The 120,344-nt window shown below is 33.3% G+C and overlaps 2 protein-coding genes across 4 annotated transcripts; one reads left to right on the forward strand and one right to left on the reverse strand.

Annotated features, from left to right (window-relative positions):
- Positions 1–40,800: 40,800 nt before the first annotated feature.
- Positions 40,801–43,347, reverse strand: LOC129217470 (serine--tRNA ligase, cytoplasmic-like). Its single transcript, XM_054851774.1, has one exon. The coding sequence runs from the start codon at positions 43,212–43,214 to the stop codon at positions 41,724–41,726; it is 1,491 nt and encodes a 496-aa protein (XP_054707749.1). The 5' UTR covers positions 43,215–43,347; the 3' UTR covers positions 40,801–41,723.
- Positions 43,348–68,794: 25,447 nt separating this feature from the next.
- LOC129217471 (endonuclease G, mitochondrial-like) lies at positions 68,795–101,286 on the forward strand. Of its 3 annotated transcripts, XM_054851775.1 has the most exons (7): positions 68,795–68,869; positions 75,044–75,243; positions 83,305–83,554; positions 87,920–88,156; positions 90,633–90,745; positions 97,182–97,377; positions 100,617–101,286. In XM_054851775.1, exons 3-7 carry the CDS (start codon positions 83,306–83,308, stop codon positions 100,710–100,712), a joined length of 891 nt encoding a protein of 296 aa, XP_054707750.1. In that variant the 5' UTR covers positions 68,795–68,869; positions 75,044–75,243; position 83,305; the 3' UTR covers positions 100,713–101,286. The 3 variants fall into 3 exon arrangements, with proteins under 3 accessions (XP_054707750.1, XP_054707752.1, XP_054707751.1); XM_054851777.1 differs by lacking the exon at positions 75,044–75,243 and having other exon boundaries at positions 68,810–68,869; XM_054851776.1 differs by lacking the exons at positions 68,795–68,869; positions 75,044–75,243 and adding an exon at positions 78,972–79,111.
- Positions 101,287–120,344: the final 19,058 nt, after the last annotated feature.

Below are 120,344 nucleotides of genomic sequence, written 5' to 3' on the forward strand. Positions count from 1 at the left end.
TTTCCCCTTACAACTACCCTTTGTTTCCTTCCAGTCAGCCAGTTTTTTACCCAAATGAAAGTTTTCCCTCCTATTCCTATATCAGCTAATTTGCTAAGTAGAGCAACATGTGGTACCTTATCGAAAGCTTTTTGAAAATCACTGTAAACAACATCTACAGGCTTCTTATTGTCCAAAGCCATGGTAACTTTGTCATAGAAATGTAATAAATTAGTTGCACAAGATTTACCTTTCCTAAAACCATACTGAAAACTAGTCAATAGATTATTAGTCTCTAGAAAATTTACTATCTTAATTTTCATCAATGTTTCAAAAATTTTGCAAACCACCGAAGTTAGACTCACAGGTCTATAATTTCCCGCACTCCCTTTAGACCCTTTCTTTTTTATTTAATTTATATCTGTTTTATACTTCACTATTAAGTGACATTAGATGAACAATATTCGTTAAGCCTAATATTATGACCACTTTACCCCATCTTACTGAAATTGTTCTAAAAAATTATCTAAAATATATTCAGCTAACTGCTAATGAGTAAGCGATCTTAAGACATGTAGGAAGCTTCCTGTACCGTCAATCTGTTCATAATTCTAACAAACAAAATTTCCCAAAGAAGTTAAAAGAGGTGTTAAGATTTTTAAAATTTTCATATTTACAGAAAATATTTTTTTTTTACGAAATAAAATTTTGCGAGTTTTGAAATTTTGTATTCAAAATGTAGTTTCTAACTCTCAGAACCTAAAATAAAATTTTCACATTCATTCGAACATTTATTTCCAAGCTATAGTCATTTATTTGACGTATGACCACTTTACCCCATTGACCACTTTCCCCCACCAGACCCTAACTAAAAAAAATATTAGTATCTTCCCCCTTTCTTAATTACTTGAAATGTTTGAATCAAAAGTATATGTTACATCATTACTCCTTGCTTGTTCTCCTAGAAAATTTAAACAATTAAACATTATTGCAATCAGAATAGTATGTTAACTGACACATTCTGTTTGTTTTTCTGATACTGTGATATCTCGTTACAACCAACTCTAAAGGACTGATAAAATGCTTTGTTGTAACGGAAAATTCATTGTAACGGAATCGCCTTAAAATTTTCTTTATTTTTATAAAAGTGGTAATTTTGCAAACCTACACTCTGATACAATTAAATATGAAACATTTACCTTTACTAACAATCTAAAATAAAATGAAAAACAATTTTTTTCTGAAAAAACAAAGAGGAAAACATTGAACATTGATTCATTGGTCGTCTTCACAGAAAGTGTCATTTTCTTTTGTACAAAAATTTATAACCAGAGGACATCAGAAAAGTTTCTAATTTATGAACGACACTTTACTAACCGCAAGAAAAGTTGAAAGGTTCCTCACCCAAATCCACAGGGTGCCTGACGTTTAGCACATAGAAATCTACTGCATAAGACTAGCCACTCGCTTTTGGTGTCTCACATCAGCTTACATTTCAGCATGAGCAGATTTCTACCTTGAATATCGGTATACAGTGAAACCTGTGTAAGTTGACTACTTGCGGTGCACTACTTTAGTGGTCAACTTAAACAGGTGGTCAACTTATAGAAGTTGAATTATATGACACAGACCTAATTCTGTGCCTGAAAATAGGGGTCAACTTAGCCAGGTGGTCAACTTTACAGGTTTTACTGCACCTTGAATCACTCCATTTCCAAAGTACAAACCAAGTTTTCACGTTATGACTAGTGAAAGATTTTTTTTAATTTCCAAAAACAATTATAACTAAAAAATATTCAAACTGGCGTTGAAAAAAACATTTCGTTGTAACAAATTTTTGAAAAAATTGTTTCATCGAAACAAGAGTTTTTATGCATATCTTAATGGGTTTTAAAATGAGACAGAATGTTTTTTTTTATTGTAACGGATTTTTTTTTTGTATCGGTATTTGTTGTAATGGGATTTCTCTGTACTTTCTTTCCTATCATAACTCAATGAACTAAATACAAAAACTATTTTTAAAAGGATACGTGTACAGTGAAAACTTCGAATAGCGGACAGTCAAGGGACTAGAAGTTTTGTCCGTTATTGGGAGGTTTCTACTATTAGTAGGGACTACTTAATTTTCCTTTTTCAAAATGGGCTGTTATGCCCTTTGTAGAACACAATCGAAACAATTGCGAGAGGGTTACTACATTTTACATCAAGTGTACTTGATCTGTTTTTTCTTAATAAAGGTATACTGACAGCACACTCTTGTCTTAAAAAGCATTTAATCAATTAAAGTAATCAGTTAAAACAGTTTGACATCTCTTTTTTGTATTACAAGCCTGTTTCTCAACATAAATATTTAAATTATTTACCTTAGCAAGTCTTTCAGAATCCCCTTTGCTCAGGAAAAAGTTTTTCTATTCTTTGCTGTATTTCAGTGCTTCTAAAAAGTCTCCAATTGTGCAAACATCATTTTCCATCACAGGAAGTTCATCTTCATCATCGTCAGAAAGAACATAGTTCAGTTGCGTTGTGAGAAATGAAATTTGAAACGTTCAAGTTTTTTTTTTTTGACAGTCTTGTAGTAAAACAGTTCCAGGGGCAATTGCTTGATGTTTTTCATCCCTTTTCTTGGAAAGTTTGTGAATAGGTGATTGGGGAAAGATAATAGGGGAGTGTTGGTATGACGGGGTGCTGTGTTTTCCCCAGAATCTTAGTGCATTTCTCTTGAACATGTTGTCCATTTTGAGGAAAAGGGGTTGATTTTTCGTCCGTAAGTTTTCATGCGGAAACGGAAAATGCGTTCCTCATTTTCATCATTCTGCTTTTTTAACTCCTACAAAAAGGCTGCTGAAAACTTTTTGAATGTGAGGAGTTACTGGTTGAAGATTAATTTTGAATTTTTAAAATTTTAAGTGAAAAAACCAAGTTGAAATTATTGTTAATTTCAAAATCTTTTCCTGTGCATTTTCAAGTTATAAAATTTCAAATGTAGTAAAATATTGAAGACTACTTTATTGATCATAAATCAAAGTGGTCCCATAGTACACATATAAATGCATATAGTGTACATGTGGGTAATTGTGAGAGTTACTAGTGTAATTTTTTTAAAACCTTGATAACTCAAAAACTCTATCTCGAATTTTTCCCCGTCCCAAGAGATTCGAGATATTGAGGTTGTACTGTATATGGCCTCTAAGACCAGAAATAAAATAGTCTTCTCAAAGTCATGAGTAATAGCATGACAGTTTAAGCCCTTGCTCCGCTGGGTTACATGTCCAAACTCAGAATAATTGTTTGCATAACACTGTTGTCACAAAGATCTTGTCTCATAGTAATTTCCCTTGTTTGTGGATGTGCTACTGTAAAAGTGAAATCTGCTAAATTTCTACATTCACATGCTAAAATCCGTTGGCAACAGTCCGACATTGGTGAAACTCCAAGTGTTTCCTGTGAATCACCAGTGAAATGCTATATTTTCCAATTTCAGTATTTCAGGGTAGCAGATATACTTTGTTTATTTTCATTATTTATTTCTAAAGATTTAAAAGAAATATTGAACTGTTACAGAATATGATTATGATGATCATGGTAGTGATAGGCCCAATAAAACAGTTCCTCATCCATGTGAAAAAGAAGTGGATTTATATGAGATGTTGCCGAGAGATTTCACTGAACCTGTTAAAGGAAGACTTTCTATGTGCCACTCAACTGGCTGTGATAAGTAAGAATTTAAAACTTGATATTTCACCATATATTTGAGTACTATGTAGGAGATTTAAATATTGCATGAGAACAAAACTTCTGTTCAACACGATTTACCCACTTTATTGTTTATTTTTCAGCTTGATGATTTCTTAAAATTTACTAAGCCTTTTTTTAAAAATAGATGGAAAAAAAAAATTTTTTTTTGAAGAAAATTATAAATTTTAGGCTTTGTGTGGGATACTTAAATATTTTTCAACTTGTATAAATGTTTTTGTGTACATGTGGGACTATAGGAACAATGTTTTACCAACATAAAATTTCAAATTTCTAAAAAAGTTTTTTTTTTTTTTTTCCAATTCAGCCAAGTACACAAGTGCTGGTTGACACTTTCAGGCACAAAGCGGCACAGGTTGCTGTTGTTCAAATTTTAAGATTTTTTTTACAACTGTTTTGACACAAAAGGAAAAATATAAGAGGGTGTTGTGTTTCTTGGTGGTGCGACTTGAATAATTGACTTTAATTTTTTCGGGATACCCTAATTTTCATGCATTATTTTTTCTTTTTCATCATTTTTTTTTTCAGTAGTTGCTTTATAACATGAGTTGTAGTTGGTAATATATTTTTTCATTCATATTAACATCTTATTTTTCAGACAATTCATTGTACAGCAAGTACCTTACACCAATCTTGTTATGTTAGTTGTTTATACTACATGTCCTTGTGAAACTACATCAGTAAAGCTAGAACCAAAAGAAGTCAGTCAAAATGAAACCCTGAGATGTACAAGGATGAAACAAAACATGTACAGACGTCGTCCAAATGTCTGCCTCAATTATCATCCGGAAGTAAGAATAACATTGCATAAAAAGTTTTTTTTTAATTATTATTATTATTTATTTTTAAAGCTTTTAAAAACTATAGTTAAATAAAAAAAGTTAATGCTGAGTTCTCGAAAAGTAATCCTCTCCCCAACCCACAACTGCAATTCTAAGTTGTTCAATGTTCATATGCAATATATTTCAATAATAAATTAGCTATTTTTAAATTTTCTTATCTAATGCTCATGAGGAAAACCTTTGTAATTTCATCCATAAAAATGATCTTTTCTTCAATATTTCCTGTTAAAAAAAAACAAAGAAGGTCCGTTTTGCAGTGCAAATATTTATTTAAATCTCTTCCATTCTGGTGATTTGATTTTGTAGTTCAGTTTATTTTATCCATTCTTTTCCAAGGCTTATTTTCCAGGCTTTCTTTTCCAGGCTTACACTTTAAAACAATGTTATTTACTGTATGGTTTGAAAAGATATTTTAAAATGTCCATTTTAGGAAGAATTTCGACTTGAGCAGAGTTAAATCATTCTGTTTTAGAGACAAATTACGATTTTAGATTAAAGTAAAAATAAATAGTATTTGGAATAATGTGCTGAAAGTGTGTCCGCCCTGTAGAAAAATACCAGAACAGCATTCTTGCTCTTCTAAAAAAAACACCCTTGACTATTTTACAAGTACAGTGAAACCTGTGTAAGTTGACCACTCGTGGTGCACTACTTTAGTGGTCAACTTACAGAGGTTGATTTATATGATAAGGGATAATTCCGTGCCTGAAAAAGGCGGTCAACTTACAAGGGTGGTCAACTTCACAGGTTTTACTGTATCACTTTTCTGTTTATCATTTATATTTTCTAAATAATAATGTTTTATTTGCAACATTTTTTGTAATATACATTTGGATGAATTATGTTTTAATACTCTTTCCTTTTTTTACCACTAGGAGGCAGACATGAACAATGAGTGTGGAGGTTCTAGTCAAAATAAAGCATTTAGTATTTCCAATTTATTTTTAGGACTTATTATTTTCTATTTAACTCAGCACTGGTTTCATGTATGAAATGAACAGATTATATCTTGCCTTATAAGAGTAAGGCTTTGAAACTGTTGCCTGCCTTGTTGACCCAGACAATGTTGTTACATTGTTATATTTTATGTCTGGACCAACCAGCCTGGATGTACCTCTGTGGTGATGTATGGAAACTCTGAAAGACTTTTGTTCGTGAATAAGGTCCATGTGTGATAAACTACAGCAGAGTCCCAGTTAATCTAACAGAGATAATGTGCGTATCACAGGTAATTTGGGGTAGCCAAATGTAATCCTGCTTGTTTACATAAGTGCATGATCTTTCTTTTTTTCATTTTTGAAATTTTAAGATGACATATCCTTTACACACAATTCATAAACATATATTCGTTTTTTTAAGTGTTAAAACTTATCTTCAGTCATATCAAATTTCAATGCTATACATTATACAGCTGTAAATAAAGATGTTTACATTGTTTAAATTATACAGAATCTGATGTATTGAATATTATATATTCTTCCACACTATACAACATTTGCTCTATGGGTTGTTGTTAACTTCCTCTGTTATGCCATGGGAAGAGCCTGTCATTTTTCCTGTGTAATATGCAAGTTATTCCTAAGGCTTCACACTAAAAAAGTGGGAAGTTGTATAATGAAACAGTTGTTGTTCCCCTTTAAAATGGCAGTGAAAAGTTTAAAAAAAAATATATAGTTTACTTTACTTTTGTTTTCTTCTTGGTGTATTTATTTCCTATAGGGAAACTAGTTGTCCTATGTTTCAACACTTTTGTCCATCCAACTAGTCTGAAATCTTTATTTCAGAAAAATGCACAAGTTAAAATCTCATATAAAAAATTACACATATTTTTCATACTTTGGTTGAATTAATGCATAAGATCTTTGTATTCATTCGATATGAATATAGAAAATATTTTATAGAGTTATTGTCTGTAACAGAAAAAGTCAGTGTATTTAAAGCAAATATCAAAACTCAGAAGCAGGGAGAGCCTAGGCAAGCCCCATGTCAGTGTCAGTCTTGCTACCCAGCACCATCCCGCAACCTTACCCCTCTACAGGGTTTAAGCTGAGTTTAAAAGATTTTAAGCGAATAAACTAAAATAAGGGGAAAAAAACTTTAGTAAAAAAATAATAATAATAATAATAATAATAAAATGAAAATGAACAAAGTTCATTTTTGCTTCAAAATGCCTCAATGTATTTCTTCCAGTTGAAAACTAAATCTAAATTAAGTTTGAAATTCAAAAAAAAAAAAAATAGAATTTTATTTACTACTGAGAGAATACATTTTATTTTTAAAACTGTACAAGTCCCCTACCCCCAATAATAAATTTATTGGAGAAACATGATCCCTATTCTATTTTTGAACTTTATAGTAATTTTAACATCTTAACAAAGATTTCTAAAAGGATTAAGCTGAATATTGCAAAGTTCTGTCAAATTGTGGTTGTTTTTCTTCTTCTTTTTGTCCCCCCTCCCCTTTTTTTATTTGCGCTGAAAAGCGAAAAAGTCTTGGTTCATTTTTGTAATTTGAATAGTGTTTTTGCATTGTGCAAAAAATGTTACTGTAGCAGACACCTTGCCCCTCTACAGTCAACATTTCCAACATCAAGCTGGGTCCCCTCCTAGTTTCTGACCTGGCTGACTAACCTTTTCAACGGCCTTGCTCAAAAGCACTCTTGCTTAGACAAATCATTTGCCTCGAGGTTATTATTTAACAAGCGAAACTTTTAAATTATTATGATTAATGTGCATTTTACAACTGAAACAAAGTCTGATAGCCACTAAATTAATTTAAGATATGACCTACAAACTAAATACCTAAGTAATGTTAACAAAGAGCAAAAGCAAAGCCTAATTTGTAACAAAAGTGTGACAAATTTTCATATGTTAATAGCCTAAATTGCATTTGACAAGTAAAAAGTCACTCATAATTTTAAAATAGCAACAATTGATCACTTGTAAGTTCCCATATGAATTAAAACTTGTACAAAAGTGTTCATAGTCATTTATTTAACCATAAATATGTCATCCGAAAGTTCCATGAAACATCCTATACAAACGTCGCAAACATTTGTTGCTCAAAATATTCCTTGGATCATTGCAAAATGGATTACAAATATTGCCATGAAACAGCACTAAAGTTCCTAATCGCTTAAAAGTTAGATATGAAAGACAATTATTTTAAATTAAATAACGCCAATTAGCATAAATATTTTGCCATTAGAACAATTTGAAGTAACCTATATGCTTTCAACGCGTCAGGTCGACAGTGAGAGGCCTTTTACTATGCCTTCATTTGCTGAAATAACTGAAGCTTATACTTATCCAGCATGGTAGTTGTAATACCTCTACAGTTCATTAAAAAATACTGTTTGAGTTAAGTTAATGAACTTAGTATGTCTACAGAAAGTTTTACACCTCAAGAAAATACAAAGCATAAATTATTGTCGAATTTGAAGAGTTAAAATTTGAAACATCAAGCATGATTAACCAAGGGTGCACCCCCCCCTACCTAAATATAGCAAAGAACACCTAAAAGCAAGAGCTACCCCTAAAAAATTAAATACCCCTCAGAACACCCCCCTAAAAATTTCAATGGCAGAGTCTACGACATGCCCCCCTCCCCCCAGGTGTGCAACCCTGGTAAAACTTTTAAAAAAACATCAGGTTTAATATTATTGGCAATGCAATCATTTGAGATTCACCTTTCCAAAATCAAAATTTTACTCACCCTTATAATTTTTGCAGAAAATAACGGTTAGAATTGAAATTTTGAGTTTGATTGATCACAATTTATTCACTTTTTTTTTTAAAGTAACTTTTTTATTTCATCTTGCCAAGCTTTTTCTCCCTTTTGATGTCATGTGCTGTTTCAAATGATCAAAGAATTTTTCTAGTCTTTGCTATTAAGAGTGCAAAAAATGCTCAAAATCAAAAGGAATGAAAGTTGAAGAAATTCCTTGTTGGTTTCATGCTAGTATTTCATCACAAGACTATGATTTTTAAGTCAACTTTTATAATTTTCTCCAATCTCTTTACTAGATGTGGAATCATACGTAGTTGAAACAAAGAAATTTGCTCATCATCAGTCATATTCATCATTTATTACAGATAGAAATATGTATATATAATCCTTTCAGATTCATGTTGTCTGTTGTTTTATCTCATAGGAGGTATATAATATAGTGTTTATGTGTACATACACAGAGAGAGATATATACATATATATTATGAAATTTGTTATTATTGTTAAAAAAAAGGTTTTAAAATGAAATTATTTACTGCACTGAATTAAAGGTTTTGCGGTTTTACACATTTGTAACAAATGAAAATCATATCAAACATTTAAAATAACATTCCTTTGTAGTCATTTTAAATTACATATAAAGCTTATTTCCTAGCAAATTTTTTAGGTATGAAATTGTGTTGCAAAATTTCAGTTTTAAAGTTATTATTTAAAAAATACAAAACCAAAAACCTGTATGTTACATACAATTCATAACCCCAATAAAATCTTTTGCTTTTTCTCTTCTCGGGATTTCTAATAATATTAGAATTTCCTAGGAAAAAACTTAACTACACTTTAAAAAAAAATAATCCTTTTTAATTTAAAAAATTTTAAGACTTCAGGCTATGAGTGAAACTATTCTGCATTAAATGATGATTATTGTGTACTTTTTCACAATTAATATCTAGAGGAATATTTATAAACAATTTTTTTAAACATATCTTAACCAATAATGCCTGAATAGTATTTCTATACACATACATATCCTTGTTAAAGTTACATTAAATATCTAGGACATTTTTTTTAAATTTTGATTGCTACTGGCTACCCTGAATTATCTTTGAATTTTGGGATATTGATGACTTTAAAAACAAATCTGTGGACTGCATTGTGTACGATCTCAATATATCATTTTTGTACGCTCATCAGCTTGTACTACTGTTCAAGCATGAACAAACTATTTGTACATTTCATCTGCTCTTGCCCTCCATTTTTTTTAATTACAATTAAGAAATGTTGTTTATGTTTTAATACTGTTAAAGAAATAAGAGCTACCAATTGTCAATTTACTTTAATCAAGAAAGCAATACAAAATACCACTTAATATTAGAAAGTTAACAAAAATATTTTTGTTTTATTAATTTAAAAAAAAAAATTCCTCAACATACGATCTATTTACTCTTTGTGTTCTTTTCAACTATGTTACTAATACAGATTCTAAATCAATCAAAGAATTAAACTTTAACAAAAAAGATATTTATTTTTTGATAATTGCTAGCTTTCTACCTGTGCCAATTTAAAAATGCATTAATACTGAAATATTTACTTAGAGTGCTGTTTTGTTTTAATCTTCATCATGCACAGTAAACCCTCATGAATCTGGACCCCATTAACCCTCTGACGGTCCTGGGTCATAAGTAAGATGTGTGAAATTCTTCCCCATGAAAATTTTTTTTGGAGTAACTTGCCATGTAAATCAAGTGCCCTACCTTCTATCAATGCCTAGCTACCGCCCTGCGCCTCTGACAGTTTGACAACCAACATTTAGCATCAGAAAAATAAGTGTAAAAGGCTTTTGAAACATGCTCACTACTGCGTGATAAGATGTTCAAAATCAACGAGTTAAGCCGGATTTTCCTTAAACCAGACAGCCATTTAGATGTACATATCATATAAATAAAAGGCAAATTAACCCACTAATGTATTTTTGTAGCCCTATAAAATAATGTATGTATATGTACTTTCTATACTTCATTTTCTCTTATACAGTTTCATATTTCCAGGGGTGATAGTGGACTTAAGTAAAATTTCTAAAGCCAGAGTGAAACTTTCTGAAACTATGAAAAAGCTCATATGCGACCCTCTCCCCCATAAAAAACTTTTCAATTATGCATACTTTTTTTTTTTGTTAAATAATTTATCAGTCTTGAAAAGTGTTGTTAGCTTAAAATTTTTTAACGGCAACTCAAAATTTTCGGAAATATCGGATCACAAACTCTTGTATATATCAATCCCTTGAATTCAAAATACAAATTTTACTGTGAACAGTAGTTTATGTACCTTGGCTCAGTTTATAGGTTATTTCGTTTTGTCCGCACTTTCATCAATTTGGACAATCTGAATCCCCTATCCGTCTGGATTAATGAGGTTCTACTGTATGTACAAAAAAAAATAGTTATCATTTTCTTTTTCTTTTTTTTTCCTGCTTTGACATAACTACAAGGTGACTCAACCCAAGTGTGGTTTTTTTGGTTGTTGACTTTTACTTGAAGATTTTGAAACAATTCAATTTCTGCTTTGCTATAAATTCTAAACAAAAGTATGAATTTTATTTTTTAATTTTGTTCAAAACAAGAATTGAAAGTAATCCTGCAAACAATAGCTGGAGTGTAAGCTGGGTAGTCTCTTTTGAAACTTATATTTACTTTATAGCTGTAAACATGAAATTTATATCCTACTTAATTCGTCTTAGTGAATCTAGTTTTTAAAAGTTTCAGAAAAGTGAAGAAAAATTTATTAATTCCCATCATGTCTGCGAACCAAGAAAAAAAAGTTCTTATCTTCAAAAAAAATAAATAAAATAAAATAAAACTGCACAGAAAATTAAATTAAAAATGGCTCTCTTGCTTCATGATTTTTTTTTTTTATAAACTTTTAAAATTCAGATTTTCTTTTCAAATAATATTCTTTTAAATTTGTTTTCGTAATTATGCAATTGGTAGCTCTCATAAAATTGTTGAATTTATCTTTTTTTTTTAATTGATGTTTGTGAAATTATTTGAATATGCATTATTGTTTGCTTGCCAATTACTGAACCATCTAGTTTTTCAGTGTTAAATGTATCTTTTTTTTTTCACCAAGCAGTGTTCAGCATTTATATCCATTATCTTATAGAAGCTTGCAGTGCTTTTTTTCTTTGGAAATATTTCAGTTATTGCTTCTGCTGAAGTTCTTTTCACTCAATCACCACATTAAATGCGAAAATTTGTTTAGTCCTATATTTCCTTTGAAAAATATTTTGATTATATTATTTTTGTAAAAGAATCCCAAGGATTAAGAAAATTTTGGCTTCCAATTTTTAAAAATTTAAAAGAGTATTTCAGCATACAATATTTGATAGTAATGAAATTAACTAAGAGGTAGAAAGAATATCATAAATATATTTGCTTAAAACTGTTGTGATATTTAATAATTTGCTTTTATAATTACGGCATATGTATTGTATATCATCTCTGCTCTATTTCAGCTGTCAAAATGTTTCTTCAAATTTTTTTTTTTGATTTTATTAAAAAATTAGTTGAGTTTTCTGTTTTTAAATATGCTTCATACATTCAAGGGGTTTAACAAGTTAAGCTTTGCTGAGAAAAAACGTTAAAGTGCTTGAAATATATAAACATATATGCTATGCAAGCAATTCTTTTTAAAATTGGCCCTCTCACTCTTTATAGCATTTATAATTAAAATATATCTTAGTATTTTATACAGTGTATTATGAAGCAAAGGAAAAAAAATCATTATGATTTGTACATTTATGCCTTACTAGCTAGGTGGTAAAAAAAAATTTTATTTTGTATTCAGAAAACTTAAATTTTTTTAACTTTTACTTTAAATACATATCTTTGTAAACATGTTTGAAAAAACTCCAAATTATAAATCAGTCTTCCAGTAGTTTTAAAATTACTACATAATATTTAATTAAAAAAAATTTTCTTTAATCTGTTTTTATTTTTTAAAAATAACTCACTCAGGGGTGAAACTTTCCAGGAAATACTCCGGCATTCCGGAGATTTTAAACTGTCAAATTTCAGTATTTCAAAAATTTTTTGTTTTGAAATGAATAGTAGTAACATGTTGAGTTACAAATGTAGGAATTTCTTTTAATGCAATAGCATTTTTTTCATTGAAACTAACAAGAGCAGAGAAGTGGTTTTAAATGCAGAAAGCAAGAACAATCATAAAATTCCTACAAAATAATTCTGTACTTTCTTCCGCCGAAAACAGATGTAACCAAACAATTGCTGCATAAAGTAATTATGAAATGGGGCAAAAAATTATCCATTTGAATGCTTATAAAAATTTTCATGAACAGGGTTCTCATAAAAGAACTATGGAGTTTTGGAGCAAAAATTTTTAATACAGTCAAAAAATTAACTAAACAATACAGGGTGCCTGCTAATGTCTGTTACCACCCCAATAATTTAACAACAAGAGCTGTCGTCAAAAAAGTTGGGTGTAGGTGCAGTACCGTGCCCTACACAATGAAGCCGCCTACAGCACCAACTGACGACAAAATTCGCAGTTAGGGAGAAAAAGTAGACTACAAAGTTGCACCCCAGCAAAAAGTTGTCAAGTATGGTGGTTTATAACGGAATCTACGTTCACCTGAACTTTTAAACCTTTTTTTTCTGGTAAGAATACATCCATACAGCGAGTGTATGCAACCTCTCAACCAACATTGCAGGACCTTTGAAACACGAATGATTATGCATCACCAGCTGTGTTGTACATTGTAAAGCAGGAAGTGCAGTTCCATGTCCAGTTGTGTATTTGTACTCAAATACACCATTTTGAGCATTACCGATAGATGAGGCTCATTTCCGGCAAGTAAGTTTTGTTCAACGAGATCAAACAAAAGTGCATTTTATTGTTACTATTTTTAACATTGTTTCTTGAAAGATGTTTAGTCTTACTAAATCGACAATACTGAACAACTTAGCAATTCATTTTTCTTCTGTTTAGCTTGCTTTGTTAAGTTGACGTTTGCACCAGGCAGTGCTGTAAGCGGTTTGCTCTTGCAACACATATCAACTTAACTATTCCTGGACCCATTCAGAAATTTTTGGGGTGGCAACAGACTTTAGTGGGCACTATATATGAACTTAAAGGTTAACTTATCAAGGATTTAAATGTTTAGTAGATTTTAATCAGTGTGACTTATTTGCGGCCCAGCACACATCCAAATTCGCACATCGTGGCCAAGTCTATAGTGTTGGCCACAAAAAAGCCTTGCTTGATATGGTTTTCAACCTGAATTTCCTCATTGTAAACATTATTCTTACCCAGAAAGCTTCTTGGAAACCCAAGATATTAAGCCCCGACTTTCTAATACACTTGTTAAAAAATCAAGTATCCAATGCTCCTTTTCTATCTAGTGTTGGAAAAACAAATTGAAACTGGTATGCAGAAATTTGATGAGCTACTGATTTCTTCATGGTTTACTGACTTGACCTAACTCACACCACTAACTTGATATTATTTTTCAAAACCCTGTAATTCTTTTGTGGCCCCCTATATTATGAATATATATATTAGGGTGGTCCTTATTTTTGAAGTTGCAGATATTTTACGCGACGCCCCCACAATTTGTTCCATTACACAAATAAATGATCCCTGCAAAGTTTTAAGTCAATCCATGAATATTAACACGTGCCCCTAGGGCCCCCTTTTTTGAGATTCGAAGAAAAAATTGCAGATTTTCTCATTTTTATGTAAAAATATTCTTAACTTTCATATTTAAAGTAATTTTGAACCTCAATAGATGTTGCTACTTCCAGATCAACCATTCTCTCAGTTTCATTCTGTAAAATTTTACATGTTGCAGAGGGTACATGTACACCAATGGCCTTGGTCAGGCTTAGCGCTATTCTACGCTCGTTTCAAACCAAGCGGCAGGGGAACTTTTCTTTACACCAAGATGGACACAAGGGATTCTATGCCATCAATGAATGATCTTTGACAACAACAAATTGCCTCCTCCAGGCTTTAAGGGTGTTGATTTACAAAATTCCCTGTGTATGTAATAGGTGTGGCAAATAGAGTCGCAAGGTTTCAATGCTATAAATATAAGTAATTGCAATTATATTTTTAATTCGCTGTTCTTTAGTTATCAACATACCTAATGCTTATGCAACTTTCAATTTTTAAAATATAAATTTTGAAAAATCCTCGATTACTCCTAACATAAAAATATACTACATTTTCCATAGCTAAAATATAAATTTTAAAAAAATATCCAGATTGGAACAATGTAGAAATCTATACTTTAAATTAATTTTCTTCTATTTCAGTACATAGTCCTTTATTATCATCAAATTCTTGCGATTCAGAAGATTTAGAAACTGTAGAAACCGAAACAAGTATCTATCCTAACCTGTTGAAGTTTTGTTTTCTACAGCTGGTCAACCACAATGCAAAAAAGCTTGACAACTATTGATATCTGCTCGCCTTTCTTCACTGTTATACAAATGCCATATTAGGGATAAAGATGTTATTCATTTATTTACAGCCTATGTAGATGCATTAAATTTAAATCCAAATGACCGAGTGATCAATCGGACATTCCTTAAGCGAGCAAGAGAAAATCTTCGAGAATTAAAATTAAATTTCGTGAATTGAAATTTAGATTTTGTAGTTATTCACTCGGATACAAAGCTACATCCAGATGTAACTGGAAAATCAATGCCAACAGATTTACCGTGATAGCTTCGGGTCCTAATATTGAACAGTTGCTCGGAATTCATTAGATATTTCTTCAGTTGTATATGATATCTTAGATGATAGCTCTTTATTGCTAACTGTTCTAGCTGTAGTGTTTGATACAACGACTTGCAATACCAACCGTATAAATTGTGCATGCAATTTTTTATAGCAAAAACTGAACAGTGATATATTACATTTGGATTGTCATCATCATGCACTTGAAATCGTACTGCAGATTGTGTCCTTAAAGAAGTTCTTGCCTTTCTTAGTTCTAGATCGGATATTCAATTATTTAAGCACTTCAAAATTTTGTGGAAAGATCTCCATCATTCAGAACTGATAACATTTCAATCAAGTACACATAACACTTAAATTCTAAAGGACGAAGTTGATGACATATTATTGTTCGAAAAAGCGGAATTGAGAAAGATTACAGAGAATTCTCATATTTTGTAATAATATTTCCTGGTGAATTTCCACCTATAAGGATATGTTTTATGCAACCTGGAGCTTATCCCTGAGCCACATGGGTGGCAAAAAGGAATTTTTGTTCGAAACTTTTTATATTTAGGAAACAATTAAAACTGACCTTACATCAAAAGAAAGCTCTTCAATGCTGTTTTACAAAGCTGTTTTATAATTAAATGCTGTATGAAGATATGGTTTTTCGCAGCAACCCAATCGAGGCTCCTCTGAATAATATAATATGTCTGAAAAACTAGCAGTGTACAAAATGACGATAAACATGCAGCAGAAGCAGTGATTGGCAAATTCATAAATCACTTATGGTATTTAGGTGATGAACTAGTAGCTTTGTCCGTATTGGATGAAGGAATTAACTTTGAAGATGGGAAAAGACTAGTCCAAAAAAATGCTTGTGATAAGGAAGACGTGTCTGAGGACTGTTGAACGAATTTCAAATAATAGTAGATGATTTGGAATACTTTCTTAGTAAAGATCTTCCTATTTATAGAGTCAATTACGAGTCAATAAAACTGTTTGATAAGTTACAAATACTAAAAGTTTTTTTCCTATTTGATTCTGATTCATGACAAAATGAAGGAAGCTATTTAAAGGGAAGAGAGATCGATAAAATACTGAAAATTGTGAATGATACAACTGAAAGAGGATCACAAAATTAATCGAAGAATTTCACAACTAATTTACCAAATACGAGTCACAAAATCAATTTATTTCACAGACCGTACAAGACTATCGGGAAAAAAATACATACTATTGAGATACATTGAGAAAAGCGTACGATTAAGGAAAACTTCTAAAGCATTATTTCATTCTTATTCAACGTAAAATCTTTAGATGATATAAAGTAATTAAAAAGATTAATTTTAGTGATACCTCACTGTAAAAGTATTTTGCAAACCTAGGAGAAACGATGTACTCTGTCTGAAGTAAAAACTCGAAGATTTGTGAGAAAATTATCAAAAGTGTTAAAGTTCAACGGCCTAGGGGCACGTGTTATTATTGACCGATCGAGTTCAAATTTTGCACACGTTACTTTTTATTATAGTGTCACAAAACTAGGGGGCGTCACTTGTTGAATTCCTAAAAAAAAAGTTTCCCATATAAATAAGGACTACCCTAATATATATATATATATATATATATATATATATATATATATATATATATATATATATATATTTGGTTTTAACTCATTTGTATCTATACTTATAATAAAGCTGAAAGTATTTCTGTCTGAATCTCTGACACACAAAGCACCTAGGCTGTTCTGCCTATTTTCCAGGAATTTGGCACAAAATTAGTTTATAGCATGGAGGTGTGCAACTCGAAAATTTTTTTCAAAAATTCAATTTTGTTCTTTTTCTACAATTTTATTTTTACCACGATTGGTGGATTTATTTCCTCTGCATTGAGTGAATTACCATAACATGGACGAGCAAATTAACATAGCATATTGGCGAGAAATTCATCATACACTTTTTGAATATACAGGCGAACAAAATGACTTTTTAATTTTTTACTACGGGCAAAGCCCGTGTGGGTACTGCTAGTAGTTTCATAATTGGGAAAGGGAATAAGTTATATTTGAATCCTTTTGACTCAACACCATGTATTTAAATGTGCATATAGCATTTTTCATGATTTTTGGGTCTAGGGCAGTTTCACCCCTGCTCATCTGTGAATAGCACAAGATGATGTAAATAAAGTGATATTTTTGATCTGCAGTGCTATTAATGTTCTCCATGTCAACAATTTTTTCATATTATTAGTTTTAATTTTAGGAGCTTAGCATAAAGGCAATATCATTCTTTCAATATGCTGTCAACTCCAGCAAAAGCACAATTTTTATATTGAAAAACATATCACAGAATATATTATCCACAGATTTTATTATTGATTTTGGTGTTTCAGCAATTTTAAATTATGCTGGTTTTAATATAGTATGCTAATTGTTGTAAATTTATAATATATAATTTTATGTATTAGTCATTTTCTTCTGTTATACCAGGATCAGTGGTACATTGACTGAACATTTTTTAAATAAACCTCAAAACTTATTAAATGTTTGAAACATAATTAAATAGCTTTGTTTCCAAACTATATGTAATAGATGCAATTTACATGGTAAAATTATACATGTCATGGATAAAAAATACATTGCAAAGGAAAAAAATGCTCAAAATTTACATATTAGATCAGAATTACATTGAATTACTATAGTTTAAAAAATAGTTTTCATACTTATTTTTATAGAATTTTACTCAAGGTTCAATTTTAAGGAATATCTTAAACAAGGAAATGCCATAAAGTTAGTCATCATATAAATCTTATTTTATTGAAATAAAGCACATTAAAATGTGTTGATTTGTTTTCTTTACGCACATTTTAGCGTATAACGCGCCCTTTTTAAGATTGAAACTCATGGGTATATATTGAAGGCTATGTACAGAGTTGGCAGATTTTCGATACATGATATTTTTACATAGAGTAAAACATGATTTTAACTCATGTCAAAAACCTCCTCATCAAAAATGTCAGAAAGTGCTATTAAAAACCAAGGTTATACATAAAATTTAAGTTAATAAAAAGAAATTATTTTTATTATTATCAAATTTTAAATATGCTGGTGGGAAAATAAGTGATCTGTTGGGTGAATTTAAAGATAAAATAAAGAAATATATTCAACTTCATATCAATGCTGCTGGTACATAGCCTGAGAAAATCCTCCCTCCCCCACTCTTCACTCTTAACTTCTCACTAAGTAAGTTTAAGAAATTTAGTTGAATATTTGGTTTATAAACTTAATTTTAAGTTTAGCCAAAAAAATTGAGAATTCAGTATGTCTAACTATTCAGCTGCTGAGTAACTATTCCTCCTCTTACTTGTTTGAAATGTAAAGCCTCTTTACCATCAGGATGCAAATAAGTATATAGTATACATAATTCTTTATTTGTGTCAAAAAATCTGAAGTTGATACATATTATCGGTCAAAACTGCATGCTAACTTGATTCAAGTTTTCAAATATTAAGGGGGCAAAACCACGAAATTTGTGTATCTGTATATGCATTTAACTTTGAGATTTGGATCCTAGCATTTTACTTAAATTTTTATTAATTAAAATCTTGCTAATTACTCATACTGTTAAATTTATCATAATGTGTAACAACCGTTACTAGTTCATACTTCAAATGTTTCATCAGCAAGCTCTCATCCACCTCTAAGGATTTTTGACAGTATTATATACCCTCATCACATCAAAAACCCAACCCTGGCTACAAATTTGAAAATGGTAGCTTTAAAAGGAATAAAAAGATGAGTATTAAAAAATAACAACTTAAGAACTACAGAGTTTTCATTGTTAGATAATGGAAAATGAATATACACATGTACTATGTCTAAACAAAAAAAAAGCTAGGATTATTAAGATAGTACATATTTATAATACTGTCAAAATTCCTACAATCCTTCTGTTTTAATTTTTTATTCGAATTTATTTATCTTTGAACTAAAATATTTTCAAATTTCTAGAAAAACAAATTAAAATTTCAAAACAAATTTTAAAATTTGAAATAACATTTCTTATTTAGTTACTTAAAACTATATGCAGAAGAAAGTCTTTCAATTGTGTGTGCATGTCTACATTAACTTTTGCTTTGGCTGATATGAATGGTAACATTTCAATGTTGGATTCATGTCCAAAACACCTTTTAAATTGAGCACTGTATTTTTTTTTTTTTTTTAATTTGCTGATCGGTAAGACCCCGAGAAGTAACTAAGGTTTATGGTCAGATTGAAGTTTAAAAATTATGAAATTTCAAAATAAAAATCTAAATTGCATTCAGAAACTGTTCACCTATTAAATTAATTTTACATAATTATGTTTTCAATCTCAATATTTAAGTCTTGTCTCATTTGTAAAGGCTATAGATTTCAATAAGATCAGCAAAGTAAGCACATGGCATTTTTTAAAAAAGGTTCATTTTAGTTTTATGATAGTTAAGTTATTCACACAAAATTTGAAATAGGTTTCATCATTCATATTAAATAAAAACATCATTAATAAAACCTGCAGTGACATATCAATTAATGTTTTGTTGAAAATGTTTATGTAAGGTATGCCAAAAAATAGAAACATATCATAAGGTTTTTAGGTTTGTGCCCAATTTCAGAAATACTGATTTTGTGGAACTTAGGCAGAGTTTGAAAGCAGTTTTTTCTTCTGGATTGGACAATAGCGATGTGAATCTTCAGTGGCCAGAGTTTAAAGAAAAGCTAGCGAAAACGGTTGGGGATCATGTTTCTTTTAGGAGAAAGGGTGTCAACACTAAAATTTGGCCAATGTGGTTCTCCAGGGAAACTAAAGACGCTCTAAATTACAAGCAAGCTGCTTTTCATAGGTTTAGAGAAACTGGTCACAGTGCAGATAGACTCCAATATTGTAAGGCAAGGCGTAAATTTAAGTATTTGGTACAGATTCAGAAAAGAGTTGGAGCAAAGACTGGCAGATAACATAAACAGGAATCCCAAGAGGTTTTTTGCATACACTAATTCGGGGAAAGTTCGAAATAGTCATATTGGGCCACTGGCTGATGAGCACGGAATTTTAATTCAGGACGATAGCGATATTGCTAATGTTCTTAATAACTTTTTTCAAGTGTTTTTAACGATAACTGTATCTCAACAGTTGACACCAATAAGACACAAGCTATAGTACAGCTTGAGGACTTTGTATTTTCCAGGGATGACGTTTTACTTCATTTGAAAAAAATTAAAGAGACTAAGGCTCTTTAATTTTTAGCTGATATAGGAATAGGAGGGAAAACTTTCATTTGGGTAAAAATCTGGCTGACCGGAAGGAAACAAAGGGTAGTTGTAAGGGGAAATTATTCTAATTGGAGTGAGGTTTTAAGCTCAGTTCCTCAAGGATCAGTGTTAGGGCCTGTTTTGTTCACTGTTTTTATGAACGATATTCACAAAAATATTTCCGGGAACATGAATTGTTTTGCTGATGATGTCAAAGTTATGGGGACGGTAGAAAATGAAGAACAAGCAAAACAGCTTCAAGAGGATCTAGATCATATTACGGAGTGGGCTGATAAATGGGGTATGGCTGTTAATGTTGGGAAATGTCAAGTGCTACATTTAGGGCATGGAAAAAAGTGTACAAGTTATTATTTGCAAGGTTCAGTCATTAGTCAGGCAGACAAAGTTACTGATCTGGGGGTCTTAATAAGTCAGGATTTAAAGTTTAGCCAACAGTGCAGCATTGCTAGTAACAAGGCCAATAAGATGCTTGGGTTTATCAATAGATCTATTTCAAACAAATCTAAAGAAGTTCTTCTGCCCTTATATAGAAGTTTGGTAAGACCTCATTTGGAGTATGCTGTTCAGTTTTGGTCTCCTTATCTTAAGAAAGACATTAATGTATTGGAAAGGGTTCAAATGCGAGCTACAAGGCTAATAAATGGACTTTCTCACTTAGACTATGATTCCAGGCTTAGAAGGCTAAAAATGTACAGTCTTGAGCAAAGAAGAGACCAAGGGTACATGATTCAGTTGTTTAAATTTATTAAAATGAAAGATGTTACGGGGCTGAAGTTTAGCACTGAAAACAGGACAAGAGGTCATTGTTTTAAGCTATTTAAATCTCAGGCTAACATGGATGGTAGGAAAAATTATTATTTTAGCAGGGTAGTGAACCTTGGAACAGTTTACCGGAAGAGGTGGTAATGAGCAAGGGAGTAGATAGTTTTAAGAGGGCCATTGATCTTCACTGGGGATTGTAAATTGACTAGGACCAGTCTAGCTGGGCCCAGAGCCTGTTGCTGGTCGTCACTTTTGTATTTGTTTTTGTATAAATTAGGCTATATTAATTCATGTGAGATGTACAGGAAGAACCACTGCTCCTGGTTTAGAATGTTTATTATTTTCCTACCATTTAATTTGTAATGTAACTTTTCAAATTTTAGAATTTATTGTTAATTATGTTTTTCTATTATACAAAATGTTGGTGCTTAATGGCATTGAATAGTTGGTTACTCTACATGTCCAGTTAAGAGAAGAAAAAAAAACATGTCCTCGTTTTTATCCGATTGTAATTGTTTTTCTAGTCAAGTATTGTTAAAATTGTTGAATATGGACATTGCCATATGCAATTGGTTTGTTACTAAAATCATTTAGACCATGAAATGCTTTTTACAATATGAAATGTTTGATAATTGGTGTAGATAAAATTATATAAAAATTTATTGTGTTTTGTTTCATTTCTTAAGTTTGAAAAGCTTGAGATGAGTTTTAGAATCTTAGTATTTAAGTTCTTTAAAGGGACTAAATGATAGCATCACATTTGAATTCAAATACAACTGAAAGAAACACAAAACTATTTATTTCTAAAATTAACTAATTTTTAAATTTAACTCTAAAACAGCATTTCTCAATCTTTTTTGACCTACAGACCGACCAGCAAAAGCTTTTGGACAAATTTTGCAGACCCATGAGGGTTTTTTCTTTTTCTTTTTTGTAGGAAGAAAGACAAAGACTTGAAGGCCATTAAAAACTTGTGAGATAATTTGTGAACTAAAGTTGATTTTCTTCTTTTTTTTACGAAGTAATACTAGCTAGATAAGAAAAAACAATTAGTATTAAAGAATTGTCACAAAAATATTAAAATGTAAAGATAAGCATTTCTTGTAATAACTATAAATAAGTAAATAAACATTTGTGGGAAATAAGGAAGATACGAAATTAAATCATGAAATTCCCTTACAAAATAAAAATGTCGCACAGGATATTATCATGGTTCTTTAGCAAAGAATATTTTCTAACAAAAACAACAAAAAATCTATGAGGACCAGTACAATATTTCTCTGAATCGGTGCTGGTATGCTGAACCACTGGTTGAGAGTCGCTATTCTAAAATATGACTACTGTCAAAATCTTTCTTGATCATAAACTTTTTTAAAGCAACAAAAGCAATTAAAAAGTAATGGGAAGTTTGTGTTGCAGACGCATGCCAATGAGGGATCACTAGGGTTTGATCTCCTCTAAAGTGCTTATTATAAAAAAAAATTAGAAGAAAAAGGAACAAATTTTCACTGACAAGTTGCAAAATTGCAGTCTATACTCAATAAATGTTATGGGATTAATATTTCCAGAATCCACCTTATATAAATCACCCCCCCCCCCCAAGTCAGGATTCCTCCCTCTCTGGTACAGAGAAGAAGAAAGTGCAGTAAGGTTGTAATCCCCCCTGCTTCCCCCAAGAAACATTCCACCAAACCCTAATTCTCCTGAAATTTCATCAATGATAACCAAAAAATTGTTTTTCAGGACTAATCAAAAAATTGCTGAGAGGAGAGCTTTAGTCTGTCTCTCCCCCTCCAACCCTCCAATGAAAGCATTAAAGATATCTTCAATTTTGAAAATTTTTTAGAGGAGGGCTCGCTCATCCCTTAGGTCACGATAGATACTTTGAACCAGTTTAATATTGTTCAATAGACTTTAGTTTCGAAAGATATTGTGGGACAAACCCCAGATCCACCACCCTCTTTCTCCTACCGTTTCCAAACAAGGCCTGAAGTCACATTTTGATACTCCATACTTGCCAACTCTACTCTTTTTAGCTGGAGACTCTTGTTTTTTGCTTTTATATCCCGATTTCCTGTTTTTTACGATTTTCTCCCGTTTTTGCAGTTTTTTCAGTCAATCATCAAAAACTTTCACTTTCTTCTCAATAGATGGCGCCTTTTTCTTGTCTACCAATGTCAGGGAATAAGATTTTTTCTAATTTATAACTCATTTAGTAAAAATCAATTTTTTGGAAGCTTTCCTTATTATATGTTCAATGAAGCATGTACTTTGCTGAAAATTGCAGCAGATTTCAATCCTTTTGGATCTTGAAAATATTTCAATTATTTTGATAGTTTGATGATATTTTAACATGTGCTACCCGATACCTATTTATTTTATATTTTATTTTCATTATATGTTGATTTTTTTTTCCGGATTTTAATAATTAAATTTTTGTAGCAACTTTTTTTGATAGAGACTGGAGAATGTGCGAAACAAGAAAATTCATCCTTTAGCACTTGGTTTTTCAATTGCAGTATATTTTTCTTGCTACTAACTAATAGCTTCATTTGCGAAAAATCCCCATTTCACTTTGAATTAAGTATTCATGTTATTTAAAAGCATAATTTAATAAATTCTTTTGTGAAGATATGTTGCTGGTGAATCACCTATATACCTCTAGTAGAATCTCCAGTTTTTCTTCGAAGGTTGGCAAGTATGGATACTCTAATGCTGAAAACTTCTGAAGCAAAGTCACCCTAACGTAGACAAGGCAGTCTAAAATTACATCTCGAAGACTAAAGGGGATATCACACGAGAGAAATTACGGGACATCGCAACCGCAATAGGAACCGTCAACGCTATCTGGAACTGGTTTTTCGGAAGGGAAGTTGCCTACAGGGTTGCTGCCGGTTGCGCGGACGGTTACTCGATTTGTTCACAACGGGGGCTACCATTTTTTAGTTTACATCCATGTGCTTGCGCTTGTTCATTGCTTTTTATCAATTCCGCATTTGGTTGTCACACTGCTTCGCTTTAATTTGACACTTATGGATGAAATTAGTAATCAAATACTTAATGCAGCTCTTGCAGCTTTAATTGTATGTGGGTTTGTGAAAAGATGGCAAAAAAAATTTGAAATGATCAAGGCAATGATTTCAGAGCTAGAGCATCAATTATTATTTCGTGCAGTCTCCAAAGCTCCTCCTGTTAAATTCATATTTGAGTTTTAACATTAACTTATGGTGAAAATTTCAGAAAAACAGAAAACTTTTATTACTATTAATTGAATGTTTGATTTAAAGTGATACTCTTGTTACATTTAAAGAAGACATACAGAATATATGACTTCTCTAGGCTTATTTTTTCCCATAACTACTAAATTAAATCTTAATTTTAGATAGGAATTATTAGTCACTTATTGACAGGTAAGAAGAAGTTTTAATTCTAACAAATTATACCTAAATTCATAGCTAAAAACAAACATGAAAAATTTAAAAAAAAAAAAAAGCCAGCAAACTCTGATCATTAGGCCTTTATAGTTATTTTTTTAAACTCCGAGTTCATATATATATTGGAGATGTGCTAACACTTTAACCTACACAAATATAACGCCACTAGATACATATTGCACACAGGAAAATCTGTGGCTGAGTTTATTAAAAAAGTTCCAGACATTTAAAAATAAAATGACGCTTTAAAAAAATGTAATGAAACGATGAAGTGCAAAAAAGCCAGTATTATTTAATGTATAATTTTGTAACTTTTTTAAAACATTCTTTTAGTCGATTAATAAAATCATTAAAATTTCAGTTAAATATGCTACGCGTAAATAACTGGGATTGCAGACTGAACTTTCATAATTTGAGCTGCAATTAAATATTTTGCTCTGTGAATGGCATTTCATCATTTGTGACGTCAGACGACAGAAATGTAAACAATGAAAGCGCAACGATTTAAGTAATTTTTTAAAAATATTAAACAAAAACAAATTATCTAAAAAACGGTCAGATCCTATGTTTTTAAGCATGCTCTTGCAGAAAAAAATACGTTTAAAATTTTGGAAACGACCCCATTGTAACATTTGTGCAAAACAATTTTCAAAAACCCAATGAAACGAAAAGCACCAATATAAATTAAGAAATGCATAAAATTCGCACTGATGTTAACTAACATATAAGTAGCAATTTAAATTCAAAATCAGATGCAAAACCAAAGGTTAAATATCGCTCATCCGTTTTTTAAAGTGTAACTGAAAATTTTTGAAACATAAAATAAATAGAACAATAAAAAGGACATTTCTGTCGCCACGATTGCAAAAGTATTTTCCAGTGACGCTGCCTAATGTCACGAAATCCCAGCGCCCAGATTGGTTCCTTCGTAACTTGCGCAGAATTAAAGGCAATTTTTTTCTAGCGGAGGAAAAAATTTGCCCCTATACGAGCAACTGCGAATTTCCATAGCACACGAGAATTTTGGAGCGATCGTTTGTGGAAGTGAGTAGAAAAACCGGGTCCAGATAGCGTTGACGGTTCCTGTTACGGTTGCGATGTCCCGTAATTTCTCTCGTGTGATATCCCCTTAATGTTGAATTTTTTTTAAAAATAGATCCCCCCCCCCCCCCCCACCAAACAATCCTCTCTACACTAACATCGCCAAAAATAGACTAGAATTGCGTTTTTTAGTTAGATGTCCAATACTTTAAGAAGAGATGTTTCAAAATCTTCTTGTTCCCTTTACATCACTGAAGATAACTTACAATTGCATTTTGAAACTTCAATTTTGGAACATTTCTATGAAGAGACCCTGTAAAGTGACCAAATAAAAACTGAAATCGACTTCAATTCTGAAAAGAAAACATAAGAAGAAACCCTAAACCCTTTTTTTCCTTAACATCACCAAAAGCTACTGATCTGAGCGTCTTAATAAGTCAGGATTTAAAGTTTAGTCAACAGTGCAGCATAGCTAGTAACAAAGCCAATAAGATGCTTGGGTTTATCAATAGATCTATTTCAAACAAATATATAGAAGTTCGGTAAGACCTCATTTGGAGTATGCTGTTCAGAATGTATTGGAAAGGGTTCAAAGGCGGCTACAAGGTTAAAAAATGGACTTTCTCATTTAGACTACGATTCCAGGCTTAGAATGCTAAAAATGTACGGTCTTGAGCAAAGAGATCAAGGGGACATGATTCAGTTGTTTAAATTTAAAAAAATGAAAGATGTCACAGGGCTAAAGTTTAGCACTGTAAACAGGACAAGGGGTCATTGTTTTAAGCTATTTAAATCTTAGGCTAACATGGATATTAGGAAAAATTATTATTTTAGCAGAGTAGTGAAACCTTGGAACAGCTTACCGGAAGAGGTGGTAATGAGCAAGGGAGTCGATAGTTTTTAGAGGGCCATTGATCTTCACTGGAGATTGTAAATTGACTAGGACCAGCCTAGCTGGGCCCAGAGCCTGTTGCTGGTCATCACTATTGTATTTGTATTCAGCTTCAAGTATTTGGAACAGGCCCGGCTCTGTTAATCCGCAAACCCCGTGATGCGGGAGATTGGAGGGTCCACGAAATTTTAAAAACTAGCACTAAACCTTATTAACATCACAAATATACACTGCTGGCTAAAGAGAGGTTCCCTACAGATTTCACTGCAGGTAGGTGCAAAATTTATAGATCCGGCCTGATTTGGAAAGAACTTAAGATTGCACAAATTGTTTTTTCTCAAAGCATAATATTCTGGCATTCTTCAAATTTCAGATAAAAAAACATCTATACTTCAAATGTTGTACACAAAGAACAAATGGATTCTTAATTTAACAGGAGCACTAATCAAGTAATTTAGTATATGTTTAAGAAAATAATTCACATTCAAATTGTAACAAAATTCATCACAATAAAAATATTTAAAATTCAGGGATTTTTTTTTTCAGGTTTCAAAATTTGACTGTTGCTATGCATTTCTGTGAAAATTACATAATTCTGGAAACATTGCAGCTTTCAACCAAAGGATGAATTAAAAATGTCAATGAAGTTACAAACTTAGTTGATCTTAAATCTATAAAATCTCAAAAATTTCAGCAGGTTGTTAAACCTAAACCGATTGAGATTCTCCAAAAATATTTTATAAAACAGAAAGAGCAAAGACGCTAAATTTTATAAAAATCCGAACCTGAATGTCAAACTACGATTTTTTTTTTTTTGGTTATTATTTTCAAACAGAAATCATTCTTGAATCCGTGCATATATTGAGTGTTCTTAAGTGCTTAAGAGTGAATAGAAATTACAGAAAGAGATTGGATTACAGTTTTTTAAACAATTAAATATGTAATACATGCTAACGTATTTTCCTGTGTATTATCCACAGGCGGCCTATAATCCGCAGGTCCTAAAATCGGCCTGAAGAAAAAAAAGCTTTGTATAATCCGCAGATAATACGATGTAAAAAAAAAAATAGTTTTAATTTAACATACCAATTGAGCAACTAAACTAAAACGAGAAAAGGTAATTACTTTGAAGGCATAATCAAAATTAATCTGAAATATAATCTAAAATGTAATGATTTCTTCTTGAAAGCATGATTATAGTACGCTAATTACTCGAAAAACAAAGAGTCAAGACAAAGGGGCAAACGGTCTAATCTTGTACAAATGGCTTGCTAATTCACTGTATTCTTGTTTATTTTACAGTACCTGAATTGCGTAAGAGAAACATTCCAGCAGTGTAAAATAACCAACATACATGCAAGCTTTGTAAAATAAACAACATACAGTCCGCGTACGGTCTCTATCCTATCGGTGAATCCTACTGCAAATATTGAGGTTCAATGCATTGGTGTTAAGAAAAAAAAACACAGATAATCCGCGGCAACGTATAATCCGCACCTCATAAACTTTGCCTTTTTTATCAGATAATCTGCTGATTATTCGCAGGAAAATATGGTGTTATAAATATTTTAGAATTACATGCAAAATTCTGACAGCCCAGTTATGAACCCAGAGACTGTAGTCTTATCTTTGTCATGGACTCAGTAGTCAGGTACAGTCAATAACGGAGCTAGTGGCATTTTCTCTCATTTTCAGCTAAAGCAGAACTGTATGCAAGTTTTATGGTACTTTCCATGTAGTTCTGACAAGACACTAGACAGGCTATAATCTATAATACCCTCACAAATATACATTAAAATACCCTTTGCTAGCATTGAATTTAGTTTCTATAGTTCATTCCAATCTAAGTTGGCACTGAAGAGAAAGGTACGAGATGTGCTACTCTGCATTGAGAAATAGTTCTGGTAAATTTGGAGGTTTAAAGGGATGTAAATTGACAAAAGATGTTTAAAAATTAGAGAATGGGTGTGGTTGAGACATGTAGTTGAAGCTGTTATGTGTTAAATGTACTTAATTTGTAAGTATTTAATTACGAAAGGAAAATCAAATCGCTGTAACTCGACTTCTGCCTTGGCGAAGATTTGAACTTTCAAGGTTGACCTTGGCGTGCCCCCCGTAGACCAGCAAACCCCAGAACTCCCTTCTCCTCACTTTGTATCGCCCGGGGGAAAACATCTGATTGTCATTATGACTCTTAAATGAGCATCTCCACACTGTGGTCAAAGCATTTCCGTCTGGTATGTTGTCATTTATGCTTTCCATTGTTATTTCCAATAGAATATATTTTTAAAAACAGTTTCCGTGAGTAAGAAATAAAAAATGAAATGAAATTATTGGTTTTCAATTATTTACTTGATGCAATTACAAATATAGTGGGATTTTTTTTTTTCTTTGAATTTGAGATTTATTACTTAGTAGTTTTAAATTGCTTTCGCTTTTTACATAATAAGCCGGAACTTGAACAAAATCATTGTGAAAAAATCAAGAAAACCCGAATTTTGCTTGAATGTAACAAATACTTGTTATGTAAAAGGGTACATTAATGCTCTCATGTGTGTTACATTTATATTATCAATTTACACCGATGAGCTGCTGGATGAGGAAGTTTTACTTTTTCATTTTAATTTTTGAAACATACACATCTCCCTCGAAATACAAAATTCTTCCCCCCCCCTAGGTTTAGAACCCCTGCCTTAAATTAAATTTTTATAGGAAGTGAATTTACTCACTCCCAAAGTTAACATATAGGTTACAATAACTTACGCTCAGATAAGTAAAATGATTTTTAATGAATTAAGTTTCGGGGTTAATAATTTACTTTCACAGTCACGCAAAATTGAGAGCTATATCTTTCATTTCCACAAACCTCGATGCATTTTCGTTTATTATTTTTAACTTCTTTCATAAATTTTTTGAGCTTAAAATCGAATGGTTTTTTAAAATTCAAAATTAATATCTTCTCTAAGCTCTGAAATGCAGTTATAGCTAATTGTTTCCATTTAACTCTAGTGAAGTTTCTAAGTTTTTATTTGGATAGAATTTTTTACAAAGGGTAATCTTTTTTCTCTCCAAAACTGGAGACTTCATCTTTGCTCTGTGCCGTTCTTATTAGAGTGTATAAAAGGAAAACTCTTATACAGGGTTGATGTATATTATTTTAGATAATAGAACAACGTTGAGTCACACAAATTTGCCGAGAATTGCTGACACGTGTTTTGGAGTTTCAAGGAACACCCATTTTTAATGCAGAAAAGTGAGCGCTAGTTTTTTGAAAAAGGGGCTCCTTGAAACATCAAAACAGATGTCTGTAGTTCTCTAAATTTGTGCGATTTTATGTTGTTAGATTTTTGTTTACTTCTCTGAACAAAGGTACTTCTTTCATTCATACATATATGTCTAAAAATACACCATGACAGTTTTTCCAAATGCCGGACTCATTAGGATTTTTAAATCAGCGGGATTATGAAAAATAATCCAAAAGAAAAAAAGTTCCTTATTTTATTCCAAAGATTTAAACGAACTTAGGATGCATTTCTCAGCTCCAGAGAGCAAGTCGAGCACATGTGAAAAATTAAAGAGAAATTAATCAAAACAGGAGTAAAGGATGTGGGGGGTAACAAAGGTAAGCTTTCCATGTCAGAGGCAGGGTAAAAGATCCACCTCTTAACAAACTAATAAGTAATTGCCGGCAAGGACTGAAAATTTACATTTCTTTTTTAGCTAAGGCTTGTTGATGAACTTAAATAATCTACAGTAGAAAAACGAAGATGCGCTTTGGAGAACATGCCTGGTAGTTTTTCATTTGTTATGATTCTGAAATAACGCGGTTCTTTTCATTGCCTTTGGTACCCATTATTACCATGGCAAATGTTCGCAGCTATTGTACTGACGTTCTCCTCACCTTTATCAACTTCCGTCATCTTATTTTTTCTTTTGAAATAGATGATATATATACTGGATGGTCAGTATTTTGACAAGTGGGCACTTGCTTTTTATCAGCGAAAGAAATCACTAGAGACAGAGTATACGTCTCTGTCAGAGAATGTTCTCTTCTTTTAATTATTACTGTTGATTAGTTTTTCAGCTATTTTTTCATCATTCAGAATTATTTGTTAATTACTTTGGTGACCGGTAGCTCTCTGCCGTTGCAAAATGAATACCCATTTACAGCCTTGCATTTGTGATAAAAATATGATGAAATATGTTTGAGACAAATCTAATTTCTTTGAAAAATGAAAGAATAGTTTTTTCGTTTTTTGATATTTTACATTACTTTTTCCCCGCGCCAAATTCGGCAAGTTCGTGCCGCTGACTGGCACGCGCCCTATGTAGAGTAACCTTGTTTCCTTGACAACGGCTGCAATTCGGTTCGCCTAGCTTTCCCTTCAGTGCCAACTTAGATTGAAACGAACTATAATCATAAGTAAGATAAATAAATACCTTTGTGCTGAATAGTAAAGTCAGCAAATTTGTGCTTCTACTTACGTTGTTTGGTCTGACTTTACTATAATCATAAGTGTTAATAGCCAGGGGGTGAAAAAAAAGGGGGAAACATGTACCTGCAATTTAAAATTTTTTGCTTTATAATTTTTCATTTTAACTTTTAATAATCCTCTGCAGGCATGGAATATAATTTTCGTGAAAAGATAAAATTTTTGGTAGGATAATGAAGTGTTAGAAATAAGTAGATGAATCTTACCAAAATTTATTTTCATGCTCAAATTCTCAATCCTCGACTCCAAATTTAAATTTAATGCCCAAAATTTTTGGGATTGCATCAAACTTTTTCTTTTCTCTATTCTGACACCACAACCTGCAACTAATCTAAAGAAATAAAAACATATTAAATTTTGAGTTTTAAAAAAGTCAGGTTTGCATTGCTTCCCTTTACTAACTAAAAATTACTTGTTAGTCGTCATCTCAAGCCTCTCAATCAGAATTTGCACCTAGATTTTGCATTTTGACACCCAAAAAACTACTTTTAAACATCATTGTAATTCCTTAATGGGCTTTTATGTCGACATTGAAAGCCGAAAATTAGGAAGATTTAGACTTAAAATTCCTTCAATAAGTGATACATCAAAGAGTGGTAGTTTACGTTGCAGCTGCTTAAAGTGTTAATTTATAACTACCGACATTGAAAGCCAAAAACTACGAAACTTAAAAACGGCTGAACAATTTAAAAACATATCCAGTTATTTTTGAGTAGGAGTTAGTTTTAGTCTGCCGATTTTTTTTTTTTTTTTTTTTTTTACAGCATATACACCAATCCATTTTCACTTTTCTATCTTATTCCCTAAAGCAGAATACTTTGTGATGTTCTCCAACGTAAAATCATTTGACCAAAGAATTTCTAACATTGTTCAGATAGAAACATTTTAAAATTAGTTGATCATGAAAAGGTCCCCAAACTATTGAACAGACTGTAAAACCTAAATCATGTAAGATTCTATAAATTAAATGCATAAAAAAAGCAAACATGAAAATTTTGTTAAAATCCTAGTCTGAGTGTCAAACCACATTTTTCAGGGTTCATACACTTTTGGTTAAAAAAAGTTCCCTGACTTTTCCAGGTTTTCCAGGTTGTTTTTTAGAAAATTCCAGGTTACTCGCTTCATTAAAAATTTAAGTTTAAATAGTAATATTTTCAAAATAATTAAAATTGTTTAAAGTAGCAATGCAGAAGAACTGAAACTTCTCCCCTTAGATTAAAAAAAAAAAAAAACTTGGATTTTTTTCCTTTGTTTTCTCTGTCAAAATTTTAAGTTTTTTTTAAACATTTTGTTCAAAATTGTTTTAATTTGTTTACTATTTGTTGAAAACAGAGTACTTTCAACTTATTTTAGGGTTTTTTTGATGTCACGCGTAATATTATAGCGTTTTGCTGCAGTCCTGCAGCAACCTTTTAGCATCCGCTTTTGGTTTACAATACTTCTTTTATTTTCTTATAAGTAGGTTACACAAAACATATTGAGCAAAATGCAAAGCTAAATTTTAGTATAAATATGGTTAACTTGTTGCATCAATTGGCATACCATGTAATGCATAGTAACAAAAATCAACATCCGCCGATCATAGGCCAATGCCAATAATCTTTTTTTTTCTTCACATATTAAAGGACGCTTACATTAAAATTTCAAATTTTCTTTTCCAGAAAGTATTAGTTAATTTTCAAAAATTCACAACTTTTTGCACATTTTAATGTTATTTTCAATGTTACTCATTGATATAAACATCCAATTCTGTTTCTGGAAGTTTAAGTCTATTTCCATTGTGCAAACGATCAAATATGGCGACAAAGTGAAAAATTTAAAATAATATGTAGATTTTTGGATTGGTAGTATAAAAGTAGTAATAAATAATTAATAATCCTTAAAAGGATACAATAAAAGCAAAATAGTCAGTATTTAGCACATAAGAGTCTAAATCAATTAAAACAAAAAAATGTTATAAAGATTAAATTTTGCATTTTTCCAGAAAATAATTACAAATTATCCGGAAAAAAAAGGCACAATTTGTGTTGTTTTCAATAGTTTGCATTGCAATTAACATCCAATGCCGTTTTCGGGAACTTAGGCACTTAAAAAGTCTTGTGTACTTCCATCTTGGGAATGACCAAATATGGCGGCTATGCCCAAAAATAAGAAATAACTTTTTTAATTTGTCGCATGAAGACAATTAAAAAATAATTAATCTTCATGAAACTACAATTCATTGAAAAGTTTTTATCACATTTGCGTCCGAGGCAGTGAGGATAAGATTAAGTTTTAAGAACAAAATTTTTTATTTCTCAAGAAAATTATTTTAAATAACAATAGAAAAACAATTTGTAGACCATTTTTTGTTATTTCATCAGTTTTCAATTAAAGAAAACATCCAATTCTGCTTTGTTTTTAGAAACTTAGGCATTTTAGGATCGTATCTACATCCATCTTGTGAATGACCAAAGATGGCGACTGCGTTTCACACGTAGCTGAAATGATTTTCCGATCAAAAAAAAAAAACTATTTTCCGCGATCGATCTTCCCATCTACAGGTTGTGCTTCCGAAGCAGTAAATTGTCTTCTCTCCTTTTGAGTTTGTACATAATTGCTGTTCACCTGATTTTTTTTCCCTTGGGAACTACTGAGAGCCAAAAATGGCGGCTGCTGTAGATTTTTTGGGTTGCCACTTTTTTCATTGCTTTAAAATTGTTACAATTTTTTTTTAAATACATCGATAAAAATGAAGATTAGATCTCATAAAACCAAATTCCCTGGGAAAAAATTGGGAAAAGAAAAATTTTGGGGACACATTTGGAAAATTCCCTGACATTTTTGACTATGTCATTTTCCATGATAATTCCAAGTTTTCCCGGAGCGTACGAACCCTGAACCGAATAGAATGTTGTGGCAACCCATCTAAAACTTTAGGCAGTAGAAAGAAATGCATTCCCCTCACTGACTCCATGTAAGAAAATCTTCGATCTTTTGTGAAAAAAAAAAAAACGTTCATTTCTCGATCGCAGTTTTTAAGTGCCAGCGTCGGTTTAGATAAAAATTTACAATTTTTTTCGTGAAATCACAATAAAAACGAAGACTAGATCTCATGGTAGTTAATTCCTTGGGAAAAAAAATTGAAAAAAAATTTTTGGAGGACAAAATTTGAAAACTCCCTGACTTTTCCCTGACATTTTTGACAGTGTCATTTTCCCTGACAATTCCCGGTTTTCCCGGAATTCCCGGAGCGTACGAACCCTGTTTTTTTTTCTTTTTTAGTTAATTTTACACAGCATGACTGAGCAATTAAAATAATGTTAATAAACAAATAAAATACTAAAGTAATATATTAAATAAGTCTAGTTACGGCAGGATATAACAAAATGCATCAAAACTTTCAAAACAATCAAAATATATTCAGGATGGAAAGGGATTGAAATCTCAAGCAAGACATGCAATTGTCGACAAGACATGTGTTTCAATGTTGGCATGCTTTTGAAATGTACAGTGAAACTTCGGTAAGTCGAACTTCGATGAGTCAAAAACGTCGATTAGCCCTAAGTGAATATTTACTCCCGTCTAACTGAATGGAGAACTAATGTTATTTATTTTCGATAAGACGAATTTAGTCGAGTCAAAATATTCGATAAGTCGAATTTTATTTCTTGACTGCAGTCAAAGTTTCCTTGTTAACGTAATTCTATAAGTCGAATTCTTTTCCTTTTTTTTTCTTCTTGGGAAAAAGTATGATTGAAAAAAAAAAGAAATTGGCAACATTGCTTTGCATCAAAAGGCGTCTAGACAAAGTGGATCAAATAAATCTCTAAAATCTATTATTAGCACAATGGCTTTTTTTTTTTTTTTTGAATTATTATTTGCTTTATTTCTCTCAATAGAAAAGAAAAACCTGCTCATGGGGGAAACCAAGGCTTTGATTAAGGACAGTCCAAAATTAGGACTTAATTTTAGGAAAAACTGACAGAGAGAGGTGCGTATATTTGGGATTATGGAATAATTGCACTTTTAGTGAAAATGGGAGAGGGAGGTTCATGAACTATTTTTGGGAATTTGCTATATTCTACAAAGCGGCTGGTCTTTCCAAGACTGACTTTTTTCTTTCGTTTTTATAAAAAGCTAATGTTTGTGGTGCCATTTCATTGATTCCCGAACGTTCGGAATTGAGCTTAAAAATAGACTTATAGAATAATTAAAATTTTAAGCAACCAAAAATAGTTGAATTTATTTGATTGTAACATAGCAAAGAAGAGAGAAATTTCATTAAAGTTTGATGTGCCTCTAAGTTTTCAACAATTTTAAAAAAAACGAAAAAAAAATTTTCGATTGGCGGTGCTCTCTGTTTGATGCTTCTCCTCCCGCTTTGATGCCTTTAAAAGTATCCAAGGACTATTTAACGAAAGAACAAATTTCTGCTGAAAGCAATGTTTGATAACAGAATTCTTTTTTAATATGTTTTTTAATATGTTATACCTGGTAAGTAAAAATTGTTTATATCTAACATAAAGTTAAAAAATTGTTTTCCAACCTATTCAAACTCTAGTATTCAAAGCATCATATTTCACATTGATTAGGTCAAGTACACTGGTGTCCAAAAGTTAAGCATAATTGTTATTTAAGCGAGTAATGTGAGAAATATACATCGAAATAGGGGGAAACGTGATATGCGAGTGCAACACGGTTACAAAATAAGGAAACTACTCAAAAAAACGGTAATATTTACTTTTATCATCCCAAAAAATAGTTTAAATGAAAATTAGGCATATGAGGAGTTCACACTTTGCATAAAAATTTTTCTTTAAAAGATGATGTTGAAGTTCAATAGTGTGTATGGCCACCTCTGACTGCTAGGCACGCTGCACAACGATTACTCATACTTTCTATGAGGTGGTGGATGAGTTGTGGTCTTAAACAGTTCCAAGCATGCTGGAGAGCTCTTTTTAGCTCCGGAGCGGAGCTTGGCGGGGGCGAACGGGCTGCAAGTTGTCTCCCGAACATATCCCAGACATGCTCGATAGGGTTCAGATCAGGGGAGTTCGCATGCCACGTCATTCGCTGGATATTTTCTGATTCGAGGAAGTCACTGACCACAGCTGTTCGGTGACATGGCGCATTATCGTCCATGAATATGAACTCAGGACCAACAGCACCTCGAAACAAGCGAACATAAGTCTCAAGAACCTCGTCTCTGTATCTTTGACCAGTGACTGAGCCTGTTTCAAAAATATGGAGGTCGGTGCAGCTATCCAACATAATGCCCGCCCACACCATTACTCCTGCTGACGCAAAGTGATGTCTTTCTCTTATGTTTTGCGGTTGGAAACAAGTCCCCTTTTCTCTCCAGATTGTTACCTGACGAGAATCACTTTGTAGAGTAAAGCGGGACTCATCACTGAACATCACATTAGCCCACTGTCCCAGACTCCAATGCCAATGTTGCAAACTCCAGTTTAAACGAGTGCGTTTATCCGCTGATGTGAGAGGAATGCAAACTGCTGGTCTTCTGGCATACAGACCGACATGATTGAGTCTCCTGTAAACAGTTTGCCTCGAAATTGTTATTCCTGTGACGGCACTGAGCGCCAAAACCAGTTCTCTGGCACAGCTGTCCCTATGACGTCGTGCAGAAATTGCCAGAAAACGATCTTGGCTTACGGTTGTGACTCTTGGGCGACCTGGTACTGGTCGGCGGGTAACATCTCGCGTATTTGAAAACCTCTGTCACAGTCTCGAAATTACACACTGAGGCACATTAAGAATACGAGACTTCAGTTTGTGATCGTCCAGATTCTAGCATTCCAACGATTCTTCCTTTCGCAAACATGTCCAATTGGCGTCTTTGTGCCATTATTAGTTCTGTTTCACTAGATGCAATGTTTCTTGGTACAGCAATTGCATGAAACACGCCTGAACTCTCTAAAGCGTGCGAGCTGTTTTTTCCACATTCCGAAATGCGCACCTAATTCGCACATGACACCATGGACTATACTATTTTGCATAAACATATTGTTTCTTCTTCAACCAATGAATCTCCATAAGTAACTTTATATAATTTTACAAAAATTTACAGATTTTTCTCACATTTTATGAATTATGCTTAACTTTTGGACACTAGTGTATAAATTGTTGCCTCAGATCAACAGTAAGTCATCTAATCCGAGGAATAACAGTAAAATATCCTAATGGTGCTTTGAGGCGACGATATATTATCTTTGATACATTATTCTATCACGTTTTTGCTCATATCATAAATTTAATGGTTGTCAGTGGTGGTATTTTATATTATTCTTGAGGTTTTTTTTTTTTTTCAAATTCAATAAGACGAATTTTCAACAACTCAAATTTTTTTCAGATTCCCTGCAACTATGACTTATTGAAGTTTCATTGTACTTTTATGGCAGAAATTGTGGTGGATTAAGATTGATTGGGAAAAAAATAAGGGAAAGATAACTAAAAATGCAAGAAAAATCAAAATGTTTTCACATTTATAAGAAATATAGGATCGCTATGAGGTCTGAAAAAGTAAAACAAGAAGGAAAACTTTACAAAACAACATAAAAAGCCAGAATTCCAGTAAAAGGCGGAAAAATCTCCCGTATTGGGGCAGTTCTCAAAAGGTGGGAACAAAAAAGTTAACTTTGAGCAATTTCAAAAATTTTCGAATTTGACATCAATTTTGATTTTATTCTATAGTATGCATACCTAGAACACAATATATGAACATGAAAAGACAGCAGGTATTTGTAAAAATTGTTAATTAGCAAATTAAATCAGCAGTCTGTAGGTAACAGATTTTGGACATTGTTGTCCTGTAGGTAACGTATTTTGGACATCATCATAACGTAAGTTTCACCATTTTTGACAATTGTTAATCTGATTTTTATAACTTTTCCAATGAAAATTTTATTTACTACTTTTTAAATTTGGCAATTTAATAATAAAGAGGATATTATTGAAATACTTGAATGGCTATACATGCTGCTCCTTACATATAATAAAGTTTTGGAATGATTTTGAAGAAATTGATGCAAGATTAAAAAAAAGCTTCAAATTAAAAATAATACAATTGTAAAAAGTGACATCAGTTTTAATAATGAATATTTTTTCTAATGTCATAAGAATTAAAATGATGTCTAAAAAAATTATTGAAGAAAAAAATTCGTATTTCTATTTGGAGATCGTTAAATTATGTTTCCAAAAGAAAGAAGAGAAAAAGAATTCTAAAATAATAAAAGCGGGAAAAAAAAAAAAAATTGCTAGCGCAGGTGATAAAGTCGCCAAAACTGGTACAGCTGACGATAAACTACATTTGTCAAATTGGAATTCCCCTCTGGTAACCTTTAGCTTATCGTATACTGTGTTGTCGCCAACGGAGGTTTGCTTGGCGATTTTAGCGCAAAATGGCTTTCGGTTCGATCATAAGTAGCCATGTTTCTACTGTAATTTATGTATTGTTCAATGTGTAACATATTAATGATGCAAAATACCAATGGATTTATGAAGATAACATTATAATAACGTTTTTATTGAGGTTAGAAGACAGTAGATCATCAAAAATTATGAATAAATGGACAGAATTATCGGCGTCAAGATCGTAACGCCATTTGGACATCTCACATGTACGTTTAAAAAAAATTATTTTTCTTCTAAGATACTGCATAAAAGCTTATGAAAACACTTTTAAACAATTAAAAATTGATTCTGAGGCTCGATAAACACCTTTAAAATGAAAACATCATATACTTAGTTCTCAAAAAATAGCATTGTAAAGATCGTAAATTTTGGACATGCATCAAATTTCAAACTTACTATTTTCTAAAATCGTTTACAAAGTGAATGATCTGTCTTTACTTTTGTTATTTGTGTAAAATATTAACAAAAAATTATTCAGTGTAAGATTCATACCTTTAAATTTTTTTTGAAACATATGGAAATAATTTTAAAAAATTTTTCTTTAATGGTACATTTGCTCAGTTAACGTTTTGGTATGTTCAAAATTGCGCCTTTTAACAAAGAAAATATTTTTTAAGGGCATTTAAAGAGCATTTTTTCCATAATTTATGTCAATTCTTGTCTCTATACAGTATTATAATTTAACTCAAAAATTTTTGAGTTAATTAAAATGAAAGTTATTTGGTGTTGAAGCTTCAAAGTTGAGGTCTGTGTTTGCTCCCACCTTTTGAGAACTGCCCATTGCGATTAATGGCATAAAATGGTGCAGGCAATCAAAGATTATTTTCAGCAAAAATATGTAGAATTTCTGCAAATTTCTTAACATTGCACAAATTTTGTAGATTTCTTTTAAGTTAAAAGTAAATCTTAAATTTCCGCAAATGAGCAGGAAATGGACATTCCACGCAAACTTTCCATCGAATAAGAGTAATTTGGGAGAGTTTCAGATTTTCTTCTAATTTGAAGAAATCTGCAGAAATTCTGCACAGATATATCTTTAGTTGGAAAGTATTTGCAGAAATCTGCAATTTTTTTCTCTTTTTAAATTAAATACGCCATCCCTTTGTACATTTTCAACAATATTAAATTTAACAAATTATGGGATGACGTATGTGAAAATCTGCAGTTTCTACAGCATTTCTAGAATTTCTGCAGAAAACTAGTCTGATTTTTCCCCTCTCATTTGAACAGAATTGTTTGATTTTTCCTCAAATTCTAAATAGTGAACAATCCCATTACAGACCTTTATCTTCTTGATGTCTCCTGAGCGAATCGGGAGATTTAGCACTATGCCTTAATTTAAATTCCTATTTCTAACACTGATAACGAATGCCATCTGAGCATCCCGATATTCTGAACACATTTTGATGGTCCAAATCTGAACCTTTTTGTTTGGTTCTAAGCATGTTCAAAATGGAGAGAATCTACTGTATATATGAAAGCAAGCGAACTTTTTTTCATTTATATATCAACAGATTTTAAAGAGGTATGAATGTTTAACATTAATAAAATATTGGGCAATGCGCATATTTGCAGCCAGTATTTTCTGTGCATAGCGTGTGTCTATCATTATGTAGACACACATATGATCACAATGTTTTTTTTTCCAAGTCATTGAACTAGTTGCTTATGCTTTTGGCTATAAGAGGACTAGCTTTTGTTTTCACATATTTACATTATTAATTTAAATAAAATGCTTCGTAAAGAAATGCATGGTTAAGTCAGGGGTGCCCCAAGCTTATTTTTGAGTGGGCTGAAATTCTTAATTTCTCAAATGGCACTGCAAATTTTGTTGAGTTTTAATTATGGGTAATACAGTTCAGCAGATCTAATGAAAAGGGACAATAGGGCATTTAAAAATTGCAATTGTGTTTCTAAAGTTACTGAATCGTCGGACAAAACTTGCCGTAAATGGAAAAATTTTGTGTAGTCACAACAGTGATTTCTTATCGCAGCATGCCTGAGTTACGTTTGCACCATAAAATCTTTTTTTTCTTTCCCTTTAAATTAAAATTTTAACAGAAGAACAATGTCAATATAACACCAATCCTTACTGTGAGAACTATTTCATATGAATATATATTGTGCTTTTCTCTGAGTATATAATTTAAAGAGGCTGGATGTCAGCTTATAGCATTCTACCGATAAAGTTTCTTGTATAAAGTATTGCACATAGCATCTACTTGGAAACTTCAAGCAGAAAAGTCGCACTTTTTTCTGACTGACTACTGTTTCAAGAAGTAAAGTTTATTATAACTTTTAATAACTTATGAGGTCTTAAACTATCCGTCAGAGAAAAAAAAAACGAAGTCAAATTATTTGATTGAAAGAATTCAATACTAAGTGAAATCTGAATTTTTTTATTTAAACTGAAAACCAGTGTAGTAAAGTAAGTAAAAAATAAATATTGGATGATGAAAATACCATTAAAATGGGGGCCGAATTCAATAATTTTTTAACTAAAAAAATTCTCTTTCTTTTTTTTCCTTTCGAAGACTAGAGGGTTATTCCATGGAAAACAGTAATTTTGTCCCGCAGGTGACGCTTCATCTATTTCATAAAAAATAATAATTTAAAAGGATGATGAACAAAATTTAATTGCTTAAGAAATCACAAACGCATGTGTGACATCTTAAGCAAAAACTTGCTTCAAAAATTTTTTCTTTTTTATGAAATATAGGAATTGTCACTTCTGGACAAAATGACCATTTTCAATGGAATGGGAATATACAATTTGTTTTCAGTGGTTTAAATAATTATTTCTAAACTAATGAGATGTTTCCTTTACATTGGAACCATAGCTTTCAAATTCTACAATTTGTTTCGTCATTGCTGTATTAATAGAGCAAAAATATTAGCTTATTCATAAGCAAGTTGCCAGAGGTTGACTTTGGATGTCCCGCACGTGACGCATGTAAATAAATTTTATTTTAAATAACAAAATTGTTTAATAAAAATATAATTGTGTTAGGAGTAGCTTTGTATCAAATGTAAAGATTAAAAAAATTGCTTACCCCTGTTTCATTAAATTATTAAGAGATATGACAAAATGTCAATGAAATTAAAGCATATTTTTGTCCCGTACGTGACGGTGGAATGGCCCAAGATCAAATTTTTTAAATTATAGTATATTTGCCTTTATATAGTTAACAATATGTATAATATGAAGAAATAGTAATAAATAAAAAATGTAGCAAACCAGCCATAGAGCGATTTCATATAATGTTTAATGTTGTGATATTAGCAATGTAGTATCCAAAATTCTTTAAAGTCCAAGTTCCTTAAATGTTAATAACATCATTCCTCTTTTTTATTCTTCATTCCTTCTTTTTGCTTTTTCTGTTTTTTCGTTTCAGCTTCATCAATGGGGGCTGGTTTAACGAAAGGAATTTCATCCTGCAGATCAGGTGGCATAAACTGCTTCAAAGCATCAGGCACAGTAATTCCAGTTTCAGTCTGGAAATTCTCTAAAATCACACATATCACTCGAGTTGTGGCACACATAGTGGCATTAAGCATATGAACATAATCTACTTGGGCATTCATTTTCTTAGTTTGGCCGTACCTAACTTGCAATCGCCTAGATTGATAATCCAGACAGTTCGAACACGACACCAGCTCTCTGAATGCTGATGAACCCGGAAACCAGGCTTCGATATCATGTTTCTTAGATGCAGCATTGTTCAATTCGCCAGAAACGATGTTAACCACACGATAGGGAATGTTGAGTGCTTGGCAAAATTCTTCGGCATTCGAAAGCATCTCGTCAAACATTTCCCACGACTTATTATCATGCGGAGAAGTTAAGCAGAACTGTTCAATTTTTTCAAACTGGTGAACCCTAAATATACCTCTCGTGTCTCGACCGTGAGAGCCTACTTCTTGGCGGAAACAAGATGAAAGACCAGCATATCTGATTGGTAGCAATTCTGTAGCAATCCACTCGTCCCTATGAAAAGCTGCTATGGGCTGTTCAGAAGTCGCAATTAAATACTTTTCATCAACGACACCGTCACCTTTCTCACTACTTTTACAAATAACTTTATAAAGTTCTTCATCAAACTGACTTAACTGTGCAACTTCTTGCATTATGTCCTTTCGAACAAAAAAGGGTGTGTAGAGTGGCTTATATTTCTTTTGATACAGCATTCTTAAAGCAAGCTGTATGAGTGCCTGTTCAAGGAAAACTGCAGCACCTATAAGATAGTAACCTCTTCCACCAGCAGTGACTGCACCTCTTTCATTATCAACTCCATCAATCATTGTAATTAAGTCAACATGAGAATATTTTTTCTTGCTAGTTGTATCCCCCCATGTTCTAACAATGATATTTTCTTCCTCATCGTTACTGACAGGTACAGATTCGTGCAACCAATTAGCAACTTCTTTCAAAGAGTTATTGCGAAGAGCTTCAAATGTTGCTAAATCACTATTGCATCGAGCTAATTCGTCATCCAAAAGAGTACTAACTTTTTTAATTTGACAAACTGTCAAGTTCTGTAAGGCCTCGGAATTTATCTTACTCAAAGCATTTACTATGTCATCCGGCACACTATCATCACTGCCGACTGGTTCCTTGTTTTTCATTTTTTTACCGATTTCTTTGCTGCACACATTTTTTAACTTGTTCCAATTATCAAGATCATGGCGAAGTTTCCTCCACTTGGTATCAGTTTCAACTACTTTATCTACAAGAGCAGGATCTTTAAATCGCTTGATTTGGTTCTCCCGTACTTTATCCGGATTGCCACCCTTGTCGGCACGAAAACATTCAATGTCAAGAACCATTTTGACTTATTGATTACCGATGTTATTGGAAGCAGCACCTTTCAACAAACAATTTTACACAGGCGATTTAATTGCACCGCAGTACAGACACGTTGCGTCAGTTTTTAGTTTGATCAGCGGTAGCCACGGCGACTTCTCTGGCCCTCTGGCGGTAATGTGGACAATTTAAACTTCACGCAGCTTAGAGAAAACAACACCATAGAGCATAAAATAAATGGAATCTAATCTGCCTTGGGATCCAGGCTGACTTACCACGTGATCCATTAGTTTGCGTTTCCTTCACAGTTCAGCGCATCATAAAAATTGGCGTTTAAAATTGCAATTTAAATAAATCATAAATTGTTTTTATGTTAATATTTACGTTTGACATAAATATTTCTATATATATTTCTCTCTTGCATGGCTTTTGGATTCACAAAATGGGAAAATCATTGTGTAATAAGAAGGTACTTTTCAAAATCGAAAATTGTTACTTCTTTTTTCAATCATTAAAATAAAATTATTATTTGATATATTTAACTAAACAGTTTCCATGGTTCAGCATTTATTTTCCTACCTCACTTGCTTAAAAATAACGTATTTCGAAACTTCCATCACAATGACTTTAAACGAAAGACCCCTTTTTTTTCAATATAATGAAGAAAAAAAATATTTTTGACGTTGAGAATTTGTGAAAACTTTAGGAAGAGATTTTGTTCCCTCCCAATTTTGGTGTCCTGAGCTTGTGCCCCTTATGCCGCAATTTGGTTCTGCTTATCTTTATTTTAGTTTCATGCCCATTTTTCGTGGTGATTTCTCGCGATCTCTTATAAAACCCTCAACTTCAGATATATCAATGTCTATATTTACTCCGATTTATAAGCCTTATTACGCTAGCTGTGAAGTAAATAGAAATACTAATAAAAGTAGCACAGAAGCTGCAAATGGCCATTAAGGAAGAGATGCTTTCCCTTTAGCTAAACTAATAAAAATAAAAACGATAAAATGTAGAAATTCAACTCAAGAAAAGCTTTTATTGCCTAAAATAGTGTAGATAAAACTCTGTTTGGGAGTGCGGGCAGAAGTTTTGGTGTCTCCTTCTCTGTTTTTCAGTTCCAACCATACCTTTTGTAAATTTTAAATGTCGTGAAAAGCAGGGTGAACCTAAATTTTCTGTCTATTCGCTCCGTTTCCTTTGTTGATTTCTGTGCTGTTCGACCTTAATTTTGAACGCAGCTACACAAAGTTTTCTAATAGAATATTCCAAGTTTTAAAGTTTATAAGCAACAAATAGTTCATTTATAACACACCAAGCATCTAAAAATGCAATATATAAGTAACAAACTGTATAATTATTTCATATAAGTAAAGGCGAAAGCAGTATTTTAACATTTTGATAAAAAACATTAAAAAATTTGGACAACAAGAAATTACCAAAACTTTTACGCATTTCCAGGGAAGGAATTCAGTGCCACTAATGGCACATTTTCCGCGCTACCAAACATCGAAATTCTAATAAAAATTTTTTTTACTAATTTTGCTAAAAACATCAAAAAACAGCATTTGCTCCCAACTTCAACCCAATTAAAGCAAATCAAGAAATTGTACAAAAAAAAAATTCAAATTTTTATGCGCACTTTTCCCCACCAATGGCATCTTTTTCGCATTACCTATCACCGAAGCAAAAAAAGTGTTTTTCTTCTTCTTTTTTTTTACATCCCCCCCCCTTTTTTTTCCCTTTTTTCCGATGCTACTGTTATAAAATAGAAAAAGTTGCCGTGGTGAAACAGGACTTTAAAAACAAACAAGAACCTTCGCCTAGAACAAACGAGCCTTCTTTCCCGTATACCAATATAGACTTTCTAGTATCTGATCAATATTCTCAAAATTAGCTAGAATCGCAAATTCGCAACTCCAGTGCTCGAATACGCTACCTTGCGATGATTCACAAAAGTAAAGAAAAAGGTAAAACATTGCGTTCCACGTGTGTCTGTTGGTAAACATAGGCAGTTTGTTATGAGTATTTATTGAAGCATTCGATGTGTCTTAGATTGCTTTCAGCAACAGAAATTGTTTCGTCCCATAATGGTATTCTCGAGCTTCTCAAAAATGTTAGTTTTCATTGTTTTCTTTTAAAAAGTGAGTTGATTGTCATAGAAGGCGAAAGCGTAAACACAAGAAAACTCTGGATTAACAGACTTCGCACTTGCATGCAATTAGCAACAAATATGTTCATCTGTTCGAAGCTTTTTTTTTTTTTTTTTTTAAAGAAAATAACGTTTATACCAGGTAAAATGTTTTATTGTTTTGTGTGAATTTTTAAAAATATGGGGGGGGGGGGTTCGTAAGCTTAAAGAAGGATTTCATAATAATTAGCAGAAGAATTAGGGCTTTCATTTCCGCAAAGTTTAAAAATAATTAATTTAACTAAACTTATTTTACTGCAGCATTTAGTTTGGAATGGACAGTACGCAAAATATTTTCTTGAATATATTATCGTAGAACGAAATGAAAAATGTTTAACCGAGAATGAAATTTAAACTAGAAAAAACAAAAGTCGAAAATTTTCATCGCCAAAATAGTGCGCCAACTTTACTTTATTGCTTACATTCTCAGTTGAAGAGTTTTTGTTTAGGATTATAGTTTTAGTATTGTGCGAGCAAAGAACCCTTGGCGAGATTTCGCATGTTAGTTAAACCATTTTTTTTTAAAATCATGAATGAAATAAAATGGTAGAAAGATTACAGAGTTCGATAAGTTAAAATAAATCATGTTAGATCAATTAAAAAGAAGCTAATGTATTTTTTTCCATTAAAAAAGTCTTTAATAGCTTTCAAGAAGATTGAAAAATAATAAATTTATTACAATAAATACGTCAAAGACAAAAATTGTTTGTTTTTCCACTTTTGCCAAAAAAAAAAAAAAATTTTTTTTTAAATGAATTAATGTACCTTCAAATTAAAGAAAAAGTTTCATTGTTGAGGGGAGAAAAAATCGTATCTTTATGTAGAAACATAAAGGACTCCGAATTTGCAACTCCAATGAACTATAGGGGGCGCTGCATCCACTGTCTAATGGCGGATGAAAAAGGTAAAACAAACAAATGCCGTGACTTATAACTTGCTTAGACGCTTAGTGAATGACAGTAATTTTCCTCGTGTTTGTGGGAAGCTTTCTTTTCCATTCTTCTGAAATTGCATTACATCATAAACTGTCAGAAGCCTATAACTTACCCCAAAGAAAACACGTGGAATGGAATATTTTACCTTTTTTCTTTAATCACCGCAAGGTAGCGCATTCGAGCTCTGGAGTTGTGAATTCCTCCGCCGAACACTGATTGCATAAATTAAAACTTTAGCGTAAAAATAAAAACAAATAATATCAACAATAATTATCCTCATATAAATAATAGCTGATGATCGAGTAACCCGCGTACTTGCGTGCTTCAACAATGAAACTTGCGCCACGGCATGATTTGTTTGATAACATGTTTTGGTAATGTTTAACATGCAGGGAAAGGCTTTATTGCAACAAGGCTGAAAACGATTCGGTAACTTAACTGTTTTACTAGTAACAGGGGCGGCAAATAGGGGGGTCAAGAGGGGGGCGGTCGCACCCCCAAATTTTTTGAGCAGAATGATATAAAATGGTTGAAATTATTTATGTAAGTTGGAAATCAATGTTCATTAAAAAAAAAATCTCGCTGGTTCTCAGTAACTATTTGATGAAACTCGACACATTCCCAGACTAGAAAGTGTTTTTCGTTATTTGGATGATGACTTAGAAATTCATGAAGTATTTTCCGGCCTTTTCAGAACATAGAAAACTGATAGAGAACCATTGTTGATTTTAACTAAAGAAAACATTTCCTGATAAAGGCTAAATATTTCTTACTTGTATGCCCGTAACGATGGTATGTTCAATACGAGAGGCTCGCGTAAAGTGGTGTGGCTGCATGTGGCTGCAGTGAATGTGAAACATCAAGAAAATTTCTTGATATTTCACATTCACTTTCACGCTCATTTTTTTAAGTGTATATTTATTTAAGGAGTGTTCATCGCTTTCTTCTACTAGAAACACGGTTCAGCTGCTCAATGCGTTATATGAGAGTTATATGCGTTATATTAAGAGGTTTCAAAAATGTATGTGATTATTGAATCAACAAAAAACATATCAACAAATACCATTTATGGGACTCTGTAATTATGCAACCTCGGAGTGACACAAGATGGTCTTCAAGAGTTAAAACCAGAAAAACAATTCTGTATAACTTCGAAGCAGTGATTTGACGACTGAAAGAATTATTGCAAAACGATTCTTTCAATGGTGAAAAAGCTCATGCTCTTAAGCATGTATGACTTCGTTTGAATTTTTGTTCAATTTGTTTGCATTGAGGAAAGTTTTTGAAAAATGCTTTACTCTATTAAAACATCTTCAATCCGCTACCCTTAATTTTCAAACTAGTCAAGCCACAGTTCAATCTACGATTGATCTGTGCACTATACTACCATAGTTCAATTTACAATTTAAACTGAAAATAGATTTTATCTAGATGTATATTTCAATCAATCGTGAAACTTTTCAAAATAATTCGTCCTCCGAGGTGACAAAAATCCACATGACGCTGTGAAGTCAAACATTGATTTTTTAATATTTTGTATGAAGTAATCGATTCAGTTTTGATTGAAATTAACACAAGGTTTGATGATAATTATTTTTCTGTATAGTTGGCTTTATATTATCTGGATTGGATTTTGAAAACGCAAAATAAAATGTTTCAATAACGAGTAAAATTTTTAGCATATGGCAAGAAAAATTACAAGCAGTATACCGACAGACCGGTATCACATCCAGAGATTGCACCTTCGTCCTTGTTATGAACTCATCAGTCTGGAATAGTGAATAACAGAGCTGGAGGCAGATGACATCTCATTGAAGCTGAGAGCGCCGACGAGACTAGATTATTCAATGAGGAAAAATTAAGTCCCTCACAATTTTTGAAGTTGCCTTGGGTGATTTTGAAAAGCAAGATATAAAAAGTGTTTTCATCCATATCTTAGTTACTTCAATTATTTTTTAATTATTCCAATCAGCTCAGCTAGCTGAGCTGATTGGAAAGTACTTCTCTACTAGTAGAGAAAGATTTTTTTATGTCGCAGGAGGTTAGAGAATTATTTTTGAAGAACAATGGGCAAAAAAAAAAAAAAAACTTTTCAATTTAGCTCTACTGGCAATCATGCATTAAAACTTTTCCAAAAGGTATAAAAACTTTAGTATCGAGATGTTATGTATGATAACTTATGAAAAAAATGAATCTAAGTTTTAATTGTTTCTAAACACTAAATTTTATTCATATTAAACCGATTTTATGACCACTTCCTGTTATAGCTTATGTGTGTTTAGCACCGCACTGTGGTAATACATATTTAAGAAACTCGACCCCCCAAATGAAATGCTGAAATGCCGCCCCCGACTAGTAAGACTGTCATTTCAGGGGAATGAAGAAACGAAAAAATGGTCAACAATGAACGCTAATTACTGGATGGAGTTTAGGGTTAATCCAGGGTTATAATTTCAACCATCAAAATATCGCCGAAGGTTTTAAATTCAAATACTTGAACTCGGAATCGATCGTTTTCCCAAGTCCGCACCTGTGCCAATGCAAAATGTTTGCTGAGTTGGAGTCGGACTTATTTTGAGATAGACTTTAAATTTCCAAGAGTCGGAGTCAGGCCATTTCCACTCAGTGTCTAAATTTTTGCCTAAGCTACGGAGTCAGAGTTGGAGTCCTGCAGTTAGAGTCCAATGAATTTTCGGGTACAGGAGTCGGATTCGTAGTCGACTGTCATAAAATTCTAAAAGTTGGAGTCCAGATTCTTTCTCCTTCGTCTTTCATGACGTGATTCCAATCACGTCACGAAAGACATTGAAGCAAAATATTTTTAGTTTTAAAAAATAAAAACCCGGTGAAATTCTCCATTTTTTAAATTTTTCTGGCTCGTCGCGCGATTGAAAGATACTATCCGATTTCGAAAATTCTTTTTTTTTTCTTTTTAAGTCATCACCAACAGAAAGTTTTCCATCTTATGGCATTAAAAAACACATTGAAGCAAAAGTGTAAAAAAAAAAAATCACAAAGAAACGATGCAATTCATTACATTATTGAATTTTCAGACTCAATGCACGATCGAAAGATATTATTCGAATTAGAAAAACATGTTTTTCAAGTCCTTACTAACCAAAACTTTTCCACGTTATTGCGATATGTTGTAATTAGGGATTGCAATACCGGACCGAAAATTCAATACCGGTATTCGGTATTTTTTAAACGTGATACCGGAATATCGGTATTAATACCGGTATTTGAAATTTCTCAAAACATTCTTGAAAGCATATCGTGTCGTTGCCACATTTCATAATTTTGTACAAAAAATGTATTATTTATGAAAACGTATCGGGAACAACTATAAAATGAAGGAACAAATGTCATAATAAAAAAATAGTAATAGTAAAAAACGTAATGCATATATTCATTGAATTCTCTTTAAGTCTGGAACTCATTTAGAGCTCAACATTCTTACAGTCAAAAATACTCCTTCTGAATTCACGCAGATCGGTGGTACTGTTGACAATGAGCGATACACCTATCTTCTAATTGTCTAGAAGTCCTTCATCTTCAACTAATTAGGTCTCCGTTGCGTTATTTTTAGAAAAATCCTTTGTGTGTGTGTGTATTTCTTGTATTGTATGTACTATTATTATAATTTTTTAAAGATTTATAGCTAGTTGTAATTTTTTTCCAAGAGACAATAATTTTTCAATATTAACATCATTTTCTCTTAAACAGGAGAGATCTGATTTTTATTACTAACCCTTACGTTTGAAATTTACGATAAACTTGACTAAATTTGATCTTGTTAGTTTTTCATATTCGTTTCCGCGTTCTTTTCAAAATTCTTTACAATTATAATGATGTAAATATCTGAAAATATGTTTCAAATGATTTCGTAACCTCAATGTAAATTTTCAAGGCACTACACATAATTTCAAAATATTAATCTTGCCAAGAATAAAGCGAGACATGACAACGAAACAGTACTGGGACAACAAATTACCATTTGTTTTACTAACACAAGAAAAAGTTTTTTAACAATATTCAGTACTGTTAAGACAAATTTTTAAACAAAATATCATGAAATATTGGTATTACTACAATTGATGGTTGGAATAACTTATTCGTTAAACAAATGCAGTCGAAATTACACTCGAAATTAACTTTCCCTAAAGGGAAAGTGAGTGATCAAGGAAATAAAAAAAAAAAACAAAACGGTAGAAAAACGCCTGAAAATGCGATTCATCTATCTAGAAATGAAAATATCATTTTGCAATCTTTCCGCTACTTTTGTTTAATGATATTCCTTTACCTCGTGCTTTTAAAGCCAAATTTTTATCTCAATAGATTGATATGATAGTTCTGTATCACGAAAAAAGAAATGCACATTTAGAAAATAAGTAGATTTTTGATAAGTTAAATTGAAAATTTAAACTATTTATCATTTTCAGCTAATACCGAAAGTACCGGTACATGACCTTAGGTATCATGCTATTGTTGCATGATAACAGTAGCTCCCGTACTCCCGTACTGCAAAAGAAACCCAAACTCTGATAAAGTCCTTTTAACGGGGACAGGTAAACCACTCACCTTACTGTCCGGACTTGGCACCGAGCGATATCCTTTTTTTCCACTTTTGTTCTTGGCGGCAAGTACTTCGCCACAGATGATGAAGTGAAAGAGGCTGTTAAATCCTAGAAAGGGAACATGAGTTTTTAAAACTGACATTTTGAGAAAATCAACTTGGAATGTAAAATTGTGAATAAATTTTAATATATTTCTGCTACACCAATATCTAAATTGAATTACGTTTAATCTGCACAGAAACATTAATTCGGTGTCTCTTGAAAGCCCTTGATTTAACTATTTTGAATGCATAAAAACTGAAAATAATAATAATAATAATAATGATTTTTTAGGTTACCAACTTCCTTTAAGTCTAGATTTAATGGAAATTACATTTGTCTCTAGCGCTTAAGACGGCAGAATATAAAGATCAAGTCATAATTAACCCCCTGAAAATAGAAACGAGAAAATTAACGTTATTGACTTAAAATTAGAAGCGCGCAATTTTGTGAGTTGTTAAAAGGCACCCTTGTTACACTGAATAATGTGTCAGGCAATATTTTGGCAAATTGTGCTCGACTAAAACTGATTTGACTTTTCTTTATTGTTTTTGTACATAGAAATAAAAATTTGAAAATAAATACGTCTTTTCTCCTACAGGTGCAATTTCTTAAGTTGATGTCGAAAGAAAATGAACATTTTGCAGTGTCTTTCAAAAAAAAAATAAATAAATAAATAAATAAATAATAATAATAATAATAATAATTTGAATTCTAAAATTTTGAATTCAAATTATGTTTTTCGCAATCACGAGTTGCGACAGGGCCCTACTCATTGGGGGCTATTGTTTCTAGAAACAGTTCCTGTCCCCGCAAGCATACTCCTCGTCCAGGGCGGTTACGTGTGTATAGTTGTGTGTGTGCGTGCAGGCGTGTGTGTATGTGTAGGCACGCGTGCGTGCATGTGTAGGCTTGTGTGTGTGCGTAGACCTGTGTGTATGCACGTAGGCTTGTGTGTATGTGTGTAAAGGCTTGTGTGTATGTGTGTAAAAGCTTGTGTGTATGAGCGTGTGTGTGTGTGTGTGTATGAGCGCACGTGTGTGCAGGACATGGACGCCATCGACCTGGAGAAACGGATTCCAGGAGGCAGTGCTCGGAGCCGCGCCTGCAGAGGGCGGCCGGCGGTGGTGCTGGTGTCCCTGGTCAAGCTGAACTAGTATGTTGTGGCCATCACGAAACTTTCTTCTATATTTTTCCTTTTTCTGATCCCTCCCTATGCTTGACGAGGAAGCAATATTCCTAACAAAAACAAAATTACACATGCAAAAACTTGACGACCATCCCAATGTCTGAATTATTGTAAAAACAAAACAAAGAGCGAAAATTGAAAGTTACTTTAAAAGCCTTACTTGAATTAATTACAAATATTTTATTTATTAACAAACATAAGAAGGCAACAGTTAAAAATTTTAAATCATTGAGATAATATTTCCGATCATTTCCATACAATTAAAATCACGAGAAATACGCAGACGACAATCTATTACGATTTATCTTTCTTATTGTTGCATTAATAAAACTATTTTTATTCGCAAAAAAAAAAAAAAAATCAACACCTCTTGGAGCGATTGGCGTCAAAATTGAACCAAAGCCTGTTTACGTATGGATTCACATATATTCCAAATTTCAACCAGAACGTAGCATTACTTCTTGAGATAGGGCACTCAAAATGGAAAAAAAGAACGGGTGATTGCGCAACCCCCTTTTTAGCTGTTGACACAAAAATAAAATCAGTTCTTATACCCACTAAGGGCTACTTGCCGATAAATTTTTCTTTCATTCCGTTCATTATTTCTTGAGATACAGCAGTCACAATTGAAGACAAAAAACGTTCTATAGCTCAACCCCCGTTTGAGTTATTGACACCAAAATTGAATCAGCACCTGTTCCTGTTAATACCAACATATGGACCAAATTTTGTTTGATTCCGCCAGTTACTTCCTGAGGAATAGCAAACACGCGTAACTCAAAAAACGTCCCATTGCTCCACCCCCCTTGGAGGAATTCACGCCAAAAACCAATGGGCACAAGTTCACATAGGGGCACATATATGTACCAAATTTCGTTCAATTTCATGCGGTAGTTTTTGCTGTAGAGCGGCCACAAAAAAATGGTCACACACAGACGTGACACACATACACACACACACATGCACACACACACACACACACAGACATTTTCCAAAAATAGTCGAAATGGACTCAGCACACCTCAAAACGTTCGAATCCGTCAAAATTCGAAATTCGAAAATTTGCACGAATCCAATACTTTTTTCTATATATTAGATATAGAAGAAAGTAAAAAGGAACCAAACGCCAAGGACGGTGAAATAAAAGCAATAAGCAATCGTGATTGCTCAAAAAAACTAGTATGTTGTGGCCATCACGAAACTTTCTTCTATATTTTTCCTTTTTTTTCTTCTGATCCCTCCCCATGCTTGACGAGGAAGCAATATTCCCAACAAAAACAAAATTACACATGCAAAAACTTGACGACTATCCCAATGTCTGAATTATTGCAAAAGCAAAGCAAAGAGCGAAAATTGAAAGTTTTTTTAAAAGCCTTGCTTGAATTAATTACAAATATTTTATTTGTTAACAAACATAAGATGGCAACAGTTAAAAGTTTTAAATCATTGAGATAATATTTCCGATCATTTCCATACAATTAAAATCACGAGAAATACGCAGACGACAATCTATTACGATTTATCTTTCTTATTGTTGCATTAATAAAAATATTTTTATTCGCAAAAAAAAAAAAAAATCAACATCTCTTGGAGCGATCGGCGTCAAAATTGAACCAAAGCCTGTTTACATATGGATTCACATATATTCCAAATTTCAACCAGAACGTAGCATTACTTCTTGAGATAGGGCACTCAAAATGGAAAAATAGAACGATTGATTGCGCTACCCCCTTTTTAGCTGTTGACACAAAAATAAAATAGTTCTTATACCCACAAAGGGCTACTTGCCGATAAATTTTTCTTTCATTCCGTTCATTATTTCTTGAGATACAGCAGTCACAATTGAAGACAAAAAACGTTCTATAGCTCAACCCCCGTTTGAGTTATTGACACCAAAATTGAATCAGCACCTGTTCCTGTTAATACCAACATATGGACCAAATTTTGTTTGATTCCGCCAGTTACTTCCTGAGGAATAGCAAGCACGCGTAACTCGAAAAACGTCCCATTGCTCAACCCCCCTTGGAGGAATTCGCGCCAAAAACTAATGGGCACAAGTTCACATAGGGGCACATATGTGTACTAAATTTCGTTCGATTTCATGCGGTAGTTTTTGTTGTAGAGCGGCCACAAAAAACTGGTCACACACAGACGTGACACACATACATACACCCCCCCACATACACACATACACACACACAGACAGACAGACAGACATTTTCCAAAAATGGTCGAAATGGACTCAGCACACCTTAAAACGTTCGAATCCGTCAAAAATCGAAATTCGAAAATTTGCACGAATCCAATACTTTCTTCTATATATTAGATATAGAAGAAAGTAAAAAGATAGATTTGGCGAAACCATATTGGTTTCAATCTTCCACAAGTTTGCAACGTATTTGCGCTTGCGCTTAAGAAAACTTAATCGTTTCAATCTCACAACCCTTTTCACGCTCTTTACTTTCTTCTATATCTAAGATATAGAAGAAAGTATTGGATTCGTGCAAATTTTCGAATTTCGAATTTTGACGGATTCGAACGTTTTGAGGTGTGCTGAGTCCATTTCGACTATTTTTGGAAAATATGTCTGTCTGTGTGTGTGTATGTATGTGTGTGTGTGAATGTGTGTGTGTGTATGTGTGTGTGTGTGTGTGTGTATGTGTGTATGTGGGGGTGTGTATGTATGTGTGTCACGTCTGTGTGTGACCAGTTTTTTGTGGCCGCTCTACAACAAAAACTACCGCATGAAATCGAACGAAATTTAGTACACATATGTGCCCCTATGTGAACTTGTGCCCATTAGTTTTTGGCGCGAATTCCTCCAAGGGGGGTTGAGCAATGGGGCGTTTTTCGAGTTACGCGTGCTTGCTATTCCTCAGGCAGTAACTGGCGGAATCAAACAAATTTTGGTCCATATGTTGCCATTAACAGGAACAGGTGCTGATTCAATTTTGGTGTTAATAACTCAAACGGGAGTTGAGCTACAGAACGTTTTTTGTCGTTAATTGTGACTGCTGTATCTCAAGAAATAATGAACGGAATGAAAGAAAAATTTATCGGCAAGTAGCCCATACCAGGAAACATCACGATCAAGGAAATTCAAAAAAATTCCAAATTGGTGGCATTCGAAAGAGCATTGAAAAACATGTTTATGGCACTGAAACTACGTGCCCTCGTGACCACGTTATCGAAATATGAGGTCTTAAAAATTGCCGAAATTTTTAGTGAAGTCGCTAAATTTAGCGAGTTTTGTTCAGAAATGGAAGGTACGGCGCGAATTCAACATCTGCTTCTGACAAGACATTTCACTTCCATATTTGATCACCACCAAAGAGCGCGAGAAATATCGCATTAATTCTTTACTCGGGGTGACTACCATGGCGCGGGGTGTCGTGGCACAGACTGCGGCATTGAAATTTTTTTGGGGCTTGTGTTCCGGGATATTGACGTGCAACTGGATAGGGGAAAACGCCATGCCCGAAATATTTGTTTTATTTTATTGTAAAAACAATGGAAATATAATGTATATTGATTTCAAATCATGTTTTCTTTTGGCGAATGCCCTAGACCCCAAGAGGAGTTCCTTCAAACATTTGTTTCCAACTATAGAAATGTGAATGTGGGTGTGTCTTTTGTTGCTTTTCGAATAACTAAAAGTAATTTTCTCGAATAATTGAATTTGAACCTCCCCTCTGTAAAATGTTATGGAGAAGGTCAAGATAAAAAATGTCTTTTAGCATTTTAGGTAGTAGTAGTAGATGTAAGTAGATTTTACTTCACTCTAGTTTTCGTGGTTATTATTATTGGTGAAATATATTTTATTTCTAAACAAGGTTCTCATAAGTATTAATTATTTTTTCTTTTAGCTTCTGTGCAAAGCTAATTTGTTTACTTTAGATGATATAAACTATTAAAAAACATTCAAATTCAGAAATTTTATTAAGCAAATTAATATTAAATACAGATCCGACACATACAAAACTAGTATGTTGTGGCCATCACGAAACTTTCTTCTATATTTTTCTTTTTTTTTTCTGATCCCTCCCCATGCTTGACGAGGAAGCAATATTCCCAACAAAAACAAAATGACACATGCAAAAACTTGACGACTATCCCAATGTCTGAATTATTGCAAAAGCAAAGCAAAGAGCGAAAATTGAAAGTTATTTTAAAAGCCTTGCTTGAATGAATTACAAATATTTTATTTGTTAACAAACATAAGATGGCAACAGTTAAAAATTTTAAATCATTGAGATAATATTTCCTATCATTTCCATACAATTAAAATCACGAGAAATACGCAGACGACAATCTATTACGATTTATCTTTCTTATTGTTGCATTAATAAAAATATTTTTATTCGCAAAAAAAAAAAAAAAAAAAAAATCAACACCGATTGGAGCGATCGGCGTCAAAATAGAACCAAAGCCTGTTTACATATGGATTCACATATATTCCAAATTTCAACCAGAACGTAGCATTACTTCTTGAGATAGGGCACTCAAAATGGAAAAAAAGAACGGGTGATTGCGTTACCTCCTTTTTAGCTGTTGACACAAAAATAAAATCAGTTCTTATACCCACTAAGGGCTACTTGCCGATAAATTTTTCTTTCATTCCGTTCATTATTTCTTGAGATACAGCAGTCACAATTGACAACAAAAAACGTTCTATAGCTCAACCCCCGTTTGAGTTATTGACACCAAAATTGAATCAGCACCTGTTCCTGTTAATACCAACATATGGACCAAATTTTGTTTGATTCCGCCAGTAACTTCCTGAGGAATAGCAAGCACGCGTAACTCGAAAAACGTCCCATTGCTCCACCCCCCTTGGAGGAATTCGCGCCAAAAACTAATGGGCACAAGTTCACATAGGGGCACATATGTGTACTAAATTTCGTTCGATTTCATGCGGTAGTTTTTGTTGTAGAGCGGCCACAAAAAACTGGTCACACACAGACGTGACACACATACACACACACACACACACACACACACACACACATACATACACACACACAGACAGACAGACATTTTCCAAAAATGGTCGAAATGGACTCAGCACACCTCAAAACGTTCGAATCCGTCAAAATTCGAAATTCGAAAATTTGCACGAATCCAATACTTTCTTCTATATATTAGATATAGAAGAAAGTAATAAAAACGAAAGACGTTTATGGAAAGGAAAACATGCTACTGATAAATATGATACTGAACAAAACTAGTATGTTGTGGCCATCACGAAACTTTCTTCTATATTTTTCCTTTTTCTGATCCCTCCCCATGCTTGACGAGGAAGCAATATTCCTAACAAAAACAAAATTACACATGCAAAAACTTGACGACCATCCCAATGTCTGAATTATTGTAAAAACAAAACAAAGAGCGAAAATTGAAAGTTACTTTAAAAGCCTTACTTGAATTAATTTCTATTTCTATTTCTATTTCTATTCAAGAGTCACAACTGACTTCAACTGTATTTATGTCGAGGTCTGCATACTAGTGCCTTGCCTCCATTATTTTATATACCGATAGATGGCAGCACCATCACCGGATCGAACAGTTAATGAGAATTTAGAACTAGTCCAAGAGCTAATAGCTACCTGGTACTAGCACCCCCAGAGGTATCTTGAATTAATTACAAATATTTTATTTATTAACAAACATAAGATGGCAACAGTTAAAAATTTTAAATCATTGGGATAATATTTCCTATCATTTCCATACAATTAAAATCACGAGAAATACGCAGACGACAATCTATTACGATTTATCTTTCTTATTGTTGCATTAATAAAAATATTTTTATTCGCAAAAAAAAAAAAAAAAAAAAAAAAAATCAACACCTCTTGGAGCGATCGGCGTCAAAATTGAACCAAAGCCTGTTTACATATGGATTCACATATATTCCAAATTTCAACCAGAACGTAGCATTACTTCTTGAGATAGGGCACTCAAAATGGAAAAAAAGAACGGGTGATTGCGCTACCCCCTTTTTAGCTGTTGACACAAAAATAAAATCAGTTCTTATACCCACTAAGGGCTACTTGCCGATAAATTCTTTTTACATTCCGTTCATTATTTCTTGAGATACAGCAGTCACAATTGACGACAAAAAACGTTCTATAGCTCAACTCCCGTTTGAGTTATTGACACCAAAATTGAATCAGCACCTGTTCCTGTTAATACCAACATATGGACCAAATTTTGTTTGATTCCGCCAGTTACTTCCTGAGGAATAGCAAGCACGCGTAACTCGAAAAACGTCCCATTGCTCCACCCCCCTTGGAGGAATTCGCGCCAAAAACTAATGGGCACAAGTTCACATAGGGGCACATATGTGTACTAAATTTCGTTCGATTTCATGCGGTAGTTTTTGTTGTAGAGCAGCCACAAAAAACTGGTCACACACAGACGTGACACACATACACACACACACACATACACACATACACACACACAGACAGACAGACATTTTCCAAAAATGGTCGAAATAGACTCGCACACCTCAAAACGTTCGAATCCGTCAAAATTCGAAATTCGAAAATTTGCACGAATCCAATACTTTCTTCTATATATTAGATATAGAAGAAAGTAAAAATGATTAAGAGCCATATTATTTTGAAGTTCAGGCAAGGTGTGGCAGTGACCATTTTTGATTTTTATAATTTTTTTATATGTCAAAGTAGGTCATGAGACGTGAACATTCTGAAATTTTTAGCCTTCCAAAAAATTTTTTTCGCTCGTTAAAAATTCCCAAAGTTTGACGTTTTGCACCGCTTTTTAGAAAAATTCTAAAAGTCGCGTTTCAGTGCGCTTTAGCTCTTTCAGAAACACCACCCCACGGTAATGTTTATATTTATTGGTTGTACTGTATCTAGTGATGATGACTTCATAGTTATTTTGGTTGGGGGTTGTTGCTTTCTTCAGATAAGGGGTCGCAAAGTATGGATTTTATCCGTTTTCGCGCAAGTTGAACCTGCCTTATTTCCCCCAAAAAGCCACCCCCCGAAAAAAATGTAACATATACTGAAAGTTTATACTGTGAAGAGAGTAAATGGCACAAAATTTGTTTGAGTTTTAATTTTTTTTAGGAGAAAAATACCCTGATATTTTTCAAATTATCAAAAATTGTGCTTTTTTGATCGCAATTAACTCAAAACAGCATCACTAGGAAAAAAAAACCTTTTATATATTATGATACCTGGCTATGTGTAAAACATCATGAAAAAGAAAGCAGCATGGGATCTCTTCTTGTTTTCCAGAAAATATTTTTTTTTTTTTTGTAGCTCATTTTATGCGTTTTCTCGTACGTAAAACATGTGTCCAGTATGCAGATTAGATCTTCTAAAACTTTAAGGATGTAGTAAGAATGTATATATATATATGTATATATATATATATATATGATATGGATTTATCGTTTTCTGAATTACCTGCAATTAAAATATCATCAATTTGTAAAAATCAGAAAAATAAAGTATTACTAGTCTTTTTCTTTCTCTATACACACATATATACATTCTTACTACATCCTTAAAGTTTTAGAAGATCTAATCTGCATACTGGACACACGTTTTACGTACGAGAAAACGCATAAAATGAGCTACAAAAAAAATTATTTTCTGGAAAACAAGAAGAGATCCCATGCTGCTTTCTTTTTCATGATGTTTTACACATAGCCAGGTACCATAATATATAAAAGGTTTTTTTTTCTTAGTGATGCTGTTTTGAGTTAATTGTGATCAAAAAAGCACAATTTTTGATAATTTGAAAAATATCAGGGCCTTTTTCTCCTAAAAAAAATTAAACCTCAAACAAATTTTGTGTCATTTACTCTCTTCATAGTATAAACTTTCAGTATTGTTACATTTTTTTCGGGGGGTGGCTTTTTGGGGGAAATAACGCAGGTTCAACTTGCGCGAAAACGGATAAAATCCATACTTTGCGACCCCTTATCTGAAGAAAGCAACAACCCCCAACCAAAATAACTATGAAGTCGTCATTACTAGATACAGTACAACCAATAAATATAAACATAACCGTGGGGTGGTGTTTCTGTAAAGAGCTAAAGCGCACTGAAATGCGACTTTTAGAATTTTTCTAAAAAGCGCTGCAAAACGTCAAACTTTGGGAATTTTTTACGAGCGAAAAAAAATTTTTGGAAAGCTAAAAATTTCAGAATGTTTACTTCTTATGGCCTACTTTGAGACATAAAAAAATTAGGAAAATCAAAAATGGTCACTGCCAAAATTTCCGTTTTTTGTCTGAATTTTAAAATAATGGCTCTTAAAACATAGAAAATAGTGGCACCAGGAACATTTTATGAATTTAAATTTCGTATAGGAAACGCAACGGTCAATTTCTTGCGGAAAATAGAATTGCAGAGGTGTTTCAAATGGAAGTGGCCGAGTTTGTAGTAGCCCAGACTTGTACCACGCATATTTTATCATGTAAGAGTATTGTGGTGCACTAAACTGGAAATGAATTAGCGACTGCAGTTTCAGGATGTTGTCACGTTGAAAAATATCTATTCCTCCCTCCATCATTGCTTTGTCGGATATTCTCCGCGCCAACTGCTTCCAGGATCTGAAGACTCCAACATCTAAAGATTGAACTTTTGCAATAGCACCTGGTGGAATTTTTTTTAATTCAAAAGTCGCAGCGTCAGGGACTGCTTCACTCACGATGGAGTCGTCACAATACTGGGTTAGAGAATCTACCACAAGGTGAGACTCATCACCAACATAGGGGAAATAAACGTCTTGAAGCCATCTCTTTAGCAGCACTTTCGTGACTTTCCCTAATGAAAAAAATTTAGTTAAAGTCAACTTTTTGCTTTTGTCAATACCAGAAGCTAATCCGCTTCACATACACGGAGGACCGCGAACAAAGCGCATTTGCCTCCGAATAAACACACGAATGATTTACAACACAATGAGAAGGAAAAAACATTCAGGACACAGATGGGAATCGAGCCCATAACCTCCGGTATGCGAAGCTAGACTCCTTCTTGAGAGCCACCGAGGCCCCAAAGAAACATTTATTAAAGCTTTTGAACAACTAAATTAAGAATTTTCCACTCACCAGACTTCGTAGCTTGGATGCTCAAATTATTAGGCTTGAACATTGTGTGTCTTACACGCGGTCCCAATTCACCTTTGGCTTCTTGAAGAATGATTAGCATTGATGACAGCAATCGCCCATCGGCACTAATAACTGGCAGAATAGTATAGCTATGAGTCATACTGTGCTTTGATTGAGCAGCAGCTTCTACTTTCTTCACTCCTCGTGTATCTAGACTTCTGCCACTGTGCATCTCCTTGTGGAATCCACTTTGGTCTGAGTTGTACCAGTTGGATGGACTACTTGTTGTACTTGGACATATTTCAGCGGTGAAATTGGAGATGGCTTGTTGTCGTTCAGCTGCATTCTGTGCAGTGATTCTCCCGACAAAACCCGTGATTTTTCGTGACACAATGTTGTACCGAAATTTAAATTTATGCACCCAAGAGCGACATGCTTTGAAACCCGTAACTTGTTGCATAGAACTATGTACCAATGCCCAAATACATATATCTTCGTCATGGATGGGATATCGTTTCTCACGAGCTTCAAGGAACTTCTGATAAACGTGATGAGAAATGTGTTTGTATTTTAAACGCTTCGATATACTAGAAAGAGTGTTTTGTAGTTGTTTCTCTCAATCGTACAACTGGGAAAGGGATGTCACGAATCTGAAGGACTTTTTTACTGTAGCTAAACTCAATCTTTTAGATTTTCCAGACTTCCAGTACTCTACTGCCCGTTTCGTGTCTTCTGTCGTAATAACACGCAGTTTATTTTTGTCAGAACTTGGATGATAGCTAGATGCTGATGATTTTTGAGATGCTTCTTCTTCGCAGTCTTCTAAATCACCACTTTCAACGCTTAACACATCATTCTCTCCAAATTCGTCAATAATAAGATCTTCCTGCACCTCAAAACTAATGCTTCCTGATGCAACCGTCGTATTAATTAATCCTAAATTGTGTGTTAAATATACTCGTTAAAATAGTTTAAATATTTATAAGAGTATACATAAGATCATAAATACAGAGTTGCGTCAAAAATCAGAACGTTTTCCCAGGAAGTTTAAATAAACTTTTTGACAGTTGCTAAGCTATGCATACATTTCGTGAAATAAATTACACACAATGATTAAAGAAATGAAATTAAGTGCAGATGTAATAGAGGTGGATTATTATAGTTGCCCCGCAAAATGGCAAGGAAATCCATTGGAAAATTTTAATAAACAAAAAATAAATAAAGTTTGGCATCAGTGCAAATCTTTCGAGTCACAAAAGAAAGTTCTTTCCAGATGAAATGTTGGAAACTATCAGTCTCTCAATAAATAATGTATCGAGAAGTGTGTTTGGCAGAAACCAAGTATCGTCGAGGCACTAGCGATAAGCAACTAATAGGTTTGTCAACACAGTGTCGGGTTATATGCTGTATTGTACGTTATGTACACACATATTTGTAACTTTATTTGATCGATTGACATCCTGTTTTTTAAACGGTTTTTTTTTTTGGTTATTTCCAAAAATTCAAACTACCAATGGTACCAATTAGTTCTGATTTTTGACACTTTACTGTAGTAATAAAACAAATTCAAATATACTGCAGTGAGAGGTTCCCCGAGCTTAAACTTTTGGGAAAACAAAAATTCTCAATTTACCGAAAGAAAATTCAAATTTTGCCGAGCGATAAAATACGAGTATGCGCAAATAATAATGTATGAAAAAAACTTTCGGGAGTTAAAATTTTGTAATTATGTCCTCTAATTTGCCGAACTGTCAGACGAACTTTGTCGAATAAGGAAAATTTTTGGGAGGTCACAGTGGCCTCCCATCAGTGCGCTCCTAACTGCAGTCAACAAGAACGACCTCCTATTACTGCGATCGATCTGTCATAGGGTTCGAGCACAAAATCTCGTTTAAAATTCCACAGATGTAATGATATTTTAGCATCCAACAGAACGTATTAACTGAATACATTTGAATATACCGTTCAAAGTTTAAACTTTTTTGTTATTCTTAAGACTGTCTGTTAAAAAACAGATGTTTAAAACTTTTATGCTTCTGCGAGTGAAATATTTGCACTGAAAGAGTTTATTCGATGATGAAACTGTTTTGAAAAAAATATGATTAACCGTAGAAAAACGGTAAACACACTTTAAAGTTTTTTTTTTTTTTTTTGAAAAGTCGTAAATCTGAAGTCTTCAACAGTATCTAAATACGAAGAAAACGACATTTTTAAAGATTTCAAACCATGTTCTAAAATTTAAAAAAAAGCGATTTCTGTCGGTTATTTCCAGTATGTTTTTCGTTATGTGTATCGTTTTCAAGTTATGTGCAAGCCCTCTAACAAGTCAAATAAAAAAAAAAACTGTATTAATTTTTATTTTGCTCGTATTTGAATTCCCTTTTAACGTGAAACATAATTGGTAAAAGTGACTTCAGTATTTTTGAAAATGATTAAATAACATGCAATATGATGTGCATTTACGTTATAGCGACTTTCAGTTGCAGTGACAGACTTTTTCGAACTACAAGGGTTGTTGTAATGAACGTCGACTATAAAATCTTTGATAAGAATCTGTTATGAAGTAATTTCCGACATCGTTAGTTTTGCTGTGCAAATTTTTGACATTTACTATCCGTTGTTTTCTTTTTTTTTTTTCGATTTTAAATTAAAAATTGAGCATTTTTGTTAGCAGTGGTCAGACAATAAAACTTGATGAATGATAATAACTTTTGAACAAATAAATAAGAGCTGGGATACTACAATCCATGATCATTTTCTTTCAACATCAAAAACTATCCATTTTATTTTCAATATATAAGCTTTAATAAGCATGTTTTTTTTTTACTTATTCATATTAATTCTCGTACATAATTATTAATTACTTACAACACATTTCATAACAAGAGTACAAACTTAAATTAGTTAAGTAAAACACACTTGAAATGCACATAAATTCTGAAATGCATTATTATCTCTAGTTTCCATTTCACAGGCTTCATAGTTACTTTTTAATTTTACACACACAAGTAACGGGCTAATTCGAAACATCGTTTACGCGCTTTGCAGATGACCAGAAATGGGAATGAGAGTCTTGCTAGACGCAGGCGATGAAATCACGTGGTATTTTCCATTTCTTGCCAAGTCTTTAAATTTGGCGAATTTTCGTAAGATTTCGACAGACTTTGACCCCCCATATCTCAAAAACAAAAGGACGAGGGCACACAATATTTGGGTTGATTTTTTTTCTAAAGATACTCTTTCGAATGAGACCATTTTTAACTTTTTTCATGATTACTGAACTCGTGATGTTTCCTGGTTAGTGGGTATAAGAGCTGATTTTATTTTGGTGTCAACAGCTAAAAAGGGGGTAGCGCAATCGCCCGTTCTTTTTTTCCATCGTGAGTGCCCTATCTCAAGAAATAATGCTGCATTCTGGATAAAATTTGAAATAAATGTGAATCCATATGTAAACAGGCTTTGGTTCAATTTTGACGCCAATCGCTCCAAGAGATTTTTTTTTTTTTTTTGCGAATAAAAATAGCTTTATTAGTGCAACAATAAGAATGATAAATCGTAATAGATTGTCGTCTGCGTATTTCTCGTGATTTTAATTGTATGGAAATGATCGGAAATATTTCTATTTCTATTTCTATTCAAGAGTCACAACTGACTTCAACTGTATTTTTATGTCGAGGTCTGCATACTAGTGCCTTGCCTCCATTATTTTATATACCGATAGATGGCAGCACCATCGCCGGATCGAACAGTTAATGAGAATTTAGAACTAGTCCAAGAGCTAATAGCTACCTGGTACTAGCACCCCCAGAGGTATCGTTTCACTTGGAGGACATTGAGACCACGAGCATATTTAACGTCGCCCAGTCCCCTTTAATGACGACGGTGGGTCTTCGACCAGCGGGGATCGAACCCGAGCCCATCGGAAATATTATCTCAATGATTTAAAATTTTTAACTGTTGCCATCTTAGTTTGTTAACAAATAAAATATTTGTAATTAATTCAAGCAAGGCTTTAAAAATAACTTTCAATTTTCGCTCTTTGCTTTTGTAATAATTCAGACATTGGGATGGTGGTCAAGTTTTTGCATGTGTAGTTGGTTTTTTGTTTGGAATATTGCTTCCTCGTCAAGCATGGGGAGGGATCAGAAAAAAAAAAAAAAAAAATATATATATATATATATATATATATATATATATATATATATATATATATATATATATATATATATATATATATATATATATATATATATATATATATATATATATATATATATATATATATATATAGAAGAAAGTTTCGGGATGGCCACAACATACTAGTTTCAAATATATTTAAGACTTCTGTGTTTTATCATTTAACTTCAAAACTTTCTAGTTATACAGTGAAATCCCGTTTCAATGAAGTTCAAGGAGCCGCAAATTTTGTTCGTTGTGACGGGAATTTCGTTATAGTGGAATTCAAGCAACATATTAGAAATTGAGTCGGTGCTGAAATTTTATTTCGTTGAAACGGAAATTTCGTTGTAATTGTATTCGTTGTAACGGGATTTCACTGCGCTCATTGAAGTCTTATCTTGTCAATGTCTTCCTTTACAAATTTCAACCAACACAGTCATCAGTTATTTGCGAATTTTTGTGACTGTAAGGGGACTAAATTTGGTAGGCAAGGGATACGAACATGAAAAAGATAGCTTAAAGGCGCAAAGGGCATTTCTCACTGATTTCAGAAAGATAAGGATTTGACCGGTAGTACGCTGCTTTAGATGGTCATTATTTTGATACCGTCATACATATGAAGTGTGATGACACAAAACTTGGTCTCTTTTCTTTTATTGAATGGAGCTTTTTCGCTGGAAAGCAGAAATGGTTCGTAATCATCTGATACATATTTTCTCCCTTTTCGATATTTTCATATGAGTGAAGCTGCTCGAAGAACCAGGAATAAAATTTTAAACGCAAGTATTACGGTGTAGAGTTCTGTTTCCATTCAATTTTTATACGAGTTCACTAAAATATATGTGGGAAAAAATCCTTTTTTAGCTTGAGATTATATATCGTCGAATCATCTTGGGATTAGATGTCTTAATGTTGCTCTAAGGTTGGATAGCGGATTGATTGGCTAATTGGATAGCGTCTTACAATCCAATAATTAGTTTCTCGAAGTGAAAGGGGTAGGGATGCAACCTTTTAACTTTGCAATATTTAGGCTTTCTTAACAAGCAAATGGCAATACAAAAGAAGCTCGTTTATCCGTCCCCCGTTTATCCGGATCTCCGATTTACCCGGATCAAGTTTGCAGAGTTTTAAAAAATATATATATATTTACCGAAATAATTTTAAATTAGGACTGCAAGAACGGAACTAAAAACATGCCAAGTATTCGGTTTTTGTCTTGATTATAAACATGCAACTTCTTCTTACGCAGTTGTAATTATATGTATATTATAAGACAATTTACTTTTAATAGTTTATTCAGTTACGTATACAGTTGATCTTGACATTGACATACGTTCAATCAACCCCTAGTCTGTTATTAGATTGAGACCACATATTGCTGAATTTTAAAGCGAGATTTAAAATGAATTTCGATCAACTTACGACCAATCATCATTCAGATAGTAGTAAATTAAACAGGGCCGTCCTTTAGGAGGGTCAGGAGGAGGCAATTACCTTCTTCACATTGGGAAATTATTGTATCAACATATAAATGGACTTTGTTCGTTATTTTTCGATAGAACTTCCATTGAGGTTATACATTTTGATCCCCCCCCCCTGCCCCTACATGCAAAAATTCTAAATGACGAGCCTGAAGTTAAGACTTTTGCATTTAATATTTGTACTTTTACTTTTATACTCCACAAGGAACGAAATCGTTAGTTAGACAGATGCATTTGAAATTTATATTTTTAGTTTCGTAATCAGAAAGGAATGTTGTCGCAGGTCTATTTGCATTTGCAGTTCATATTTTTAATTTTAACAGAAGGGCTACGATTTACAAAATCACTAGAACCTATATTTCGAGTCGCTTGGGAATGCGTTTAACAGTGACAAAAAATCTTTCGACTTAAAACTATAGAATCATCAAACGTAAATTCAAACCTGTTATTTAGATTTAATTCAATGTGACTTCCACCAGCTTGAGTGTTAAACAAAACTTTCAATGCTCAAACAAAACTGACTGAAGTTATCGTATTCCAAAAACAGTACAGGGCAATTCCATAAAACTAGAGACATCACAGTTAAAAAAAAAAAAAAAAAAAAAAACTTCATTGTATCAGTAATTTTTTTCTTTCATAGGAGATGTAAAAGACTGTATTTTTTTATAAAACTATGCAAAAAAGTTATAAACACATTTTTTGTAAGTTTTATAGGCAAATTCGAACAACACTACTCAGTGCCCATATGTCGTTGTAAAAGCAACTCTAAAAGTGTATACTTTTTTTCACTTCGAAAATTAATTGTTATCTCTACAATCTAATTTTCTATTGAAATTTAGTTTACATAGGAAGAGATTAGACCAATAATGAAACTTTAAACTGTTATAATTGTCTTTTAACAATTTTTTTTAAACTAGGCTTCATACTTATGTAACAATAGTCATAAAATTGTATTAAAGTATGCATTGCTTAAACAAAAACGAACCCAAGTTTATAAAAAGTCATATTCTCTTCATTTATGATGATATCTTTAATGTTAATTCCTTAAATATTTAGAAAGTGTTGAATTTAATTATTTAAAACTTATTTCAAATATGTAACATCAGTCTAGTTTCTCGTTTCGGTAATAAACCTCAAACAAATTGCACAAATGGCATTGACTGCTGCAAAAAAGGAGGTGAGATAAGTTAAGAAATAAAGGAAAACATGAAAATATTGAAGGCAAGGCAGGTATTCGAGTTGAACCGAGCCATTGCTTCGGTCACTTGTCTGGTCAGTGCTAATTCTGTATTAGCTACCAGTTTGTTTGGCACTCTTGGTTTCCTTAAGAGATTTCACACCTCCAGCTCAGTCACTCCTATGCCGGGCTGATGAGTGCTAATAAGTACGAAACTGCCGTCCTCGGCTGGAATTGACTGAGCTGGCAGTGTATTTCATCAGTCACGTTTTTTTATTCTCTTTAGTTTCATACAAAAAAAAAATCTTCAAGTCTGAAAACAAGTGTAGGGGCAGTAATGTATCACATCATGATATTTTAGATCAATTTCAGAAGAAAAAAAATGTAATTTCAAGACAGTGCTGAATTTGTAAGTTAAAAATAGAGTCAAATTTTAACGTCAGTCACCGTGGACAGACCCTACAGCAATCTATTGTGAGGCTCTGAGAAGTTGAGCTCCTACTCTGACAATGTTTTTCTCTGTTTCGGTAAATAGCAGGGGCAATTGGCGCTAAGTTGGAGTTGAGAAACTTTCTTAGTAGTTTTTCAAAAATATTCCAACTAAAATCCGATCCAATAACACGTCTATTTTTCACTAGTTCCCCTAAAACAGGTAAACATACTCAAGGTCACAGCTCAACTAAACAGAGTTGCGCTATAAGGCAAACGCTGTGTAAATAAGCTTTTGTAAATTGGATAAAGGGTTATAATGCTTTCCAACTTACGCGGAGTAACTTGATAGTTTTCTCTGCTGTAACATAATTTTGAAGATACTCTTCCAAAGGTAATATGATTGAAAATAATTTTTGTAAGCAGTTAAAACTACTTTTTCTAAGCTCTAAGCACGATTTTGTGGCTTGAAAATAAAAATTTGAAATCGATGACGTCATAAAGTCACTTTTAATAGTAAGATTTTTTGTTTTGCGTTAAAAAATAATATATTGTATTGCTACTGAATACGCAGCGAATAGTTTATTATTCATTAAAGATAAGAATTTATTTTCAGATGTGTTGAGGTAAATTTGTTTCAATTTTAAATTAACAATCGCATCAATAATAATAAAGAAATATGTAGTAATAAAAAAATGATAGTAGTGATCGCAGTAATAACAACAACAAAAAAAGTTAATTATTTGTGTTCATTTTCTTTGTTTTCAAACGCTGCATGCTTATTAAAGTTAAATGTGTAATTACATCAAACTGATTCGAATTTTGAATTTGGGTGCTTGCTAGTGACTGAAATTCTATGTACTACCATTGTGACCTCATTAAAAGTAAAATTCAGGAAAATAGAACATGAAAAATATAATAAACTAGCTGTGTCATCCGGCGTTGTACGGTCTACCTTGAAAATAAACTTTGCGTCAAGTGACGCATGTTCAACAATCAGGATTAAATAAAAGAAAAAATATGTAGTGTAAAGTTTATCGTTTATGTGTAGAAAAGAGCATTTTTTCTTAAAACTCTAACATTGAATTTAGGATAATTTTAAAATCTTTGGATAATTTTAAAATCCCAAAACTTCAGTCAGTTATTAATACGCTTAAACATTCCGTTTCATGAATTTTCACGCAAAAACCCTCCTTTTGGCAAAGATCGGACGTAAACTGCGATTTGTATAAGTAAAACCATCCCCATGGGAGGGCAAATATCCCCATCTGGAAGGAAACGAAAAACTGAATTCCTGAGCATTAAAGGCTAAATTTAGCAAAGATCCAACATAAACTTGATTTGTATGAAAAACGCACACATATACATCCATTTATAAATATATATTTATAGATAAAACAAAATAACATAAAAAACCAAAAGTTTAAAACATAGAAAAAAAAGTATATTTTTTTAGTTTTTCGAAAATATATTTTATTTTATAAAGGCTGTTTCTATCCCTTATTCATTGTATCATGTCACTGATACCCGTTTGGTGTTTTTAAGCAGAATGCATTTCGAATGTTTTTTTTTTTTCCCTTTCTTTAAACAACGATGTAAATTTATGCAAACCTATGCAACATTTCCAAACTTTCATTTCAGTGCAGTTCTATGCAGAGGTAAACGAGTGAACATCAGAATGTAGCAGAGGTTTTGGATCATTACAAATCACTAGGAGAGAACAAGTCTTATTAGCTCGACTTCGCATTAGACATACCAGATTCACGCATAAATACCTCTTATGTCGTGAACCAGTTCCAACATGCATTACATGTTATGTAAATCAAACAGTGTTGCATATTTTATGCAACTGCCCAAATTTTAATTAAATACGTTTTAAATATTTTAATAATTTTAACCCATCTTTGAAGGAGTTGATAGGGGAACCACCCCATTGCAATTTGTACTCCTTCCTCCAGGAGATTGAATTCTCCTTTTTAATTTAGTGTTTGTCTCGTCATTATGTGATTTCGTCCTTTCCATATTTTTCAAGATATTGTTTCGTCCATTTCTTCTTTATCTTCAATTTGTTTAAATGTTTTTAACGTTTATATGTTTTTATCGGCTGTCCTTTTTTACAACTAGTACTTGAAGTTTAATGCTTTCTACTTCAAAATATGCTTACTTTTACTTACTTGACTTTAGTCTTGAATGAAAAATAAATAGTATATAATGAAATATCGTTTGGCGTAGTATAGCCCTCAAGGACTCTTGCGCCATAAAAACCACATAAACCAACCAACCAACCAACCAAAATGTACCTTCGAAAGTTAGAGTAACTGGCCATCCCTGATTTAAAAAAGTAAGTATGATGATTGCTGTAATAATAATTCAAATCTACAATAAACGCAGGATGCGGGATATTAACCTCCCGTATTTTTTTGGAGGGGGCGCTTTGTGAGTCGTGGAGGGGTGGGGGATGCGGTGGTGGAAGTGGAATCAATAATATAGCAGTATACGTGCCCTGTTAAAAATTCAGGAAACCTTTATGATATTTATTACTGTAAAATGAAGTGTTTACAGTACAGAAAAAATTTACAGTAAATTGTACCGAAAAAATAAACGATTACAGCGCTAATTGACAAACCGCATGACTTACAGTGTGAAGCAGATAACACCGTATTCCCCCTCACTCGCTGTTATTTCATTCATAAGTTAATTAAAATTTACAAATGATACGATGTTGCGGATATTGATGGTTATCAACAATATCGCCGTAGAAAGGAGGAGTATAGAGGCCACACTTTTCAATGTAAATGTCAAATTCTACAGATGAAGTTGAAATTGATAAGCAGCGGGAGTTCCATACTCACCACTGCTTTTAAAAATGTATAAATGTTCATATAAATGTCCAGTTTTGCTGTTCCGGGATATCCGTTAAGCACTTTGTCAAAGGTCCTTATTAGGTCGCATTTGAGGTACGAGAAATAGGGTTAAAATTGACTGAATAACACGGTGAGAGATGAGTAAGTTATAAAAGCACCAAGGTATTTGGCATAATTTGGTTTCTCCATATACGAAAGAGACCTTTCTGTACAGCATCTTGCAGTACATCTTGAAAACGACCCTGTGTGTTTTTTTTTTTTTTTACATTGTCAAAAACCTAATGTGATTGGCTAAATTCTCAGAAATAAAATTATTTACCAATGTTCCACGTCATTTTACATGCACTGTAAACAAATCCGAAATGTCACTGATTATTTCCGTGAAACATGTTGGGATTTCACAGGTCCTCAACAATTTTATTTGGAAACACGTATATGCGTCAAAAAGTTTCCTGAATTGCTACAAACGTCATTAATGCGGACTTCTCACTGTTGCGAAAAATATTTGTAGTTCCCAGTTTAAAGATTAGCTGACCGTATTTATTAAGTGTATCGGCTTCAGGTCAATTACGTTCCGTCTGCATTACCTAAGCTGCCAGAGGGAGTGAATGACCCTCTGTATTCCGTACCTTTGCAGGAATCCCAGGCGAGTTAGACTTACGATACTTGCTTGCACTGCACATCTGTTTTAACTTTCACAATGTTTGCCGCTTTATTGTTGGAGCTTTCTTGGAGAAGTACTGAGGTGTCAAGCTTTGTATTCAATTTATCTAGTTTTTTTTCTGAAGTTCCAGCGACACGACTGGCTTTCAACCTGGGATAGTACTGAATTCTTCAAAAAGATTCCATGATAATTTCAGGAAGAATAATGAATTTTAGTGATAAACTGACTTTAATACCGTCGTCGTTGTCCGTCCAGATTGACGTAACTCCCAATGGGAGCAAGTGAGTCTCTGGATTCCGTAACTTTCCAGGAGTAACAAGCAAGTAGAATTCTTTCTGCGTGCTTGAAAGTCCTTAGCATTGGCTATGGTTGCGATAATGCTTTTGGTACTTTCTTCGTGAGTCGGAAAATGTGCCAAGCTATTACTTTTAATATTACTTCGGTCTTCTCTAAAGGTTTCAGAGAAATGATTGTCTCGAATTGGAGAGGTTTCGGAATTCTTTAGAAAGATTTCAGGATAATTTTAGGAAGTTTTCTGACTTTTAGTGGGATACGTTCCTATTTTTTTGCAAGATATGTTACTGGCCGAAATTGGGCGCATTCGCTGCCCATTATTTTTCAGGATGTTTCTTAATTGTTTTTACAGTGTTGAATAAAATCAAAAAAATTCATGGAAGCCACGCAAACAAAGAACACAACTTTCATCAATCTCTGGCATAATTAAAAATTTCAGCCAAGACATCGGGACCAAAACTCCATCCGAAACAAAACTGTGCATCCAAAACAAAGTGAATGTTGTTTTTGCATTTGTTTTCGGTTGAACATTTCCGAACTGACGGGAATATTTACGGACCTTTATTTGTCGATTGTTTAATACATATCACGATGCATTTCGCGAACCGTAATTATTGGTAGCACACAATCACTGGGAGTTGCATTTTCGAATGCAGGTTTTGCATAACGAGAAACAGTATTCTTCAACTGTTTAAGATGATTTTGACGACGTAATATCCAACACAATCATCATTTGTGTGGGGTAACTATATAAATTTTATGCTTGATGATGTATTCCATGGATTCAAACAAACACACCGATGTCCAAATCTAGATTTTACACCAAAGAGGTGTAACGACGCTTTAGTGTTAATTGAAGATTTATGCATTTCAATTTCGAATTTGTTATTTAGTCATTATGGTGTAATATCACTTGATCGATTGGTCACCGATTTAACTAACACTGATTTACAACGAGAAAAAAACGGTGCAATGACGCTGTCTTAGCTACAATTATTGTGAATAATGAGTCATTACTGACAGCTGAAAAAAAAATCATAATCAGATTGTGCTGACCGTTGATGCTGAACACGCTGAACGAGGCTATACAGTTCTCGATGAAAACAAAGCCGTAAACATTCCAACTAAATTTTCAAATTTTCTGGATATACCAGGAATGCCACTGGACGCTTTCCGGTTGAAAATTGGTTCACCAATATCATTCTTTTTCACAGTTTAAACCCACCTAGATTATGCAGCGGTACACGTTTCTTCATCAAATTTTCAACAATTTCGACGGCAGAGTTTGACGGAAAAGTTTTTTTGACGGAAGAAGAAATTTTTGTGTTGCCACGTAATCTATGAATAGCGTCATAATTTTCAAACACATTTGAAAGGCTTCAATTTCCGATTCGTTTAGTTTTTGAAAAGACCATAAATAGATCTCAAGACCAAACAATGTCTACTTTCGGTTTGGACTTGAAACATACATGTTTCTCTCATGAGCAACTATCTATCGCCTACTCACATGTGGGAAAGTTATCATACCTATTTGTGTTAGCAAAAAAAAAAAAGGTTAAGCGAGCATATTGTGCACAACTTAGTGCTTAGATAATTTTCAGTTTTCAAATAATAGAAACAATAGATCGAAGTCAATGTTATCTTCCTAATTTATAAAATTTAATTTTTATACGTTTTTCATTTAGTTAATGTATTCTGTGAAGAAGTTATTGATTACAAACTGTAGAGAAAGCTGAGATGAATAAAATGTAGTGTACATTCTAAAAGTGTATGTTGGTTTATGCTTAATTTCTACGTTACGATATTTTACTATCAGTTTCGATATTTACTATCACTTTCAAGTTATTTTGCTTTTATTTTTGGCTGAAGTCATACTTTCAAAATTTACTAAGCGTAAGTATAGTGCTTTTACCATTGAAAATTTAGTTAGTACTTACTAAATTCAATAAGTAATTACCTCAGCCCAACACGCCCACCATCAATCTCATATGTTTTAAAAATGGCTAGAACATTTTTAAGCTGTACTAAAAATATTAATTAGATTCTATCAAAATATTGAAAAAAGGAATATTTTAATCCTACTACTTCGCCACAGCAATGCGTGGCTGGGTCAGATAGTATACATATACGATCTACATCTATTGATGTTAATACACATATTAAATTTCAACTTTCTGGGTGTACTTAGTTTGAGATAAGTTAATCTATTTAGCAGATTTTTGTATTTGAAATGTAATTTTTTTTTCTCCAAATTCCTCCAACTACCGGATGGCATGGTTTTGAATTGTAACATGTACAGAATATGAAATAGCTGAAACCAAAATTGTCCAGACCCATAGAGCTAACCTATTTATTGTTTTTACTCGATGTTTCCTTGATAAAAAGTACTAAGTCCTTTCAATGCTTTGTTGACGTAAAAACTTTTCCTAATGTCCACCTAGATTGGCCATTTTTACCAGTGTGCAGGCACGTGTTATTATTGGCCTAATTAGTTAAACTTTTGTATACGTTATTTCTTTTATCATAGTTCCACAAAACTAGGAGCGCATCGCTAGCTGAACTCAAAATTTCCCCTCCTATATGAATAAAGACCATGCTAATATAATTATGTACATAATAACTTTTATGCAAATATTCCTACGAAGCGAAAACGAAAAATTGTTATGTGATGAAATTGAATAACAGATAGTAATCCTTTGAATAAAAATATAATATAGCACGAGTTGAGTTTTGTTTAAATTTCTAGGTATGGACTTCCTAACGGGATATTAACCTCACGACATTGCATCTCTTCGCCTACAAAGGAATGATAATTCCATCCTCAATAGTTGTAAAACAACTCGACATAAAAAAGGGTCTTCTTTTTCTATTTACTTCCTGTGTAACTTTTGTGTAGAGAAGCTTTAGACGAGGTGTTGAGCAAAGATTTTATAGCCGAGGAGAAAAGTGAGTGATTTTATTGTGAATTCGATCATTTCTTTGTGTGTATTTTTCACCGAATTTAACGTAAGTAAGGGGCCAATCATTAATTACGTAAGGATGATTTTGCCAATTTTCGACCCCCCTCCCCCAAAGTAAGGGTACGTAAGATTTTGCAAACCCCTCCCCCTAATCTTACGTAAGATTCCATTTCGTTTTCCAAAATAATAAAATAACGAATCTTAGATCACTGGAACGTTATTAAATTCACCATTATTAAATTAAATATTTTTGTGTAAAGAAATATTTACTAAAAAGTTGGAATTTAGACTGAATGTTTTTTCGGCATTTTTTTGTATATGATGCGACAGTAATTAAAAATGAAACATGCCGTACGTAGTGCAATTCTTTTTTTCACTTCACACTATTCATTCTTTCTTAAAAAATATAAAACAGCTCATTCTTATACGTTTTTACCTTCCAGACGCAATTGAAATATCATCCTTACTAAACCACTTGACCCCCCCCCTCCCTCTCGGGACTCTTACGTAATTAACGAATGGCCCCTAATGCATTAAGTACTTAGCCAAACTATTTTTGTAAGGTTGGGCTGAATTTTTCGGCAGAACTTATTTGAAGTATAGTTCTTTTTCGGATAAGTCTGAACAGTATGGGTTAACTTGCACCACCTCATATTTTTTAATTTATTTGACGTGGGGGAAAAAAGCAGTAGAAGACCCAAAGCTGTTCTTCTGCTGGCAAGGTTATTGTTCAAGTTTTTACTTTTCATTTCACAAATTAAGTTGGCAACGCTGTACACAGCTTATTGCATAATCTAATAATTCTGCAGTAAATGTTTGCAAAATACTCCTAAATTCTGATTTGTAGTTGTTTAAATAGCTACTCCCCTAAATTGTAAAAAAGCAGTCGAAAACTTTATGCTGTGGAATAAGTAAAATGGCAGAACGTGTATTAAGTACAAATAAAAGCATTAATAAAAAGTGTTTAAATTGCATTTTTTTAACTCTTTTTTAGATGCTTTTATTTGTACTTTATACACGTAGTGTCATTTTACTTATCTATTCCTCTACGCTATAATGTTCTAGGCAAAAAAAAAAAAAAAAGTAGAAATTTTTAGATCTTTTGAAGTCAAAATGAGAAGTTTTTAAAGATAAAGTTTTTCTATTTTCCTGGTTTTAAATTTGCACAAACTTTATCAAACGAACTAGAGGGCTCCACCCCCTGCTCGTTATGTTCGCCACCTGCGGTGGGTGACAATTGATTAATGACAATTTAACTCATTCCAGTGTGTCAGGACATCCTTGTATGTTCACAGGACTGAATGCTCGGCCCCTTATCTACGACCGTTTAATGTTTAGAAGAGTGAAACAGGGAGGAAACGCTCACCCTGGATAACCTGTATCCAACGGTACCAGTACAAACCTAGTAGACATTTAGCTTAAGCCTATAAGTTAATAGCTTTGAAATAAATTATACGTACTGCGTTATAAATAGTTGTAATAATTATTATATTTCGATTTTGAATAACTGTATTATACTGTCGTGTGCAGGTAAACGGCAGTATCTGCATTAATGAGTTTTCGAGATATTTGAAGAAATGTGTGGCAGATTCAATACTAACAATTGGAAAATGCTAGAATTAGATGTTTTTTTCTCGCCTTTTTTTCAGCGGAAACCAAATAAGCGAGCTTGTTCAAAAAAGATAACTTACAATAGATGACAAAAATGCAAAAAAATGAAAACTGAAAAATTTTCAGTCACTGCCCTTTACCTGCACACGGCAGTATACTCTAAGAGTCTTTCTTGCTTCATACCAATTAAGAGAACAACCAGGGCTGCGGAGGTTGACTACGTTTAAGGTAAAAGAGTCAGAGTTGGATACTTCAAAATTTCTGGAGTCGGAGTCGCTCATTTTTCCTCCGAGTCTGCTGCTCTGCCGTAGTTGACGAGTAGAAGTGGGAGTATGATTGATTGTGGGGTAAAGGAGTCGGGAGTGGGGGTTGAAGGTTTTGAAATGGCAGAAGTCGGAGTCGGTGTTTCCCTCAGACTCCGAAGTCCCGAAAATAGCACCATTTAAATACGAGCTTCATCAAGGAAGAGAAAGTATGAATCAATGTTATTCTGAATGAGTGGGATCAGATGTAGAATAATATTATTATCCATCAAAATGAACTATGACGATGATAAGCTGGAAATTTTATGCTGGTAGCATTTTTTAACTTAAACAAATATATACACGTCATAACTGCTCTGAGGTTGCATTTGAGCTTTCATGTTATTCTGCTTACTGCTTTTAAACATTCGCCCTCCCCTAACCCCAAATAAGCAATGTTTTTGAGGATGCAAAGAAACTTAAGCAACCTTATCTGATAAAATTTGTTGCATGGAATCGACATTTATGAAACACTAGCAAAAATACCCGGCGTTGCCTGGGTCAGTCATAATTGTGAGAAACAATCGCTGCTCTCTTTCGTACAATCGCTGCTCTCTTTCGTTTTCTGTTTTAACTAAAAGAACTCAAAACACACTGCTTTGACGTGATTAAAAATCGAGCTTCGTCCTTAGCCATAAAAGTAAAATAGCAATAAGTATAAAGAGCGAACGAGTGTTCATTTAGAAGTGAAAGCGCGAATTGAAACATATAAAAATTTGAAGAATTTCTAAAGTATGAACTAGCAAAAACAAAAAACACTAAAAAAAAAAACCGTGCGTTTTATTTAATTAAATAGTACACACACAAAAAAAGAAAAAAAAAAAAAACTCTCTGATCTAAGTGTGCAAAAAGTAGAGTTTCTAAATGTTTAAATGACTTTAAACTCATGTTTGATCCGGAGAAGCCTTGATTCAAAATTTTCATAATGATTACTTTTAATATTGTTGTTTAAAGGTAACGAATTTTCGTAACAATGGGTTTTATTTTAATCATTTAATGGGGAAATTACATAACATTTACTGTTTACCATCATAACGTTTTTAAACTAAGTTTTTTAGGAATGAATTATAGCCTAAGTTGCTCCCTGATAATGTAGCTATCTATGGTGGAAAAATGGTTGAAATTGGTCCCGTAGTTTTGAAGATTACCCCGGATATATATACATACACACAGAAGTAGCCATTTATGTATAAAGATTAGCACCCTATTTAAATATATAAATGATAAATAAGAACAAATTATAAATCTTTATTTTGCTATAAATAATCACATCCCGTTTTAGCGAAGTTTACAGCAGAAGTCTTGTTGTAGCGAAGACTTTTGTAATCCTCAAATCAAAATAACGTAGGAACAATGTCAACGTTCATAATATCGGCTTAACGAAATTTCGTTACAGCAAAGTGGTTCCGTTGTTCCCTTGGTCGAGATAAAAACGGTTTAAAACGGGGTCCGAATGTATGATCAAAACGGGATTTTTCTCAAATGATGTCTACAGAGCCATGATGATTTCTTTAGGGCGAGCTACGTCGACGATTAACCTCCAGACTTGAATAAGAAAGAATAAACGTCTTGAACTTGCCCTAAATCACGACTTCATACTTTACTTTATCTAGTCTCATTTCTCAATTCTTAGGAAAATCCTGTTTCCTTGGATGTTTTATATCTTGATTAACAACATTTCAAGCGCAATGCGATAAAAGGAAGTTTAATTTACACTAAGTGCCGTCGGGCATTGTTCCAAAAGATATGTTTGACATTCGGACAATTTTTCTCTTTTCTTTGTCCGCTCAACTTTACCGGCGCGATACGTCCTCTTTTGCGTGCATCTGAAAATATTGTATATGAAATCTTGCTAAATGTGAAAAAAATACGTTAAAGCAACTAGCTATTTGCACTTCAATGTTCTGCTTTGTTGCTGAAGGCGACACGCAAAAGCTTTAAGTAAGTACGTAATATATTAAATTAAAAATTCAGTAAAATTGGTTAGTTCGCATCAATATCGCATTTGATGATACAAAATAGTACATTATTGTAATCCTCATATAGCGAATGATAGAGTAACGCTCCTGATGTCATCAACAATGGAACTCGAGCCACGGAATTATACACTGGTGTGCAAAAATTAAGGACGAGACTGTTTTTTCAATATAACTTTGTACAAAAGCTTTCCAAATCAACACATTTAATACCGTAAGATCCCCAATACGTAAGGACATGTGTAATGTAAGCAACACTTACTAAAAGAGAAAGCAGAGGGATAAAAAGAAGCTTTATTGAAAAAGTAGCACGGAGCGCAATGCGACTGAAGGCCGAAACATCCCTGTGACGGGTGTCCAGCAAGAAACATCCAGTCTTTAGTAGGGGATATGATCTCCTCCGACTGCTAGGCAGATTTCACTGCGTCTGCCCATGCTGAGAATGAGGGTGTCAATGAGTTGTTGAGGCACTGCTGCCCATTCGTCTTGCAGCGCCAAACGAAGCTCCCGAATCGCTACTGGTGGTAAGGTACAAGTGCCAAGCGTCTGCCTAGAAAATCCCATACATGCTCGATGGGATTGAGATCCGGAGATCGTGCCGGCCAATCCATACGTTCAATATCCTTACTCTCTGAGAGCTGTTCGGCAGCTACTGTGCGATGACATGGTGCATTGTCGTCCATGAAAAGGAACTGCGGACCCATAGCGCCTATAAAAAGACGCACATATTTAAGAAGAATCTCGTTACAATAACGGGTCCCGTTGACTGAACCTGCGTCGAAGATGTGAAGGTCTGTACGACTACCAAGCATGATGCCTCCCCAAACGAGAACACCGCGACCTCCATACCTGTCCCTTTCAATGATGTTCGAGGGATGATTGCGGCTTCCCCGCTCTCTCCAGACGAGTATGCGATGAGAATCGCTACTCAGACTGAATCTGCTCTCATCTGTAAAGAGTACTCGTCCCCATTCATTGTCTCTCCAATTCCGGTGTTGCCGGCACCACAGAGAACGCCTTCTCCGATGAGCAGGCGTTAGAGGTACACACCGTATAGGGCGTCGTGCAAACAGACCACCACCGTGCAGTCTTCTGGCCACGGAAAAACGCGATATCAGTCGTCCAGTCGCCTGTGTCGTGTGTCTAGCGATTTCTCCCGCTGTCTGCCGCCTGTTTCTTCTGGCCTGTAAGACAATATACTGGTCTTCTGCGGGTGTGGTTCCTAGTGGACGACCACTACTGAACCCCCGGATAGCTGTTCCTGTAGTTTGAAATTGTCTCCAAAGTCGTGAAACGATGCTGTGAGCAATTCCGAACTCTGCAGCCACACTTGTCACACTGCGGCCTTCGTCCAACTTCGCAATGATTCGACCTCGGGTAAAAGCATCCAGATGTCGTCTAACAGATTAATTATTCGCCATTTCTCGCTGAGTCAGCAACTCGGTGTGATTTTAACTGCTATACGGCGTGCGATATCTTTGCCAGAAATACTGATTTTACACCGACAACATGCTTTATACTACTCAGACACCCCCCATTACGGCTGCCTGCATTTCTGCGCACGTGCTACCGTACATCACCTTACTTAATCTCCTGATTGGTCTTTCTGTTCGCTCTGCCTCTTCGTTCAGCTGATATGCTAATTTTTCGACTTCGTCCTTAATTTTTGCACACCAGTGTAATTCGCAACTCCAACAAACTATAGGGGGCGCTGCAGCCACTGTCTAATGGCCGATGAAAAAACTAAAACAAACGCACGCTGTAACATATAAATTGCTTCTAAACTTAGGAAATGATAGATATTTTTGTTCGCATGTTTGATTTTTTGTTCTTTATTCATTTGAAAAGATTTTTCAAAGTCTTTTGGTTATTCTGACCCATGTAGAAAGAGATTAGAAATCAAAAAGTATTACGAAAGTAAAAAATTATGCAGAACACACAGTAAGTTGTTCTGAAGCAGCCATTTTCACGATGTTGAATTCGGAATTCATAAATTTTTGGTTCGCTTCGGACGCATTTTCATTTTGTACCGTTTTTTCTATACATTAGTACATATTAAGTTCAGTTTCGTGACATTTCCGGCATTTGTTGACATTTTTGTCACATAGTGCACATACGTGACAGACTGTCAAGAGTAACGTATAACACTAGAAAATTTATTTCTATGACTATATGATTGGATATCAAAAGAAATTATCATGCATTTAATTCATTCGTCATGGAAATGATTTAACTGATATGCGATATCTTGTCAAGATACATTATTCTTTCACACAATTTTAAAACCATAACCCTATAAACAGATTTTTGGCGAACTTTTATTTTTTATTGTTCAAATTCTTAACGTTCTTTCTGGAATTTTTCAATCTGTTCTGCGATAAATATTTTCAAGAAAATTTATTTGCATACTGTCTATTTCAGTCGGATACTGTAGTAACAAAGGTTATTTAAATCATTTATGTGGAATTAATAGGTTAAGGAAAAGTGTCCAGTCAATGTTATTAAGTTCGTTTTTTTTTTCATCGAATTGAAAAACTGATATTTATTTAAATTCACTCAGAACAAGATAAATAAAATGTGTACTCACAGTTTATATCAGATATTTTTGATGTTACGCTGTTGCAGATGACGATTCCAAATGATGAATTACGCAAATAAAAAAATACACATAACAAACTATTTGTTTTGCCCAAAATGAACACATGGAACGCAATGTTTTAGTTTTGTCGGCAGTTTTGTAAATCTCCGCAAGGTAGCGTATTCGAGCGTTGGAGTTCCGAATTTAATAATATTTTTTGATAATGTTTGAGATGAGGCAGGGAATCTTTTTTTTTTTTTTTTTTTGACAAGGCTGAACTGGATCCGGTGACTTAACTGTTTTACTGGTAAGACTCATTTTACGAGAATGAAGAAACGAAAAAGTGGTCATCTATTAACGTTATCTACTGGAGTTAAGGGTTCAAATTCCAACTATCAAAATATCATCAAACGGGCAATTGCTTCGTTAAAATGTAGAAGTGTAGAAGCAATTTTCACTCGTCACGGGCGTCTTTCTAGTGCAATCTAGTTCCTCAAATGCGGACACGAACGGGACAAAAATTTTTTTGTCCGCAATAGAGGGGGGTCCGCAGGAGAGGGGTTTAATAATGTTATTTGCCTTGGAATCGGGGGATTAAAAATTGTCCGCGTAAGAGGGGTGTCCGCCTTTGAGAGGTGTCCGTTAGTAAAGGTTTTACTTTATTTAATATTAGATGTGGAAATGATTGAAAAAAAAAAAAAAACATTTGGAGGGGGGGAGGGGGATTGGGACAGAAAAAGACTTTTCCTTTTTTTTTGATGTAGTTTATTCAAATTATAAAATTAGTTATAAGAATTCAAAATTCGAAAATTTATAGCAGAAAATGATACGTATATTTCGAATTTTATAATACTTACACTTGAATGCTTTTTTTGGTTCGCTTAAATATTTTTTTTTTTTTTTGTGTGTGTATGTTCAGTATCTCACATGAAAACATTAACTTTGTAAATGCAAACTCTAAAATAACATAATTTCCTACATATCAAAGTATTATTTGCTACTTTTCTCATTGAATTCAATAATATCAGTCAGAGGAAATGTTTAAGTAAAAAATTTTAAGGTATTTTTATTCAATGTACGCGTATATATGCACACACACACACAAATACGAGTACATATAAATGCATGTAACAAACTTTTAAAAAATTCTGTCACAAAACTAATTCACAAAAATCACATTTTACTCAAAATTAGTGGCAGATTGAGAATTTGACTTACTTAGATAACTTTTGGCGTTCTAAACAAAGTTGTTAAGAGTTTGAGACAGAAAGCTAAACTGATCGATATAAAGTTGTCTTGTCTCATTATACTGCTTTAATAATTCGTTTTTATTTATATAATTCAAGTTGAAACAAAGAATAATTTTTTTTCCTTTCTTTCTTTCTTTTTGTTCTGTATGTAATAAAATTGTTACAGCAATCCAAGCTTACGCTATCTTTATGCTTTTTTTAAATTAATTTATTTATAAAAAATTGGTTCGATTGCTTTTTCCAAATTAGTTTGAAAAATGGTCAAAAAAGAAATCTGTTTAAAAAGTTTTATTAAATTACTTTAATTTTCAATGAATGTTTTTCTTTTAGAATGACGAAGTGCTGGCAGCCATTAACTTTTGCCACGATTGGTTTCCTAATTGGCCTCATTTACAAAGAATTCGAATCACAGTTCCAAGTTTTTGCTGCGCAACCAGTTTCTGATCCATCATCGTACATTTCTTCAACTAAAACGGATTTAGTTGACGTGGTATCAGATGTTATGCAGCTTGGATTTCCCAGTTATGACACGGTTCGGGTCAGAAAAAGTTACGTCCTAGGATATGATCGAAGAAATAAGGTGAAGAAAACTTTATATGAGGCAGTGAGAAGTAAAGGGATGCAAGTGGACTATTTTAAGTTTAGAGAAAAACGCGTTTAAAGATCAACTCCTAGGTAGGCTTTCATTGATTTTTTTTTTCTAAATCACGTTGTAAAGCAGCAACTACCAGGGCTACTAGTACCATCTCTTGCCCCAAGACAAAGGAGAGGTTCACCTACCATTTGTACTGGTTATCTCCAATTTTTTAATTTTGCCACTTGCATCCCTTTGCTTCTTACTACCTCAAATGTCTATTTTGTTCATTTTCAGTTAGATGCAAAAGCATGTACCCATGGTTGCTGTGGAATTGGCAAACGTCCCCACTTAACACGAGTCTTGTCTCAATTGAAAGTAAAAATCTGATGCGCGCTAGGGGCTCATTTAAATGTAACTCAGCTTGAATGGCTTCAATTTGAGGCTAAGACACATCTGCTAAAGCTGGCATCCCTGAAAACTAACAAAATAACGTCACCAATCACAGACATGCTTAACACATCGCTCTCAGGTTAACTTAATTTTCAGAGACTTTCAATGTAAGTACTTAGACTTTTTAAACTATTTTTCTGTAATGCAACTACATATCATCTAACGTTTGGCTGCTTCTGGACACTCTGAAATTGTTAATTTTATTATTTTTTTTTTTTTGCTCAATTTCGGAAAAAGGTTCGACCCCCAATAACAGACATCGAAAAATCTGATGATATTCAGTAGCAGATAATATGAGGAAAGGATGAGTAATGGACAAAATTCCCTTTTTCTCTTCAAAATGGGCAAAAGTTCTTTATTTTTAGATCGAAAACCTTATTAAATTCAAATAAACATGAAACACCAGCTGACCTCGTGGTATCTTCTCATAACGTTCCACCACTGCCTTGTAAATACGAACTGGCTCATAAAATTCACTTTGATAACAGTAGACGGTTGCACCGTATTCATGAGCCACAGCAACAAATCAATCATATCCGCATAAAATTCTCATTATTTAAATCCAAACCTATGACTGTCTGTTACTGGTGCCATTACCTTATATGTGTCCATTTCCGCTTGTAAATCGGATGCTAGCCTTTCCATCTTATCGGTGGTCAGACTGTAAGTGAAAAAAAATTTACATTTTGAACATAACTAGAACAAATAGTAGAATAGACTCTCGGCTGTTTTGGGGCAAGAGATTGTACTAGTAACCCTGGTACAGTAGCGGACTTTAGGGTGGAGGCACATTTCATCTATTATTTTTAATTAACTTCATATAACATAGAATATTTTTTTACGGTTATTACAAAGAACACAAAACACACACACAGCATATTTTGAATAAAAACATTTTTGTTTGCCAAAGATGTAATATTAGAGTAAGAGGCCAGAGCGGTAGAAGGCATTTAAAGCACTGGTTTCGAATTCGAGGAAACGCAATATCGCGATTCGTCCATTAATTCTTCTTTGATGGAATAAATAATTAACATTAATAAAAATATATAAAAAATTGAGGGGATGTGCCTATACATGAAAGAGTCCTTTTGATCCAAGAAGCTATTTGCAAAATAATAAATATCTTTTTCTACCTATAAAAAATGCAAAATGAAAGAAATCATATGGTAGTTTTTTTGCAAAATCATGATATTAATGGAAACGGCTTGTTAGTATCAAAATATCACCTCAACTGTGTCATGGCTTTAACAACAAATCAGTATAACAGCTTTGAAATTCGCAAGGCAATAGTCTCTGAATTCTTTAATAAAACTTATATGTTCTGAAGCTATGATTTTTTAAATTACATACTACTTCATAATTAAAATATAAATTTATTTATAAAAACTCAAATGAGGAAAAGATTTATTTAATAACCTTGCCCTCTTGTTATATACATTATGACAATATTCCTAATTAAAACTGCTCATTTTATAACATCTCGGTGAAATTATATTGGGTTTAGTATTTAATTCGCTTCGCTAGAAATGTTAAAGACAACTTACGTCTTCATTCAAAGCATATTAGTGCATAATATTTTTGTAGCTAAAAGTAAATTAATTTTCCTTAGGTGACCCTTAAAAAAAATTTAAAAATCAAGTCATGAAAACTTTGGTATGAAACATTGTATGCGGGGGGGGGGGGTTACGTTATTTAATTTCCGATCCCGCTCCAAAAGTTATTTCTGAATCCGCACCTGCCCTGGTAGGTGCTACCATACTACCGTGTGCAGGTAAAGAATGAAGTAGGAATGAGTTTTCGATTTTGAAGAAATGTGTGGTGGATTCAATACTAACAATAGGAAAATGTTGGAATTATACGTTTATTTCGCGCTTTTGTTTCAGCAGAAACCAAATAAGCGAGATTGTACTATAAAGATAACGTATAATAGAGGACAAAAATGCAAAAAAAAAAAAGAAAAATTAAAAATTCGCAGTTACTGCCTTTTACCTGCACACGGCAGTATACAAGATAGCATGATGTAAAAAAACTTTCCAATGATAGCGTTCCTGGGGTTTGCACTTTGTACGCGTTTTACTCAAAACTAAAATAAAAATCGATTTAAATCCCTTTGTTTCTCACTGCCTAAATTAATATTTGCTCTTACATGACAGTATTATGAGACATTCAATTATTGCCTAAAGGATTAACCACAAGGAGACAAAAATTAAGGAAAAGTGAAGAAAAAGATGGTTTCGACCGTGGAATCAACTGGACGCATTCACTTTTCATATCGTAGATGCTAGGCTCCCCGCTAGGGCGTGAGATTGCGCAATGGGGTCGTTTCCAAAATTTTAAAAGTATTTTTTTCTGAAAGAGTATGCTTAAAAACATAGGATCTGACCATTTTTTAAATCATTTGTTAAGGTTTAATATTTTTAAAAAATTACATTATTCGGTGCGCTTTCATTGCTTAAGCTTCTGCCGATGACATCACAAATGATGAAATGCCATTCAGTAATGCCATTCACAGTGCATAATATTTAATTTGCATCTTTACTTACGTGTATTGGCAAAGATATGGTTGATAGCAAGCGTAGAACGCATTTTTAATTCGCTGTTTGACTATCATAACGTGGAAACGTAGTAGAAAGATGCGGCAAAGTGCATCATTTGTGACGTCATCAAGACCACGCCTTGTTTGAAAAATCGGACATTTAAAAAAATTCATTAAAAAATAACTGTTGGGAAAATGAAAGTATTTTCTGGATTCATGTTTTTTTTTTTTTTTTCTTTTGCTTATTCTATCAATTTCAGTGACAAAAAGAACTACTTTTGACTGATGGAAACAACCCCATTCCCTCAACTTTTTCTAAAATCCTCCTCATTGAAAAATTCTTTGCACGTTAATTGACTCCAGTTGTTCACCAATCAACGGACATGCGTTATAAAGATTGGAAATTTCTCATCTCGAATTTTTCTATTTTTCCTATTTATTTTTAAAAGACAGCCAGTAAGAATGGAATGGCTTCCGATTACTCACAACAGCCATCTTATTATTATCAATGAACAGAAAAATCTGTATTTGAGGCAAACCTAAACTGGCAGCGTTGTGAAAGCTACGCAGATCCTAATCACAATTTTGCGGCGTTACCAGGTTAGGTTTGCCCCAACTATAGACATTTAGCCAATACAGGAAGAATGATTGAGAATAGCTTTTCTTTTGATTTACTGACGGCTCCAAATACTTTCGAAACTTTGAGTTTATCTTCTGCTCCTAGTTGCACCAAACATAATATATATTTTAAAAATCCATTTTGTATCGAAGTTGCTATTCTTGATCAAGGACGTACTTTTCAAAAACTTTTATATAGATTCACATGCTACACGTTAATGGAGCACTTTTAGAGCAGAAATACAGAAGTTCTGAAAAAGGTGGAGCTGCCATTTTAGCTTGTGAATGACTCCTTTATCACGTCGTCGTATAAGGGAAGGGTCAGATGCATAGCAAGAAGTTCCTAAAAGGTGTTGTCTAGATCAAAAATAGTCAATTCTCATGTTTAAAAATGTAAATTAGAAGCAGTCAAAACGTGGTGCTTAATTTTACATAGACAGTTTAGGAATGTGTAAAGTGGATTAAATGATGTGAAAACATCTTTTAAACAGAAGGGAATAGCTGATTTTCATAGTGGGAAGTTAATTTTGAGTTTCAAGGGAAGGGTACCACCCCCTTTCCTTCGCTACTGTCAGGGGTTAGGACACCTCCCTGCTTTTTTGTCCTTTCTTCAGATTCTTTTTCTACAAGATATTATAATGTGGAAATATTTTAAATATTTTCATTATCTTTTACGCTAAAGTCTTTTAAATTTCTTCCAATAGTTTTCTGTCTTCTACAGATTCCAAGAATGGATGTTAAAAAAATTTCTTCTGAAATTGTAGATACCTAATTGGGTGTGCGAGAATTTAACTCCGGATCTAATTCGGCACAATCCAAATGTGACTCGTAGGAAAACGGAATATTTTGAAGACGAAAGTATCCATCCTTACTTCCGTGCTACACTTGCAGATTACAGAGGCAGTGGATACGACAGAGGCCACCTAGCTCCATCGGGGGATCACAAACGCTCCCAAGAAATGATGAACGACACTTTCGTTTTGAGTAACATGGCGCCTCAGGTAAGCATGTCGAAACGTACTTTGTTCTATTTAACACTAGCTATTGCTCCAAGCTCCGTTCGGGGTTTAAATGCAACATGTCTATCGAAAGGGAGATACAAATAATAACAGGAATATATATATATATATAACGAGTTGATGTATGCAACACATCAGCTCTCATTATTGGCACTTTTAATATGATTCAATCGTTTACTCTTTAAATATCACCAACAATGGCCAAATTAAAACCAGATTTAAAATTTAAAAAAAAAATCGCCAAATTTATCGCAAAGTTGGCGAAAAACTTGATGACCAAAAGACTGGCGATATATCGCCAAGTGTCCGCCAAATTATAACACCACTTGAGTTTACATCAAAATTAACAATGATTTCCCCTCGAAAAGGGACAAAAGACCCCCTTTGGAGCGTACGAATGCAACCAAAAAGGAAGTTGCGCAACTAGACCCCACTAGGAGTCTATGCACCAAATTTAAACTTTCTAGGACATTCCGTTCTTGAGTTATGCGACATACATACACACATACGCACATACATACATACATACATACAGACGTCACGGGAAAACTCGTTGTAATTAACTCGGGGATCGTCAAAATGGATATTTCGGGTGTCTGTGCGTTCCTAGGCACATATCCACGTTTGGTCGGGTTGAAAAAAACTCAACATTCATTTAGGGGTGAGCAAAACGTAAATTAAGGCCGATTTTTGTGTGGAAATTTTTTCGCGTATACAATACTTCCTTTTTTGTAAAAGGAAGTAAAAAATGCTTCTTGATGGGGTCTGTTCCGAAATTTTAAAAGTATTTTTTTTTTCTGAAACAGCATGCTTAAAAACATAAGAATTGACCAATTTTAAATAGTTTGACGAAGTTTAATATTTTTAAAAAAATATTTTTATCGGTGCGCAGATTCAATTTCATTTTTTACGTTTCTGCACATGACATCACAAGTGATGAAATGCCATTCACTGATGCCATTAGCGCAGAGTGCAATATTTAATTCGCTTCGCATCTTTACTCACATGAATTGGCAACGATATGGTTGATAGCAAGCCGTAGAGCGCAATATTTATTTCGCTTCTGAATTATCATAAGCTGGAAACACGACAGACAGCAAGCGTAAGCAGTCGGCGCGCCAGTGGAGTACGCGCCAAAGTTCAACACTTGTGACGTCATAAAGACCGTGCCTTGTTTGAAAAACCGGACATTTAAAAAAAATAACGAAAAAACGTTTTGAAAATAAAAGATTATCCTCGCTCCATGTTATTTATTTATTTTTTATTTATTTATTTATTTATTTATTTTTGTTCATTCTATTAACTTCAGTGACTAAAAGCAGTACTTTTGACTGACGGAAACCCCATTCTAAAGACTATTAGTATATGCTTGGTACGATCTAAAAAGCTAATGCAGGGTGTGCAAAAGTCCAGTGGTGCCACATCACCGCCGCGCCGTTCCAGTACTGATCATCTGCAAAAATAAATTTATTTTTCACATAATGTTACTTTTATTTTAGATTTTAACATTTGGCAGTAATTTTTAAAGCTATATACCGCCTGTCAAGCAATACTAAGTTAGAATGCAAGAGTAATATGTATGTAAACGTTTACATATCGAAATACATTTTTAAAAAATCTGTTATATAGCCACCTGTCTGAAGAAATTAACTACATTCTTGCAGTCTGCTACAATACTGCCATGGTCATGTAAAGGGTAGTAACTGAAAAATTCATTTTTCTGCTTCTCTCTCTCTCCCTGTTTTTTCTTTCTTTCTTTTCTTTTTTTTTTTGCAATATTTTTATTTTTCTCATCTATCGTATGTAATGTGTTGTACAAGCTTGCTTATTTGGTTTCCGCTGAAAAAAAAAAATGTGCGAAAAAAACTTTAATTCCAACATTTTCCTGTTAGTATTGATTCAAAAACGCAGTTCTCCAAACGTCTCGAAAACTCATTTCTGTGGATACTGCCGTTTACCTACTCACTGCAGAATACTACATCAAACGCAATCGGTACGCAATGAAACACAATTTACTACTTTACTATACTCCTATAAATAATTATCTCTAATATCCCGTCAGGTTCAAACATTGATGGTAAAATGCCTATTTAGCCAACATTTGAAGTAAGTTATAGAAGATTTAGGCAGGTTCATACAACGGGAAAAAATTAATCGATCATACGTAAATGATATCGCAACATGTGTGGTTGGAGGAAAGGCAGGAGAGAAAATTAACCTGATTGAACTATCAAACACTGCAGTGTAACATGGAATCAATGCTTTGGCAAGAGTGAAAAACTCTGTTTAGTATAAAATTGAATTTTGCTTCGCGGTCTAAATAGTCCACTGGTTAATAAGCATTGCAGTATTGTTTGCTTATGTTAAGACATTTTTTTTAGGATGTATATTCTGAAAACCTATGTACATTTATAAAATTTGGCGCATGATCTGCTCATGCTTTTACTTCTTATTGTAGGTCGGCGTTGGTTTCAATCAAGATGCATGGAATGATTTAGAAATTCATGTTCGACGATTGGTTCCGAAATATAAGAGCGTTTTTGTCTGCTCAGGTCCATTGTTTCTGCCAAGGTAAGCACAAATAGTTGACTTTTTTTTCACTGTATATGTGTTAGAAGTCATTTGAGAGAGATTATTACAGAAAAATATTTTCGCTTTCGGCAAAAGTTATCTTTTTACATAGTCATTTGTCTTATTTTAAAGAGACAACTGCTTTCAAGATATTACACTCAATACCTGATTGCAATTACTGGAAAAACAGTCCTTGACCTCATTCAGGCATATTTCATTGGTCAAATATCGATGTTTTCTGAAGTTTTGACTCGACCGAATATTTTTCGTTTGACTGAAAATGTTAAATCAAGTTCAAATTACTGCATTCACTATTTCAGAAGCACTCATAACATAACAAATAATGAATCAGCAAAGCTATTCGCAAATAAGCGAAAGTGATGATGTACACGCACAGAAAAGTAAGTACAGTGAAGGCACAGTTTATACGTTTCTCTTTTATACGTTTATATCATTTATACGTTTTTTTTTTTTTTTTTTTGAGCAATCCCATTGCTTATTTTTCTCATTTTAGTTTCGAATTCCTATGTGATTTTATTTTTCCCCGCCTCCCTCTGCAGCACCACCGCCGACCGGCCTCACGATGCTGCTCCTCTAGCGAAAACCGTCTCCAGGTTGCGTCCATATCCTACACACACACGCATACATAGACACACCTACACACATACACCACACATACACATACTCCTACACACACATACACCACACATACACACACTCCTGCACACACACACTCATGCCTGCACACAGACACAAACACACACGCCTACATACACACACACACACACTCGTGATTGCGAAAAACATAATTTGAATTCCAAATGTCAAAATTATTATTATTTTTTTTTTTTTTTTGGAGCAATCACGATTGCTTATTTTTCTCATTTGACTGTTTTGAAGTCCTATGATTTTATTTTCCCACCACCTTCCTCTGCCAGCCCCACCGTCGCGTCGACCGGCCTCACGATGCTGCTCCTCTTGCGAAAACAGTCTCCAGGTTGCGTCCATATCCTACGCATACACACATACACACACACGCCTACACACACAGACACACTCATGCCTGGGCGGAGACACAAACACATATGCCTACATACACACGCACACGAACGCCTACACACACGCGCGCGTACACACACAGCACTGCACACACAACACGCACACACAGCATACATGCACACACACGCATCCACACACATGCGCCTACACAAACACACACACACATGCGCCTATACAAACACACACACGCGCCTATACAAACACACACACGCTCGTGATAGCGAAAAACATAATTTGAATTCAAGATGCCAAAAATTCAAATTAATACAATTTTTTTTTTTGAGCAATCACATTGCTTATTGTTCTCATTTGACCGTTTTGAATTCCTATGATTTTATTTTCCCTCCGCCTCCCTCTGCAGCACCACCGTCGACCGGCCTCACGATGTTGCTCCTGTAACGAAAACCATCTCCAGGTTGCGTCCATTACCTACACACACTCACACTCATGCCTGCACACAGACACAAACACACACGCCTACACACACACACACACACACAAACTCGTGATTGTGGAAAACATAATTTGAATACAAGATGTCAAAATTCATTTTTTTTTTCAAATTATTTTAAATTGGTTCCTGCTAAGTCAAACATATATTAACGGATATCTATTATACGTTTTTTTTCTTTATAAGTTTTTTTATACAGTCCCCTAAAAAACGTATAAACGGTACTTTACTGTAGTTAAAATTTCTTAATAATTAAATGGCATAACTATGCGATACAACTACACATGACAAGTAATAACGTATTGACCTACCTGGTGGATTTTATGCAAACATTCATTCGGCGTGGTTCATTTCTGAGTTTTCGCAAGATCACTTGCGAAATCTTCCCTCAAACTTTGCTGAATTGCCTTGATGAATTAAGCACATCTTGTTCCATTTTAATTCACCTATACACGTTAAACCTTTCGCTGCTGAGATAGATGTAGGTTAAAAAACCTTCTTCACTGAGATATTTCTTTCATCGTAGTAACAAAAATGGCATGAAAATGTTCTGTAAGTATCTTTTTACTTCTCTGGTTTTTTCTAACCCCAAGAGAGGGTTGGAAATGAGCTAATAGTTCAAACCAGCGTTCAGAAAATTTCTTAGATACCGTTTCCTTCCCAGAGTGGCGGTAGCAAGTGACACACTGAAAACCGCTCGCCGTCTATGAGCGGCCGAAGCAACCTAGAGGTGAAATCCCAAATTATTCTACAAAAAAGGGCTTTAAAATAATAAATATTAATGCATATCAGTAAAAGATATATCAGTGTGGTCGGGCATTTTCCAGTTGAAGTATAAGAATCTGGAGGAAGAGCTTACAACAGGGTACATAATATCGTCAATCATTAGGGGAGACTTTTTTTTTTTTTTTTGAAGTCTTTTTAAATCAAAATGCTGTGTCGTTTTGTAAATTTATTCATTAGAATTAAGTACTTTTTTGGAAAACCAACACATATTATCATTACCTTTGTACTAGTAGACTTAACCTGGTCTGCAGGAAACTTGATCCTGGGGAGGGGGGGGGTTGCTTATAAGTGTTTTAAATACAAAAGAAGCATTTGTTATTTGAAGCATAAGTTAGAAGCAAATCTTTCGAACTTTAAGAATGGATTTTTAATGTAAACAACAAATACTAACACATTATAACAACAAATACTAACAGACTTAACACATTATAACAGCAAACACTAATACATAATAATTTTTGCACGTATTGTAATATTTGAAACGAAAACTCGTTTACAACTACCTTTGCGTAAAACCTTGATTTTCTCCAATGCTTTTTTCTTTCTTTCTGTTTTTTTTTTTTTTTTTTTTTTGAGATGTGCCATTTTCCATGTCGGGGTGCGATATGGGGATGCCCTTCTGTACCTGACCATCATAAACGACCTGTTGGGTCTTTCGGATCTAGTGATTCTTATTTTTGATGTCATGAAAATCAAATTTTTAGTTTTACTTTGTCCTCAAAAGATGTCCTTAAGGGATGTGCATGTTTTCTGTATCAACGTTGCTTATATTACGTCGACAGCGCGTAGAGCTCGATCAAATCATTTCTGTAGATACAGCGGTTCCCAACCGGTGGTTCGCGAACCCCTAGAGTTTTGCGAGCAGTGATGTTCCCATCAATTTTTCTGAGGGTATACTCCCAGTAATCCACTACGCACAATTTGTGTATGTGATCATATACATAGTATGTCATAATATGAAAATTTATGATGCTTGAGGGTATACGCTATATGTCTAAAAAATGTTTGAGAGTATACGACGTATATGGAATGCAGTATACCCTGTGGGAACACCACTGTTCGCGAGAGGATTTCAGGGGGTTTGCGAAAAAAAATGCTGTAATAGCTGAGTTTTAACATGCTTGTTTCTGATGAAGTCTCATGTTCAAGCGGTTTCAAGCAAACTTTGCTCCTTTTTTACTCAATTGTCTCTCAAACGTTCGATATTCATAGCATGAAAATATTTGTATACTTGCTGACACATTTTACAATTAAAGAATTTAGTCTGCTATTGCAAAGCGCCGGTTTTAGCGCTTGGGAATGAGTCCTGAAATTATGCTGAAAAAGTTCTACTTATGAATACAATGTCCTCAGATGAAATAATTGGAAAACATTCGTTTCCTCAGAAGCTTTTGATCTGAAAAGTTGATTAAACTTGATGAAAACATTGAATGAAGTATATGCGAGCGTCACCAATATTTTAATGTTTAGTTTCTTTACCATTTGAGTCCGACGAAGAGCTATAGCTCTTCTCGTGTGTTGAGTCAAAAATGCATAGAAGTGAGATTGCGCTGTTGTTTGTTGCTATAATTTTCACACTACATAGACTACAAGTTACTTCGAACTTTATTGTCGAAAAAGAGAAAGAATAGCTAGCAACCCAAAAATACCACAGGAAGTATGGAAAATTAATTTCTTTAGTAAATTTTTGTGGGTGAAAGTCTGGCAGTGTGAGGTTTACGCATTGAAAAAAAAAAAAAATCAGCGGGATTTAATATGCAATTTAATTTGTGTTATATGTAAATAAGGAATTTATAAAATTTGTGTAATAAAATTCTCTTGCAGTAAGTGAGCTTAAAAATATTTGTTTTGTTAAAAATCACCTTTTGTGTAAAAATTAGAGTAAATGCGTTTATTGAAAAAAATACGCTTCTGTTATTTTTCAATGTACGCCTTTTTTTCCGCACTTATAGCATAATTACAAGAAAATTCTTCAGCAATCAAACGATTAATGTGCGCAATATATCCTTATTAAACAGCTAGGATCGTATCTAGTCCTTTTCAAGAAGACTGAAACCTAGAGATCTTTCTCATTTTACTCGAAGAAAAAATTTCATTTAGTTAATCTGAGGCAGTTCCCTGAAAGGTATTTTAAAGACGATTCTTTAATTGACTTCTGTTTTAGTGATAGAGATAACTATAACCTTGTGTCAGAAAAAATTCAGTCAAACTTGGAGTCTCTTTGTTCCAAAAAAAAAAAAAAAATCCATTTTCAAATTTTTCTCAAATTTGATAGAAGCTGAACGCAGAATAATCAGTTTATTTTTTGGTGAATTTATTTTGCATTCATTTTAGCGATCATTTTAGTTCTTAGCAATATTTGTAATTCTATATTTTGCAATTATGTTTTCTTCTTGTTGTTCACTATGGAGCAGCATCAAACTAAAAAAAAAACCCCCAAATTTTATTGTCTATGTATGTATGTGTGTGTTCACGCTTTTTTTTGTTTTTGCTTGTTACTTATTACCTAGCACCCAAGGGGTTCGCCAACTTCTTTCGAAGTTTGGAATGGGTTCGCAAAGGGGAAAAGGCTGGGAACCGCTGCTGTAGAATGATAAGAAAAAATATTAGTTACCTGATAAAATCACGTAATACCCCCTCCCCCGCTCCCCAATAAAAACCAGAGTAAATAACGGATTGATTGCGAATAAACTAATAAAGCAGTAAAGTAAGTAATAGGTTGAATAAATAAATGAATACACATTAGAGAGTTATGCAACTGCTGAATCTATTCATTTTTTCTCTCCTTACTCCATCTCTGACATGGGTTATAGTAAAGGAAACTTTCTAAATGACGATAAAATAAGAAACATATTTTTTTCTCTATAGAGTATGACAATTGGAACTACTTACAATCGACTTCTTCAAATTTTTCCACTATATCTTCAACATGGGTGCATCCCCCCAGAACAAGGACGAACCCCCCAAATATCCCGAAGACACCCCAAACTGCACCCCTTCTCAAACAAAAAGAGAGAATACCCCTCCAAACAAAAAATTTCAACCTTAAAAATTTCAAAGGCACAGTCTGCACCATGGACCCCCCACCCCCCAAGTGGGCACACCACTATCTTCAAGCTTCTGCATGATATTTATCTCTCAGATTGAAGCTTAATTGTTCAATAAACTTAATACAGTAAAATTCGAACCAATTTTGTTAATTTGAGTATCTTTAGCTTTGTTAGGGGTGCTCGCCCCCAAAAAGACCCATGAGCATGCCCCCACCCCATAAGAAGCAGGTGAACTAAAAAAGTAGGGAGTCAAAGGAGATGGGAGGGGAGGGGCACGGTTGACTTTGATTGTTTTGTTCATTAGTATTTAAAAAATGCAATTATGACTCGTTCACGCGCATAATGCACTGATGTTATGACTAACTTTATGTTCTTGTGTATGGAGGGAGGAGGCAGGAAACGTTCGCCCCGGGTGCCGTCAGCTCTTTGGACGGCCCTGCCTATAGACGATGATGCGAACATTTGAAGTCATTTTTTAAAACCATAAAGTACACAAATAATCTGCTGAAAAGTCTAAAGAATATCTGCGGCACAAAGAAAAGACTATTCAACTATGGGGGCATTTTTGATCCGATAAATTGAGAAATTGTTTTGAAAAATAAAGAAATAAAAACAAAATTGTTTAAATGGGCCCTTTTTTCCCTAACTTTCAATATGCTTTCAAAAATCTGTACTAATAACAAAGCTGAAAGTCTGTCTGGATTTCTGTCTGGATCTCTGTGCCGCGCATAGCGCCTAGACCGTTCGGCCGATTTTCATGAAATTTGGTACAAAGTAAGTTTGTAGCATGGAGGTGTGCACCTCGAAGCGATTTAATGAAAATTCGGTTTTGTTCTTTTTCTATACCAATTTTAAGAAAATTTTTCCGAGAAAATTATCACAACGTGGAATAGTAAATTACGAAGCCATCATAACGTGGAATCGTAACATGGGTGAGCCATTTAACATAGCCAATTGACGAGAAATTCATCATCCATTATTTGTTAATATACAGGCGAACCAAATGACCTTTTAATTTTTCTACTACGGGCAAAGCCGTGCGGTTGCCACTAGTATTAAATAAAACTTATGACGAGCTCTTTCTTTTCAGGAGAATGAATGCTACTCGCACAAAAGAAGGAAGAAAATTCGTAACATATGAAGTTATTGGAGAGAACAACGTTGCAGTTCCAACGCATTTTTACAAAATCCTTGCCTGTGAAACTGATGGAAACTTATTTGACATGGAAGCTTATATCATGCCTAATCAATACATCGCAAAGTCAAAGCCTTTAACAGATTTCATGGTGAATATTATTCAGCATTTATCTTTTTTTTTTCTGAGTGAAATAAAAAACCAGCCTTTAAGAATGGGGTCGTTTCCAAAAATTTAAATGTATTTTTTTCTAAAAGAACATGCTGAAAAACATAGGATCTAACCATTTTTTGATAAATTTGTTTACGTTTAATATTTTTAAAAAATTACTTAAATCGAAGCGCTTTTATTGTTTACGGCTTCTGCCGATGACATCACAAATGATGAAATGCCATTCAATGTTGCCATTCACAGAACAAAATATTTAATTCGCATCTTTACTCACGTGTATTGGCAACGATATGGTTGATAGCAAGCGTAGAGCGCAATTTTAATTCGTTGCTTGATTATCATGACGTGGACACGTAGTAGAAAGATGCGCCAAATTGCATCATTTGTGATCTCATAAAGACCACGCCTTGTTTGAAAAATCGGACATTTAAAAAAATTAATTTAAAAAAAAACTGTTGGGAAAACGAAAGTATTTTCTGGGTCCTTGTAATTTTTTTTGCTCATTCCATCCATTTTCATGACTAAAAGTAGTATTTTTGACTGATGGAAACAACCCCATTATCTATAAGTTACAGCAAAAGACGCGTGGCTTCTGTGCGGACGAAATACGATTTACCGGGAGAAAGACTCTGTGTTAGGGCTTTGATTTCTTGAAAGAATTTGATCGTTCCCGAAATTTAAAAAGTATTTTTTTTTTTTTTTTTTTTGAAAGAGCATGCTTAAAAACGTAGGATTTGACCATTTAAAAAATAGTTTGGCAAAGTTTAATATTTTTTAACAATTATTTTAATCGGTGCACAGATTCAATTTCTCTTTTCACTCTTCTGCACATGACATCACAAGTGATGAAATGCCATTCACTGATGCCATTAGCGCAGAGCGCAATGTTTAATTCGCTTCTTTACTCGCATGTGCTGGCAACGATGTGGTTGATAGCAAGCGTAGAGCGCAATGTTGAATTCGCTTCTGAATTATCATAATCTGGAAACGCGGTAGACAGCAAGCGTAAACATTCAGCACGCAAGTGGAATAGAGCGCCAAAGTTCATCCCTTGTGACGTCATAAAGACCACGCCTTATTTGAAAAATCAGACATTAAAAAAAAAACTAATTGAAAGTTAAACGTTTTGAAAATAAAACATTTTCCTTGCTCCATGTTATTTTATTTATTCATTTATTTTTATATTTTTTTGCTCATTCTATCAACTTTAGTGACTAAAAGTATTACTTTTGACTAAGGGAACCAACCCCATTGTGCATTTCCGTCGAAACAAAATCTTTTAAGTCCTCGACGCAAAAGTAATGGGTTATACGCTTGACCTGTGTGCGCAATTGGAAGTCAAATAGACAGAGATGGGTTTCTAAAAAACAGAAGAAATTTTCGTTTTAAGAAAATAAGTCGGTAGAAAGCGATAACAAGAATTCTTGGTTTGTAATTTTTTCCCCCCATTTTTTCCACTGTTATCCGGGAAAAAATTAAACATACTTAAATTTTATATATATTTTGACAGCAAGATTCATTTTTATGTGCGGGTACGATCATCGAGTAAAATAAATTGGACCACCACTGTTTTAAGCTATGATTCATTCAAGAGTTTCCACCAAGGGTGGGTCAATGCGCCACTAAAATTTTTAGAGGGGGTGTTTTGAGGGTTTATTTTTCTTTTTTTTTTGGGGGGGGGGCCTCTTACTTTTGTGGGGCCTCCGCGATATTTAGGAGGGCGACTTTGTTCGTAAGGGGGTAGGGGTGGGCTACCCTGATTCATTTGGAGTCGGGATTTTATTTTCAATGTAATATTAGTTGTAAAATCTGTACCTCAGAGCCAGAAGGAAGCAAGTCCAAAAATAGCGATTTTTCGTTTATTAGTGCATAGTTTGCAGAAGCCTATTCTGCATCGAGCCATGTGAAAGTAATTCTTAAAAAAAAAAGAAAAAAAAATATATATTCCATTTTTTAGTAGGGTTAAAACAACGCGCGTCCCATCCTTTGCATGCGCCAGAAAAAAGTTTCCCCCAATTATCATAATGTGACTTACGTCCTTCTGGCTCTGAATATCAGAAATACTCCCTATTGTTCAAGTAGAGCAACCAACTGTTGAATTTAACGATAGTTATAGTGTGAACTTTATGGCAGATGTCCCTCTAGTTGCGTTATTTAGCTCATTCATCCAATCGGAACTGTATTACTTCACTCTCATAATTATACTCATAACATTTCAATCACCATTTCGCATATTTGAGCTTCGATAAGGCTGATAACAACTTTCCATTTTCAACTCGAATTTTTGCATTGTTCAGGGTTTGCTAACACAGACTTGATTTTGAATAATGCAAGAGAAAAAGTATAGGGACTAGCAGGCACGTCATTTTGAATTTTTCCATTAGGGAGTGGGGTAGCAATGTAAATTGTACCGGAAAAAAAAGAAAGAAAGAATCAGCAGAAGCAACGACTACTTGCATGTAAATGCATTCCCAAGTCAAGGGAAGCAGTTGACTCCCCTAAATGACGTGTCTGGCGACACGACGCCTCATGGTTAGGTCACACGTCTAAGCCAGAGCAGTGTTTCTCAAACTATTTTGACCTGCCTCGTAAGAATTAATGAAAAATTTTCGTGAAGCGAGAGGATTTTTTTTTTTTTTAACTAAACAGGGTTAGGAGACTTTACAAGGTCATAACTTGATTGGTGTATTCTGCGATTTTTCTTTATGATGACATTAGTAAAAACACTTCACACGCATACAGAAAATTATGAAATGTAGTTACAAAACTAACATCAGAAGACATCATATAACTAAATTGTTACTGTTACTATTATAATTATTTTAATAAATATTTTTAACGCAAAGATATAAAAAAAGCTTAATCAGTAACCCTTGATTGATCACAAGGTGTACTGATTAAGCTTTTTCGTGGACCGATCCGCCGGAAAAATGGCTGAGAATACTTAGACTAGACTATTTATTCATCTGGCATCTACTCAGCTCAGTTAATGCACCTAGTTTTTATCTAGTGTTGCCAACTAACACCAACATGTTGCGTAGATCGAGCGTAGATTTCGGGAATCAGAGCGAGGAATCAGAACCCTTTGTTATGCTATAAAAAGATTCCCCATTTTCTTTTTATATATTTGTTTTTTGCAAACAATTTGAACTTGCCCAGCTTATTAAAAGACTTTACAGATGAAAATTTTGTTTTAAAAAGTGATTTCACTTTTCATAGGTATCTCAGGAAGCTATTGAGAGAGCGGCTGGATTGTTATTCTTCAACCAGTTAAAGAAAAGTGATTTCCGAACTATAAATGGGAAGACAAGTTAACATCTTTCAGGCAGCGAAAAGACTGAAATCTAAAAACGCCACTTGGAAGGCATATCAGTGGATCCAGAAAATCTGAAGTTCCATACGGTGTTCAAACCGTATAGTAGGAGACTAGATTCAAAAGGAGTATTTTGTATTTTAGCGATACTTAAATATTCGTTTCGTCAAAGCAGTGAAATAAGTAAATAATGTACTGTATTTTATGGAAAAGATAAGTTTTCAATAAAATACAGTAAAACCCCTCCTAACGGACACTCCTCAAGTGCGGACACCCCTCTTATGCGGTCAATTTTTAATTCGCCGATTCCATTGCAAATAACATCATTAAACTCCTGTCCTGCGGACACCCTGTATGGTGGACAAAAAAAATGTCCCGTTAGTGTCCGCATTAGAGAGGTTTTACTGTATTTGGAATCTGTGGGTCATAACATTTTTTACGTACTCTGGAAATATAATTTATATTTTTGGTGAAAATAAAATTTGTATTTAAGAACAAAATCTTCAAAGTATTTTTCAGTGTTCAATTTTACTAGGTCGTAATGTCAAACAACGAAGTAGAAATTGAATAAAGTAGCTGGTTGCTCCTGATTGTTTCGTGTTTTTGTCTTATTCCTTTCATTTTATGAAGTTCTTTGCATCATAACATTTCTGATTTTGAAAAATTCGAAATATAATACAGGAAACAAAATGCTCACAAGTTCTAAAGATAGCATTAACCTTTTGGTCATAAGTGTCTACAGTTTAAAGACATCATAAAGAAAACAAAAACAAACAGTAGTTTAAGTTTAAAGGTATCCTTTACTATAGTGATAGCTCATATTTTAAAAACGTCATTCACCTTTGGTAATAACTCATATTTGAAAGATATCATTCACTTAGGAGATACGCACATTTTAAAGAAATTAACTTCGATAGTGACGCTCCTTTTAAAGCTATCCTTCACTTTTTTAGATGATGTGCACATTTTAAAAGCAAAACAAAAATCCGGCCCCCTCCCCAAGTAAATAAAATGAGTTTAAATTTAAAAAAAGCTTTAAGAAAACTTCAAAAAGAAATTGAAAATAAGTAAATAGTATTACCAAAAACAGTGCAACTAAATAAAGATTTTTTTGTCAAAAATAAAACCATCTACAGCTCTCTCTTTTGAATAAAAGACAAAGCGCTCCGAATTTCCTTTCATTTTCCGTTGCCAAAACTTTAAAATGAAAAAAAAAAATGTTAGCGATCATTTTGTAATTAAAAATCATTTGCACTTTGAATTCACTTCATTTTGATTCAGTCACTCAACCTTTATCTATATGAGAAACAGTACTTAAATTTGTATTAATAACCTTTATCTTATTCCTTGAAACAAAAAGTTTAAAATATATTCTGAATCACTTTTATCGTTTTTTTTTTTTCTTTTGACTAAAAGATTAAGTTTAGTATTTTTGGTTTTTCAGATACGACGGTTTGAAATTCTCTTGTGGGCATTAAGTAATGAAATTATTTATATTGTCCATTTTTGCGTTTGTTTTGAACACATTCTTCTTTACGAAATATTTTATCAAAATTTATTTCATGCAAATTCACCTTTAAGTACAGGATTTGCCTTAGATTTCCTCGCAGGCATAAAAGTTAAATTTTTTTTAATTGTTCATTTTGAAAATGTTCTTTGGCAAGAGATTTTTTCAACACAGTTTGTTTGAAGCAAAAGCAAATTTACCTTAAAGTGCGGGATATATATTTGCCTAAAAATTCCCTAGTAAGCTCTAATACTAAAGCATTTTGAATCATTGAAAATTGAATAAAAAATGTTCAAATAAAAAAATGAAATCTGGAAATGAAATGTCCTCATCTTGATCTTTCAAAGGAAAAGAATTTTACTGAATTGTATTAATCCCTCAAAAGTTTTTTGGGAAAAAGGAACAGACGCACATCATCCCTATATCAAAATCCTACATTGTATTTTTTAATGTTTCAATATTTATTTAATTATTTTACTTATTTTTGACTTTTTAATGCTATTTTAAATATGCATTAAGCCTTCTTTCATGGTCGTTCTTCTTTTTCGTCTTCTTCTTCTTCTTCTTCTTTTTTTTTTTTTTAACTTTTACGTTAAAGTAGGCTGAAAAAAAGAGTGAAGTAAGACGCGAAAAGATTTATCGATGAAAAGAATTATGTCCAATATTTGTTTTGCAAAATAAAACATTGGATCACTTGACGCCATCGACAAATCACAAAGAGAAAAGAATGAGAAATGCCCAGCCACGACAAAATGAAAAGAAAAAGTAAAACATTGTTTTTTCATGCGAAAAAAAATTAGGTGATAGTTATTACTACCATATCAAACTTCTTCTCTCATCAGTAATTTAGGTTTCATGAATTTCATTGGTCAATAACAATGTATCACTTGACCGTCTATCTAACAATCACAAGGAGTGTAAAGCTGATGCCAAGAATCGGCAAAATTAAATCAAAAGAAAAAATGAAGAAATCCGATGCGAAATTCTGTTAAAACTCTTACTGATCCTAAAGTGTTAAAAATATGGTTTGTTTTCTCTGCATAGACACTGTGTTGGCAGCAAAACAACTTTTACAGAGTTTGTTTGCCGTCTGTAGATAACTAGCGGTACAATCTGATAAGGATTACCCGTGGTGCAAATGTGCAAATGTAAAAGAATTCACTCCAACAGATTTTAAAAGCAGACAATATATTTCACATGTTTTTTACAGAAAAAAATTCGAAAAACACACACACACACATGCAAAAATAAATAAATAAATAAATAAAAATAATAAATCCTGCAACGGCTCTGCGATCCTACCAACGGCGACCAGTTTGTTTGCCTGATAAGGATTACCCGTGGTGCAAATGTGCAAATGTAAAAGAATTCACTCCAACAGATTTTAAAAGCAGACAATATATTTCACATGTTTTTTACAGAAAAAAATTCGAAAAACACACACACACACACACATGCAAAAATAAATAAATAAATAAATAAAAATAATAAATCCTGCAACGGCTCTGCGATCCTACCAACGGCGACCAGTTTGTTTGCCTATATATTCAATAATTCAAAAAACGCACAAAGCACGAATTTCATGTTTAAGTAAAATTTCAATATACTAAAAAGAGCAGTCTAAAAAACCCCGATTACTATTAGGACAACTGTTTCTACTAGTCCAGTCAATAGATACATTTTACCTTGCAAAAAATGGGGTCAAAGATTTTATTTTTTTAATTTGTACATATTGGTGCCGACATAGAAAAACCAAGTTATCCAACACGAAAGACCCCGGGAGAATTTTTGGGGGCCGAAAAACCACAAAAATTTATGACTTTTTTTTGTTTTTTCCAAAATGTCTCCGAAATGATTCAACTTAGAAAAAAGTTTTAAATGTAAGGTTTAAAGAACATAAAATTTCCTACAACTTTTGTATTTACAACTTTTTTGTAGCACAAATAACAAGCTTGCTATAGCTCTTTGAAAATAGGCAGTTTTCCTCCACTCCGAAAAAAAAAAAAGCTTTCACACCGAAAGCAAGGCGTCATAATTATTAGAACTTGAATATAAACTTTAGTTTCAGAGAGTTTATCGACAGTTATTGAGTTTCTTGCTCCCCCCCCCCCCCGCTAGACACAGAGTAGCATTTCTGGCTGACAGATTAGTTCCCACTAGACTCCAAAAACAAACGATGTATTATGAAACTGAAATACATATATACACATTCATTTAAAGCACATACGACTATGCAATAATTTAAAAAAAAAACCTTCCCTACTGCTCACGAACTAACTTTTCTGATCTGACAGAGGTAGTCTTCATCAGATTCCAATAATAGATGATAAATTGCTGTTTATAACTGGATTACTAATTTTTTACATTCATTTGAGAGATGTAATTCGTACATTCTAGTCTAATTATTGCAAACAAAGATGCGATTTTTAAATATTAATGTGAAGGAAAGAATATTAGGCAGCTAATAAGCAAACAATCAACACAGTCATGCATCCTATGCTCTGATACAATAATAATAATAAACCCTCCCCCACCGCTCACGAACTAATATTTCTAGTCTGACAGAGTTAGTCTTCAGTCAGACTCCAATAACATATGATTTATATTGCAGTTTGTAATTGAATTACATAATCTTCTCATTTATTTAAAGCACATAATTCGTACCATCTATTCTATTACAAGTGAAAATGCAATATTTGAAAATATAAATGTGAATGAATAAATATTAGGGTGATAATAAGCAAACAATAGACATAATAATGCATAAATAAATGTACAATAGCAATACGTAATGAACACTTTGAAAAAATTCTGCAGAAACTGCCTTTTTGAGGCCTGAAAAACTCAAAAGAATTACCCTTCAAAATGAAAATCCAACTGTAGAAGCTTAATACAGATTAATTACAGACAGAATAATACAGATCTAAATTATAGAGAGATTCATTCGACCTTAAAGAAAATAGAGAAAGGAGAACAAAATACGCTGTTTATCTTCTTCGAAGCCGTTTTGAAGGTCCAGGTTCTCCCGGTTCAGAATCTGTAGGGGGTAGAAAGAAGCTGTGGTCCTTTAATTATTCATCTCCTTGTTGCGGTAATTCCAAAAGCTCCTGGAACAAATCATCTTCATCAGCAGTCTCATCCAAAGATGAAATTTCTGCAACATTTTTACAATTTGTGCCACTGCAGTGTTTGCACGTACTGGAGCATTTTAAACCTGCCTTATGACAAGAACAGGCTCTAGTGCAATTTTTCTTGCAGGTACAAGGTACAATTTTCAAAAGATTCTGAGTAACTGAATCTCTTTTCGTGTCAACATGCATTAGATCTTGCGTTCTGCATTCCCAACCCTACTTCTCTGGATCAATTATGTTGCTCAACTAACTTTGAATTTGGTGGTAGAACCGATATTAGTGATAACGCCCCCCCCCCCCTCTTCGCACGTTGGAGGTAGCCCTTCAAGATTTATCTTAGCCCTGTACTAGTTTTATAAAAAGATTAAATTGCAAAGTATCCAAAGATAAGTTCTAACACTTTACGTCACCTGTGTATAATATTTGCAAAATGTCTTCTCCGGCTGCAGCTAAGGCATCACGATGACAGATTGGGTCATAAATTCTTCAATAGCTTCCTTAATTTCATGAGTTTTTTTCTTTTTTGACTATTTTGTACAACTTAATTTTGCCTTGGCCAAAGATTGCCGAAGTCGTATCACACCCACTAAACGCATGGATGAAAAGAATATTGCTGGGGTCAAACTTAAAAGATTTAGTGGGGGAAAAAACAAATCACAAGTACTCCCTCTTTCAGGTTTTAAAAGGAACAAGTTGCTGAAAGGCTGTCCTAAAGCTGTCATCAGCATCAACAGATCTATATCCTCTAGCTCACTATAACAAACTTTTCAATTTATTTTGCCTTTGAAAGAGCAGTAATAAGTCGGCATCATCTTGAGTCTGCCTGACTTCAATCTCACGCTCTTCGAAATATGTCTCAAGAAGTTGAATAAGACGATTCTTGTTGTTATAATTTGTCAGAAATCTTTCTTGAGGAATTTAGTTAACATGTTAGGTTCAATCATTACTTCAAGGGAAGAGATTGATTGCTCATTGATATAGCATTTTTGACAGGCAGTGTGAATTGTCACTTCTTTTAAGAACTTCAAAAAAACGCTGATGTTCTTCATTTTGCCGTTTTGCGCTGCATCTTTGAAGATTTTATATTCCCTTTTCCTTCACAATCTTTATTTCGCATTCACGCAAACTGATTTCGCAAATAATAATAATAATAATAATAATAATAATAAAACACCTTGGTCAGGCGTATTCATTTCTACGGAAAAAAATTATAATACAGAACACACAAATTGATAAAACATACTCTGGCTCAAACGCTGAAGTGACCAACATAAGTAACTATTGAGTCGTTTCATCTCATTTGGAGAAAAAAAGGGGGGGATGGAATGGGGGTGTTTTGTTTAAGTTAAAGGGAACGGAGGCATTTACCCTCAGTTGTGAAAGACAAATGATTTCCAAGGTCAGACTGCCGGCGTTTCTCCTTTTTTCCTCCGTTATCCGATGCGCTTTCACGCACTTCGCTGAGGGGATTCAGAAAAAGTGTGACTTTCAAGAAGCTGTAACTCGCTTGCTTTTCATGCTACAAAAATGTTGTAATGACAAAAGTTGAAGGAAATTTAATCCTCTTTAACATTTGCATTGGAAGTTTTTTTGTAATTTTAACCATTTTTGAGATATTTTGAAAATATCACAAAAAGTCACAATTTTTGGGGGGTTTTCGGCCCCCAAAACTTCTCCCGAGGTCTTTCGTGTTGGATAACTTGGTTTTTTCATATTGGCACTAGTATACACAAATTTAAAAAATAAAATCTTTGACCCCATTTTTTGTAAGGCAAGCCCGTTTTTTTCTACCTATTGACTGGACTATACCTAGAGTTTGCAAAAAAAATTCGTTAAAATGTGCAAAAAGATCATTTGCAAATAAATAAATAAATAATAAATAAGTAAATAAATGAAATTAAAAAAAAAAATCGTTGAACTATCGTTCAAATTGTTCAAATCAAAATACAAAACCGCTGAGTGCAAGAAAGCCTTTGAAAATTGTAGTAAAAACAATTTCCACTTCAATTTAAGACAATATATAATCTTTAATCATGTTTAAACCTGTCCGTAATTTTTGGTGCAATTAATTTTATAAAAATTTATAATAGAATTTTTTCTATTATAAATTAGGATTTTTTTAGGATTTTTTTGAGCAATCCTATGAAAAGATTGCTCAAAACTAGAAAGGAAACAAATTATTTTGTTTCTGTCAAATTTAAGTTCATAATTCTGTTCCTCAAAACCAGACGTACATAAGTCCAAAATTTGCGATTTTCCGTTTATTAGTGCATTGTATGTGGAACCGTTTCCGCATCGAACCATATGAGTGTAAAAAAAAAAAATCCTTTTTCATTTTTTTACCAGGGTTAAAAGAGCGCACGTCCTATCCTTTGCATACGTTAGAAAAAAAAGTTTTTCCTATCTCCTGTAAAATTACCATAATGTGACTTACGTCCTTCTGCCTCTGAGGTTCAAAATTAAGGATTAAAATTTTGAAACATTATTTGAAATTGTTTTTAACGTTCTTTATCTTATTTTGGAATGTCATTGTACTATAGTTAATTGCTTGATCTTCGTAGTTTTTAATAAATTTCTGGTCATCTTTTGAGATTTTTTGTATTATACACGTTTTATATAATAATTTAAAATGTGCACAAAACAAGAATTTTATTTGTTTAATTAAAATTTCAATAAACTAAGGAGGGCCGTCTCCAAAGATCCCAGTTACAATTTGATCAAGAGTTTCTGTATAGTGTTTGCAAAAAAAAAAAAAAAATCGTAAAAATATGCAAAAAGATTATTTGCAAATAACCGAATAAATAATAAAAAAGTAAATAAATAAAATTAAAAAAATTCTTTGAAATATCGTCTAAATTGTTCAAATGAAAATATAAGACCGTTGAGATCAAGAAATCAATTTTTGCTTCTGTTTAAGACTATATAGAAACTTTAATCATATTTAAACTCGTGCATAATTTTATGTGCTTTAAATTGAATAAAAACTTGTAGTAGAAATTTTTCGATTCAAGTGAAAAAAATTACTCGAAACTAGGGAGGAAACACATTGTTTCTGTTAAATTAAAGTTTAATTTTGGATCGAAGTTTTGAAACATCACTTTAAATTGTTTTTCAACGATTTTCATCCTATTTTTGAATATCATTGTTCTATAGTTAATCGCTCCCTCCTCATAACTTTGCATGAAGTTTAGCCCCTTTTTTTTTGAGATTTTTTTTTCACACCAAGTATCATTTGCAAACACTGTATCAACGCACTTCAAAAGTTATTCCACTTTACATAAAACAATCCGCCTCCTCATCATAATCATAAAAAAAGCCTGTCGTGGAACTGCCTTATTACAAAATAATTGTGTGTGGGTGGGTGTGTATGGTGTGCGTTCAATTATCATTTAAAATTAATTGGAGTTTCAAAAATTAAAATTTTATAATTTGTAAATTCAAAATGTCTGCTACAGTCGTTTTTATGCTTATCAGCAATCCGAGTATGATAAATAAAGAGTTTTTAACGCGCAATCCTACATACAAATAATTAACCAATTCAAAACGTGTATATCGCCTTATTATCTTACTTTGGAACGTAATCCACTCCCAAACAGTTCTTCAACTCCTTAGACCAAAATTCTTCATGTATTGAAAAAACGTACTTTATAGCCACAAATAAATTCTCAATTCGCAACTCCAATAAACTATAGGGGGCACTACAGTCGCTGTCTAATGGCGGATGAAAAAGGTAAAACAAACAAATGCCGTAAATTATAACTTGCTTTGACCCTTAGTGAATGGCAGTAATTTTTCATCGTGTTTGTGGAAAGTTTTCATTTCTATTCGACGCGACAAAATCTGTAGGGTCCCTCCGGAGGCCAGCAGTGTATATTTGTAACGTTAGTAAGTCGAAGTGCTAATTTTTTGAGCAATCACGATTGCTTATTGTTCTCACTTGTCACTCACTCACTCCTTCTCACTTGTTTGTCACTCCAATTGAACCAGGGGCCTCTGCAGCACCACCGCCCACCGGCGCGACTCTTCTGGTCCTGAGCACTGTCCCCCGGAATCCACTTCTGCTAGGTGGTGGCGTCCATGTCCTACACAAGCATACTCATAGATACACATACACACTCCCACACGCGCGCGTGCCTTTACACACATACACACGCCTACGTGAACACGCGTAAGCCTACACACACACAGACACACACTCAACTATACACACGTAACCACCCAGGAGGAGGACATCCTTGGGGAGGGGGGGGAGCAGTTTCTAGAAACAATAACTCTAATGTGTAGGGTCTTATCGCAACTCGTGATTGCGAAAAACATAATTTGAATTCAAAGTTTCAGATTTCAAATTAGAGTTGATTGGGGGAAGAGGGTCACAGGTCTTTTGTTTTTAAATTTTTTCTTCAATTTTTTGGACCGTTGATGGACCCTTAAGTACGTGGGTCCCTCTGCACTGCGGGGTCTGCGGGTACGAAGATCCGGACATGCCCAAATCAGGAAAGGTTATTCAAAAAATACTGCTGTTGGCTGCTAGTTAGGGGAAACGCGGTTCTCCAAAAAATGTTTTTTTTTTTTGTAATTATAATGCAAATGATGGGTTGGATCTTTTCGTTTCAAACCGCTTTATCGTTTACTAAGTACTCCCAAACCCCAAAGTGTGTTCCCTCAACTATTTTTCCTACCTACAAGCAGTTCTGGGAGGCATTTGGGATAGATTATAGCCTCCCTATATAAAATAGGGACTCTGACAGATAGTTTACCGAAAGCAGCTGTTACTTGGAAAGGGGTTAATAGTTTTACGAGGGCTCTTGATCTCCATTGAGTATTAATAAAGTGACTACGACATGCCTAGTTAGGTCCAAAACCTGCCACTTCTTGTCATTTTTGTATTTTTGTGTGCATATTTTAAAACTTTGATGAATTACATATTTTATCTTTCGGTGAAATTTTTACAGATATATTTGCTGTTCGATGTTTAACATTCTTTTCTCTTTTTAAACAGATTTGCGTGCGTTCACTCACTGCAGCAGTTTACATATTTTGAAATTTCAAATCTAAAAAACAAATTTTAAAAGAATAAAATTTTAACAATCGATCTTCTTTATGGATCATGTATACGTTATTTAATTGTCTATGAATGAAGTGAAATGAATGGATGCACACGCGTAAGAGCTCTACAGTTGTCTGCTGTTCAGCCATATTTATATGAGTTATTATATTACTGTAAACAAATTATAAGTACTGTGTGTTTAAATGCGCATTGGATGCTTCTGTTAATTATGGCTACTGTTTACGTTGTGCATCTAATCAGTTAAGATTCCGGAAAATGTAGATTCCGTTGTTTTAAAAAAAATTAATTGTTTTTTAAGATGTGATCTGTTTGATTTTACGCGCTTTGAAATATTTTTGTTACAGTTTGGATACTACATATCTCTAAGATGTATGATCCATCTCCTGTGTGGGAAATGGGAAAAAACATTAGTAAGTATATGATGTTGATCAGAATTCCTGAAATTCACTATTATATTTCTAGTTTTGGTTTGTTTATTATTAAATGTCATCATGAACGGTTATAAAAAGCATTTCTTAGGCTTAGATGCGCTTTAATATTTTAATTATTGTGATCTATTTTTCGAAACATTTTTTAAATACTAGTGTAAAAATATGATTTTATCTTATTCTGCAAGTGTACAATGCATTATTTATTCATAATAATCGTCAGTTATAACGAATCTCACTACGCCAATTTAAAAATGACAGGTAACCTACATGTCGGAATCGACGCAATCTATGAAAGTTGAACTTCGACAAAATTACTTTTCTTTATTGTTTTATAACTTTAACTTGTCTATAGTTATATTAGAAAAGATTTTAACTTGATTCATAAAGTACAGGCTGTTGATCTGAATATTGCATTTTTTCACCACCACGGTGTATTCAGTTTTAGTGAAAAGAAAAGAAAAATCATGCTTGCTTGCAAGCATTATTCTGCATATATCATGGGAATAAACATTAGATTTTCAACTTTAAAAATGGTGCCATTTTTGCTAGTTATAAGTAAAGTTAATGAAGCTCTAGAGCTGATAGCTTTCAAATTTTAGTTTTGAGGGTATTTTATGATTTTACTTTTGCTTGCTCGAAACCTTCTTATTTCCTGCATGATTTTTGCTGTTCCCATTGTTAGGTGATACTTTTATTTAGTTAATTTAATCCTCATTCTCCCCCCCTCCCCCAATCGTTTGACATAAATGATACATAGTTTTGGAGTAATTTACTGAAGTTTTGGAGTAATTTACTTGAAGGTTGTAGACACTTTAAATTTATGTAATTTTCTGCATTCCAAAAGACTTCATTGTAAATAATGTGTAATTTATCATCATTATAAATATCTTTGAGTTTTCTATTTTTGTCGCAAACGTTACAAGGGAAAAAGTAGACAAGGGTAAAAGCAAGATACAGTTTACAGTCGTCCCTCGCCTTTGATTTTTGTGACTTTGCTCCACCACAGTTTTTTTCTTAAAATTTCGACTTTAGCTTTTTTCATGTACTCGTATTGACTATTTCTTACAAAAGTAACAAAAGGATGGTTTTTATGCATGATAAGCTCTTCTAAGGAGCTGCAGTAGTACTGGTTGAGAGACGGAGGGAGGTTATTAAATTGTTGAAGAAAGTGTTCCAGAATGCTATCTGATTTCACCACTAAACATTAACTGGGTCGCTATCTGATTTCAAACACTAATGAGGGAATATATATACATCATTGTATTGTTGCCAGGGGATAAATGCATTTTGTAGGTAAGTAATGTTCAACTATTTGCTTTTCAAACTGTACTCCTAATTTGCACTTATTTAATCATCAAACAAGTTGCGCTATATTTATTGGTTAACTGTGTTGTGTATAGAATAACTATAATTTAATATCCAATAATAATGAGTTATTTATTGTTTCTAAGATGCTTCTTTTCTCTTCTTGCGTGCAGTTTATTTAGTAATATTAGTAATAATATGTATGACTTAAAATATGTATGATATCTAGAAGACTTTGACTATATTCAAAACAAGGTATTTTTGAAAAAGTTGTGAATTAGTTTTATGTGCATTAAGTAGAAAAATATGTATGATTTACAAATAAAGAATCCTATTTGGCGAAAATTCAAATATCTCGGTAGAGTGGAACAGATTTATCATGATAAATGAGGGTTAACTTACAGGATTTTTTGTGTAGGGGGAGATAGGGCACGTAGAGACATTTTTCTAGTTTTAATTTTTTACCTCATCAAAAAACTTAATGAACAGTCTACCTTGATTGCTCCGAGCGCGGGTACATTGGTCCCCATTACGAAAAAATCTTATGTGGTAATTTTAATGATAAACGTTATCCCACATTGTTACTAACTTATGTTCGTTCATGTTTAGCATGAAAAAAAAAAGATTAAAGATTAATATAGCTTATTAAAATATTAAATAGACCTATTTCTACTTTTGTGCTAGTCATGCCAGAACCATCTCTACATTTTCTAAAGAATTAGCACAACCTGAGTCTTCATCACCTTCATTGTTGTTATTAAACAACAATTTTGCTTTTCTAAATTCTCTAAAAGTTTCATTTTTTTGTGGGTTTGCTAAAAGTGGACCAACATACTCCTTGGTCTGAAGAAATCCAAGCATAATTTTATTCTTTATGACAAAAACTAAGAAACTAATTCTAATAATTTTGAACTAAAAGAACTTACTTTATAAGAGGAGTTCAGTAAATTACTCCATTTCTTTATTAAAACCGTTTAAAGGAATTGAGTTGCATACTTATGAAAATTATTCAGCGCTGAAAATATAACAAAATTTATTTCTTAAATAAAACTTGTTTACTATTACCGTACCATGTGACTTTGCAATAGAACTTATAGGTGTTATTTGTTAGTTATAAATTAAAATAAAAGATATTCATCAAAATGAAAAAATCATCAATAATATAGTGTTATTGTTATTGAAATCAGTCCAAGGAGCCCCACCTCCCTTACTATCTTAAGAAAGAAAAAAAAAATGTTTCACTTAAATATCTCAAAATTTGTTTGCGTGAGTCACTATTGTTAATTCAGTATCTAAGAAAATTCAGTACTTTCAAAAAAAAAAAAAAAACTAATTTCTTATTAGCAATTAAAACAATCTTCTGAACATGTTCTGTGTTCTTGATGTTACTAAAAAATTGTCAAACGTTCTTTTGGGCTGTTTAGTTTCTTTTTTCTCTATATCTCTTGGTTTTTTTTAAACACAAATTCTAAAAGCTTTTTAGATCTTGGAACATGTTGGCTTACACACTCCCAAATCTATAGCCTGTTTTTTTTTTTTTTTAAATTAAAAAATGAACAGGGCTGAGAGTGCACAATTTAGTAGAATATTTTTACTCTCTAGTTCCTGATTTCAGAATGTTGTAAAGCAGGGATGAATATTTTTTTTGAGACACTGGGCCACAAAGATGAACTGATTAAGTTCAAGTTCAATGAGGGCAGAGGCGTGCACACGGGGGTCAACAGGGGTACCGCGCCCCCCCCCCCCAAAGATAAAAAATGCGGTTAAAAGTTCAGATCACCATAATGTTTTGCTGTAATGTGCAGGCTGCTGAAATGAGACTGGGGTGGCTGTGGCTGACTGGTAGGCAGAGTTGGCAAATGTTAATTGCATGAACAATTAAAGATTAACAATTGATTAATTGGTAAACGTAACCACAACAACTAACAATTGATCAATTGTAATTGTGAGAAATTGCAAATAATGATTAATTAATTGTTAATTGTAGTTTACTACAGTTAACAATTAATTGATTGTTAACTGTAGTTTGCTACAATTTACAATTGACAATTATTTTGTGAATTTTAATTAAAACTCTATTTTAATTAAATCTCTTAAAAAAATCATTGGTTTAGTATAATATACTGTACAGGCGACAGGTCTACCTGGGACGTGGATGCTGAACGGATACCATATTATTATCTATTTAAATACACATGTTAGCTACTAATAAAATTTAAATGCTCAACAATAAATTTATTACGAGCAATAAATTATTTATTGCAGCATATGACTGTTCTCAAAAAATCTAATGGCTGGAGCGAAATTTCCCCAGAAAAGGTATATTTAAACTAAAAATTCAAAAACAAATTTTTTTTTTTTACTAATAAAAGTCTAAATAACATCCGAGAGAAATTTCAGAAATTTATCTTAGTTATGTACATGATTAAAAAAAAAAAACAATTAACAGAACGGTCTCTGAGACCTCACGTCCCCTCTTATGACCTTTTTTCTCACCTCCCCTATTATGGGTTAAACTAAAGCAATGATTTACACAAATTTAAAACACTTAATTAAAATACAAACATTTACGTGTGGAAAAAGCTAGCCTAGACGAGACTAGTTCATGCGGCGATTGATTTAATTACAATTACTTTTTTAATCAATTAACAACGCATTGGAAAAATAATTAATTAATGCCCAACAATGCTGGTAGGAAAGCTTCTCATTACCAGCTTCTACTTCATACACCCAGTCTTCATCATTTCTTCTTCGGGTGTACACATTTTAGTTATGTTGCATTTGTTTTAGAAAAAATGTTTTCATGAAACGGTGCTGCAGAGAGGAAGAACTTATATTTCGCGAAATCAAGCCAGGCTCTAAATTTGAATGGGAGCTCTTTTTGACACCCTCCAGATGCATTTTTACCCCCTTTTACAAAAATGAAGTTCATAACATTTCAACGCTTAGTAAAAAATATCAAGGAATAGCATGCTTTTCATGAAAGAAAAATAAAGCTGCTCAGGTGAAAATTTAAGGTGCTCAGGGACGTATGTAAATATGAGGTCTAGCATCTCCGGTGAACTTTAAGGATCATGCCCTCCCCCTCCCTCCATTTCATAGAAATTTATTTTTGAAAATAACAGCAATTTAATATGAAACATAAGAACCTAATCGTAAGTAAAATATTCCAGTAGAAGTAGGAGGATCCGGGTATTTTTTCCCTAGAAAAGCTTTGAAATTGGAGTTGAAAAACTCAGTTTTAAACGATCTTTGAGAATGGAAGGAGAGGTTCGGGTTTCCTTCCCGTACAAATTTTGCAATTGAATTTCTAGAACCACAATTGTAGATTACCTACACCAGCTTTTGAGAAAGGGGGTTACGGGGGGTTTCCCCCCTGTAATATTCGAAATTATTGTTCAAAAAAAGGAGTTTTAGACGATTTCAAGTGATGTTAGAGGAAGGAGAGATTCAAGGCTCTCTCTGGAAATTTTTCGAAATTGAAGCTCCAATAATGTTGGCTGAGCTTTGTTAGTAAAGGAGTTTTCAGAGACTGTCTCTCGAACCATTTATAAAATTAATATTTCTGGGAGGAGTTTACACCCTTTTTGATTTGTAGCATATGTTGTATCTTATTTAAATAAGGTTTCAAAATATTTCTTTTTCCATTGAGAGGTAAAATGCCACCCCCTTTTTGAACAAGAGAGATTATCCAGGGCGGAAAACCATCCCTAACCCCTCCCACATGTGCCACTGGCAGTGTAGAAATATTGAGCAGACCCAGGGTCTTAAAAGAGCCCATATATCTAAAATTCTTCTTTTTTGACGGGTGGGGGTATTATGGATTGTCTCTTTTTTCTTTCTTGCTGTCTTGTTACTAATCTTCAAAAAAAAAAAAAAAAGAAAGAAATCATTGAAGTAATCAACTTGACACTCATAATATTATTTCAATCTTATAATCTTGGCAAATTGCGGCTCCTCTTCCTGTCCGAGTACACCCTTTGCGAGAGCCACTCCTGCATCACTAAAAGGTACCACATCAATCTAAAATGTTAAAAGTATTTTTACTGAGACCACAAATGCTCGTATTTTAAACAAATAAAAATATCTTGTTCGAAATTGAAAATTTCAATATTTAAATCCAAAGAACTCAAATGGTTTTGGAAAAGAAAACCTCGGGGAGAGGTCTCCACAGTATTTTTATCAATAATCCAAAAAGCAAAAAAGAAGATAGGGACGTAGCAAAGAAAGGCAAGGGATGGAAGTCCTCAAAACTTATCAATTCATTTTACATAACCAAAAGTAAACTTGAAGATCTTTTTTGAAACTTCGATTTTGAAGGACTTCTGTGGGAGAATTCACAAGCTTCGCCCTTTTCACTATCTTCATCAACAATGACTTACAATTACATATTTAGGAAGCGTCAATTCCCAAAAGCTTCAAGGTCAATTCCCACTCAAATCCCACAGAAATGCACCGTTATTCATCATTAATGACTGTCTAAAATTTCGTTTTTAGGACCTCGATTTGAAAAAAATTCCGGAGATCCCCGAACAACCCCTCAACTTAATATTATAAAAAAATGTCTAAAATTTCTATTTTGAAGCTTCAATGTATGAAAATGCATTTTTAAGACTACAATTTCAATAATTTCTTGGGGGAGAACCCCCCGAACCCCCTACTTTTTAAGTGAGTTTTATGTTTACGATTATTTTGATATTTCTAATATTTAGATCTAGTTTTGACTATTTTTAAACTAAAAAGCTTAATAATCTCTTTTTATTTAGGATGCTTTTTAAAAATGCAACGATTTCATACACTCGTCAAATTTTTTGACCTGGCCGCTGCCCTTCACCCCTTTTCCGGTAGTTATCTAAACCCCAGGATGCCTGATATAGTAAAGTACCCCCATTACTGAAGCTCTCTGCAAGCCCTTAAATAGGGGAAGGGGGGGGGGTCTGCAAAAATCATAGAAATACACATAGAATTTCACACTGTATTTTGTAAATTTCATAAAATAGTTTTTAAATATTTTTTAAAGAAAATATTTTTTTTTTTTTTTTAAAGAACTGGTCATGGGCAAATTCAACAAGCTTTATGGGCCACTTTTGGCTCTCAAGCCTTAGGTTGTGCATCCTTGTTTTAAAGTATAAATTTCTAATGGTTCTTAAAAGAAAAAATAATGTAATTAGCAATGAGAAAAACTTTATTCAGTACTTAGGTAATATTTCGAACATTTTAAGTCTTTTAAATTTAAATTAATCTATTTTCCTGGTTGTAACGAAAGTTCATTGTTCTTATCATCAGGGTCAGACAAAGTCTATGTGCTAGGTAGCCAAAAAAGTTTTTTTAAAACCATGTTGAATTATTTTCCTTTAAAACAAGGCATTAAATTTTTTAACATTTTTACCGAATTTTGTAATTTTTGAGAGAACAAAATATTGTATGCTGGCTAAATTCAACATCTACCAATTAATTTCATGCATCAGTTATAATAGTCTGTTTTATATAGAGATAAAAACCTATGGGGGGTGCACTAGCAGGTATAATGCAAAATATTTAAAGTTAATTATTTGAAAATATGTTTTTGATGCAACAATTTTTTAGCATTTTAGCAGCTACGAGCAAAGTTCAAAATTTTTTTGAATTTAAAATATAGCAAAACTAAAAGTTCTAATTCCTTTCTAAAAATTCCTCAGTTTTCTAACTGAAATTCTGTTCTTTTTTTTTCCCCCGTAAAAGCTAAACGATATCATTTTTGCAAAAAATTATTATTTTGGAAAAAATTGAGATTTTTTTTTTTTTTTGAGCAATCACGATTGCTTATTGTTCTCATTTGACTGTTTGGCATGCTGTCATTTTATTTTCCCACCAGCACCCTCTGCCAGCACCACTGTTGCCAGTCTTGCATAATATAGACGAACGCGCGAACAGCGTTCGCAGAAAATTTTAGGCTCTGCAGAAATTTTTTTTCAAACATGTTAATTTAAAAAATATATATATATATTTTTTTTTAATGGAATTTTTAAGAAAATCTCAGAGTTTATTTCTGTTAAAGCCTTTCTCCAAAAGCCTTTTAAAGCACATGTGCAAAAAAAAAAAAAAAAAATGGTTTTGGCAGTTTTCTTCAGTTAGTGAAAAATAAGCAAACTATATGTTATTGTAAAAAAATTAAGTGATTTAAAGCACTTTTTTTTGTCTCTTTCATATTTGAATATAAATTTATTTTTTTATTCAAGGGTGAGTTAGGCAAAATAATTATTTGCAGAAAATTTTTCCGTTAGGATTTGTGTTCGCAGAAAGCTTTTCATTTAATCTAAGTCTGACCGTCGCGTCGACCGGCCTCACAATGCTGCTCCTCTTGCGAAAACCGTCTCCGGTTGCATCCATATCCTACACACATGCCTACACACACTCATGACTGCGCACAGACAAAAACACACACTCCTACACACACACACACATACTCATGCCTGCACACAGACACAAACACATATGCCTACACACACACGCGTACACACACTACTACATGCACAACACACATGCATACATACATACACACACATGCGCATTCATACACACCCACGCTCGTGATTGTGAAAAACATAATTTGAATTCAAGATGCCAAAAATTCAAATTAATATATTTTTGAGCAATCACGATTGCTTATTGTTCTCAATTGACCGCCCTTGGCATTGTGGTTCCTTTTTTAAAATTTTGTTAATTATTTTTATTTTTGGCAACAGAAAAACAAGAAACTTCAGAGCTTTATTTTTTACCCAAAGGAAAGAGTCACAACTGACTGTTTTTGATAAAAATCATTTAATTAGAAAAATTGATACCAATCGTTACGCATATTTTAATCTGATTCCTCCTAATAGACAATTTAATTTTTTTGAAACCAAATAAGTTTGTAAAGTAACCTATGGAATTGGCAAGCTTGCAGGGAAATTAAATAAACATAGATAAATAACATAAAATTAAAAATTTAGAAATTATAAAAAAAATAGTTTTTTAGAAATGTCAGCTATTTTTGATGCAACAGATCAGTGGTGCCCTAAGTACGACCTGTGGATCACAAGCAGCTCGGGAAGCTGACCTATGTAGGCCCGTTGTTTTGTGTTATGTTATAAATCGAAAACCCAAATTTTAGTCGAAGTCTCAAAATTTTGAGCCACATAATTCCGACATTTGTTTCCCAAAAAGAGATACAAACTTCCTATTTGCAGAATTAGCATCAAGTAATGATAACAGTAATTTTTAGTTTGTAGTTTTCTATCTTTTTCCATGTTTCTGCGTGTTCATTAAAATTAAAAAAAAGTATTTATAAATTTTTTTTGTTCTGGTTAGCTTGCGAGAATCATTTTAATAAAAAGTGGGGCCTGCATAAGATAAAAGGTTGGACAACATGCAATAGACGATCACTGCAGTGAGGTATGCCCCAAACTTAAATTTTTGGCTGGGCAGAAATTTTCAATTTGCCCTATAAAACTCGAAATTTTGTCGAATTATGATAATTTTGCCATATTGTCAGATAAAGTTTGCCGAATACGAAATTTTTCTGAGGGCACAGTGACCTTCCATTGGGGTGCCCGTGACTGCAATTTAGGGCAATTCTTTGAGAAACAGGACATGGGTAGCAAAAACTAAAATAGCTCGAATTTTTATCAAATTTTGGAGATTTGTAGCAAAAAGTATACACTTTTCATTTATTAGTATTTTTTTTACATTTATGGTTTTTGTAATACCAGACAGACAAGTTTAAACAGGCATCCAGAAGGGTGCAGTTTACATAAATACATATTGAGCAAACAGTTTAAGCTCATGTATAATAAAATATGCTTAATTTTTACTTGTTTGTTATCTGCTCAATACCAAAGAGATTACTTTTAGTAGAAATATTGTTAAAATTAAAAATATATATGTTCTAATTGTATTTATTAATAAATTATAATGATGGGAATTTTTAATGTAATTCCGTTACCATAATGATATTAAAGTTTTCCTTATTCTAAGAATAATGTAGTTAAAAACTAGATGTTCTGTTTTTTCTTAGTGGCACACTGAAGAAGTAAAGTGATGCAAAAAAATTTGTAATATGTTTTTAATTAGTGGTAAAATTAGTGGTAAATTTACGGTAACGGAATTACAAAATAGGTAACGGAATTACGGTAACGGAATTACATTGAACTTTTTTATGCATTAATTAACTC

Source organism: Uloborus diversus, chromosome 2 (genome assembly GCF_026930045.1).
Source record: "Uloborus diversus isolate 005 chromosome 2, Udiv.v.3.1, whole genome shotgun sequence".
Lineage (NCBI taxonomy): Eukaryota > Metazoa > Arthropoda > Arachnida > Araneae > Uloboridae > Uloborus > Uloborus diversus.

Coding starts and splice junctions, on each gene's coding strand:
- LOC129217470 (XM_054851774.1), bottom strand. CDS start 43,214: ATGGTTCTTGACATTGAATGTTTTCGTGCCGACAAGGGTGGCAATCCG.
- LOC129217471 (XM_054851775.1), top strand. CDS start 83,306: ATGACGAAGTGCTGGCAGCCATTAACTTTTGCCACGATTGGTTTCCTA. Junction 90,746..97,181: donor GGTCCATTGTTTCTGCCAAG/GTAAGCACAAAT, acceptor CTTTCTTTTCAG/GAGAATGAATGCTACTCGCA. Junction 97,378..100,616: donor AGCCTTTAACAGATTTCATG/GTGAATATTATT, acceptor CACTTTTCATAG/GTATCTCAGGAAGCTATTGA.